Genomic DNA, 121,896 nt, shown 5'->3' with positions numbered 1-121,896 from the left:
TAACCGCTAGCTGGCCAAGCTACAGGGTGATTATTTCCTTGGGCGAGCCAAGAGCAAACACTGCAGCCCTCTAACACGGTTACTTCCTGGGGCTGGAGTATCAACAGGAAGTCCTGTGGGGAAGAGCTCGGCCAAGACAGTCATTGCGAGCAAGGGATTAGTGCCAGGATGAATCTGCCGCAACCTCCGCAGGCGCCCTCCCCACCCCCCACCCCGGGGGCCGGCCTCGCTCACGGGCAGGTCGCTAACTCCGCTCTTCCCTACTGGGTTCTCGAGCCAAGGAGCCCAGATGTGAACCCAGATGTGAGCCCGTACGAGAAAGCCAGACAGACACAAAGGTGCACGCTCCGAGCGGCTGGGCCCTTTACTGGCATTGGGACGGCTTCTCTCCGCGCGCGAGGGCGCACAGCGCACCAACCCATCCCCGCCCCGCATCTTCTGCAAACTCGAGCTCGAATTCTCCAGGGTCCGTGCGCAGCTCAACCCCCAACAAGAGCGAGTACTCGAATCAAAAGGGGTCGAGCAGCGGGAAGGCGTCGGAGGGCGGCGGGGGGGAGCGCCCCGGGGAGGGACGGCGCTAGGCCTCCAGGTCGAAGTCGTCGCGCTCCTCGTTGTACTCCAGCACGTGGCGCCGGATCCGGGACGAGTCCACCCAGGTGACGAAGTCCTCCATGCTGCGCGTGACGAGGAAGGCGGGGTCGGTGACCACGTCGGGGCCCACGCGCACGTGGCCCTGCTCCACGAAGGCCACGGCGGCCTGGAGGTGCTGCGCCATGCGCAGCTTCAGCAGCACGGTGGGCAGGCGGCGGCGGCAGAAGGCCGAGGCGGTGACCGAGTCGCAGAGCGCGAGCGAGCCGCGCGTGGGCACCAGGCCGAGGGCGTACAGCTTGTCCAGCAGCGCGGCCGAGGCGCGCGCGCGGAACGGGTCTCGCTCGGGGAGGTCGCGCAGACGCCGCGCCAGCTCGCGCACCGCCCGGCTCAGCTGGTTGTAGCGCGTGTAGTCCTCCCGCCGCTGCAGCCGGTACCGCCGCAGCACGCGCAGCTCGTGCAGGTTGTGGTCGGTGGCCTCCCAGTTCAGGAAGTCCACCTGCTTCAGCAGCTTCTGCTCGTGGAACTTCAGCTTCCGCACCATGATGGCGGCTCCCGGCGCCTCCAAAGCCGACGCCTCGACGGCGCCGCCGAGCGCCCGCGCGACTTCCGCCAAGGCCGGCCCAATGAGAGGACGGCCTCGGGCCACGCCCTCCGCCCCCATTGGTCAGGCTGGAGCCACGCCCCCCAGCCACGTCACTATCTCGCGTTGCTTCCCGCGTTGCCGGAAGTAGGGCCGAGGTGCTGGCGGTGCGGCGGCTGGCGCGGCCGCGGCCCGGGCAGGTGCTCTTCTTTTCGATCTTTTTTTTGTTTTGTTTTAAACCTCCTCGTGGTGTTCAGTCACGAGGACTGTATCCCCAGTGCAGCAGTCGTTCAGTCCCACTCAGACTTATGCCTGTTAGAGTCTCCCAGGTGAGTCCGCTCCGGGAAGCTGAGGTCAGGCCGGGCGGAGACAGGTGACGGCTGTGCTGGTTCGGCGGGCTGCGCGGCGCTCTCGGTGCTCCCGGTGGCCGCGATGCTCCCGGCGGCCGCGGTCCTCCCGGTGGCCTCGATGCTCCCGGCGGCCGCGGTCCTCCCGGTGCTTCCGGTGGCCGCGATGCTCCCGGTGCTCGTAGTCCTCCCGGTCGTCGCGATGCCCCCGATGCTCTCGGTGCTCCCGGCAGTCGCGGTCCTCCCGGTGCTCCGGGTGGCCGCGGTGCTCCAGCTGCTCGGAGCTACCCGGTGACGCCCGGTCTAGGGGGGCCCGACGCTGGCGAGCCTGCAGGGAACCCCGACTGCCCGGCCGCTTCCTCGCCCTCACAGAGGCCTCCCCGAAAGCTGTATTAGCAGATGTGCCAGGTGACTCATCGAACCTAACCTAGCAGGTCCGAGAAACCTGGATTCAAGTACACACCCCGAGCTCACTCGAATTAGCCCGACCGGGTGGACTTCTGGTCACCCGACACCGAGCTGAATACATTCAACGCTCTTCGGCTCCTTCGGTCTGTAAGTCCATACACGAACCCGTCTGTTTGCCTGGGCCTTTGACGCCACCTAGCTTCCTCGCTGATCATTTTTAGTTTTGTCCATTTAAGTACGATACTTACTATGTGGGAAATGATACATGTCAGTGTACGTTATACATATTAAGTTACAAAGTATAATGAGGATACTTAGGAACCCAACAGCCAGCTTAAGAAAAATGTCACCAGGACCACTTCCATCGACCTACTCCGGCCACTTCTTCAGCCAGAGGTAATGGTATCTATGTACCTGGATTTTTGTGTTCATTTTCCCCTTTTGCTTAAAAAGAAAAAAAAAAGTTTTATCATTGCATATGCATCTCTAAATACGTTGAGAACCTTCTTATTTCAAACTGGAGCCAGTAGACCGGCACAGAGCTTTTTGGAAATGCAGTATTTTAGGCCGATTCCTGACCCACAGAATGACAGCCACTGCTTAACAAGATTCCCCAGGTAATTTGTATACATGTATACACACCGATTTTGCAGATGTGGTTAAATTAAAGATTTTGAAATGGCAAGAATACAGACACCTGAGTGGGTTCAGCGGCTTAGCGCCGCCTTCAGCCCAGGGCATGATCCTGGAGACCCCGAATCGAGTCCCACGTTGGACTCCCTGCATGGAGCCTGCTTCTCCCTCTGCCTGTGTCTCTGCCTGTGTCTCTGCCTCTCTGTGTGTGTCTCTCATGAATAAATAAATAAAACATTTTTAAAAAAAGAAATGGTGAGAATATGCTCAGTTATCTCGGTGGGTCTCATGTTGTCATAAGTGTCCTTATAAGTGAAAAAGGGAGGCACAGGAATCAGAGGAGATAGATGATGAAAGCAGAAATCTGAATATGTGAGAAGGAGCTTTGAAGATGACGGGGAACCCAAAGCAGAGGAGTGTGGGCAGCCTCTAGTAGCTGGAAAAGGCAAGGAAACAAATTTTTCCTTAGAGCCTTCAGAACATAGTCTTGAGATCCAGTTTGGATTTCTGTAAAACAATAAACCCGTGTTGCTTTAAGCCACCCAAGTTTCTGGTAATTTGTTACAGCAGCAATAGAAAACTAATACAATTTCCTCTTTTTTCCTAATTGATTTGAAGATGTTCTTTATGTATTATGGATATTAATCCTTAACCAGTTATATATAGAACAAATATCTTCTCCCAGCTTGCACTGCATCCCCACCCTTCATAGTCCCCCCAGCCTCACTCCATCCTCAGCCTTTGCTCAGCATGTCTGCAGTAGGACTCTTGGTTAACTTCCTTCTCCCCAGACAATAAACAGTAAAAACTAAACCATATGTGTTAGCAAGTGATAAATGTTATGAAACAAAACTGAGCAGGATATAGGAGAGCTTAGGCTGATGAAGGGCTGTAGTTTTAAATAGGGCATGTCAGGGTAGGTTTTATTGAGAAGGTGATATTTTATAGGGATTTAGCCATGTAGATATCTAGGGAGAGAGTATTTCCGAAAGAGACACAGTCTACAAATGCCTTAAGACAGGAATGTGGGGCAGCCCAGGTGGCTCAGCGATTTAGCGCCACCGTCAGCCCAGGGCGTGATCCTGGAGTCCCGGGATCCAGTCCCACGTCGGGCTTCCTGCATGGAGCCTGCTTCTTCCTCTACCTGTGTTTCTGTCTCTCTCTGTGTCTATCATGAATAAATAATCTTAAAAAAAAAAAAAAGACAGGAATGTGCCCAGCATATCAGAAGAGTAACAGAGCCGTCTTGGTTGGAGCAGTGGGCTAGGAGGGGAGGAAAGGGGGTTCTGATGACAGAAATTCATAGACCTTTGAGTAATTAAGGACTTTGGTTTTTATGTTTGTGAGATGAAGATATTGAATGGTTTTGAGCAGAGGATTGACATTTAACTTACTTTTTTTGTTGCTTTTTTAAGATTTTTTATTTATTCATGAGAGACACAGAGGCAGAGACACAGGCAGAGGGAGAGGCAGGCTCCCCGAAATGAGCCCGATGTAGGACTTGATCCTGGATCCTGGAATCACACCCTGAGCCGAAGGCAGATGCTCAACCGCTGAGCCATCCAGGCGTCCCATAACTTATGTTTTAAATAGATCACTCTGACTGCCATGTTGAGAATAGACTGTCAGGAGGCAGGGGTGGAAACATATCATTAGGAAGCTGTTGCAGTGATCTGGGTGAGAAAGACAGTAGCTGGGACCAGGAGAGAAGAATCTTTTTTTTTTTTTTATGATTTTATTTATTTATTCATGAGAGGCACAGAAAGAGGCAGAGATGTAGACAGAGGGAGAAGCAGGCTCCCTCTGGGGAGCCCAATGCAGGACTCAATCCTAGGACCCGGGGATCATGACCTGAACCAAAGGCAGACACTCAACCACTGAGCCACCCAGGTGCTCCACAGTAGCAAGAATCTGATGTGAGAGGAGTCCCACAAATGATGAGAGTCAAGGACGGCTCCAGTTTTTGGCGTGAGCAAGTGGTAGAAACTTCTCATCACTCAAGTAGGGAAGGCTGCCAAGTAGAACAGGTTTGGGGGACAGTATCTGGTATTGCTTGGGACATATTGGGTTGGAGGTGTCTATTAGACATCCTAGGGGAGATGTCAAAGAGAAAGCCATTTGAGCCTGGAATTCTAGATAAAGGCCTAGGCTGGAGATTAAAATAAAAAATTGAGTTGTTATTGGTAGAGAGATGGTATGTCAAGCCATGAGTCTGGGTGAGGTCATCAAAATAGCGAATATGATAGACAAGTGGACCACTTTCTGTAGTCTATAGTGTTACAAATTATTGGAGAGAGGAAGATGAACTAATGAGGTAGAAGGGAAACCAGGAGAGTATGGTTTCCCCAGTGGAAGTGAAGAAAGTGTATCCAGGGGGAAGGAGTCCTCAACCTGGTCATATGGTACTGAGAGGTTGAGTAAGAGGGGAACTGAGAATAACCATTAGGTCATTAATGACTTTGACCTTGATAATAATAGTTTCAGTTGGGCAGCGGTGGCTCAGCGGTTTCGCGCCGCCTTCAGCCCAGGGCATGATCTTGGAGTCCCAGGATCGAGTCCCATGTCGGGCTCCCTGCATGGAGCCTGCTTCTCCCTCTGCCTGTGTCTCTGTCTGTCTCTCTCTGTGTCTCTCATGAATAAATAAAATCTAAAAAAAAATTAATAATAATAGTTTCAGTGGAGTGTGAGGGTGCAAGACTGGCTTGAGGGGTTTAAGAAGAGAAAGGGAGGAAAGAAATTTCAGGCAGCTAGTATAGATGGCTATTTTGAGGAATTTTGCTCATGCCTGCAAAGAAATGGGGCAGTAGTTGGTGGGGGGAACTAGAGTGGAGAATCTATTTTTTAAAGATGTGGGTTGACTCTTTCCTCAGTACCCACAGCTTGTTGGATGCCATTCCAGTCTATTCTACTTCCATAACTCCCATATTTACTTCTCTCCAGCCAGTACCCTGTACTGTCTCAGGCTCTCATCATCTCATGTGCATGTATTGCACTGTACCCATTTTGCCACCAGTGGGGTCAGACTGGAAGCCACTGGCTGCAGCTCTCCCTTGCTTACTCTTTTCTTAAAGGAGGAAAGTTGGGCACTTGGATGGAGAATGGATGCTGTTTGCCGAGCATGAGTCAGGGCCCAGGCAGGAAAGAGAGAACACACTTCAATTAGAATAATGTAAGGAAAAAAAAAAAGAATAATGTAAGGAGAATTGAATAAAGAGACTTTGTCCTAAGGGAATGGGCAGGGTATAGGGAAACCACAAAGATTAGTGCTGTTTCCTGAGACTAGCAACTTGGGGGCTGTGTTACCCCTAGACTTGAAGAGGGTCACTGGAAGGGAGGGAATGGAAGATGCTGGTACTGGGTGGAAATGTCTGAGAGGCTCAAGAGAATTTTCCCCAAGAACCTGGAAATAAGTATGGCTCCTAAGAGTTAGAAAAACCCACCCAGAACACATGTGGGAGAAAGCCCAAGATGGTTGGTCTGTGAATGTGTGGCTGAGGTGTTTGGGAGCCAACTAAAGGCCATCAGGGTGGTGGCTGGACTGGGATCCTGGCTGGGTGAGCAGAAGTCCTATCGATTGTATTAAGGGAGCTAATAAAGGTAAAATGTGTACAACAGTGTGTGGCACTAACATCACAGTTGCTGTTAGGCTCAGCTTGGGCAGAGGCTATGTGAATGAGGAGAGATCACAGAGAAGGGGTGTCCCAAAAGTAGCTGGGGGAGACCTACTCCAGCTCTGGTTGGAGGAGGAGGACGATGACCCAAATGCTTAGAATCAGGGCTGGCCCTGTCGTGGAGGATGAGATCTCAGGGTTTCTTGGCTGAAAGACTTGTTACACCATCTCCTCATCCTCTCATGGGGTTTTGGCGGGGGGGGGGGGGGGACTGAGTGGGGAAAATTTGAGAGGAAGACAAACCATGAAAGACTCCTAACTCTAGGAAACAAAGGGTTGCAGAAGAGGGGGTAGGTGGGGGAATGGGGTAACTGGGTGACGGGTATTAAGGAGGGCACACAACGAGATGAGCACTGGGGTCCACTGAGCAAACCTGGTAGCTGGGCTTCCTAAGGGGTGGCCCAGCCTGCCGTGATCCGTTGGTGCAAAAATTCAGGTCTGCCTGACAGTCGCATTTCTGTGTGCAATTGAATACCTGGCCTGGTAACTACCCCACCACGGTGAGCATTCGGTAACATATGTGATTGTCCGATCCCTATGTTGAACACCTGACGCTAATATAATATTGTATGTCAACTACAATTACAAATAAAGCTTTAAAACCTGGCCTTCTGAGGTTTGTACCTAAGCCTTTATTCAGGTCACATGTCAGCCCTGCAGAGGGAGTTGGATCTAATGGCTGCGCCAGTGAAATTGGGTTTTGGAGCCTTATACCCCTCCCAACAGCCGAAGGCGCCCATGTTTAGCAGCTCCCCCTTGCGCCAGCTAATCCGCAACAAGTAGGAAAAGTCAGAATGAGGAGGAAGGAAGTTCTAGCTAGAACAAGGCTCCAGGGCAAGGCCTGGAAGAGGAGTAGGGGCTAAAGCCTCCGTCTCACCTCAGGCACCTCCTCTTCCGGGAAGCCTTCCTTGGTCCTTGCTCCACCCAGGCTGGGATAGGTGCCCTCCCAGGCACATTTCGTGGCACTGGTCCCGCTGAGTAGGGAGTTAGCTGCCTACCTCTCCTGACTTCTGGAAGGTAGGGATAACATCTTACTTATCTTTGTAGCCCAGGGGGCCTGATAGAGAATGATAACTCTGTGAACCTCCCTTGAGTGCACGACTGAATGCATGAGCTCCACCCAGGACAGTTAAATCACCGGGGGGGGGGGGGGGGGGCGGCTGCACACCCGAGGGCACACTCCTGCGGGTTGTGTCCTAATCCCCAGGGCTGAGCGTGGCACCTGGCACCCAGTGCCCAGAGTGCTCCAGGTGGGCTGACCAAGGCTCCAGTGCCCCTTGCCTGTCTGCAGGCCTATGCACACCACCCTGCCCCCTTGCTCTGCTCGCTGCTCACGCCACAGAAAATCCAGTCCCCGGGCGGCACAGGGCACCCCGGAACCCGGGCGTGCCCAAGCTTGTCCCCTGTGGCTACATACCTAGGGTCTTGTCCTTCCCTCCAAAGGAGGTCTCCCGCGGCAGGGGTGCTTCCAGCCTGGTGGCTACGGGATCGGAGCCTCAAGCTTCTTCCCAGAGGGCGCTGCTAGCTCGGGGGCTAGCTCACCCCGCCCGCCCCCGCAGCGATCCCCAGGCTGCGCCCCGGCCCAGTTTCGCCCAGTCTCGCCCGAGTGGGGGTGGAGGGGCCGGGGGACGGGAGAGCGGCGGCGGCGGCGGTCCGGGCGCCCTCCCTCGGCCCCTCCCTGGGGCTCGGCCGCCGCGGCCTCCCCGCCAGCCCTCACTTTGCAAACTTTCGGACTTTTCCTCCACTGCGTCGAGGGGAAGGCGGCGGGTGACGGAGCCCCGGGGGCGAGGCGGCGGCGGGGGGGACTCTAGGCGCCCCGGCGAGGGGTCCCCGCGCGGGGGGCTCCTGGAGGCTCGGGCCCCTAACCTCGGCGGGTCGGGGAGCGAGTGCGAGCGCGGGGGGCCGGGGGGGAGGGGGTCCCCGCGGGGTGGGGGTGCTCCGGGCGCTCGGGCGAGGGGCCCCCGCGGGGTGGGTGCTCCAGGCGCTCGGGCCGCTAACCTCGGCGGGTCGGGGCGGGCGCGGGGGCCGGCGGGCGGGGCGGAGCCGGGCCGAAGCGCCGCGGAGTTCGCCCGAGTCCCGGCCGCCGCTCCTCCCTCCCGCCTCTCCCCACCCCGCGCCGCCCCCTCGGCTCTTCCCTCCTCTCTCCGGACGCCGCCTCCCGGAATCCCTTTTCTCTGTTGTTTTGGAGCTGGGTCCTCGCTGGCGGCGCCGAGGGGCCGCGGGCGCGCGACGCGGAGGCGGGCGGGGGCACGGGCCGGGCAGTGGCCCCGCCGCGCCCCGAGACCCCGGCCGCGCGGACCCGGAGCGCCAGCCGACCCCGCGCACTGCCGGCCCCGGGGCGCGCCCTCGGACTCCCGCGGCGGGGCGACCCCGGGCCGGGCTCGGACTCCGAGCGGGCCCGCAAGTGCTGAGGAGCCGGGCGGACAAAAGAGGCCGCTCAGCTGGTGGCCAGAAGTGCCGGGGCGCCTCGTCGCGCCCCCTCCGTCCTCGGAGTCGGCGCTCGGGCGGGGAGGGCGCCGGGGTCGCCGAGGTGGCGGCCTGTTGTGTAAGCCTCAGCGCTTGTTTCCCCCCCGCCCGGCTCGTTGTGAAGCCGGACACATCCACCCTTGGACTGGATTCAAGAGGCTGCTGTTTTCTCCATGCTCCTCTTGGATTTTCTGGTTTTTTGAAAGCCCAGTGGCTCAGGAGGAGGAAGAGGAAGGAGGAAGGAGCAGATCTGCAGAGGAATGTGAGAGCCTCCCAGCGGGCGGAGAAGCCAGGAGCCGGGAGCCAGAGCTGCCTGGGTTTCTGGAGCGGCGGCCTCGGGGTGATTCGCTTCTATTTCAGAACATTGTTCCAGTGCAAAGTGTCAAGTTCTTGCCCTCTCCGAGCTGATTTCTCCGAGTCACTTGACTTTTCTTCTACAAGTGGGAGGAAGGAGAGGGTGCCGGGTCTGGGCTGCCGGGGAGGAGGGGAGGAGGACCATGGACATGAGCCCTCCCTGCCCGCAGGAGTATGTCGGAGACTTAATAGGGCAGGCGAAGGGCCAAGGACATCGCGTTGAATAGGGGGAGGCTACCCAGCATCTAGGGGTGCCAAGACCCCAGCTCCGGAGCTAAGAGACTGAGCTGCTGCGATAGGCCTGAGCGGCTGGCGCGGCTCCGTCCTGGCCAGGACCCGGCCCTCCTCCCTCTCCCGCTGGGCCAGCCATGGCGCTGAAAGGCCGAGCCCTCTACGACTTCCGCAGCGAGAACAAGGAGGAAATCACCATCCATCAGGACGAGGACCTGGTCATCTTCAGTGAGACCTCGCTGGACGGCTGGCTGCAGGGCCAGAACAGCCGCGGCGAGACCGGGCTCTTCCCTGCCTCCTACGTGGAGATCATCCACTGCGGCGCCAGCTCCAGCCCTGCCGACTACCGCGGCAGCCCAGGCCCTCTGGGCACCCAGGTGAGCTCGTATGACGGCTCCGGCTCCGGCGTGGCCAGCCCTTCCAGGAGCGCGGGGGGCAGCGGCTTCCTCTCCCACCAGGGCAGCTTCGAGGAGGACGATGATGATGACTGGGATGACTGGGACGATGGATGCACAGTGGTGGAGGAGCCTCGGGCTGGCGGGCTGGGCACCAACGGGCACCCCCCTCTCAACCTCTCGTACCCCGGTGCCTACCCCAGCCAGCACATGGCCTTCCGGCCCAAGCCGGCCCTGGAGCGGCAGGACAGCCTGGCGTCTGCCAAGCGCGGCAGTGTGGTGGGGCGCAACCTCAACCGCTTCTCGTGCTTTGTTCGCTCCGGAGTGGAGGCCTTCATCCTGGGTGATGTGCCCATGATGGCCAAGATTGCGGAGACGTACTCCATTGAAATGGGCCCTCGTGGCCCCCAGTGGAAGGCCAACCCCCACCCGTTTGCCTGCTCAGTGGAGGACCCCACCAAACAGACCAAATTCAAGGGCATCAAAAGCTACATCTCCTACAAGCTCACGCCTACCCACGCCGGCTCGCCAGTCTACCGGCGCTACAAACACTTTGACTGGCTTTACAACCGCCTGCTGCACAAGTTCACGGTCATCTCGGTGCCCCACCTGCCGGAGAAGCAGGCCACAGGCCGCTTTGAGGAAGACTTCATCGAGAAGCGGAAGCGCCGGCTCATCCTCTGGATGGACCACATGACGAGCCACCCAGTGCTGTCCCAGTATGAGGGCTTCCAGCATTTCCTCAGCTGCCTGGACGCCAAGCAGTGGAAGATGGGCAAGCGCAGGGCAGAGAAGGATGAGATGGTGGGTGCCAGCTTCCTGCTCACCTTCCAGATCCCCACGGAGCACCAGGACCTGCAAGATGTGGAGGACCGTGTGGACACCTTCAAGGCCTTCAGCAAGAAGATGGACGACAGCGTGCTGCAGCTCAGCACCGTGGCGTCGGAGCTGGTGCGCAAGCATGTGGGGGGCTTCCGCAAGGAGTTCCAGAAGCTGGGCAATGCCTTCCAGGCCATCAGTCATGCCTTCCAGATGGACCCCCCCTTCAGCTCTGAGGCTCTCAACAGCGCCATTTCTCACACGGGCCGCACCTATGAAGCTGTGGGTGAGATGTTCGCCGAGCAGCCCAAGAATGACCTCTTCCAGATGCTCGACACGCTGTCTCTCTACCAGGGCCTGCTCTCAAATTTCCCTGACATCATCCACCTGCAGAAAGGTAAGAGCCACCGTGGGCGGGACACCCTTGCGGAGTGTGAGGGATGTGAGGATGGCCGAGGGCAGGGGGCAGCCCATCTAGTCTTCCTGCCTCATTCGTTCGTTCGTTCGTCCCCCCGTGTGTCGGGCACCTGCTACCCGGCAGCTGCTAGTCTAGGTGCCCGGGTGCTGTCGAGGGCGGCTCTGGTCCCTGGCCTCACGGTGCTCGCTGCTTTACCTTTTGTTGTCTGTTTCTTTGTGCGTTGTTCATGTTTCCCGTCTGTCTCATTTGCTCATCTACGCATTACGCGCTGAGCGTGAGTCTGGGAACACGGAGATGACTGGGGTCCAGGCCTTGCTCTTGAAAAGCCCACAGGCCCGTGGGGGACATGGACACAGATAACAGGAGCACAGAGTGCGGCCTGTCTTCCCACTCCTCTGAAGCTCCTGGTGGCTTCGGAGCCTGTTCTTCCCACCCTACACCCTATCTGTGTGCAGGAGGCTCCCGTCCCCATTTTGCAGATGAAGGAGCTGGTGTCCACAGAAGGGTGGCTGCACAGGGAGGCCGTGTCCTGGCTGAGACTGTCCCTTCCTCCTGCGCCTCCCCGAGGACATGAGAACACGTCCATCCGTGTTGGCTAATTCCCAAGCCCAGCTGGTTTTCAGTTCTCAGGCCCCCCACCCCCACCCCCCGCCCTGTCCATGGGGGCAGAGGCAGGATGGGCCTCTGTCTGTCACTGTTGGGCTGTCAAGGAACCGCCAGGGAAGTGACTCATCCTGGGTCACCTAGGGGTGCCCAGGCTCGTCCAGGGGAGGAATGAGGGTTCGGGGCACTACCCTCCTGGCCCATCCAACTCCCCCCCCTTCCTGAACCTGGCTTCTCTTGCCTGAGCAGTGAGTTAGGGACGGACCTGGCAGGTGGCTGAGTCCCGGGTACAACAGGCAGGGCAGATGTCAGGAGAGAGGTGTGGTCCTCCCCGGGGCTGCAGGGCCCTGTAGGGCGTGGGGCTGGCTCCCTGGCCCCTAGGCCCTGAGGTCAGGCCTGGCTTCACGCAGAGTTTTCCTCTGGGTGGGGCATGGAGGCAGACTCTGGACTGAGCCTGGGGGGACAGCAGATGCCACCGGCTGCCTCGGTGTGCAGGAGAGCCGGGAGTAAGCCAGCCCTCCTCTTCTTTACCAGGAGGGTGCCTTCTAGAATTCTCCATCTCCCAGGCTCCTTTCTCCCCTCGCCTTCTCTTCCTCCTTCCCTTCCCTGCCCTTTTATCTCACCTCCATGTTCCTGTCCTCCTTTCCCTCTTCTTTCAGCCTCAGGAGACACCAGCCCTGCGTTGAGTTTTGGCTGTGTCCCCTGTTTGCTGTGCACTCCTGGGAAGCGCCTTCCCCTCTCCGGGCCTTGGTTTCCTGATCTAGAAAACAAGGGAGGGGAGAGCGGGTGCGCTCCCATGAGGGAGACTCCTGGGGGGATCTGGTGAGACCGAGTGATGCATTAGAGCTCCCCGAGCTCTGGGCGGGGTACGCGGGGTGGCCTGCCCGCTGGCCGGTGTGACAGGTGTGTGCCGACAGGTGTGTGCCGGGCGGAAGTGTGCGGGGCCTGGGAAAGCTGGTTCAACCAGCTTGGATGGCGTGTTTCTGTGGGTGGTGGCAGGAAGCGGGGCGCGCGGGGGTAGAAGGTGCCGGCCCGGGGGCCCCCAGGGTTGCCTTGCTGGGGAAGAAGTGAGGCCGCGGCCCTTCTGACTCTGGCGGACACAGAGCTGCGACATCCCCCCTGAGGCTTCCCCGGAGCGGCCGGCGGTCCCGTGGGCTGCTGTGTCCTCGCTGGCAGAGGGGGGTCCCCCCCACAGGGCCGCCCCCCCACCCTGAGGGCCACCCCCCCAAGGGCCCCCCCGGGCCGCTCCCCCCCAGAGCCCCTCCCCACCGGGGCTCGCGGTCCCCGCACCTGGCGTGGCCACTGCAGGCCTGCGGCTGGGCCTCTGGCGGACGCAAAGCCGGCGGGTCTGGGGGTCCTGGCCGGATGGGGGCTGCAGGGCTGCGGGCTGGCTGTGTGCGGGAGCCCTTCCTTGGAGGAAGGAGCGGGGAAGTTGGGCCTCGGGTCTCCAAAGTTCTGTCTGTCCGTCCAGACGCCTGAAAGATGGCAAGTGTGTGGCGGTGGCCGTGGGAGGAAGGAGGCGGGAGGCTTCGGTGGGGCCAGGAGGCCGGTCCGGGCAGATGCCGCCCCTGAGATGACCAAGGGGCTCTTACGCCTCAGGGTCCCCCTTGGTAAGGTGGATCACGGAGTCGGCTTGGCACCAAGATGAAGCCACAGTCTGTCCGCCAGCACCATGCCTGGAGCTCAGTCTGGGGGTCTCCTCGGAGAAGAGGGATTGTAGAAGTCACCAGTCTTGGGGGTGCCAGGGGCCCCAGGAATAGTCACCCTAGGACAAAGGGAAACGGTGTGCGTCCAGGGCCCACCCTGAGAGCCAGCCAGGGCAGGGGAATGACCATGGTTCTCTGCATTTTATTTTTTTATTTTTTTTATTTTTTATTTTTTGGTTCCCTGCATTTTATGGGGTGCAGTGAGGTGGGATGATGGGCAGGAACTGGGGCCCAGGGGTGTCTGACTGCACAGCTGTGCCAGACAGATGGGGTGAGGAGCTTCCCAAGGGACAGATGCACGGAAGAGACGAGGGAGGCTGGGTGCCCTGGCACCACTAACTCGGCTGGCAGGCCTGGTGGGCTGGTAGCAGCCCAGGGCCGCAGAACGCATCTGCAGTGGCCATGGGACTCCCAGGCTGGCCAAGGCACAATGTCCCCTGCAGGACCAGTGCTTGCCTGGGGGACAAGTGGGTCTGAACTCTGTGCTCTGGGCCATCGTCTCATCCTCCCTCCACCTCCCCTCCTAGACTTCCGTAAGCAAAGAGAACCTTAACCAGCCACTACCAGCTGGTGCTTGCCGTGACTGAGAAGCAGTCTGCACACGTCACCTGTAGCATCTTGGGCCCTTATTCCATCAGGTGCTGTCTTAAGTACTCCATACAGATGAGCTCGAGGGAACCTTAACTACGCTATAGGGCGGGCGGCACCATCGTCCTGTGTTCCAGATATGGAGACTCAGAAGCACTGTCGCACTGAGAGCAGTTGCCAGCAACATCAGACCTGGTCTAGCCTGTCCCATTTGACAGCTGGGTGACCTCTAGCCCGGGCAGGAGCAGTGGCTTGCTGCAGGTGACACAGCTGGGGCCAGGACTCAGACTTCTCACCCCTGACCTCAGAGAGGGAGGGACAAGATGGATTGAGCTTAGGGAATATGCCTGGGACTCTGGGGCACCAACCTCCTTTCCTGGTTCCTAGGATCCAGTCTATAGGACACCTGCCAGGGCCGAGGCTCCTTTGGGTCCTGAGCTCTCAGGTCGAGTCCTACACAGAGTGTTAGGGGGGGTGCTGGACAGGCCTGAGCCCTGACTCCCAGCCTGTCTCTGGGGTACGTTAGTGTTAGCTGGTCCCAGCCCCAGATCTGAGTCACAGGGTGGAGAGGTGATGAGGAGCAGGGTGGGACCTCCGCTTTCCCCCGCCCCCCACAGCTTCTATCCCCTGTCCCTGGCCCCCTGCCTGTCTGTGGATACCTAGCAGTTGCAATAGGTTCACTTCTATTATCTGGGCCTCTGTTTCCTCATCAACAAAGGAGCCTTTCCTTCTTCCAAGCCAGAAAAGCCCTCTTGGATACAGATCCATCCCCACCGCACCCAGAGTTTTTAGGCAGATGGAATCCAAGCTAGTTAGTGGCTCCCCTTCAAGTAGGTTCTTTCCATTATCTGGGGGCCCCACACAAATAGGGTGACCTGGGTGACCTGGCATGGGCTCCATGCAGTAGGCATGGTATCTGCCCCCCAGCTGTGGAGGGTTACCTCTGCCCCAGGCATCCCCTGTGTATGGGGCACGGCGGAGGCTAGGGGTCCCTAGGCAGGCCTTCCCGGACGGGGCCTCAGTTTTCTCTGTACAAGGTGGGGGGTGGGCGTCTGGCCTTTAGGACCTCTTTAGCCCTGAAGTCTCTTGTTAGGTCCTCGTGCTGGGCCTTGGGCTGATCTCTCTTGCTGCCCAGACCTGGGCAGTTGGGATGAAACAGGAGGCAGGAGGTGGTTTGAGGAAGGCGGCAGGACTGTGTGGGTGCAGAGCTGGTGAGTGCAGAGCTCTCTTGAGAGCTGTGTGAGCGGCCCTGGAGAGTCCGCAGACTCAAGTCTGTCTGCCCCAGATGCCCCCGTTAGGCCCTAGCTGAGCACTTGCTGGCCATTATGGGTTCTGCTCCTTCTAAAGGCCTCGGGAGTTATTTCCAACATGTAGAGCCCTGGGCCTGGCACCGTAAATGACCAAGAAAAGGATCTTGAACGCATCGGACACCTTGAGTGAGAGTAGAAGGGGCACATCTTGAAGGCCCCGCCGCGCTGTTGGGGGGTGTCGTCTGGCTCGCCCCGCCTTCCTACGGCCTCTCTCCGCTTTGCGCAGTGGGGTCCCTACAGCCCGCCAGGAGCTCCTGCCCGACGCAGGCAAGCTGCCCCCCCCTCCCGGCAGTGGCGCCCACTGCCTTCGATGCAGTCAGTCAAGTGCCTGTTAGTGCAGAGCTGAAATCCATTCACCAACTGCTTGCTGATTCATTCAGACTCTTCTAAATTGGGTCCCCTGCCCAGGATCGTCCTCCGCCCCCCATCTGTCACCCGCTTGTTACCGGGCCCCCTCGGTCCCTTTCGCCTGGTGTGAGGAGGGGCAGACCTGTTCGTGGGGATACCCACACAAAGGAGGATAGCAGGTGCTGTTTCAGAATCAGCAGTGTAATGGGGGTGGGGGCACTGTGGCGAGGGGCTGGGTAGGGGCACTGCAGGGGGCTCTCGTGTGGAGGAGGGGCCTGAGTCTGGCTGGGGGCCTTAAATCATGCATCATAGAGACCTAGCAGGCTGAGATGTGGCGGGAGGCACAGGGCGAGTCTGACGAACGTGGGGTCGGTGTGGGAGGGGTGCACGGGCAGCCTGCGGAGGGCCCCCGGCTAGGCAGGCAGGCGGGGACCTCAGTCTGCAGGCAGCAGGCGGCCAGGGAGGGTCTGGAGCTTTGGGTGCCTGGGGTGGCTGTCCTTTAGGTACTGTGGGGCGGCTCTCAGAGGCTAGGCCTGAGCGGGAGCCCCTTGGGGGCCTGTTGCAGCAGGGCAGTGGGGAACGGGGTGAATCAGCTGGGCAGACGCGGTCCTCGCTCTCCTGTGGGCTAGGCCTGGTCCGGGCACTGCAGGCCTTGAGCTCACAGGCCAGAGCAGGCAGGCAGGCAGAGCAACCGCAGGCTGGTAAGAGCTGGGGCGGGTGGAGGCCCCGGGAACACGGGACGTACCCCGTGCAGAGGGGGCTCAGGAAGGCTTTCTGGAGGAGCTGATGTCTGAGCTGATTAGGAGCCAGTGTGAGAGCCAAGGCCTGGGTTGGGGAAGGGCAGCCCCGTCCTGGACCTCGGGTCAGCCCGCAGGGCAGTGACGGGCTGCGGTTGTGGGCTGCTGGCAGTGCCCCGGGTTGGGAGGGAGGAGTGCCAAAGGTGAGGGCTGGGGGATGTCCTGGTGGAGACATCCAGGCAGCTGTTACCGAGGGGGCTCACGGAGGGTAGAGGGCGCAAATGCGGGAGACCAGAGCCCTAACTTCCCTTGTCCTCCTTCACTGTACCTGTGCCAGGCGCCTTCGCCAAGGTGAAGGAGAGCCAACGCATGAGTGACGAAGGCCGCATGGCGCAGGACGAGGCAGATGGCATTCGTAGGCGCTGCCGCGTGGTGGGCTTCGCCCTGCAGGCCGAAATGAACCACTTCCACCAGCGCCGTGAACTCGACTTCAAGCACATGATGCAGAACTACCTGCGCCAGCAGATCCTCTTCTACCAGCGGGTAGGCCAGCAGCTGGAGAAGACGCTGCGCATGTATGACAACCTCTGATCATGTGTACCCGGCCCCCACCCTGCACCCGGGCCTGGTCGCTGCAGTGCACTCTGCTCTCTAGACCTCCCACAACTAGTAGGCTGGGAGGGTTGGGGCAGGCTTTGGAGGAGTCATGGGTCCCCCTGGGGAAGTCCCTCAGCCCTTTGAGGTAGGGGCACGGCAGGGGTGAGATCGGGGTTGGGAACCTTCTAGGCCGAGGCCTGGGCTGCTGATCAGTCGCTTGAGGCCAGGCCATGGTCTTAGCCTCCCCTAGAACCCACAGTACTCGCTCGCCTGGCCGCCACCCCCTCGCTCACTCAGTAGGTCCCGGGGCCCGCTCGGCCCTGTGTCACATGCTGGGTAACAGGGCTGCGATATGCCTGCCCTCAGGGAGTCAAGGTGGGCTCCGACACAGAAACAGACAAGGGCAAGATGCAGGGACTGATGATAAATAAAGGCCTCCTGGAAGCGTAAAGAAAGAGCCACTCATTCCGCTGGCCAGGGAAGGCTCCAGACAGTAGGTACATGTGCATAGTGTCTTGGAGAATGACAAGGACCTGCCTGACAGTGAAGGGGGACAGTAGATTGGGTGCAGGGGAGTGGGGGCATTCAGAGGAGAGGAATGGTGTGTGAAGACATGAAAACACCCCCTCTTCTCTCCCTTATCTCCCCAAGTCAGCATGATGCCCCTTGGTGGGGATTGTGGCCTCGTAGAGGGAAGGAATCTTCCACCCATGTCCCTGTCCCTGCCTCACCTTGTCCCCCCAGGAGGAGCTGCGAGCCAACTCCCTCCCAACTCCCCTGCACCTGCTGAGCCTCCACTCGCCCTTGGTTAGGGACCATGCAGCATCTTTTCCCTGGGCTCAAGGTGCTGAGACAAGCCACTGACCCCAGGACCCCGGTGGCACCTTTCTGGAGAGGACACCCAGAAGTTACCAGATATTTGAGTTCACCAGCAACAGCTCTCCACATTCCGAGCAGGCTCGGGCTCCAGGCTTCCAAGGTCCTTGGCCCCAGTGAATCCTGGGATCCTTCCTATTGCACAGAGGGAAGGTCAAGGGAAAAGGACAGGGTCTGGCTTGCCCACTGCCCCAGTAGTCCTGGGCCCATACGCCCATGGCCAGCCTCACTGTGATGTCAGCCCCAGCTCCCTCCCCAGCCAGCGTGTGCTGTCTCCCACCCATGTTTACATCCTTAAGGGGGCTGATCCCCACCCCCCAGGCCAGGGTGTGGGCCACCGGGCTTGGGGGAACTGACAGGTGCCACTGCTGGCCTCCCAAGGAGGTCATGGCCACTCCTGGCTCCTGCTGCTTCAATCTTTTTTCTTTCTTGTTTTCTTGATAAACCTTTTGCAATGAAGACAACAACAGCATGGCTTTTTTTGTTTGTTTGGATCCCAAAGGGATTTAGGGTGGGGGGAAGGATGAAATCCTGAGTGTCCCTGGGAGCTATTAGACCATGAGGTCTCGGTGAGCACAAAACCTCTGAACTTGGGTGGGGGGGACTGTGCTTCTGGCAGGTGCTAGCTGGGGAGCTGGAGGTGGACCCCGGCTGGACACATCCTTCCCAGCCCTCACTCAGTCTCATATGGGTGGAGTCCTGCTGGGAGTTCGAGGGCTGCTGAGCAAGAGCGCGGAGGCCAGGCTCCAGGACAGTCTCCCCAACGGGGCTCTTCTCCCTGGGCAGGGGCCCCCAGGAAAGCCCTGCTCCAGGAGAGGTGGGAGGGGCTCAGAGCCCATGTTCTTCCCCAGGCGGTCCAGGGCACCCAGTTCCTGGTGGCTTCTGTGATGGAGACTGAGGAGAACCCCTCCCCGCAAGCCGGGCCCTCAACGGGGTCCCAGTTAGGATGGGCGGGAGCCCGTTCCCGCGCGGGAGGGAGGGGTAGCTGGGAAAACCTTGGCTGTCTTTCGGGGCCAGGGGGGCCGGTGGAGGGTAGGGCTGGCAGGATCTGGGCGTCAGAGGACGCGGTGACCAGGCCTGGGGCCAGGGCCTGGAGCAGCGAGCAGGCTGAGGAACGGCGGGTGCGGTGGGGAAGGGCCGCCAAGCCTCCCGGTTCAGGGCAGAGCATCCTCAGAGGACCTTCTGGAACAGGGCCTTGGCCCTGGGTCAAAATTAGGTCAGCTTTGGGACTTTCTGTGGAATTCCCCTCCCTCCTCCCAGCCCTCCTTCCTTTATTTTCCACCCACCCACCCACCCAAGGACCTTCCTGCCCGAACCTCTCCTCCGCTCTGGCCTCCAGGTGGCCTTCTGCGGCCCTCCTCCTGGTGGGGCAGTCTCCTCACGGAGGGCTGAGGGGTGCTGGGCATGGCTTGCGTATCCCGTAGCACCTGGACAGTCCCCTGGGAGTGGTGTTGCCCTCTCGTGTCCCTTCCTGGGGGGACAGGGGGCACTGCCCGGGCTCCAGCCTCAGGTGAGGGAGGTGGTCTGACACTTTATGCAGGAGGGCTGGCGGCCTAGGAGAAGAGTCTCGAAGTGAAGTCTGGGGACTGGCCGGGTCTGTGGCATCGGGGCCGTGCAGCCTGGGGCAGGCTCCCGCGTCGGCGCCGTCCCCTGGGGTTGCTGCAGGTCTCAGGGGCAGCTGGCTGGGGCCCCTCTGGAGGGGTGTGCGGGGCATCCCGGCCACGGCGGGCCTGCTGGCTGCCTCCCCGCTTGCCAGGCGGGTGTTCCGGGCTGAGCAGGCCCCGCAGCCTCCAGCACCCCGCCCCCCTCAGCTCCAAGGGGTGGAAAGCATGGCCTCTTCCTGCCTGGGGCAGTATCGGGACCTGGGGTGGAGGTGACCCGAATCTCTGATGCCCAGTCCTGGCCCAGCTGTGGAAGGAGTCTGCTTTGTGGCCACACGAGGGGGCGGGGACAGAAGGCAGCCCGGGCGCCCGGGGCGGGGGGGCATCGTGCCACCTGCTACGGCTGCACCACGACCGGAGGGGTGGCCGGCAGCTGGGTCGCCCCAGAGCCTACTCAGTGCCACTCCTCCATCCGGTGGCACCGCTGTACTGCCCTCCACACGTCCACATGGTCACAGAGAGGGCCACCCAGCCCCAAGCTGGCACAGCCACATGCAGCCACACACCCTGCAGGGGGACATAGGCCACACCTGGCCGTCTGTACTCAGAGGCACAGTCCTATGCTCAGAGAGTGCACTCCCTGCCATGGCACCGTCCACACACGTGTCATCCCTTCACTGGTCACACTGTGTCCTCACTCATGACCTTGTCCCGGTCTACCTGCACAGAGTGGCACACACACACACACTCAGATGCACAGCCACAAGTCACACATGCTCATAGCAAATGTGTCACACGTGGACCTGCTTCTAGCCTGCACCTGTAGCACCTCCTGGCATCAGCCATCATCTGCCACTGGCACTGTCCAGGCGGGGAACCTGAGGTCCAGGGAGAGGTGGCAGTTGGTATGTCACCCAGTGAGGCCAGAGGATGTTGAAGGGCCTGAGCCCAGCTCCCGGGAACTCTGCAGCCGGTCCCAGGGCCAGTCCCCACTGCCTCGGCAGGCCCCTGGCTGAACCACCCAACAAAGCTCATGCAGCTCCGGTCTGTCCAGCCAGAGCTGAGGCCGCGGCGTCCGTGTGAGCAGGAGCCAGGACACAGTGGGCAGGCCCAGGCCTGGGCGGGAGGAACATTCCTGCACCATCTCCTCCCCAAGCATGCGAGGACCGGGCCCGCCCTGCCTGCCTGCCCGCTGACTCAGGCCTCCAGGAGCCAAGCCCGCTTGTCCCCAACCCCCCCAGTCTGCTTCCATTCCAGTTCTGCTCCAGGATGGCTCCGGGGGCTGGGCTGGCGACAAGGAGCCCTGGCGAAAGCCGTGGAGAGAGATGACAATTGCCTCCCCCAGATGGAGCTCAGCAGGGCCCGTCGTGCAGCCTGGTCCCAGGGTTCAGGATGGTTTAACACAAACCTTTTTTTCCCCCTTGGTTCTTCTGTTTTGTTAGTCAAGCCCCAGTGTAGTCTGGGCTGTTGAAAAAGCCTTTTTGGTCCTCCTGGCAGCCCTGGTAGGCATCATTGTTCCATTTTACAGATGAAAGGACTGAGGCTGGGCTGGGGGCGGGGATAGGCCTGACCCATGATCACACAGTGAGACAGGGCGGAGCTGGACTCGAACCCAGCTCCCTGACATCTTTCCTCAAAGTCTCGATTGACTCACTTAGGTCCGAATGGAAAGGGGCCGCAAGAGCTCTGCTCCGGAGGTGAAGGAATGGAAGGCTGGCAAACGCGGAGGGCTGGCGGGTGGGGCGAGTCCTGCCGCCCCAGGGACGAAGAGGCTGACTACAGCCCTACGCAGTGGCCGCGGCCTTGACCCGGGATCGCCCCTCACAAAGGAACGTATGTGAGTGGCGTCACCTCATTTCTCTGCGACTGACCAGAACTTCTGGGTTGCGTTCTCACGGCCTCACGTGGTTCAAGAGGAATCCCAAATCAGTTTGGGGGCCCCTCCTTTCTTAGGGGGTGCATTTAAGTTTTGGGGGGATGGCACATTTGGAGAGGGTGGGCGGGGCTCCGGCTCTTTGAGTTTTAGAGGCTGACTCCCACAGCCGGTCACACACAGACACGAAACTGTGCCGCTTTCCGCCTCAAAGGCTATTCAGATACACCTGTTTCAGTTGGCTTCGGTTCGTTACTTGGCAATGCCTTGTCTGACAGATATTTACATTTTATTAATTTTGATTTTGTCTTTCCTTTTTGTATCTTGCTACTTTTTTTCTTTTTTTGCCCCCTGCAAATGTTGTTGTGGGTTCTTGCAGATTCCTGGAGCGTGGCATGGGGCCTGTGGTACCCACCATAGTCCTAGGTTAGCACTGGACCCTTTGGCCATTGTACCCTTATTCTCTTTCATCCTACCATCTGCTCCTTAGGTCCCCATCCTGACGCCTCTGTGGGTCTGGCCTTAGTTCTGTTTTGAGCACATAGGCCCCCCTCAATCATCCCTATACCTGTAGACCTCAGGGAACCTCAGGGAACTGCCAAAAGTCCCTTCTGTGGCCTGTGGTCCCCCTGGGACTCATGGCCAGCATTCCATAGCCCCCAGCACACGCTCAAGCACAAGAAGCTCTGGGAGGCTCTAGAGGTCCTCTGCAACCCTTTGTCATCTGGGGTCTGGCCGCCGCCTCGGGGCTCTAGGTCCCGGCCGCTCCTGGATCTCCCAGCCTCTGGGGCTTCTACACTCTCTCAGCACCCGCAGCACCGCGGCAAACACTGGGCAGCGAGTATTTCGCAACCAGTCTGCATGCAAGAGATTATCAACATCATTTTACAGAGCAGGAAATGGGGCCCTGCAAGGGAGGTGCTAGAGTGGCCGAGCTGGTGTAGGATAGTACCCAGGTCAGGGTCGCCCCAGCTGGGAGGCAAATTGTTGGTGCCTGAGGTAGGACTTGGCCTCCTGGAGGCACCTGGAGCCTCTTCTGGGCTGACCTGGTCTCCCTTGCTGCTATTTTGGCAGGAATGTGATGGGCAGGGGCAGTGGGAAGCTCCACTAGACAGCCCTGCTGCCCCCAGAGAGCAACAAGCCCCCTGTTTCCTTTCTCTCCACCACCCAGAGGCAGGGCCCTGGTATTGGCTGCAGTGGCTGAGCCCTGGTGCGAATCCTACCTTACATGTACTTGGGATGCTCTGGGAATATTTTCTTAATTGCTTCGTGTTTCCATTTCTCTATTTGTAACAGGAGTTCCAGGTGGCTGTTAGGAGGATTACGTGAGCGAAACACATCGGCTGGACAGTGCCCGCACGTGGCAGGTGTTCAGTAAGGAGGAGCTGGGATACCAGCCTCTTAGCAGAGCCTTAGAGCAGCCCCAGAGAAAGGCTGGGCCGAGAGTACTGTTACCCCACTTGATAAGTGAGAAAACTGAGTGAGTGAGCCCTCGAAGGCCACACTGTGGGTAGGTGGCAGGGCTGGGCCGGGGACTAGGCCCCTGACCTCCTCCAGACCTTGAGCCTTGCCCCGTGGTGCCACCATGACTTCACGGGGAGCGGACCCCTTGGGGCTTCCTGGCTGTCACGGTAGTTGTCAGTCCAGGGGTGGGGAGTCCATCGGGCCATTCACTGGCTGTCACATACACCATGAGTATGCAGGAGAGAATGGCCCGAGAGTTAAGAGATGCAGGTTCGTGGTAGGCCTTCCCTGGGTAGATTCGGGGACCTCAGGCAAGGCCACTACTCAGTCTTAGTTTTCCTCAACTGATGTTGACGGTTGTCACGATTATACTGGGGCATGAGTTCACAAGTGTGGGCACGGGGCTGCTCCGGGTGGGCCGCACCCTCAAAGCCACACAGGCTGGCAAGGGGCGGGGGGGTCCCAGCACGATGGCTCACGCTGAACGGCTGCTACATGGTACTACATGCTGGGTGTCGGGCTCAGTGACTCCCCTGAGTTATCTTGTCCCCAGGTACCTGCAAGGTGAGAGTGACTGCCAACGTTTCCCAGCACACAGAGGCTCAGAGGCACAGAGTCACCTGTGCAAGGCCGTGCGGCTGCTCAGCGCACGGAGGCTGAGGTTTCCTGGGCACAGAGCCGTGCCCTTCCAAGGCTGACAGGCTGGGCAAGCTGGGGGCAGCTGTCCTGCCTCGGAGTGATGCACGAGTGCTGGGAATGGAGGGGAGCGCGGAGACGAGCGGCGAGTGGCAGGTATTGGCCGGCAGTGGCTGCGTGCCTTCGGGTCAGCAGGTGGAAGGGCAGAGGGCTTGGCCCGCAGAGAGCGCCGAGCAAATATTTGTTGACTGATAATTTTCTGTAGGGCCTCAGGCTGGAGTGTGGGAGCAGGATCGGCCATGGGGGAGAGGGCCGGGCACATAAACCAGGAGTGGGGGTCAAGCACAAGACGCAGGCGTCTGCAAAGGAACTGAGTCAGGAGCCTCCTTGCTTGAGGGGCCAGCATGGGGGGCGAGAGTGAGGCTGGGTAGGGAAATGCTAGGACGGGGTCTGGGGAGTGCCAAGGCTGCGTTGAAGAGGATGGGGGACCCTGGCCCGGGGCTGCCATGTGGGGTCGGGTGGGCGGGGGGAGTGGGGTCTGTGCCCGTGCCTGGCATCCCAGAGTGTGTGCACCTGCCCTGTGGCCGCTGAGCTCCGGGCACTGTGTGGCCTCGTACTTGTGTGCGGGTCCCCGGGTGGAACTCTGTCCCCGCAGGCATTGAGCCACGTGTGCTTTTCCCTGTGCTCCCTGTGGAAGAGGCCGCACCCCTGGCCCTGAGGCTCAGGGCCACACTTGCAGTCGTGCTGAGCTCCTTTCTCTCACAGTCCACGTCCGTCCCTGAGAAAAGCCTTGTTAGCTCCTCCGAAGCGACCCATGTCACCGTCTCCGTGCCGGGCCCAGGCCACCGCCGTGCCAGTCTGGGCAACTGCCGCGGCCTTCAACCTGTTCTGCTTTCCTGACCAGCCCCTGCTGGTTCAACAGGGGTCAGGGTGATCTTTTAAGACCGTATTCTGGGGGCGCCTGGGGGGCTCAGTCCATTAAGTGTCAGCCTTCGACTCAGGCCCTGATCCCGGGGTCCTGGGACCGAGCCCCACGTTGGGCTTCCTGCTCAGCCGAGCGTCTGCTTCTCCCTCTGCGCCTCCCCCCAACTTGTGTGTGCCCTCTCTCTTTCGATAACATCTTGAAAAAAAAAAAAGACTATTCTAAATCCAATCGTGTCTGACCCTGCTTTGAACCTCTAGGGCTTCCTGCCTTCAAGGGCCTGTTCTGATGGCGCCTTGGACCCCTGTCCCTTGGTCGCAGAATTCCAGACCCGCTGTACTCCTGGCCACTCCTCACGTAAGCCCAGCATGCTTATACCTCAGGGCCTTTGCATTTGCCGGCCCTTTGGGTTTGGAATGGTCTTCCTCTCCGATGTTTTTGTGCTTCGAACCTCAGTTAATTCAGGCCGTTGCTTAAGATGTCACCTCTTTGGAGAAGCCTCTGACCATCTAGAGTCTTCCCCGTCCTGGTCCCCTCGCCATGCCATATGTTCTTCCTTTTATTACCAACTGATAACTGTATACATGTATATTTCTTTTTTAAAAATTTATTTATTCATGAGAGACAGACACACACAGAGGCAGAGGCACAGGCAGAGGGAGAAGAAGCAGGCTCCATGCAGGGAGCCCAAAGTGGGACTAGATCCTGGGACTCCAGGATCACGCCCTGGGCCGAAGGCGGCGCTAAACCAGTGAGCCACCCGGGGGTCCCCTACATGTATATTTCAAACAAACACAAAAATAAACTAGTAGGTTCCCTTGTGTCCGTATGTCAGCTTCAGCAATGGGTAACCCTGGCCAATGTATTTACTCCCCACATCCTTTGCTTCCGGCGAACTCCAGGCATCACACGTTGTCATCTGCAAATAAGTGCTTCTGTGCAAAAGTTAGATTTCAAATATATCTATTAGGAAGCAGCCTCGGGGGAGCTGGTGCCCGTCTCACTGGTGCCGTGGCTCCGGGGCCTAGCACGGTGCCTGGCTCACACAGCCAGCGGGGGCGTGTGCGGGGCTGTGGCTCAGCTCTCTGGGGACGGTGGCGTGTGGGCTGTGGTTTGCACAGGCTGGCCGCCGTCAGGGCATCCGTACACACTGAGTGCGCTGCCGCGGTCCTGCGAATACGCGGCGCGTGTGCGTATGCACATTGCTGCAGCAGCTGGTGGCTGAAAGCGCGCTTCCTCCCTGACACCATCTCCCACACACCCAGAATCCAGGGACTGGCTCTTGCAGGGCGCATGAGAGAGGGTGGGAAGGATGCAAGCTCCAGCGCCCCCCCCTCACTCCTCCAGGGGGTGGTCCGAGGCCAGGGTGGCCTTCCCTGCTCAGAGGCTGTGCCAGCCCAGGCGCCAGCAGGCCGCCTCCTCCCGCCCTGGCCCCGAAGCCCTGCCCAGCTGGGTGGCACTAGCCGGGGGAGGGCGGTGGTATTCCCACCGGGCTGACTCCCGACGCTGCCCGGGTGATCCCCGTCTTGAAGACGCTCAAACTGGGGGGGCACCTGGGCGCGGAGTCCTGGCCAGTGCGGAAGAACTTGCTCCTAGCCCCGCAGCAGCTGAACTCCAGGGGGCTACTCCCCGTCAGACCCGGAGTTCCCCAGGAGCTTCTCGGCCTGCTCCCCCGAGCCCCGGTCCGCTCCAGGGCTGGTCTCCTCGTCCCTCTGGCCCCACATCTCTTTGGCCCTGCCCTCGTGTCCGCTTTAAGCTTGGCACTCCCTGTCCTTCCCTCCCCGGGAAGCCCCTGTGTCCTGGGCACCCCCAGGCCCACCCTGCCTCCCACCCTGCCCTCCTCCACCCACCAGGCAGGTTCCCTGCGGTCAAGGCTCCACCGCGCGGAGGTCCGGATCAGTGGGGGTGGGTGGAGGAAGGGAGGTGCCAGCTTCTAGCCAGAACTCGACCCCTCCTACGCACCTAACTCTCCCTGCCAGAGCCCAGCAGAGAAGAGTGCCTTGTTGCCCCTCTTCCAGCAGGGCGGGAGGGGGGGGATGCATTCGGCCCTCCAGGACCCAGCGCTTACTATGCGCCAGGCTCTGCGATGGCTGTAATAAATTGTAGTAATAACCATAATGTCAATTTGAACATTTATTAAGCTTCTATAATATGCCAGGCAATTCAATAATAACCACCATTATAGCAGTGCTGATAATAATAGTCAGCATTTATTGAGCATTTACTATGTGCTTGGTGCTGTTCTAAGAGCTTTGCCACAACACTGACCCTTTGGAAAGCAGCCTCGGTCGGTCGCACTGCTTCCACGAGGTCTGATTCAGGTGCGGGGCCGTGGGAGTGGGGGGACGCTGACTAATCTCGTACCATTCAGGGCACCAGTGACGACAGGAGGCAGGGCTGGGGGCAGAAAGCAGCTCTCCCAGGCCTGGCTCCGTGCTTTCCAGGGTCGCACGTCCCATCCACAGGGGGGTGGACTTGTCCAAGCTCCTCGGGCAGACGCAATCACCACTGGTGCCCTCCCTCCTTTAGTTTATGGGTTTTATCCCCAGACTGAGGTCCTCAGGGCAGCTCATGGGGCAGAGGGGCTGAAGTCCGGGGGCCTGGAACCTTCCGGGGTCCACAGGCCCACCCCAGTTGCCTAGTCCAGGAGCCGCGCCCACAGGGCAACCCTTTAGCAGGGCTGACTCAGGAGGAGGCCTTCGCCCTGACTCACAGCCTTCCAGGAGTGCTCGGCTCCAGCAGCCTCACCCCCCTGCCTGCTTGCTCAACAGTCCTGTAGAAAATGCTCCACCTTTTCCAACAAGACCCAACAGGGTTCGCCCTGCTACTCTCCGGTTCTTGGGAGGTCTGTGCCGGCCAGCCTGTCTGGCATCCCTGGCTCTCACACACTTCCCCTGATGCCTCTCTAGGGGCTGGAATCTCAGTGCCGAAAGATGCATCTTGGGCATCCAGAAGGGTTTTGAGCTTCCAGGAGGTCTGCTGTGTGATTGTGAAGGTCCCCTTCACTCCTCTAAGGATGGCACCCAGACCTCTGATTGAATGCAGGGTCCTCTGGGTCAGGTAAAGGTGGGGGCACCTGGGGCTCAGCTCTGCTACTGCCCCTGAAGGTTGGCATCAGGTGAGCCCTCCGGTAGTTAGAGCAGCTGGCACAGTGGCCTGGGGTTCCTGGAGGCTCTGAGGAGGAGCTGTCGGCCAGGGAAGCCTGAGTGTAAGGGGGTCTGGGTTGTCTCCTCCTCCTGTCCCATGGAATCAGTGTGATCCCATAGGGGGTGGGCTCCCACATACAGTGTGGTCAGAATGTTCTGTCCAGGTGCTTCTGAGCAGCTAGGCCCCAGGTATCTGGCAGGAGAGCATCACAGGTGAGTACAGAGGAAGAGAGGGGTGAGTGCTGAAGAGCCTGGCAGGGACAGACTGCTCCTTAGAAACTTAGGACTTGGGGTCAGAGCAGCAGTTGGGAGCCGTGCTAGCACCCCAGGGGATGAGGGAAGCCAGGATACGGGGTCTGGGGGGATTGATGGTTAGAGACCTCTTGGACTGTGGGAAGGGAGGGGCTATATTCTGGCAAGAGACGTTTACTGGACATCTGCTGTGTACCTAGCCCTGGGTCCGGCTGGACATTGCCTTGATGGGCACACAGCATTGAACTATGGGTATTGCTGGGGACTCGGCCACCTGGGAGGGGAGGGCAGTTAGGGGCCGCCAAGGCACTCACAGCACCAGGGCTGGGGGAGGCAGCATTTGTTCTGGGGGCCAGAAGGGACAGTCGGTGGTCCAGCCTCTCTTCCTTCCCACCCCTCTGCAGGACAGGACAGAACAGGGTGCCCCCGGAAGCCCCTCCCCTCCTTGTTGGCCAGGCCTGGGCAGTGGCCTGACAGACAGCTCCTTTCCCCCTCCTCTGCTGGCTGCTGCTGCTCTACTGTGGGGGGGACCCGCTGCACTTACTGGGAACCTTGGCTGCACCCCTCCTCTTGCCCCTCCCTCTGCAGGTAGAGCCCGGACAGGTGGGGAGGGAGGGACCAACTGCACTGCAGAAGGCAGGGTGGTAGGGGGCTCCCGCCCTCTCCAGGGAACTGGTCTTTGGGAGGTAAGGAAGGGAGCGGGCTTCTTCTGCAGACCCTCCCCACTGGATCAGACCTGGCTACCAGCCTCGTCCTCTGCTTCCCTCTTGCCCTCAGTGGAGGCCCCTAGAGCAGGAACCCCCACAGCAGAACCCTATCCCCCAAATCTGCAGGGGCTATAGGGACCTCAGAAGAGTGTGGGGAAGAAGGATGGACAGCTCGCACTGGCAGACAGAACTCTGGCCCTGGATCATGGGGTCCGACCTCCTTGTAGCTCTGTCACTGACTTACTATGATCTTGGCCCGGTCCCTGCCTCTTGCAGCTCCGTTTCTTCAATTAGAGGTCAAGGGGGAGGACTTAAGTCCATGTGTCTTAAACTCTACTGTTTGTTAAAATGCAGAGTCTGATTCAGCAGATCTAGCGTGAGGCCTGAGAGACCTCATTTCATTTCCTTTCTTTCTTGTTTTTTTTTTTTTAAGGATTTTATTTATAAGTAATCTCTCCACTTAAGGTGGGGCTCGAACTCACAACCCTGCGATCGAGTCGCATGCCCATCCGACTAGCCAGCCGGGTGTCCCAGGAGTTCTTATTTCTAAAAGTTCCCATGTGCTTCTGATGCTCCTGGTCCATGGACTGCACTTTGAGCAACAAAGCCTTTGACAACCCATCTAGTTTGGGCCTTCAGGACCCAGAGACTGGGTCGCTTGAGCCCTCTGTGACCTCATGAGGCCTTGGTATTAGCTCTAGGCTTTGGGCTAACAGAGCTGGGAGTGCCCAGGTTGGGGGGCATGGGAGCCCCTCAAGCCCTCCACTGAGGCTGTGTTTGGGTAGGAAAGTCCCTTGTTGGCCACTGGTTGATTTAACCAAGAGTTACTTTTGTCTTTAGGGGGTCCTGCGACCTCTGCATTGTGACGGAACGCAGCACAACCCACACTTATCCACTTATCCTGCTGGCCCTCTGAGGCTGTGGCTTGCTTTTTTTTTTTTTTTTTAGAGAGAGAGGGAGCATGTGTGGAGGGGGAAGGGCAGAGGGAGAGGGAGAGAATCTTAACCGGGCTCTGTGCTCGGCGTGGAGCCTGACTTGGGGCTTGATCTCACACCCTGACATCATGACCTGAGCCAAAATCCAGAGTTGGATGCTTACCTGACTGAGCCACCCGGGTGCCCCTGCGGAGCTGGCATCCTTAATGAGTTAGACACTGTACCTCGGGACGCACAGGCGCCGGCCAGGAGGGAGGGGGCATGCTCAGCATTAGCAGCCGCGTGGCTGCCCCACCGCGAGAAGACCCAGCACTCTCAGAGCCAGCTGCCTTCCCACTCTGGGCCTCTCCCGGCGGCCAGCTGGCATGCCTGGGTTTAGGGCACACACCATGGGGTGCTAGTTACCCACGGGCACGTCTGGGTAGACTCGGTGGGTTGGGGGTGCATCTCCCACAGCATCTTTGGGCATAGGATGCCCTTGCCAATGCCCGCCTAATCCTAGCAGTAACTGTACAGGGATGGCACTGACCAGGAGAGACTCGGCTAGGAGGGGGCTGTGGGGAAAGGGGTCCAGCAGGTCAGGTTCCCATCCTGGCTCCATCCAAGGCTTCCTCCCGTGTTCTGGCAAGGAGCAGGACCTGCCCAGAGAAGTCTGGGGGCTGCCCTGGTGCCTCCACTCCTTTAGGGTCCTGAATCTGCAGGGCCCAGAGGAAGATGCCAGCGCCCTGGCATTCCCCCCCGCCCCCCCAGTCAGGAGAGGTGGAGCAGGGACGGGGGAGAGATCCAGTTCTCTTGCTTCCTATTGGAGGCGGATGGTTCTGGCTCCGTGGGTTTCACAGCTGCCATAGCAACTCCACTTAAAGGGCCAGCTCCTAGTACAAGGAGGGGGGCTCACAGGGAGCCCCTTTGTTAGCATCTAAGAGGTTCAAGCGTTTAGGATGGTGGGCAGGACTTCCAAGACCTGGGCCCTCCCTACCCTGTTCCCTGCACCCCTCCACTAGCACCCCTCCTGCTGTAGTTCCACTTCTTGGCTCTGCTGAGGTCGGGCTGGGTCTCTGGATGGTCAAGGACTCCTACCTAGCCTTTGGCTCCACGCGGCCAGCTCTGCGGACTGCGGGCCACGAGTGAGGAGTACTTGTGTCCGAAGTTTGGTGTGTACCTGCATACGCGTGCGTGTACCTATGGCATAGGTGGGTGTTTATGTCTGAAGGTCTAAAGGTACCCAGCCGTGCAGAAGTGCAGTGTGTGTGTGTGTGTGTGTGTGTGTGTGTGTGTGTGTAAGAGGGTCAGCGGCTCCCAGATATCCCTAAACACTTGTGCACAGGTTGGGCTCCTCTCTCCGTGCCTGGGAGGAGACAGCTTCTTAGAGTGAGGGGCAGCGGTTATTTGGCAGAGTGGATAGCAATCCCGTTAGGCCCTGGAAGCGCATCTGAGGCCTGCGAGGGATTTACGAAAATTGAGCCCCACGTTTAGAGTGGGATCCAAGGCCGCTGTTCCGGTGAAAGACCCCGTCCCCGGTCCTCGCGGAGCCGCATGCACGGCGCCCTACGTGCCAGCCCCGTCCAGCACGGCCGCAGGGAGCTGGAGCAGTGTCAGCCTGTGCCAGCTCCCTTGGCGGGGGGGGTGGGGTGGTGGCTGCGCTGGGCCAACAGAGAGGGTGTCGTCAGTCCCGGGAGGGGGGCGGGGGGGGTGGAAACCGGAGATGAGGCCAGATCCTGCCTGGCGGGTCTGTCACCCAGGTCTCTGCTTACACTCCCGGGGAAACTAGTCGCCCTGGTGGGGACTGGTGCCAGATACTGGGGCCCTAGGATCCGGCCCCAACGGCCCCAAGCTCCAGGAGCACATGGGGTGTGGTACGGAGACGTCCTTGGCAGGGCCCCCTGCATGAGGCTGGCCCCAGGGGTGCCGGGGAGCCTAGGCTGTAGCAGGGAGCCAGGCCAGGATTTCGAGCTGCCCCATCTACGGGGACCCCTGGCCGCGGTCTCTGGGGGCAGGCTCATCAGTGTGGCAAGAAGAGTCGGCTGGGCCCTGAGGTCTAGTCTGTTCTAAGGGCTGCCCCGCGGTGTGGCTGTACGACACCCAACCCGCTCTGATTCTCGGCCTGCCCTTGGTCCTCCAAGGGCCCTCTGAGCAGTGATATATACCGCGATGCGTGACCTGCCCAAATCCTGTGAGCGGAGGAGGGCCTCGGGGGATGCCGAGATGTGAAGGGGGTGCTGGGAAGCTTCCTGGCAGGGCATGCTAGGGGCAGCACAGGGGGTAGAGGGAATTTCCTCTCTTGCCCTAGTTCCTGGTTCAGATGTTACAGATAGAGGCACCGGTCAGCTGTCAGGGGCTGGCTGGGGCTCTCCACCGCCAATCTGACTGTGCTCAGGCCCTGGGCTCCCGACCCCAGAGCTCAGACACCTCCCATGCTGCTTTTCCCCTGAAGACTTCAGCTTCCTGCTGGGGCGGGATCACCTGGGATCCAGAATCTGTCCTTCTTGCCCACAACCCTCGAAGGAAGAGGGGCAGGAGGTGGTGGCTCTTTAGCAGCTCGTAGAGGGTCATCTGGGGACCCTGTATCTCAAACCCATCTCTAGCCAGATGATGGCCTCTCGGGACAGTGGGGTTTTCAGAATCCTTGCTGCTTACCCTACCTTAGAGAAGGAGCACCCTCGGTCTTGTTGTGGGGGTGGAGAGCAATAGAAATCTTCCTTGTGAACACGTCCAGGGAGCCAAGGGAAGGCACCTGTGGCGGTCCCTGCAGCCTCCCCCACACACCAGGTCCCAGCCGTGGGATCCCTTCGTCCCCCTCAGTCTCCTGACCTTTGCTGTTCCAATCTCTTGAGAGGTAGGTGGAAAGGGTCGAGGCTGTGGAGGCCAAAACTCGGGCCAAGAAATCTGTGCCCAGGACACTGAATACATCTCCTGATTTCACGGTTTCTTTGAACTTCTCAGAGGGGGCCTAGCTTCTCTCCACTAAACCAAAGGGCTTTAGTCCCATCCCATAAAGACCGGCCCACCTTCCTACACAGGTGGGGGCAGAGGAGATTTGAAAGGCCCCCGGAGGTGGAAATTGGGGGCTCCCGTGGCCCTGTGCAGCCTGCCGGCAGAGGCCCGGGTGATGGCCTGCCCCAGGGGAGTGCAGGCCGGTGTGGGCAAGGAAGGGCCCAGTGCATGGTCAGACAAACAACACACAGCTGTCCAGAACCTCCACAGCACCATTTATCCAAGCCTCATGGAGTTGAGTGCGCCCAACTGCTCGCACCCCGTCCTCGGGGAGCGCAGGGTCCTCGGGGGGAGCGCAGGCATTGCAGTGGCCCCTGGCCTGGCCCCAGTATGGCCACAGATCCACGGGGCCTCCCGAGCCCTCAGCCTGTCAAGGTTGGGCTCTGGGTATGAAGCGGCCTCAGACCTTCCTCCATCCCACACTCTCAGGGGCTCCATGGGTCTGGGCTAGCTCGACACTGTGTTAAATAGCTTCCCGGCAGTCCCCCTTAAATAAACCCAGCCCCAGAGCAACCCACCCCGTTTTGCACCCTGAATATATTATTCTACTGGCTTATGTCTCCTAGAGAGGGGAGAGGCTCCCTCCTCCTGCCCTCTGCTCCAGGGAATACCATCTCCCTAAAAAACCAGGGGAAAAAGTTTTCCTGTCAACTCTGGGGCAGAAACAAAGGGAGGCCTGGCCTGGTGTGGGAAAGCTGGGAGTCCCCGTCTGTCCCCCCCACCCCACCCCCCGCCCCGTCCTCTCCTTGCCCTCTTGGCAGCCCAGGTCAGCTGTGACTTACCGAAGATCACAGGCCCAGGATCCAGAGTCCTGACATATCTAGGAGGTCACCCTGGTTTTGACAGCTCAACCCGGCTCCCGGCAGGGGGACAGACTCCAGGCCCTGACCTCGGCCCCCTCGCAATTCTCCAGGCGTGGAGAAGGCTGGGGAGACCCCGGCTCTTGCCGCTGCCTGGTGCCGGGCCCCTGGGACTGCCTTGCGGCACCGCCCGCCCCGGACGTCCCCGGGTGTCTCCGGCTCTGGGGGATGCTCAGCAGCCCCCGGGGGCCCGGGAGCGATGGGGCCGGGGCCCGAGCGAGCCTGTCCCTGGCCTGATCTGCATCAGGGCCCGGGGCCAGGCCTCACACCCAGTACTGGCCGTTTTTGAGGGCGGGGTTGGGTGTCCGACAGTACTGCAGCAGCTCTGGGTCAGGCTGGCCGCCTGGCGGGGGCCCCTGGCCGGGCACGGCCGTGAGCGGGATGGCGTGGCCCGGCTCCACCTTACGGAAGGTCTCGGTGTCGCCGGCCAGGCCGTTGCGGGGCTTGGCGGTCAGCACCTGGACGTCGTGCTTGCCCGTCTTGTTCCGCTTGCGCAGGTAGAAGAGCAGCGGCAGGAGCAGGGCCAGGAGCAGGAGGACCAGGCACACGGGGATGATGATGCTGAACATGTTGGCCTCCAGGAGGCCCAGGAAGCCGCCGCTGGCCGCGGTGGGTCCAGGGCTGGGGCCGGGTGCGCCCGGCTGGCCCGTGGCAGCGGCGCCGCTGTCGGGTCCCCCGGCTTCCTCGGGGAGGCTGAGCAGGGCCACGCCGTAGGGTCGGGCTGCGTCGTAGGGCTCGGTGTGGAAGTCCAGGGAGGCCACGGCCGGGGGGACGCCGGGCGCCCACAGCTCCAGCGTGAGGCTGTCGCCCGTGGGGCCGGGGGCGCGGCCCAGCTGCAGCCCCAGCCTCCCGCCCTCCAGGTCCCGCTGCGTGAACTGCTCCACGGGCTCCGGCCCCGCGCGGGCCACGCGCACCAGGCGGCCCAGCCGGGGCCCGGCCAGCAGGCGGAAGCGCGGCTCTCCGCCCGTGCGGTTGGCCAGCTCGGCGGCGTCCAGGACGGCCGGGTCCAGGCGCAGGGTGGCGCCCTGCGGCCACGGCCCCCGGGGCCCGACCCGCAGCAGCGCCGCGACCGTGACGTCCACCGTGGCCGAGGCGTTGGCGCCCCGCGCGTGGGCCAGGACGGCGAAGCGGTCGCGCGGGGAGGACAGGTCGGTGAAGGCGAACTCCACGTCGCCGCGGTCCACCTGCCGCTGGCTGAAGGCGCCGGCCGGCCTGCCGGCCACCAGGAGCTGCCCGAAGCGCGGCGCCCGGGTCACGCGGTAGGCGGCCTCGGGCTCGGCGCGGTCCGACACGACGCGCAGCTGCCGCGGCCCGAGCGCGCAGCGCCCCAGCGCCTGCGGCACCTCCAGGGGCGCGCGCAGCTGCACCTCGATGGCGGCGGGCAGCACGTCCACGGCCAGCGCCACGGGCACGCGCGGGCTGGCGCCGGCCCACGCGCTCAGCTGCAGCACGCCCGCCACGCTGCTGCCGTTGGCCACGAAGGCCAGGCGGCCCGCGTCCACGTCGGCCTGCGAGAAGCGGCGCACCGGGCCCGCGCCCGCGCCCGCGAGGCTCAGGAAGCCGCCGGGGGCCGCGCGCCGCACCTCGTACTGCACGTCGGCGGGCGCGGCGCCCGGGAGCTGCACGCGGAGCTGCGCGCGGGACACGGGCGCGCGGGAGCCGCGGGGCAGGCGCAGCGGCTCGGCCGCCGCGGCCCCCACGCGCACGGCGAAGGCCTCGTCGGGGAGCGCGGGGAGCGCGGGGAGCGCGCCCGGCCCGGCGTCCGCGGGGCCCTGCAGCTGCGCGCGGAAGCCGAAGCCGTCGGGCTGCGCGCCCCCGCCGCCGTGCGCGTAGGCCAGGCGCCCCGCCGCCAGCTCCGACTGCAGGAAGTGCGGCCGGCCCGCGTGCAGCGCCCGCCCCGCCAGCAGCAGCCGGCCCCGCGCCGGGAACCGCGTCACCTGGAACAGCACGTCGTGCCGGGCGCGCAGCGCGGGGGGGACGCGGGCCAGCAGGTTGGAGGCGTCCAGGGCGGCGCTGGTGATGTCCGCCTGCTGGCCCTCGGCCACCCAGAGACCTGCGGGGGGACGCAGGCCGTCGGACCAGGCGCCCCGGAGGACAGGGGTCCTGTCCCCTCTCCAGCGCGCCCTGGGGACCGACCGTGCCCCGCGCCCGCGTCCCCGCCCTCACCCGCCGCTGTGTGGCCCATCCCGCTGCTCACCCTCGTTCCTCCAGAGGCGGCTGGGGCGCTGCGGGCAGGCGGCCTCGAAGGACACGGCCACCTCCAGGGTGGCGGCCACGTCGGGGGCGGGGGGCGAGGACAGCCGGAGCTCCAGGGCGTCGTGGACCTCCCAGAAGGGCTCAGCAGGCATCTTGTGCTCATACACAACATCCCCCGCGTATACCTGCGGGGACACGGGGACGCATTTTTTAAAATTAAGTAATTTATTTATCATAGACAGAGAGAGAGAGAGGCAGAGACACAGGAGGAGGGAGAAACAGGCTCCAGGCAGGGAGCCGGACGTGGGACTCGATCCCGGGACTCCAGGATCGCGCCCTGGGCCAAAGGCAGGCGCTAAGCCGCTGAGCCACCCAGGGATGGGGGCGCATTTTGAAAGAAGAGGCAGCTTCCGCACGTGGCGCACACAGGTCCCCGGTGTCCAGCCTCACTCTCCGCTCTGGCCTATACCTGGCTGTGGGTCCCTAACCCCAGGCCGCCCTCACCAGCTTGCTGGGTCGCCGCTGGCAGTGAGGAGGCTGGCTCTGCAGCCAGGTGCCTTGTCACCTCTGCGCCCTGCAACCTCAGGCAAACCACCTGGCCTCTCTGAGCCCCTAGGGAAAGCGATGCCCTATGGGCGAGGGTCTCCACAGCTGGTCCTTCCCGTTTTGCCCATTTCCCGCCCTGAAGACACCAGTTTTACCATTGCCCTTCTTTCTTCTACGGTGATGATTTCCCCGCAAAAGAGAACATTGCCATCATGACTCAGCCATGCTGTTCTCTCTTCCATCTTTTTTTCTTTTAAAGATTAATTTTTTTTTCAACTTTTTGAGAAAGAGAGAGCGTATGCACAAGAGCACAGGCACGTGCAGGGGAGAGAGGGAGAGGGAGAGAGCAACCACGGTGCCCAAGGTGGGCTCCATCCTAGGACCCTGGGATCAGGACCTGCACTGAAACCAAGACTCAGATGCTTGACTAACTGCACCACCCAGGCGCCCCCTCTCTTCCATCTTAAAGACTTGTGACTTCACTTTTTCCACCAATGTTGTCATGCCTCCCCCCATTTTGCTCTCCTTTACAGCAAAACTCCCAAAAGAATAGTCTGTGATCTCCCCCATGCTGTCCCTAGAGCGCTCTGTCCAGGATTTTGGTGAGTCCGTGGGCCTTGCGTTACTCTCCTGCTTGGCAGCGTCTGGCATCATTGTGCCTTCCTTCCTCTAACAGCCACTGGCTCCCAGCGCGTCCCACCCTCATGGTTCCTCCTGCCTCTGTTGGTGCCCCCCCTTCTCCCCAACGTCTACACCTTGGCCTTTAGAGTCCTCTCTACCTACAGACACATCCCCCGTGTTCCTCCTTCAGCCACATGCCCCCCAGGTCAGCTCTGCGGATAACCCCCGTCGACCTCCACCGCGGAGTGCTCTCTCCCAGGTTCCAGACTCACGTGTCTGCTTCCTGGCAGCTGCGTGGGGATATCCAAGGGAGGCCTCCAAGCCAGCCTGCACCTAGCAGGCTCCTGACCCGTGCGCCTCTCCTAGTCTTCCCAGTTCACGGGATGGCTGCCCTGTTCTTCCAGTGGCTCAGTCCCAAACCCCTGGAGTCATGCCTGACTCCTCCCTCTCTTACACACCATCACTTCTGGCCTAGATTATCGCCACAGCCTCCTGTGCCCCAGCTTGGGCCCCGCTCCCTCCCCCTGCGGTTTTTGTTTTTGTTTTTGTTTTTTTTTTAAATTTATTTGACAGAGAGAGAGTATGCGCAAGCACACGAGCAGGGGGAGGGGCAGAGGGAGAAGCAGGCAGCCAGATGTGGGGCTCCACCCCAGGACCCCGGGATCATGACCTGAGCTGAAGGCAGATGCTTAACTGACTGGGCCACACAGGTGCCCCCCGCCCCCCATGGTTGTTCTTAACACAGAAGCAAGCGTGAGCCTTTTAAGATGTGAGATTACTGTGAGTCTTCCTCTGAGAGTACAGGTGGCCCCTCATTTGACCGCAAAGATCCCACTCTGACCCCTTGCCCCTGCCACCTCACCTCCTAACCATCCTGCCACACTTGCTGTTCTCCGGGGCTCTTTGCACGCTACACACTTAGGGCTTTTCCTCACTCCCTTAAAGAAGTACGGCCCTGGGCAGCCCGGGGGGGGGGGGGATTCAGCAGTTGGCAGTTGAGCACCCGCCTTCAGCCCAGGTCGTGACCCCGGGGTCCCGGGATCCAGTCTTGCGTCAGGCTCTCTGCAGGAAGCCTGCTTCTCCCTCTGCCTGTGTCTCTGCCTCTCTGTGTCTCATGAATAAATAAATAAAATCTTAAAAAAAAAAAAGTATGCTCCCTTCCCCTGCTAATCCAAATGTGTCCTCTTGGCTTATCTTTTGTTTTCCCCATTTAGGAGAGGGGGATCTATTGCTTCGCAGAAAAACAGGGCTTGCACAATACTAAGCCGGAAACTGGGGTCGCAGCGTGTGGGAGGCTCTAGGACCGAGGCTCTAGGACCGCAGGGTAGTGAGGAACTGGAGGACAGTGCCCCATCTAAGGGGAGCCACCCACTCGTTAATGGGGGAATCACCAGCTAATAGGGGATCACCATCCTTCTAACGAGGGAGCAGAACCTGGGGGAAAGGGGAGGTTGCTCCTCAGCTGATTGCTGTAGGAGGGAACAGAGCCTTTTAAGAAACTGGAGATCAGGTTTTTGCATGCGTGTGTGTGTGGTGTGTGTGTGTGTGTGTGTGTGTGTGTGAAATCCTCCAAAGGTTATATGTTGACCATTAATTTTAAAAGACTAAATGTCTTGTGCAGGCCAAATACAACACATCTGTGGGCCAGATGTGACCCACAAGGACTGTCAGCTGTAACCTCTGGCCCAGGCTGAAGGGTGGCAGGAAGGAAGTGGAGACAGACCCCCAGGAGTGGGGTGGGAGGATGGATGCCCGGGGACGGGAGGTGTCTTGGGGTGAGCCAAGTCACAGGCAGGACGAGGAGGGGTCTCTGAGCTCCGGGAGCAAGCATGCCCTGGTGAGAGAAAGCCTGGACTAGTAGTTAGCAGCCGGAATCCTGGTTTTGCCTCTTACTGGCCACATGCTCTGGACTGTCGCCTGACCTCCGTAAGCCTCAGTTTCCTTATCTGCAAAACAGGACACCCGATCCCTGCCCCACCCAACTCAATACTGCAGGACAGTGGTGCTGTCGAGACACGAGACACTACCCAGTCCTGCCCTGTCCCCTGCCCCCAAGCCAGGACAAAGTCTCTGCCACGAAGCCATTTCCCAGCTTCCCTGGGTGGCACTGCCAGCCTGGCCCCCTGGTGGCCATTCCCTTTCATCCCATCATGTTGGGGTGCGCGGAAAGCTCCATGGGTGGGGGGAGGAACCCCGAAGGCCTGGTCCTGTCCCCTCCCCCTCCCGGGCATCTGATGACAGTGGCTCCCAGGACGCAGGGAGTCTAGTGGCGGCTGTAGAGGCGGGGCCCTACCTCGGCTTGCGTGAAGTTCACCAGGACCTCCCCGGTGCTGCCCTGCTGGGCGCGGAGCAGGCGGCCCAGCCGGGGGCCCTGCACCACCCTGTAGAGCAGGTGCTGCGGATCGGTGCCGGCACTGGAGCTGGCTCTCAGGCTCTGGCTGCTGAGCGGCTGGACCGACCCTGCGAGACACATCAGGGCCCCGCTGGCCTCGGACCGGGAGGCAGGGCGAGGCTGTGCGCCTGCGGGGGCAGCGTGACTGGCCGGGCCCCGGGGCCCACGAGGCAAGTGCGCCGGGCAGACCCACCTGGGCACACAGTCAGCATCCGGCTGCCCTCCAGGGAGAGGAGCAGCTGCTTCTGGGCCGTCACGCGGAAGAAGTGTCCGGAGGAAGTGTGCTCGCCGTCGGACAGGCTGAAGTGGAAGCCTCCATCCAGGGCTCCTGAGGACGGGCGTAGAGTGGGTCTCGCTGGCCCCCGCGGGTCCCCGTCCGCAGGCGCCCCAGCCGGCGGTACCCACCTCTGTGTGAGAACAGCACGAGCCCGTCGTCCAGCTGGGCCTGCGTGAAGCTGTGCACCTCAGTGCCTGGCACTGCCCGCAGCACCACCTGCCCATTGCTGGGTGGCTCGATGGTGTAGACCAGGTCCTCCGGGCCCGAGTCGCTATCTGCACCCCTCAGGGCCTCCGGAGGGAAGGGCACGGTGGCCCCCTCCCACATCTGGGGACACAGGCCCGTGAGGGTTCCGTCCCCGCCAAGCAGAGCACTCCCACTGGCTCAGCTCAGGCCTTGGGCGGTCACCGAGGCCCGCATCCTCCTGGGCTCCCCCTCCCAAGGGCCCCTCCAGCCCAGTGACCTTCCCCTGCCACCCCAGGCCCAGGCTCCCTTCTCTCTGCCCTGATCCTGCTTGTCCTGTGAGGCCAGCCCCCGGCTCTTCCCTCATCAGGCTTCCCCCCGCCCCCCGCAGAACCCCCAGCCCCGACCCGCGGCAGCGCCGACCGTCTGGCCCTGCCTCCTGAGCACGTGGGTCTGGGGACGGGCTGGGCACACTACGGGAATGGTGAGGCTCGCGTCCCCAAGACGGTGATAAACGCACTCCCTTTCCAGGTGAGGGAAGGACAGGAGGCTTGGGATGGGAAAGGCTGATGCTTGGCCCCTGTCCGTGGCCTGGAAGCAGCACGTGACAAAGGCTCGCGTGTTTTCAGCGCGGTCACGAGGCCCACCCAGGTCAGGGAGGGGTGCGGGCAGCCCCACCCCAGGCTCAGAGGGAAGAGGAGCCCCTGTTGGGCCTCCAACCTGCCAGCAGGGCAGGATCCCGTTTCTGGGATCCTGTTACATGGCCCCAGCTGGGTCAGGACCTTGGGCTGCCTTGGGGAGGGGCTCCCATCCCCAGGAAACCGAGCCCTCCGGGATCCCAGGGACCTTCTCTCAGTCCCAGGCTAACCCCCCGCCGAGTCCTGGAGGGGGGAGCACGGTGCGGTGCGCAGAGATGGGGCTTCAGCGCAGAGATGGGGCTTCAGCGCGGGGCTCCTGCGCAAACGCTGTGGACAGCATCACCTGGTGGCCAAGGGGCCACACAGCAGCACCGGCCTGTGGTTCCGGCCCCGAGCCGCACCCCCACTGCTCTGCGGGCTGCCCCACCCCTGGACCACTCCCCACAGCCACACCCTCTGCCATCAAAGGCGTCCGGTGCCCATCAGGCCCTGCCCGTCCACCATCTCGTGTGATCTTGGCCACGCCGTGCCCTTTCCGTTCCCCCGTAACTACTTCTGTGACTGTGGAGAAATGCTGTGACCTGCCTGGGCCTCAGCTTTGGCTTCTGCTGAGTGACGGCACCACCATTCTGGGGTGATGTGAAGGGCAGGGGCTCGGGAAGCCAAGCTGTGGCCGTCCCTTGCTGTGGGTGGAAGTGGGGAGCTTAACCACGCTCCACCTGGATCCGCCCTTTAGGGCCTGACAGAACTTTCTTCAGGAGGTCTGGTCCTGAGCCACAGAAAAAGCCTGCAGCTGAGGGTGAGTCCAGGGAAGGGCAGGGCCAAGGATGGCCATTCACGAGACTGCCTGCCGCACTTCTAAGTGTTCAACAACCAAGTCTCACACCTGTGCCCTACTTTCAGTGCCATAGCTCTTCCCCACCACCTAGAGGCATGTGGCACGGTCCCCACTTGGAGAAAGCGACTGGGGCTCATGGGCGGGGAGCTCTGTGCTGGGCCTCTCTTTGGGCGGGAGGTGGGAGGTGATCCCAAGCTGCTCTCACCGTTAGGCCTGTGTTTGCGGTGAGGATGGGCGGTTGGTCATTGATGGGCAGGACGGTGATGGTGAAAGCCACAGGGTGGCTCTGGCGGTCCAGCTCGGAGGCGTTAGCCACTAGGGTGAAGCTGTCTGTCAGCGTCTCACTCCCGTCGTGCACATAGCGGATCTGCTGCTGTTCTACCTGTGGGCAGGCCCGAGGCTGAAGGCCAGGCCCTGGCAGGCCTGAGGGCGGCACGGGCTCGACCCTGGCACCCCTCGTGCTCTGCCTCTGAGTGTGGGAGGGATGGGCTCCCTCCGCGCTTCCATTCCCGCAGGTGGAGACGGGGAAAACCCCTCCTCCCAGGGTGAAGGGCCGCAGGAGGTACGGGAATGGGGCTGTCCTCCGACTGCCCGGAGGGGAAGGAACAGCAGCAGGCACCCAGAGCAGAGGCTTCCCTGACCGCGACCTCCCTGCTTCCTCTGGGTGGATGCCCCCAGCCGTAGAGCCCCCCAGCTGCCCCCCAGCCCCCAGCGAGTCCTGAGAGCAGTACCTCTTTCCAGGAGAAAGCGCTGAGGGTCCCCGCTTGAGGGGCCTCCTCTCTCCGCAGGGCCCCATGCAGGGGCGGCTCAAGGACCAACAGCTCGAGGCCGGGCAGCGCAGGGAAGTAGGGCCCGGCGACGCGGAGCAGCGGGGGGGCCAGCGCGCGGCTGCCACCCTCGGGGACACTGAAGTTCTGTGCCTCCAGTGGGATGGTGGTGGGCAGCACCTCCAGCTCCACGCGGACACCCTCAAGGGGCGCACCCAGGCCTGAGCCCACGTCTAGGGAGAAGGCGTCACTCCAGGCCTCGGGGCGGGAGTGGAGGTACAGGACCCTGCCGGCGTCCACCGCCTCCTGGGAGAAGCTCTGCACGGGGTCCCAGCTGGGCGGCCCGGCCACGGAGGCGCCGCGGGACAGCATCACCAGGTAGCCGGCCCGTGGCGGGGTCTTCACCGAGAACACAATTTGGGTGGGCGGCACTGCCTCCTGCGCTGCCTGCGTGACACAGGGTCATGGAGGGAGGCCGCCGGCCCCCAAGCGGCCAGAGCAGGCTCAGCACCGTGCCCCCCAGCCACCCCCCCCCCGGAGGGCCCCAGACACCCCTGCTCACTCAGACACCCAGACATGCAGCCGGCCGGGCCACCCCCACCCCCCGCCCCGGCTGCTCACTCATGCACACTCCCCAAGGGGTGTACGCGGTCACACCCCCAGGCTCGGTGACACAGATGCACAATTCCTCTACGCACTGATGTGTATACACACACGTAGGCCTCACGGGTGCCACAGCCTGTACCCGCCCGCTCGCCCATGCCCGCAGGCCGCCCGGCCTCCACGGGGGCCACTGCTCACCACCAGAGGGCGCTCCGTCCTTTCGGGAGGCAGACTCCGCACACAGGGCCTGGGGCCTGCGAGGGCCGCCATGCCCCCACCTGATGGCCCCGCCGCAGGAGGCCACACACCACCCCCAGCTCACATTCCTGATCCTGTGCCTCTGCCTGGAGGGCTGTCCTTTCATCCCCTGCTACTGAAACCCCAGACTCTGCAAGGCCGGACTCCAGTGCCGCCTCTGTCAAGGCCAAGCCTTTCTGATGCCAGACAGGGCCAGCCACCATCTGCCCCAAATCCAGGCAACTGGACCCACCAGGGGCTCAGAAATCGGCCGTGTGCCACCGAGTCAGTAGGCCTGGTTGCTCTCTGATTCCTGGATGGTCAGCGGCTCTCTCCAGGTCCTGAGGCCCAGTCCTCAAGGTGCCCAGGAGAATCCCCCAGGGAACGAATTTATTAGAAAACAAATTCTCCGAATCCGTAGCACGCACATGTGTGCACCTGACAGGTGGAGGCCCCCATAACTCTGAGGCAAACTCCCCAGAGACCGTCAGGCACGCCACAGGCACGTGTACAGGCACATCCCCAAAGCACGGACACGCACCCAACCCAGGAGTCCCCACTGGTACCCCCCAAACGTCCACGCACACAGGGCATGAAGGCTGGATGGAAGGGGCCCCCTTCTCTGGCCTATGACTTCCACTCGCCCCTCGGCCTTTTACCTCCAGCTGATCCTTTCTGATCTCAGCTGCCTCCCCCTGGAAGACGTAGATCTTCTTGTTCTGGACCAGATGCAGTGGGGCCAATGGCCCCTCCAAGGCAATGGTCACCTGCAGGGTGGCATCCGTGAGCACAGGCCCTGCCTCCACGGAGAAGGCCAGGGTGTCCTGCGGGCTCAGGCTGCCGTTGTGGCTGTAGAGGACGGCCCCGTCCAGCAGGTCCTGTTGGGAGAAGGCTGTGGCCGGCTGGCCGGCCCGGAGCAGCTGCCCCCAGTGTGGGCCGACTGTGACACGGTAGCGGACCTCATCCCCACTGCGGATGTCTAGGTTGGTGTCCAGGCGGAGCACGGCTGTGTCGATGGTGCCCTGGCCCCCCTGAGGGACCACGAGGCTGGAGCCATTGGCCACACGGAGATAGGGCTCGGATGCCTGCACTTCAAGCAGCGCGGTGGCCTGGTGCTGCCCGTCGGACACCTGCAGCTGGATCCAGCCGCGGTCGGCCCCGGAGTGCACGAACAGGACGCGCCTCTTCCGGAGGTCCTCCTGGGAGAAGCGGTAGATGGGCCGCGTGGGCTCGTCCGCGGCCACGATGCTGCCGAAGAGAAGGTCCTTGCGGGTCAGCACCAGCTGCGCGTCGGCGAAGCCGGAGTCGGCGTCACTGAAGGCCACGTCATCTGTCGTCAGTAGCCGCCGCCCGCCCCGGGCCACGTGGAAGACGCGGCTGATGGTCTGCACGGGAGCGTGGTCGTTCACGGGCTGGATGGCCACGCGGAAGACGCCCCGGACCTCCTCCCAGGCCAGGCCGCCGCTGCCCTCACTCTGGCGGGTTGCCACGAAGGGGATGTCGTCTTCCGTGGTCTCGGAGTTGTCATGCTGGTAGACCAGCCGGCCTTGCAGCAGGTCCTCATTGGTGAAGGATGTCACCGCGGTGGCCTCGTCCTGCGCCCCCCTCCAGACCAGCCGCCCGTGGCGGGGCCGCTCCATGACCTCATAGAGGTAGCTGGCGCTGTTGAGGCTCTTGACGAACAGGTGTTCTGCGGAGAGGACGCCCTCGCCTCCCTCGGGCACAGAGAGGAGGACGTTGGTGAGGACGGGGGCGTCGGGGTCACCCCCGATGTGGACAGGGAAGGTGTAGAGCGGGGAGAAATGTGGCGGAGCGGTGACGCGGAAACGGAAGGCGTCCTCCACGGTCTCCGAGGTGCGTGCCGTGGCCCCATAGGTCACCCGGCCGGCCTGCAGGTCATCCTGGGTAAAGCCCTGCCCCTCGGACAGCCGGGCGCCCTGCAGCCTGAGGTTACCCTTCCTGGGGGCCTGAACCAGCTCGTAGTGGAAGGTGGTGGGGCTGGGGCCCGCCCCCTCCTCCAGAGCGGCCTCCAGGTGCGCGCCGGTGAGCGCCTCCTGCTGGGTGGTGTGGGTGCGCAGGGGCTCAAGCCGCAACAGCCGCACGGTGGCTCTCTGGATCGTCACCAGGAAGGACAGATTGCTCAGGGTCTCCTGGCCCACCTGAACCTCCAGGGCCACGCGCTCCACAGCGTCCTCCGTGCGGTGCTGCGGGTCGGTGCTCAGGTACCTCACGCGGCCCTGCTCCACGTCCCGCTGCTGGAAGGCCTGCACCGGGCGCCACTCCGCGCCCTCAGCACCCCCTGCACCCTGCTTCTGCAGCTCCCCGAACCGCAGGGCCGCAGCGACTCGGAACAGCACACTCACATCCTGCCCCACCGCGTTGGTCTCCACCGACAGATTGGCGGGCAGCACGGGGGCGGCGGAGCCCTGGGCCAGGCGCAGCCCCGTGTTGTGGCGGACCCGGATGCTGGGCCGGACCGCCACCACCTGCAGCGTGGCCGGAGCGCTGGCCTGCAGCCCGTCGCTGACGCGGAACGTCAGGTCCTGGGCGGGCCCGCTCCGGTGCACGTAGACCAGGCCGCCCGCCTCCAGCTCCCGGCAGGAGAACTCGGTGGCTGGCTCCCCGGGCTGCTCCTGGCGCTCCACCGGGAGGCCCGGGGCGGTGCCAAGGAGCTGGAAGGTGAGGCCCTCGCAGGCAGAGTCTGGGTCGTAGGCCTGGAAGACCTCGGGCCCCAGGGGCTTCTGTGTGTGTTCCAGGATCACCATGAGGCTGCCGTGGGGGAAGATGATTTGGGGTGGGTCATTGACCGGGTTTATCTGGATGGGCAGGATGTAAGTCTGGCCCCTCCGGAGGCAGGAGGGCACAGGGCCCCTGGCGGTCACGGACACCTCCAGCATCAGCTGGTCGGAGGTCTCCTCTGAGCCATCGTGGACGAAGCGGGCCTTGCGGTTCACCACGTCCAGGAGGGTGAACATTTTCCGTGCCTGGGCTCCCGGGACGTCCAGCTCAAGCTCCCCGTGGCGGGCCCCACGGCTCACGCTGAACAGCACCTGGGATTTACGCAGCTCGGCCTCGCTCAGGTCCAGCGTGGGCTGGAGGTGCCGCCACTCAAGCCAGGCTGTGCCCCCCTCGGCCACCACCAGCGGGCTGACGGTCAGCAGTTGGGTGAAGTTGGCAAAGACGGGAGGCAGCCCTGGTTCGGGCACACAGGGCTCGGGCAGCTCCACGGCAGACCAGGCCTCCGGTGCCAGGGTGGAGAGAGCTTCATAGGTGCCGTAGGTGTCCTCCTCGTACTCGTCTTCCTCCAGGCTGCAGCCGGCCACCATGCTGCGAGTCAGCGAGGCTTCCCGGAGCCCCTGCCTCTGGCCGTTGATGCTGAGGTCCTCCATGCAGCCCAGGAGGGAGACGTTGACGGCCCCTGAGGCCAGGCCCAGGCGGTGTTCCTGAAGGTGGCGGGAAGCCTCTGTGTCCAGCCCCCCCAGGAGGAGACTGCCGCGGGGTTCCAGGTAGCTGAGGATCCCACGGTTGGAAGTCCGTGTGGGGTACTGGTCCACGGAGATTTCCAGCTGGTGAGCATCCACGTGGACACTGACCTCATGGGGTAGCCCGTCGGCCACGGGCACACTGTTGTGGAGCAACACGGTGCCCTGGCCCTTCTCCACCACAGCCCGCAGGTGGCCCTCAAATATGTCCACGTAGATGAAATCCCCGTGCCGGCCCCCGGCCTGGAAAGCCAGGGGTGCCTGTCGGCTCCGAGTGGTGAGTATGAACGCCAGGGTGCCCTCCTCCCGAGTGTTCCAGGCAGGGAAGGCAGCCAGCGAGTGGGGCCCAGAGAAGCCCAGAGCCACGCTGTCATCAGCAGAAAACTCTTCAGCGCAGCCCTCGTGCACGTCAGGGGTCAGTGGTCGGAGGAGGTTGCGGCCGTTGACGGTGGCGGTGTGCAGGCAGCCCCTGAGGGGCCGGCTGGCTCCCATCAGGTAGGACAGGTTCAGGCTCCCAGTGCCCCCCAGGAAGATCCCATAGGGGACCTCCAGGGGAGCTCCCAGGACGGGGGCTGAGGCGTTCAGAAGCCCATCGACGGACAACGAGGCCTCGCTGTCTGACACAGTCAGCTCCACGGAGTGGATGGCGGAGTCGCTCAGCGGAGTCTCAGCTGGGGTCTGCAGCCTCAGCTCCTCCTGGCCCAGGGTGAGTCTGACCTGGGGAGAGATGGAGGGATGGGAGTGGGGACAGCACTTCGGACGATCTGCTTCTCCTGTAAGAACATAGTTGGTCGGCCACATTGGAGTCCCCAGAGCAGACGTCCTGGGACAAAGGTTTCTCATGCCACTCCTGTCTGCCTCCTGCCACCTCTCTCTCTCTCTGTGTGTCTTTTTAAAGATTTATTTATTTATTCATGAGACACACAGAGAGAGAGAGGCAGAGACACAGGCAGAGGGAGAAGCGGGCTCCACGCAGGGAGCCCGACGTGGGACTGATCCCGGGACCCCAGGGTCACACCCTGAGCCAAAGGCAGGCGCTCAACTGCTGAGCCACTCCAGGACCCCTCCTTCCTGCCACCTCTTTACTTATCCCCCAAACATGGGTCCAGATGGGCTCTGGGGTCCCTGATGTGAATCAGAGAAGTGACAGAGCAAGATGCTCTCCTAGGGATTCAGTCTGTATGTTTTACCCTCGCCAGCTTTCCGACGGGGCAGGGCCACCAGACAACCACCTTGGCCTCCAGAAAATTCACTCCGGGCATAGAGGGCATCTGGGGTCACCGGGGCAGCCAGGCTCGTGGCGGGGAGTCCGATTCCAGATGCTCTGTTTTGAGGGTTAAGTAGAGAAAAGCTCCCTGACCTGGGGTGAGGCATCCGCAGGGAGAGGAGAACTGTTCTGTCTCTAGGACTTTGGCACCAGAACTGGGCCTGGGGTGGCCTTGCCACTACTGGACGGCAGGATGGGTGGAAGCAGAGTACAGGAACTGAAAGAGCAGAGCCCTGATCACGGCGGCCTTGGGAGCCCAGCTCCCCGGGCTGTGGCATCGCCCTACCTGTCCCCGTCACACCTGTCAGACAGAAGGGCTCTGGCCCCAGGCTGCACCCTGGCCCTGCTCAACAGTGCTGCCTATTGGCAGAGAGAAGCCATGGCAGCGGCAGGTGGACCGTCGCCCTCAGGCCCGGTCCTCTCCCCCCAACCCCCCAAGTGTGGAAGCAGCTGGCTTTCCCGAATTTGGGCGGAGACCTCAGTTTCTCAAATTCATCATGGTTAAGGGGGAGCCTCAGGAGAGCCAGGAGACTCCTTGCAGATAAAGCTAGCGGGACTGGCAGGACGAAATGGGAAAATGGAGAGGCTTTGGCGATACTGGTCGTTACCATCACGGACAGATGGGGTGACCGGTGCTCAGCAGGGGGCTCACAGGGGCTGCGGGGCCCCAGGATAGGGCACCCAGCCCAGGGGAGTGCCAGGGGGTAGGTACCTCCTGGGGGAAGGGATGTCTATGCTGGGCTTCAAGGCGAGGCGGGGCATGCGGGGAGCGAGAGCCTGGCTGGAGAGACGGCCAGCTGGCCCACTGCAGGCCCGCAGTGAGGGGGGGCAGCCAGGGCTGGTGGTGGGCAGTGTGGGTGGAGGGCTGCAGGGCACAGCCGCTGCACCAGGGAGTCACACCTTGGGAGACTCTGTTCTTCACCTCGTGGCAGAGACCTAGAGACCCCGGGGCAAAAGGGGCTCACACAAGGTCACCGGCTGGGGGCTGTTCCAAGCTAGAGGGGTCCAGCAGGGAGAGGCCACTGACCTGCAGGTATCCGGAGTGAAGCTGCAGGAGGAGGTGGTCAGCTTGGCCTGCTGCCAGGAGGAGCAGGGCTTCAGGCTGGGACGTGGAGAATTGTAGCCGGAGGTCTATGTTGCTCAGAGCTGTGGTCACCGGCACCTGCAGGTGGTTCTCCCCAAAGAAGGAGGCTGTGTGAGAGACAGAGCTGGGTCAGTCCCTTGCCTGGAGGAGGAGAGGTGCTGCGGAGGATGCGGGTTTTGTGTTGGCACAGCTTCACGGTCCTGGGTGGCACTGCCCCCTCACCTGTCCAGTCCTGGTGCCGGAAGGCGCAGTCTCACCTTGTGTGCATCCCAGGCCTTAGCTCCAAAGGAAGCCAGACCTATTCCAAGCAACCAGGTTTCCTCCTCAGGAGTTCCTGGGGCCTGGGCCCTCTGACAGCTCTGGCTCTCCTCCCCGGGGCCCCAGAGGATTCTCCATCCTCAGCCGAGTTCCTCTTGGGCCTAATGGAAAAACCATTCCTGACCGGGTCACCTGGCCTGGTGGTCTTTGCCCCAGGAATGGGATTCCAGGAGGATCATCCCTACCCCAAACAGATCCCTGAGTGCCCCATGCTTTGGTTCTTGGACAACGCTTTCCATGCCATGCCCTCCCTCTGTGGGTAGGCTGGGGCCACGGCCGGGCCTGGCAGTGGTGCTGAAACAGGCAGCCCACCCATCCCCACTTCTCTTCCAGGTGTCTTTGGGGTAAGGGTGCAGTTGCCAGCCCAAGTCCACCAAAGAGCGAAGGCTCTGAGGCCAGATGGAGACCACGTACTGGACCCCAAATGGGCCCAAGCTTCCTGCATCACGCTGTATTGCTTCCTGCCGCAGGGCTGCCGATTGTCCCTGGGGGGCAGTCAGATCCGGCCCTGTTGTTCCCACGATGGCTGGGGAGCCATAGCCGACTACAGCTGGCTTTTCCCAGCCTGGGTCTGTAGCTAGAGACAAGGCCTGGGAGGGTGGGAGGTTTGCTGAGAGGGCCAGAGGGCCTCCATCCGTGGCTGGTGGTGGCTGTGCAGGGCCCCTTTGGTCCCACCCCAGGACACTACCTCTTTTTAAGAGGCCACATCCTCCAGAAAGTTTCCCCAAATTAGCCTCTCTTGACCTCAGACCAGCTGCCACAACTTCTGGTTTGTTCCTTTTGCAGAGATTAGGGTCAATTATAATTTTGACTCGGTCCCCTAGAGGTCCGGGGCTCGTAAAGGCAGGAGACTGGATTGGGTTAAAAAGGTGATTCGTCTCTGTGGGGCTTCCCCTGAGCACTGTGTGCAGGCTGATGGCCTTGCTGGGGATGACCTGGCACCAGCCACATTTGCACTGGTCCCTGGCCTGAGGAGGTGGCACTGGCTGCCACCGGAAGAGTCCAGGAGATGGCCAAGAAAGATCATGCTCTTCCTTTTGGGCTGAGCTGAAGTCCCTCCAGTTAGCCCTCTGGCCAGCAGTGGCTGGCGATGCCAGAACCTGGTCTGACAGGGTAAAGGAATCGAATGAGAGCTACAAAACCGTCTGGGTGGGTATGGCCCAGCAGGCCCAGCAGACCCAGCAGGCATAGCAGACCCAGCAGGCTTGGCAGACCCAGCATAACCAGCAGGCCCGGCAGACCCAGCAGGCCCGGCAGGCCCAGCAGAACCACCAAGCCCAGCAGACCCAGCAGGCCCGGCAGACCCAGCAGAACCAGCAGGTCCAGCAGGCCCGGCAGACCCAGCAGAACCACCAGGCCCAGCAGGGCCAGCAGAACCACCAGGCCTAGCAGACCCAGCAGAACCACCAGGCCCAGCAGAACCACCAGGCCCAGCAGACCCAGCAGACCTCGGTGCCAGTGAGGGGCAGACCAGAGAATGGATATGGGGTGGGCACCTCATCTGCAAAAGCATTGATTCCTTTTTTTCCCCTCAAGATTTAATTAATTTAGAGAGAGAGAAAAAGGAGAGAAAGAGACCACAAGTGGGAGGGGGCAGAGGGAGAGGGAGAAACAAACTCTCCACTGAGCAGGTAAGTGGACACAGGGTCGACCCCAGGACCCCAGGATCACGACCAAGTGGAAGGCATATATCTAACTGACGGAGCCACCGAGGTGCCCCAAGGGCATTGATTCGAGGCACTGAGGGCAGCCCCAGGACAGAAGGGGAGGACGCGTGGCCTCCTCAGGATGGAGGCATCACCAGGGCAGGCCGGAGCTCACAGCGGCTGGCAAGAGCTGAGTGTTAACTTTGCAGGAGTTTGGCCCTCCGGGCGATGTGGCCGGGTGGGTGGCAGTATTTATACCCTGGAAGAGGCAAGTGCTACAAATCGGGGTTCTTTCTCCCAGAAAGCCTGTTGCTCAACCTTTACCTGTTAGGGTGCATGGGGAGGGGCTCCTCTCCATCCCCTGGAGGGAGTGAGCCCACACACCCACTCACACTCTCCTCTGTTGAAGCTGGATGCAGGGACATCGTCATAGTCAGGGCCTTAGGGCCCGTACCAGGCCGGAAGTGAATGCCCTGGCTGGCTCTAACCCCTGAACCACCTGCCCCTAGCTCCCTCGCAGAAGAGGAGAGGGCCGGCCTGTTTAGCCTTGTCCTCCAGGCGGAGTGGGAGGGTGGCAGGAAGTAGAGGTACTTTCCAGAGAGCTGGGGTCTGAATGAGCCTATTGAGGGGCTGGGCCCTGCCGTTTCCTGTGGGCCTGGGCAGGGACGCGCTCACACAAACCGCCTTGTGCGGCTGGAAGTGCACAGGCCAGGCGGCCCCCTTGTCCTAACAGAGGCCTCTGAGGCCTCGCTGGCCAGGGTTCTGGAAAGTCTGACAGCGCCGTTCCCCCCACGTCCCGGTCTCCTGCTGCTGCCCCTCGCCGTCTCTGATGGGCCGCAGCTGCAAGGACCCAGAACCCCAGTCCTGGGAGACAGCTGGAGATGAGCTGTGAGTGGGGAGGCAGGGCAGGATGAAGCCGTGAGCTAGGAGTCAGTTCCAGAGGGCTTCCTTGGGGAGGTGATGCTGGGAGAGAGGAGCAGGCGGGGGGTTTCAAAGGGCAGCAAGGCCAAGTGACAGACTGAAGCAGAGATGTGCGGGCTCTGGAACAGCTGGAGCCAGAGGAGGGGAGAGAAGGAAGCAGCCGCCAAGCGAGCCGCAGGGGCCTGCCTGGGGTCCCAGGGCGACCGAGGGAGGAGAGAGGCATCCTCACTGCTTGGAGACTTGCCCTGACCCTCCCGGCTGAAGACACAGGATTCACCGAAACACCAGTTTGGGCCTGCAGCAGCTGTGTGGGCCGCCCTCTGGGCCAGGAGAGGGCCCGGTCTGGCCTCCGTGTCACCTTTTGTAAAATGGGTGCTGCTTCCCGTCCCTCCTCCCTCCCAGCCCCGGAGGTCCTGTGCTGGTCTGGGTTCGTGGCGTGCGCTGTCCGGGTGCTGCCCGGCGTTCAGCCCGGGGGCCGCTGCCGCAAGGGCCCTGGCGTCAGTGGGAGGGGCAGCGGGATGCTGCGCGCCTGGGTTTCTCCGCCGAGGAGACGGTCGTGGGTGGGTGTCCGGGACTACGTAGAGTCTACTTGCGGGTGTGTTGGGGCATGTGGGTGGCTGCTTGGGGGTGTTTGGGGTTTGCATAAGGCTGTGTGTTTGTGCATGTGTGCGCGTGTGGGCTGGGAGCTGCCCGGACAGAGCAGCGATTGTGCCCGCGCCTGCCCTGGGCCTCGGGGCCGCCGCCGTGGCTCGGCTGGGCCCAACTCCGTGAAAGGGGCCATGTGTTCCTGGACGGTTCCCACCCAGCCTCCCGACGCCCGGCCATCCCCGAGGTTTGCTGAAGGTGGAGCAACCCACGGCTTCCCGGCCTTCCTGACCATGCACAGGGCGTGTCTGTCTGGGTCCGGCAGAGTGGCTCCGTCCTTCTTCCTGAGATGAGGGTTGGGGGGCACAGAGGAGCCTGTGTCCGTCCCTGCCAAGCCTCTTCTCAGGTGGGGAGACAAGCTTGGGCCACCGTCCCCAGCAGGCCACCCGCTGGCAGGGCGCAGGTGGGGCGGGTGTCTCTTGCCTCCCCGGGGTGTGTGACTCCTGCCCTCAAGATGCCCTGCTCTTACCTGTCAGCAGCTGGGGAGCATCTCTGCGCACAGCCCCCCCCCCCCAGGGTCTCTCAGTGGCCGGGCCGGTCTCAGCCACGGGGCCTCTTCTAGTGTCGGGGGGCGGAGGCGGTGGGGGTGCTGCAGACCCCGATCCTCCCACGCCGCCAGACTGTCTCTCCCTGTCTCTCTGCCGTATCTCCTTTGTCTCCTGGTCTTTCTTTGCCTTTGGCTCCTCTCCCCTGCCTTCCCCTGGCTAGAACCGGGAGCACCCCTACCCCAGGACGGTCTAGAGAGCTACCCCCAGGCCCCCCACTCCTTGGGTGCTGGGTCTCACGACACCAAAGTTCTCTGCAGGGTTAGCATTCAGGGGGGTTTCCAGACAGATAAACTGAGGCTTCAGGGCAGCTGCGATTTGACAGGGAAGAGAAAGCCTGTGGGTCTTGGCCCAGCCACCTGTCTGAGCCCCCCGCCCCCAGGAAGTCAGTCCCCTGGTGCCCTGCTCCCGCCCATTCCCGGTGGCCCCACCGTCGTCAGCGTGCGTCATGAGCAGCAGCATTCCTGGGTGTCTGCCGCTGCCTGACTTTATAAGGGAGGAAGTTTGGAAGCCCGAGCTCCTGGGCAGGATGGCCCGGCCGGGGCGGGGCCGGGGCGGGGGCTGGGGGGAGTGCCCAGGGTCTGGGGCAAAGGGGGCGGAGGGAGACCTGGCAGGTACTCTGGGAGGTGAACCCAGTGGTACTGAGATGGAGCAGGAGGGGAGAGATGGATGGGGAGAGAAGGGGATCCAGTCATTCCTTCCTTCTTCCTTCATTTGCAAATACAGTAACGCAGCCATGGAAAAGAAGCCCCCACCTGGGGGAGACAGAAAGCCTGAGAAAGATGTTAAAACTGAGAATGAGAAATGAAGACCCCCCTGCCTCCATAAAAACTGAAATCAAGGGTCCAGACAGCGGCCCAAAGAAGGAGAAACCAAGAGAGCCCCAGAAAACGGGATGTTGGCTGCCAGCCTGCTGCCGTGGGCGGGAGTGAGGAGGGTGAGGAGGGGACGCCGGCAGCCGGCTGGGGAGGGCAAGGGGTCCTGATCTCGGGGGGAAGCTGGACTTCACCACAGCTCCTTGGGGTTTGGCACCAGATGTGCACTTCCTGTTCCAGCCCCACATCCTAGGCAGGCAGGGGGCAGGCTGGAGAGGCCTTCTCCTGAGAAGTCTGGGGGGGCCGTGGGGGAGCACTCTAGGGCAGCCAAGGTAGGGAGGAAGGGCTCTGTCTCCCCCCCGTGGGTGTGCATGTGGGTGGCCGCGGGTGAAGGCAGGACGGACCGGGTGCCTGTCCAAGCCGCTGGGCCATCCAGAACCCAGGCCAGATGCCCCCCCCCCCGCCCCCAGTGCCTCCAAGGGCTGCGCTTTTTCTCCACCAGCTTCTGCCCCCAAGCCAGGGAAGGTCTGAGCAGGCTGGGGGGGGGGGGGAACTTCCTGAGAACCAGAGCTAGGATCCCAAGGCTCATGGACCCCAAGGCTGATGGGGCTAAGCGCCCTGCAGCACCCACGCCCACTCCCTTCTCTGAGCTGGGGAAGCAGTGCCTTGAGGTGGCCCGAGAACACAGTCCCCCAGGGCACTGAAGAGCGTGGGGCACAGCCACCTGTCACAGTTGCTGGGGTGAGCGCAGGCCGGGCGAGGATGTGGGGTGGTGGGTCCCGTCTGGCTCTAGATTCGGGACGGACCCTCCCTGACGCCGAGCCTACTCGGGTGTCAGCACCCCCCAGCCCGGCCCAAGGCTCAGCCCTTTCCACTGAGCTGTCACCTCCCCCCTGCCCCCAGCCCCGTATCTCTGAAGGGAACAATGGGGGGAGGGCTACAGGGACAGACTTCAGGTCAGATCCCAGAGACCACATCCCCCTCTCACGGTGGTGACAAGGGTGTCCTGAGAACCGGGCCTAGACGCTTACTGCCTGCCAGGGCTAGCTGCCTGGGGGACCACCGCACCCCCGTACCCCTGCAGCGCCCCTGCCTGGCTCTCCTGCCTTCCCGATCTGGGCTCATGGGCCACATCCCATGGAGACCCCAGCTGGGGCCAAGGTGGGCCCGTCTCTCTTTACTCCAGGAGCCCTCGAGCCAGCAGCCTCGCTCCCAGGGCACTCGGGAGTTCAGCCGCCTTGCCGGCCCCTTCTGTCTGATTCCCATTCTGGCTTTTGCAAGACCAAGGAGGCCCGGGGCTACAGGACTCCTCAGCTAGTGGTCGAGTCCTGCCTCTGGGCGCTGGCCTCGCTGCTGCTCCTCTGCTCAAGAGCTTCCTGGCCACCCAAGCCGAGGGGCACATGTTGGGGAACATTTCCAATGTGGGGATCTCCTCCGAAAGTCGATTACCCCTTGGACCGGCGGGGAGGTGATGCTAAACTTGGTACAAGACACTGACTGGTGCCCCGGGCTCCCAGCCATGAGGCCAAGCCCGGGCCGCGTGCGGCACAGAGGAAGCTGGAAGGAAAAAGAGCGGTTTGCTGGAGGAGCAGCTCATCCACCCAGGCTGGAGGGCTGGGCCAGGGAGGAAACAGGGCCTCAATGGAGTCTTTGTGGAAGCCTGCCGCTCCCCTGGCCCAAGGCACAGAGGGGTGGGGTGCTGTGGTGTGGAGCAATCCCGAGAGGCTTTTCCACCTTATAATTTTCCTCCCGGTGCAGGGATCCGAGTGGATTGCCAGGCCCTCCCCCACATCCCCTTCCCCCCGGGTTTTCTGGCCTTGGGTGGGGTGGGGGGATGGGGGACCCTGATGGGAATGGCCCCGGCCAAGGTAGGGTGATTGGGAGGGAAGAAACAGAGCAAGGGACCTTCCTCACCTGCGCTGGGCCCCCTCAGCAGCCCCTTCCCCCTTCCCCCCTGCCCTGGGAGGGAGCCCATCTTACAGTGGAGGGAATGAGGCCCAGGGAGGCCGGTACCTGCGCTAAGTCCTCCAGAGGAGCCGTGCAGAGCTGGCCTGGAGCCCCTGGGCCGGGCTCTGCGCTGGGCCTCATGTCAGGGAGGGACACGTGCACAGGAGCAGTGTGGGGCTGCTGTTGCGTGTGCATCGGAAGTGGGGCATCTGCTGCAGGCCCCGGCAGCAGGAGGGTGTGAGAGCTGGCCCCAAGCCTGGGAGACACACTTTTTCCCTTCCTGTCCTCCGGGGCTCCCTGGGGGGCAGTGGGGGGCGGGAAGGGAGAGGAAGGGAGAGAAGAGCATCTGCTTTCCTGGGCTGCTTTGGCAGCTGGCCTCTCCTGGGGCGGCTGGATCGGTCTGATTCGGGGGCTTGGCCGGATCAGGGAGGGACCTTCTTCAGGGCTGGCTGAGTGTGGCACGGTCCCCAAGCCAGTGATAAATGCTGGGTGTGCCCATTGGGGTCTCGGAGATCAGGGAAGAGGATGGAGGGGCAGAGGCCTGGGGTGAGAAGCCGGCCCCGGGGCGCTCTGGGGCCACCCCCTCTCTCGGGCTGGACCAGAGCCAGGAAGCAAGTGGAAGCCTGTTGCTCATCTCTGAGCTCCCCTTCAGCTCTGGGATGAGAAACCGCTAAGGGCAGGGCCCTTGGGGAGGTGTCCTGGGGCTTCCCCCAGCCTGGCAGCCTGGACTTGGAGACAGTGAGTGTGTGAGCTGGGGTGGGGGTTGCGGAAGCAATGACTGTTGGTCTGGACACAGGCCGGGGCCAAGAGTCTGTGTGCTTGGAGAAGCCACGGCTGCCCCGCAGATCCCCCATCTGAAATACAGGGAAGAGTGGCGGGGTAATCTCAGGATGGCAGGCCCATGTCCAAGACATGGGGGAAGGAGGGGCTTGGGACAGGCCCTCCCCGTGCCCCCCTCCAGCCCCATGCTGCCATGCTCTCTTGGGCCTCTGCTTTCTCACCCATGCGGAGGGCATCTGGCTGGGGGGACCAACAAACCTGGCCTGCCCAGCCCAGCCTAGCAGGAAGTGGCTGGTGGAGAGCTGTGCTCACTTCAGCGGGGCCACCTCTGACCTAAGAGGCCAGACTGGAAGCTTCCAAGGACGGGACGGAGGGCCCGCATCCCTGCAGGGCACCTGCCACCCAGGGGGCCCACACGTGTGTGTGCTGAGGAAGGAAACGTCGGCTTGAAGGGGGTACAGGGATCACGTGGCCTATATGGGGGTTTTCTACCGGCTGACAATAGGCAGGCTGAGCAAGAAGCTTCCAGCGTGGGTGGGATGCCTGCCTGGGAGGGTGGACTGGGAAACCCCAGAGTCTTTGCTAGTGGCCTCTGTGCTAACCGGTCCCCCCGAGATCCCTAGCCTGAGACCTCTTCCCACGGGCAGGCCCAGCTCCTCTTGGGATAGGTTCCTGCCCCCCCACTCCCCACCTTCCAGGCCTGCAGACCCCCCCCGGCTGTCAGTGCCGCCGAGCTCGGCCCACCGCTGTGCCGTCTCCAGCCTGCCTCCTGTTCTCCCAGCCTCAGGCACCGGCTTGCCACTCTGGCACCCACGTCTCTGTCTCCAGCACCAAGTCTCCGGGGCCCTGGGCCCTCTTGCCAATGCCCCCAAGGCCCCTGCACCAGAAACACCCATGGGGCCCTGCAAACCCAAGCCCACCCATCTCAACCCAGACTCAGTGTCGTCTCTCCCCACACCTGCTTGCCTTCCAGGGAAGGCCTCACCACCCACCCACTGGCGGGCAGAAATCTGAAAGTCCTTTTGGACAGTCTGTCTCGTCCCTCCCCGTGTTCCAGCCATCTTGCCCCTGAATTCTCTTTCGGATTCGTCTCCCCCTCTTTCTCCTCTGTGCCATCCCACAAGGCAGATGGTCACCATCCCTTCCGGGCTTAATGAACTTCCTGCCTTGTTTTGCTACCAGCAACCACTGTTAACCCCACATGAGAGTCACTCTGTCATCCCCCTGGGTCTGGAAGCCTTCAATGGCTCCCCATTGCCCCAGGATCAAGCCCCAACTGTAGGAGGGCACCAAGGGTGCTAGCCCCTCCTGCCCCAGCCCTGCCAGGCTTTCCCGTTCACCTCCCTCGATGACACCCCACGTGCCAGCCTTGCTAAGCCTCGGGCTGTCTTCCACCTGCAACGAGGCTCGCTGGGCCTCCGGCCGGGCCAGCTCTTCTTTCCTTTCCGCCTGCAAATGCCCTCCTGCTCCTTCGGGAAGGAAGCCTTCCCCCGCCCTTCCCCACAACCTACAGTTCTGGCTCTGCATTTGGGGCGCCAGCACCTCTCAACTGTGGCCCGGGGACTTGTGCTACTGTCACCGCTCCTTGCTAATAGCGCATGTCTCCGGAACAAGACTGGCGGCGCTTTGTGAAGGGAGGTGGGAAGCGGAGCGGGCCAGAGGGCAGCTGCCCCGTTCCTAGCTGACCCAGCCGCAGGGCTCGTCCCCACCTGGTCTCCCTCCAGGCTTCCCTTCAGTCCTCCTCTGCCTTGGGGTGGGGCAGGAGGCTGCCCCAGGCAGCAAGTGCTTTTCTGGGCCTATGGTAACAGAGTCTGGTGCTTGTTTTTAAAGAAAATAGAATGGGAGCCCCTATTTATAGCTGGAGGCCGCAGCCCCAGACAGGAGAGGGCTGGGGTTGAGGCTGTGCAGGCTCCGTTCAGGCAGGGGCAGGGGGTGGCGCCGTTCCCAGGCCCCCTGCCCCCCTGTCTCAGCCTCCACGGAAGTGCCTGTGGGATCCTGACATCCCCAAGACAGGGACAGGACGACAGGATGTAGCCTGTGCTTCGGGGTGAGAGGATGGAAAGTTCCTCTTGGGGTTGGTCTCTGGGGCCCAGAGCCCCTTATGGGAATGAGTGGAGGTGAGGTGTGTCTGCTGGGAAGGCCCAGGGAAGGACACGTGTGCGGAGGGCCGGGTGCACGCAGCACTTTGGGTCCCCCGGACTCGGATTGGGTCAAGGAAAGGGAACAGGCAGGGTCAGAGACCCGGGGCAGCCAGAGACAGAGACACAGCCATGGGGAAGGGACGAGGGACGGGGGAAGAGCTTGGCCTACTGGGCGGAGAGGATAAAGGAAGCCCGGAGGGGCTGGAGGTGGAGGCTTCTGGGCCGTGGAGTCTTCATGGTGCTCTGGGCAGTGTGGGCAGAGCCTGAGCTGCAGCCGGAGGAGGCGCAGGGGGCAGGTGTCTCTGCTGCCTTCACCCCAGAAGGCTGGGCCGTGCCCACTCTGGCCCCACAGGGCCCGGGGCCTGGAGACCCTCTGTCTTGGGCGGGGGGTAGGGGGGCGGGGGGGCCCAGACCTGCTTAGAGGCAGAGAAATGCTGTAGGGGCAGGGCCGGTGCAGAGGAGTCCCCGGGGGGATGGGCGAGGTGGTGTGGGACCCGCTAGGGGGTAGCCGCCCACGACAGAGGCTGGGGCCTGGCCTCACCTGCTGCCCCCTCTACCCAGACCTCTCCCTCCGCTGTGGGTTGTGCCCTTGGAGGCCGTGGCGTGGCTGGGGCCTGGGGCCTGTGTCACGGAGCTGTAGCCACAGCCAGTGACTCAGATGGTTAAAAAAAGGAGCAGCTTGGAGCGGTGACTCAACTGGCTCTGGAGGGGCTGGGTGGGTCTGGCTGGTACAAGATGGGGTGGTCTGGGTTTATTTTTAGTAGGGTGGGGCTTGAGCAAGGGGGTGGAAGACGGGAGCCGGGGGTGGAGCAGAGCCCTACCCTCATCTTGGGAGAGCCCGGAGCTCCGCGTGGACTGGGAGAGTGGTTTCTAGGTACCAGGCCGCGCGGGCAGGCCAGGCCGCCCCTTCAGCCCCTTCCAGGCCAGCCCACTCTGCCGTACGTCCCCAGACAGGCCGCTGGCTCTCTGCACAGAGGCAGGGCCCCCGTCCCATTCTCCGGGAGCTGGAGTTCTGAACTTTACAGCTGACCTTGGGGCCTGGCTATGTGACCCAGGGGTCAGAGACGGGGAGTCTGCCCAAAGCCACACAGCAAGGCCAGGTACCCTGAGGGCTGCGGTCCCCAGTCGCCTCTCCCACCCCAGACTGTGAGCGGTTGGGGGGTCAGGCTCTCACTGGAGTCCTCGCCCCTGGAAGAGCTCAGCTGGGCCTCAGCGGGGTGGCCCGAAGCACGTGGGCATCAGATGCCCGGACACGGGGCCCAGGCGGGGGCGGGCGCCTGGATGCCATTGGCGCACATGCACATCTGGGGAGCGGAGCCCAGCCCGGTGACTGATGACGGGGTTCCTTCTCCGAAGCTGGGGCCTGGACCTGCCCAGCCCCCACCTGAAGTGCCCCCCAGCTGGCACGCTCCCCCCTGCCCCCCGCCCCACCGCAGTCTCCAGCAATCACTCCCCCCCCAGTGACTCTGATCTGGTGCACGTGCACCCGCGCACCCCCAGCACCCCCGAAAGGGTCCCAGCAGCTCAGGGCGGAGGGGGCTCCTCAGTGGGGGCAGGGCAGAGGTGGATGTCTAGGCTCCCGCCCTACAGCAGTTCCTACAGCAGTTGCCGCCGCTCATTCTCTTCATCCCCACCTCTCTGCTCTCCAGGCAGTCTGGGGTTCATCTTGTTATTCTTTCAATACATCCTGGCTGTGCCCTACCAGGGAGCCACGAACCCCTGTCTGAGGGCCCTTTAGGCTTTGGGATGGGGCCGGGGAGGGGCTGGGAGGGCTGACCTGCTTCTCCTTACAGTGGGGTGGTGCTCAGCCCAGTGAGCCCTCGGCTGAAGAGCCCCCTCCCCCTTCCTGAGGGGTCCCTGGCTGGCCCGCAGCAGCTGGCTGGTGGACCCTTGGGGACACATCGCTGCTTTTCTATGTCGCTGAGTCCCACACAGACCTGCTCACAAGGCTGCCCCATCCAATCCCTGACCTCGGAACCCTTCTCAAAGATCGCTGGGTTGCTGGGCCTGCCCCCAGTCCAGAGGACAATGGGAGTAACCCAAAGACAGGGACTTCAGGGGCTGGCACCTGCTGAGCGCTTACTCTGGCAAAGGGCTCTGATCCTCAACACCCATGGGACGCAGGCATCATTTGTCCCCATTGAGAGAGAAGACTGAGGCTCAGAAGGCTGAGTCACTTCCCAAGGTCACACATCAAGAGGTAAGGCTGGAGTGAGGTCCTTGGCTCTCTAATGCCATGTTCCTTCTCCGGTATCCCTGACCTCCTGCCTCCCCGCAGCCCAGAGGAGGGAGCCGTGGGCCTGAGTCAGGACGAGGGGCAGGAGGGGCTCGCTCTTAGCTGCTCCCAGGCACCCAAAAAGGGTGATTTGTTCCTTCCCTGACCATGGTGGGAAGTGTGTGTGGATGTGTGCGCCTGAGGCCTGCCTGGCCGGCCTCCAACTGCAGGGGAGCGGGCTGGTCCAGCTGCTGTGCGCAGGGAAGGGGAAGGGAGGGGCCCAAGTCGTGGGAATCAGCGACCGGGGCCCACTGATAATTATAGCTGGCCCCTCCTGGACCGTGGGCGGCGGTTGCTCTTAGGTGGGAAAGGAAGTTGGTGTCCTCTCTCCAGCCCTGTCCTGTCCCCAGAGAGGAGGCAGGCCCCCAGAGGCCTTGCTTGCCTGGTCGTGGTGCTGGGGGCCGTGAATCCTGAGTCGGGGGTTTCTCCCGGGACGGCTGCTGAGGGGCTGGGCTCTCTCCTTGCTAGGCTCTGGGCCAGGCTGCTGAGCAACACTGTTGCACGCACGTGTGCACGCATGTGTGTACGTGTACCTCCCGGGCATCACGCTGACGGAGGTCATGGCTTGGGCAGAAAGGCCTGCGGCCCCACGGAGAAGGAGGGCAGGACCCCAGGAAGGGCTGGGAAAGGCTCCCGGGGTGGTGGTTCTGGAGCCGGGCTGTGAAGGATGAGAAGAGAAACCAGGTGCCAGGGCTCATGGATTCTCACCTGATGGCCGAGCTCCTCGGCCGCCTGTGGGACACGGGCTCGCCCTGAATGCAGAGGCCGAGAGGCCGGAGGGGGAGAGGGGACCCGGCACAGTCATGGTATCTTGGGGCCCTCGGGAGGGTGGCACCAGGAGGCTTCTGCCTGCAGGGGGCTCAGGGACGTCCCATTTGGTTCAGGGAGTGGCAGGAGGGGGATGCTGGGGCAGGAGAGGCCCGGTCCCCAGCTTGGCTGGGAGGATGGTAGGCTTGGCTTCTGTTCCCTGCCTTCGGGCCTCCAGACCTGACTCCATCTGGGAAAGGACATGTTTCGGGCCCTTGGTGTCATCCTACTCAGTGATCAACATGCCCCTCTGGGCTCAGTCCCGCGTGGAGCAAGACAGTGGAGGCCCCTGGGGAGAGCCGATGGGAGGTGGGCCTGTGGGAGGCTGCTGGAGCTGTGGCTGCCACCCAAACCAGGATTCAAGGACAGAGAGCAAGGAGGCTCAGCCCCCACCTTGCTACGGACTTGGTGTGTGACCCCGGGAGAATAGCTGTTCCTGTCTGGGCCCCTGTTTCCCTACGAACCATGGGGAGACTAGTTGGGGCTGGGGGAGCCTCTGCGGTAAGGTCTGGGAGGGGAGGCAGCCTCAACGACCCACACCCACCGTGACAGTCAAGCAGGTTAGTGCCGCGGTGGCCCAGAGGCCTGGCGGATGCATAGCAGAGTGTGGTCAGGGCCCGGGGGGCGGGGGGGGGGGGGAGGAATGGTCCGCAGAGCGTGGGGAGCCCTGCCACCAGGCCACCTCGATGGCAGACCTCAGTGCTACTGCCCTACATCTAGGACAAACGCGGCTTCGTGTGCTATCCCGGCCATCGAAAGGGGTCGAGGACTTTCTTGAAGAGGATTTGCTTGTGCTGCCACAAAGTACGGGGGGGTGGGGGGGTGGGGGGGGGGTGTCTGGAGAGGTGGGGTAGGGGGACACAGGAGCAGAGATCTAGGCTCCTCAGGGAGCTATGTCTCCCCTGCTGGGGGGGGTCTGGGCCCACCGGTGGGTGACAGCCCACCAGGCCCCACCCGGGCTGTTGTGGAGGTGAGTGACAACACTGCAACCTGTGTGCCCCAGTGAGCGTGCCCTGAGGCCAGCCCCTGCACTTCTCTGAGCCTCAGTTTCCACATCTCTAAAATAGGAATGTTTCTTGACTTGGGGGGCTGCTGTGAGACTGTGCACACACGGTGGGCCTCCCCCGGGGGATGCCTCTGCAGGTGGGAGTCCAAGTAGCCTATAGCTCTGCCCCGCTCCTCCTCCCTGGCTGGGAATGACCCACCCTTCTGAGGCGCCCCTCCTCCGAGGGAATCCAAGTAAGAAACCGTCCATACAAGCTCCATTCATTTCGAATCACTCATCTACTGTCGGTGGTACCCATAACAGCATAACTTGAAACACATCCAAAGCTGCACCCGGAGAAAGAGTCTTAACTCTAGAGAGCTCTGCAGAACTGGGCATACGTTGGGGCAGGGGGCATGTTGGAGGCAAGAGGGGAGCTGGGTGGAGCCAGGAGTTGGGGGAGCAGGAGCAGAGGGAGCAGGAGGGGAGCAGGCCCAGGCCCGAGGGCCCCTCGGGCACCTGCTCCTGGTGCATATAGGGCCACAGACGGCGCAGCACCCCCTGCCCCCATCCTGTCCACACCTCATTCTCCCTGGCGCCCCCGCCCAGGTTTGGGAGCGCAGCTGGCCCTGTACGTGGTTGTTCATACTTGTGCGCACACCCACATCTGTGTGCGGCAGTGAGGGTGTGCAACAGGCTCTTTCCAACCCCCTCCCCTGCCTGCCCCTCCTGGGCAGCACGCCCAGTTCCCAGAAGCAGCCTGTGCACTTCCTCTGAGAGCTCCATGCACACCGCTCCCCTCCCGCAACCGGGCCAGCAGCCTGGCCCACCTGGCCACCCGGCCCCAGGCGGCAGCACCAGAAAACCCTCCTGTCCCGCCCTGGGGGTGGGGTGGGGGGTGGCTCAGTTACACTTGGTCCTGGAACAGCTTTTCCAGAGTCTGGGTGGGCTGAGCCAAGGGCCTGGCCTCTGCGCTGCACACACACCTCCACACTGCTGCTCCCCAGGGGATCCCTAGGGGCAGGACAATCTACTCGGACTCCTTGCCCTGGATGCCTCCATGGTCCTGTTCTCTCAGACGCCCCAAGGCCGCACTCAGCTAAATCAGGGGCCCCCCTTACAGGTCCTCCTGCCCCAGCCCAAGTCAGACTCCCACCTCTTGTCCGGTCTCTGAGAGCGCCTGTGCCGGGCAGGCGGGGTGAGAGGTGTGGGAGCCGCTGGCCCTGCGGCCTCTGTGCTCGCCTGGACTCCTGCTGCTCCCCGAGCCCGGCTGCCAACATGGGCTCGAACCCAGTCTCTTCCGCCGAACCCAGTCTCTCCCGCCATGTGTCCCTCTGCCCAACGCCTCCCAGGGGGCTTCCCAGGGTGCTCGACTCCCAGGCCTCATGACCTAGATGCTCTGGGATGCTGACAAATGCAGGGAAAGCATCCCCTCGGGCCTCACTCTGGTACCTGAAACCTTTAGGGCCTTTGGGGCTTGGGGTGTCCAGGAGGGACGGGAGTGATGCCTTCCTCAAGTGGGGCCTGACCCCGTGCAGAGAGCAGGACATGGGGCTGAGCCAGGCCGGGGGGACGGGGGTGGGTGGGTGGGCAGAGAGGGCTCGTTGGAGGGGGAGGCTCCAGCTCTCCATACCCTCCGCATTCCCAATTCTTCGCAAGGGCAGAGGTGGGCTCAATGTGACAACCCCCTGCTGCCGTGCTGCTCCCCTGCCTTAACATCAGTGGCTCCCATTGCCAGGAGGCACAGGTTTGGGCTGTATTCCGATCTTTAAGGATTCTGTGCCCTGGCCCAATGGCTCCTCCTGGCTCGTGCTCACGATACATCTTCTAACCAGGCTGCTGGGTTTCCCATCTCTACATGCTCCTCCCGTATCCACCCCAGTGCCTTTGCTCAGGCCGAGCTCCTGCCTAGAGTACAGACCCCCTTCCCGTCCTCCAAGGCTTGGCTCCGGGATCACCCTCCGGCCTGCCCCAGCTCGCCTGTCAACATCTCTTCTCCATACTCCTCATCTGGATCTTTGCAGACATGATAGGAGTTGCTGTGTGGGTTTTAATTTGCCTTTCTGCCTCCGGAATGCATGTACGCTCAGCCCTTCCATTTCTGTGTGGGCAACCCCTCGTTGCCCAGCACAATGCTCGTACAGCGTGGATGCTGAGAAGATATTGGAGAGTGGCTTCCCGTCGAAGCCCAAGGAGAGGGGGTGCTGGAATCGCTCGGCTGGAGCCTGCAGGCTGCCTAAGCAGCCCACTCCGGTCACCTCAGATGGCCCCTGCCCACCTCTCCAGAGGCCCAGCCCATCACCCAGGCCCCGACACTTTGAAGGAAGGGGTCCCTGGGAAGAGGAGCAGAGAGCCTGGGGATGCAGCTCTGACTCACCCCAGTAGGGGGTCCCCCCTGACTCATTTCCCTCTGGGTACCTCGTGATGCTGTCCCTTAGAGCTGGCTTCCCCATAGGACGTGGAGAAGGGTGTGGCCGGGCCCCTGGAAGGGAGACTCCGGCCCTTCCTCTGCTCAGAGTTGCTTTTGGGAATGGTCCCGAAAGATGGAGGCTGGAGCACTGATTCATACTTGGGCAGTAGTGACTGATGAGCCCTGAGGCCGCAGTTCCTAGGGCATAGGAGACCCTGCCTTGCCTCTGGGAAGAAGGCTGCCCTGGAGGGATCTGGGGAGTGTAACACAGAGACGCGTCCTAGTGCCCTTGGAAGGTCAACTGTCACCCAGTCTCTGCTGGGGTCAAGCGCCAACGCCCAGGGCAGGGAAGCGTGGCGCGGGTTGCCCAGGGCTGTCTGAGGGACCCTCTGAAGGTGCCAGGAGGCTGAGGAGTGGGTGCTCCTGGCTGTCACCAAGCAGGCCTTCTGGGTCAGCAGGGGAGGGAGGGGAGTCAGGAGCTGGAGAGGACAGCAGGAGGAAGGTGGGGAAGGGACTGTACCGACCTGCCCGGGACACACAGGGGGCAGGGGAGGCTGCAGGCTGGGGCCCCGCGGGGCCCTGTGTGGGTGGGGCAGGGTGGCCCCCTCTCCGGTTCCTGCCTCAAGCACAGCGGTTCCTGGCCTGGGCGGCTGAGGCTGGGCTGCTGGCCGCTTGCTGTCCCCGGGCGTCCTTTGGACACCAGCGCCTGCACCTGAAGCCTCGAGGAGTGGGGAGTGGGGAGTGCAGCGGGGGGGGGGGGGCGCCCCTGAAACCCACCGTCTTGCACGAGCCACACCCTGACCTGGCAGGCCAGCCTCGGTGGGCCCATGGGAGCCCCGCGGGACTGCCTGCATCCTGGGTGGGACCCCTGTGGCCGGCCTGGGGTGGCAGCCGCGCGGCCCCTGCCCTCACCGGGCGCCTCCGGGCACTTGGGTGCCCTTCCCTGCCGCCCAGCACCCGCTCCCGCCGCAGCCCCTACTCACCCGCAGAGGAGGCGCCGGCCCACAGAGCCAAGGCCAAGGCCAGGGGCAGCGCGGGGCCCGGGGGCGCAGGCGGCTGACCCCGCATCGCGGCAGGTCGGCGGGGCCGGTCGGAGCCGGAGCGCGGGGAGCCCACGGAAGGCACCACCGGAGGAGGCTGCTGCTGCCACTGGGGACTGGGGCGGGTGCTGGGGCCGGCGGGGCCGCCTTCCTCGACTCGGGGGCGGGGCAGGGCCAGCCCGCGCTCCGGTTTCAGGACGGCTCCCCCGCGGCCCCCTCGCCCCCAACTTCCTTAAAGGGCCCGAGCCGGGCTGCTCCGGGCTGCTCCTCCCCGGGCAGGGCTGGGATGACCCCGCCAGCTCGGTCAGCCCGCGGCCCACCCTGCAGACCTGGCACCAAGCCCCCGGGGAACCGGACCCGGCGCTCAGACCCCAGGGCTCCCGGAGACCTGCCCCCGGGGGAGAGCCGAGCTGCGCTAGCCCCTCACTTCTCTCTCCTGCCCTCGAGAGGCCTGGGGTGCATGTGTGCGTGCGTGTGTGTGCCTGTGTGTGTACTCGCTCCACGCCCAGGAGGACAGCCGCCTACGGCTACACAGACTGCTTTGGGCTGCTTTACTCTAAGGTCTCCTGGGGACTGTATTTGGGCAGAGAGCACTGGCCTGAGGTCCTGCACTGCTGTGTCCCCTGGCATCGTGACCTTGGCCCTCTGTCCTGCAGAGCCTCTGCTCCCTGGTCTGTAAAGGAGAGATGTTCTAGACTCTCCCGCAAGGCAGGAGGGATTCTCAACCCCATAGTGTCATTTGCCTCAAAATAACCCTGTAAGATGGGTGCAGGGACCCTTTCCCTCCCCCGCTCCCCACCGCCCCATTTTATGGGTGCAGAGCTGGAAATGGTTCTTACAAAGGCCCAGGTGGAGTATAGGTCCCTGGCCCTTCGGGACTAGGACCCCTGGCCTCCTAACTCCTGAATCCGGGTGTTTGGGCTTCCCGGGGCTGCCTCCTGGAAATCTGGCCCTGGATTAGCTCCTACCTAACAGCTTCAGGTTGGGGCTCTACTCCTCGTGACTCCCTCCTAGGCAACAGCATCTCCCTTGGCCCGAACAGGAGGAGAAAGGCCAACACCCCTGCAGGACTGCCCGCGCATCCCCCGAGTCGCAGCATGGGCATCGTCTAGTCTCGGCATCTCTGCCCAGGAGGCAGGTGGAAGAGCGCCCCTAGAGTGCTTTCCCCTCCCTTCTCTCGTCATTGCCCCGCTTTCAGGGGCGCCTGGGTGGCTCAGTGGTTGAGCATTCACCTTTGGATCAGGTCATGATCTCAGGGTCCTGGGATTGAGTCTCAATCAGCTCCCTGCTTGGTGGGGAGCCTGCTTCTCCCTCTCCCTCTCCCCCTCCCCCCCCCCCCCCCCCGCCCCCGGCTCATGCTCTCTCTCAAATAAATAATAAAATCTTTAAAAAAATCTCTCTTTCACACCTGCCTGTTTCAGCCCACCCCAACTCCACCCCACGAGCACTCTCTTCCCAGCTCCTCCCCACCTTAAAACTTTTGAAATTAATTAATTAATTTTAAGATTTTATTTATTTATTTGAGAGAGAGAGCACGCACAGACAGGGGGAGTGGCAAAAGGAGAAGGAGAAGCAGACTCCCCACAGAGCGGGGAGGGCAACAGTGCTTGACCCCAGGGCCCCCCTAGATCATGACCTGAACTGAACATAGATGCTTAACCGATGAAGCCATCCAGGTGCCCCTAATTTATTTTTTATTTCAGATCTAAAAAAAAAAAAATCATAATCAACATATACTGTTATATCAGTTTCAGAAGTAGACCATAGTGACGTATGCATCACAAAATGCTCACCTCAGTAAGTGTAGTTACCATCCATCATCGTACAAAGTTGTCATATTATTATTATTTTTAAGATTTTTATTTATTTATTCATGATAGACTCAGAGAGAGAGAGAGACAGAGATACAGGCAGAGGGAGAAGCGAGCTCCATGCAGGGAGCCCAACACGGGACTCGATCTCAGGACTCCAGGATCACGCCCTCAGCCAAAGGCAGGCTCCAAACCACTGGGCCACCCAGGGACCCCCAAGTTGTCATATTATTGACTCTATTCCCTATGCTGTACTTTTTATCCCTGTGACGTATTTATTTTATAGCTGGAAGTTTGTACCACTTGATCCTCTTCACCTATTCTGCTCACCCCCCACATTCCCTCCCCTCTGGTGACCCTCAGTTTGTTCTCTGTATTTATGACTCTGCTTCTACGGTTGCTGTTTGTTTGTTCGCTTGTTTTGTTTTTTAGGTTCCACTTATGAGCCAGATGATACGGCATTCACTTTTTTCTGACTGACTTATTTCATTTAGCAAAATACCATCCAGCTCTGTCTGTGTTGTTGCAAATGACAAGATTTCATTCCTTTTGCTGGCTGAGTAATATTTCACTGTGTGTGTGTGTGTGTGTGTGTGTGTATGCGCTGGAGACCCGTGATCGAGTCCCACGTCGGGCTCCCTGCATGGAGCCTGCTTCTCCCTCTGCCTGTATATCTATCTCTATCTCTATCTCTCTCTCTCTGTGTCTCTCAAGAATAAATAAATAAAATCTTAAAAATAAATAAATAAATAAGGAAATACTGATCTTATGCTACTTCTATTTTTAGTTTTTTGAGGAAACACTGTACTGTTTTTTAGAGTGTTTTCTAGAGAGGGGCCTCTCTCTTTGATTAGTGACTATGCCACCACATGTACAACATTTCATAGTGTGCAACAGAATTGAGCCCCATTTGCAGATGAAAAAACTGAGGCTGAGAGAGACTGAAGGCCTTGGGCCGGTCTACATGGCCACGAAGAGGTGGAGCCAGGTCTTTGAGGGCAAGCCCGGCACTCTTACCACCACAGCTAGCGTGCTGGTGTCATGTCTGTGCTGCGTTTGTGAAGCTGATCTCGAACCTGGGCCCTGAGTTTGAAACCCAGCCCTCCTACTTGGCTGTCCAACCTTGAACAAGCTGCTCAGTTTTCTCATTTGCAGAACTGGGTTAGTGAGGATTAAATGCATTCATGTACCTCCTATGCCTCGCCCGGGGCTGGGCATGCAGCAGGCGCTCCACACACGCTTGTCCTTTCTCTTCCTTCTCTGTAGCGCTCCCTCCCTCCTGCCCTTCACAGTTTGTACACAGCTCCACACTCACCACCTCCCCTGATGACAAGTCAGACCCTTGAGGGCTGAACTTTCCCTGCCAGGGGCAGCTGCATGCAGTAGGTGCTCAATTTGTGCACTGGGGCTGACTAAGAAGCCAGTGCTGCTGTTCTGTGGGGATTCTGGCAAAAGGAAGAACTCCCATCTGGTTCACCCTAGGAGGCCTGGGTGGGGCTGTGCTCAGCTCATCTCCGTGGTGGTGGTGGTGGCCGTGGTGGCGGTGGTGATCCAGCCATTGATGCCACAACTTGTCACCGCTTTTCCTTCTCCCGGAGTCAGCAATGCACCTGGTCCTCATTAGGGGTTAATGACTGGCCAAGTGTGGGCCTCGGGTTGGGGTGCTGCTGGGAAGACACTGTTTGGAGGCAAAAAGCTTTCTTTTTAGGAATGAAAGAAGAGAAGACAAGGCTTCCGCTTCTTTATGAATCAAAAACTTGGGTGGAGATTCCCACCAGCCCGCAGCCTGCACCTCCCTTCCTTCCCCCTTCCCATCTTCCCTCCTCCCCGGATCCGACCACGCAGATTCACCAACCACAACCAGGAGTCCTTTCTCGGTGGAGCCTGCAGACCGTTCCTGCCCACAGCCGAGGCTGGAGTTGGGATTAGCTGCAGCCCCTCCTGCCTTGTTGTTCCGCTAGGGAGGGAAACACAGGCCCCAGACAGAAGCCCCCCCCCCCCCACTGCGGGCTTCACCCACACCTGCCTCTGCTGGGGCTCTGGGTTAACAGAGCATTCACCTAGTCTCTTGACACCCCAGACGACCAGGACCTGAGCAGAGCTGACCGGAGCCTCTCTGGCATCCTCCCCGGCCCAGGCCTCCTCCCCTCTGCCTTCCAACCTTTGCCATCCAGTCCTCTGGCTTGGGCCGGCCAGGTGCCTTTGGTGGCTGGCCATCCCTCACTGCCCCTGCCTCCCTGGCCTTATGTCATCCTCCTCCAGGAAGCCCTCCCAGTCTCCCATGCCATCCACAGACACCCTGGAACAGTGATCTCCGGCTTCTCCTCGTGCCTCCTGGGGTACGCCCAGCCGGGTCAGGGGGTGTGACCCAGTGCTTCCCCCGCCTCAGCCTAACTCAGCAAAGCCCGGGGCAGCGCTTGGGGCAGGGGAGGGACACACTGAAGAACGAAGGAGGATGGCCACCACTCAGTGGAGGGGGATTCCAGCGTTCTGAAGCTTCAATGACCTGCGGTATGTGCTGCCTCAGTTTCTCTAAGTGATCTGCCTCTGTGAGAACAAGACAACAGCAGCCTGGCATCATGCACTCCCCCGCCAGGCGAGTTCCGCTGAGATGCTGGCCAGGTGCTCCTGGTCACTCTCACCCTCGGTGCCTCCTGGGTTCAGTGCCGGCTCTGGCAGCAGCCGTGGCTTGGTCCTGCCCCTGGTCAGCACCTGGCACTCCGAGGTCCTCTGTATTTTGCACTCTGACCACATGGGCTCCACCCAGGGAACCTGTGGCCAAAGCCAGCTTGCTGGTAAGTGGCGGGTGCTTATGCCCTGGATGGGGTGGTGTCCGCATTGGGCTTCTAGCAGTCCAGGTCCCGCCCTTAGGGGATTGGCTTTCTGCCACGAAGGACACAGGACCTAGGCCACTCCCATGCAGGGGGACACAGGCTTTGGGCCTTGGTTCCACAGCCCTGCAGTCTCATGGCCAGGGGCTCCCCCGGCGTGGGCTTCTGACCAGGGGCCTCTGCTAGGGGCAGTCTTGCTTCTGTTCCTGGCTGGAGGCATCCACGGGGCTCCTGGAAGGGCAGGCAGCCAGGCATGGGGTGCGGGTCGGGGAGAGGCAGCTATTCCCAACAATTACACAATTCAGGAGCCGAAAAGCCGTGTTTGGCATCCTCAGGACTCAGCTGTGGTTACGAGCCCAGTGGCAGGGCTTTGCCCTCCCTGGGGGTGGGTTTCGAGCCACCCCCAAGCCCTACTGGGGAGATGGGGTGAGGGGTGGTAGGATCCCCTCAGAGTCTCCGATCCCTGGGCAGGCCACACCACGTCCACAAATGCTTGTGGCTCCAGTGGCTCCGAGCAGCTGGCCACAGCTGACTCCCCGGGGGCTGTGCTATTTCTAAATACTGGTTCGTGCTGTTAACCCTCGCTGTGCTCCTCGGGTACGCAGGGTACACAGGGTACGCGGTGGCTACCTGCCCAGTGTGCCTGCCGCGGGGTGTAAGAGCCGTTTGGATGGACAATCTGTGAGCGTACTGGCGCCTTGGAGGCCAGGGCAGGGCCCCGGGCGGGGGTGAGCACCTGCGGGCGGGGAAGAGGCGTGCGGGCCACGGCGTGGGCCTGAGCGGGCAGCGGGGCTGAGGCCGGGCCTGCCCAGCCCCTTCCGCGTGGCCTCAGGTGAGGCTCGCGTCCCCGCACCTTTCCCCACGGCCCTACATCGTGCAACCACGATGCTGTCTGGGCGACGGTTTCCAACAGAGGTGCCGCAGCTTTATAGACGGCCGAGGGCAGGGCCTGGTGGTGTGAGGCCGAGGCCGGCGGTGGCTGACGGAGGCCTGCCCTCCGCACAACTGCCGGGGCCCTGAAGGACAGGCGGGACTGACACCCCAAGGCGGCCGTGCAGCCCAGGCGTGCGCCTTCCGTAGGCCCTCAGGCATGCCCTTCAGCCCCTACTGGCTTGTTGTCCTTTTTTGTTTTCTTTTTAAAGATTTATTTGGCCGAGAGAGTGAGTGCACAGCAGGGGAGCAGCTGGTGGGGGGAGACACAGGGAGCCTGATGTGGGGCTCCATCCCAAGACCCCGGGGTCATGACCTGAGCCGAAGGCAGATGCTTAACCGACTGAGTCACCTGCACGCCCCGGCTTGTCGTCCTTGGATAGCGAGAGCCCTAGGGTGGCCAGCCCCCACGATGTGCCTCCTCGGTCCCCGCCTTCTGGGGTTCAGCCCTTGTGCACCCACCTCCATGCTGGACAGGGCTGAGCAGCCAGGCGGGGTTGTGGAAGACATAGCAGCCTCTCCCTGCTTGGGGTGCCGGCCACTGAGACTGGAGGGGCCCGGGGAGCCCTGGATGGGGAGGGGCCGAGGCCCTCCGCCCGCAGCCAGCCCCAGCTCACCATGCATCTTGGACGTGGGTCTGCCAGCAGCCATCGCCCTCCAGATGGTCACAGCCCTGACACCTCCACTGCTGTCTCTTAGGGACCCAGAGCCAGAACCATCCAGCTGAGCCGCTTCTGAACTCCCGACCCACCCAAACCACGTGCAATAGTAAATGTTTATGGCCACCTTAAACTCTTACATTTTGGGAATAAATTGTTATGCAGCAGCAGATAACTGATGCGAATCTGTAAACATGTAAGTGGTAGTCCAGGGGGTCCAGCTGTGTGGGGGACCGGGGCTCCAAGAGGAGGACTCTACTCTCACGAAGAGGGACCTTCCCTTCATCACTCAATGGATGGACTCATTCATTCATTCATTCATTCATTCAATAAACATTCTTTCTTTTTTTTAAAGATTTATCTATTTGAGAGAGAGAGAGAGAGAGCAAGTAGGTAGAGGGGCAGAGGGAAAAGGGACAAGCAGACGGCACACTGAGCCTGGAGCCCGATGCGGGGCTTGGTTCCAGGACGTTGAGATCATGACCCGAACTGAAATCAAGAGTCAGACACTTAACCGGCTGAGCCACCCAGGCGGCCCGCAACAAATACTTCTTAAGTATTCACCATATATGTCAGGCGCTCTGCTGGGCTCTGGGGACACAAGACTAAGAGGCAGGGCCCAGCCTTGGGAGTTCCCAGGCTCCCCAGAGTGATGGGGTGACTGGATATGCAGAGTAAGGACGAGGGAGATGTCGGTGACGAGTTTTCAGGTTTCCAGCTGGGGCTTGCGGACAGCTGGTGGCGTCATTCATTGAGGTAGATGGGGGGCAGGTGACGTCTTGGGAGAAAAGCTTTGGGTGTGTTGATTTTAGGTGCTTGTGAGAGAGCCAGTGGCCCCGTGTAGGACATGGGATAGGTGGGCTGCGAGCCCCCGCGCGGGCCTGGGCCAGGGGCGCATCTGTCTGGGCATCACTGGAGTAGACTCACCCAGACTGAAAGAACCAGCAGGCCAACCGCCCTGGTGGCAGGAGGGCGGGTTACAATGACAGAAGGGGATCCCGGGTGGCTCAGCGGTGTAGGACTTGCTTTCTGCCCAGGGTGTGATCCCGGGGTCCCAGGATCGAGTCGTGCGTCAGGCTCCCTGCATGGAGCCTGCTTCTCCCTCTGCCTGTGTCTCTGCCTCTCCCTATGTCTATCATGAATAAATAAATAAAATGTTTAAAAAAATAAATAAAATGACAGGAAGGCCCAGGACTGAACTCTGAGACACTAACACTTTTTCTTTCAGCTTTTTGACATATTTCAGACGTACAGAAAAGCAGGGAGACCATTACAAATATTTCCCACTCTCTTCACCTAGATTTCCCCAATGTTAATATTTCGCCAGATACTAAATTCTTTTCTATGTATATACATCACCTCTCCCGAGCTGTTCCAGGGTGAGCTGCGGACACGACGCTCCTTCCTCCGTCCACACTCCGGTGGCTCTTTCCTCGGAACAAGGGAGCAGGGGCCTCCTCTCCCATAACCAGACGAGCAGCGACCGCCGTCAGGAGATTAGCCTCAGTGCCGTATTTGTAACCAGCCGCAGACCTGCATCCTGTTTTGCCGATTTCCCCAATAATATCCTTGATAATCAGAGAGCATCGTGGCTGCTGTATCGCATTTCATTGTCTTCCCTCTTGGCTTTCTACCAGTCGGGGAAAGTGCTTTCCTTCGGTGTTTCTTGGTCTTTCACGACATTGCCATTTTCGGCAGGTACAGACCAGTTTTTTTTTTGTAAAATGCATCTTGACTTGAGCTTATGTGTGGTCTCTTCACAATTGGGCTCAGGTCCTGCATCTGCAGTCCCGAAGGGATGCTGCGTCCCGCTCCGTGCATCCTCCCAGAGGACCACGGCATTTTCCTGCCCCCACCCCCCCTTGTCGATGTTAACTCCCATCACTCACTTGGTTGAGGGGCTGCCGGCCTCGCTCCTCCCTGAAAGTCACAGTTTTCCCCTTTGCGATTAATGGGCATAGGCCAACGATGGAAGGTCAGGCGGAGGAGCAGGAGCCAGGAGATGAGCTTGCGGAAGGGCGGCGGGGCCATGGGGCAGTCAGGCCTCTGGTGGGGGAGCTCCCTGGGCAGCTCGGGGTCCAGGTGGGGCTCTGGCCTGAAGCCCTGCGGTGCTGAGGCATGAAAGGAGGCCCAGGAGAGGGACAACCAGGAAAACGCTTCCCAGGGGAGGTCTGGACAGAAAAGAGGGACACGAGCCGCGGAGAGATGGTGTGAGTGCGGGCTGGGGAGATGGCTTCTAAGCCACCCCCCCACCCACCCCCACCAGGTAAAGAGAGTGTGACCAAGGGACCGCCTCTGCTTAGGCAGAGGGAAGAAAGGCCCTCTGGGCGGGTCCTCCTGAACCCCAGGAGGGAATGGGGGTGCCCACTGCGCGGTTGGAGGGGTTGGGTCGGGGTCTGTTGTGGCCCTTCCCTGTGCTGAGAAGGGGGGTGCACAGGGTTGAGGGAGGGCTGGGCTTGACCAAGTGACCTCTGCGGAGACTCCCAGGAAGAGCAGCCGACAGTGTGGAGACAGGCGCTGGCGGCTGGCGGCAAGGCCGGGGTTTGGAGGCCCTGGTCCTGACCAGCTGCTCTTCCCGGCCGGGGACCTGGTGGCAGGGGCGGGCCGCGGGAGGTGGTGGTTCCTAGGAGTGCCACTGGTCAAGGAGGGCAGTGGAGGCAGGAGGGGACGGAGCAGTGGGGCCAAAGAGCTCAGGTAGGGATGGGCCTCGGCGCGGGGTGTCCGGCCAGGATGTTAGGGTGACAGGCTGCGGGCTGGGGGAGAGCTCAGGGCTTCCAGGTTTATGAGGCGGGACAGTGGGCCCCCTGAGGAGACGATGGCTGGAGGGGGAACCCTGGGTGCCGAAGCCCTCAGGGAGTGGTATCTGACGGGGAGGGGACCCTGCCCGGGTGGGGAGCAAAGAGGCCAGGGGTGCGCTCACCTGGGACTCTGAGGGGCGGATGGAGCAGCTCTGCAGAGCACCAAGGGCCATCTCGGGGGGGGGGGGGGTTCTCTGCTACACTGGAAGGAAGGGGCCTCTGGAGCGGGAGTCGGGGTGGCCCGGCTACCCAGGAGAGCCATGCGTGGGGCTGGCAGGCAGGATCAGGGCCGGGTATTGTAGGAGGGCCCCCAGCTCTGAAATCCTGGGAGACTCTAGCCCGCCTGGGGCCCCGGATCAAGAGGGTGGGGGCCTCAGCCCACATGGGGCCCCGGTCAGCCTTGAGGGGACTGTCAGGGCTTGAGCCCGGAGGCCTGCAGCCTCCTCCAGGAAACGCTGATGAGGATGGGGGTGAGGAGGAGGCACTGCCTGTGGCCCGAGGCCAGTCCCTGCCTTGCCCGGCCCTCTCAGCCCCCTTGTTCCAGAAATCAGAGGCTTAGCTGCCCCCTGGGTGATGGGAAAGGCACAGGGTGGATCTGCGGCCGGCTGCGGGGTGGGGGGGCTTCCCTCTGTTCCGGGCCCTTCAGTCCCACAAGGCTTCTGGGAGGCCCAGCACGTGAGGCCTGTCTGCTCCGTCCTCGCTGCGCCTGCCGGCCGCCCCGAGCTCCAAGTGGGGCCTGGTTTCCGTTAGATCGGAGGCTGCGAGCGAGCCAGAGAGCCCTGGGTTTGTGTCCCGGTTCTGTCCCTGCTACTGACATAACGGGAGACCTTGGCTAAGCCCTTGCCCCCTCCGGGGCCTCAGTTTCTTTATTCGTGTACTGGGGCTGTGACAGGCACCCCCTCTGCAGTCAGCAGTCATCCGTTCCCAAGACGGAAACCCCTGCCGGCGGGTGTGGGTCAAATCCCCGGGCCAGGCCATGAACTAGGGGTGCAGGCAGGCCCTGGGGCCCTGGGGCTTTTAGGGGCGAAGGAAGCCCCAGCATTTCCTCAGCCCGAGGGCTCATCTGGCAATCATTTGGCAGCTGGGGATCCTCTCTGCCCCTCAACGTTCCCTCTCACACTGCCCTACCCCAGGTGCTCTGGGCCACAGGCACAGGGAGTAGCTTCTCCAGGCCTCATGCCACTCCTCCCTCCTCCTTATTTGCTTCCCATTCCCTGCCTGAAGTGCCAGCAGCGGGCAAGCCTTCCTTGAGCTGGACTGGATCTCTAACGACACCATGCCCTGGGGTGGGAGTCTGGGAAGCTATCAGACAGTCACACCTTAGTGTGAAATAATTGGCTTGATCCTTTTCCAAGGAAAAATAGCGGGAAGGGAGGGCGTGTCCAGAGCTGGGGGGGGGGCATGTATGGGGGGATAGGTGGGAGGGGCAGGGGATAGAGGGCCACCCCAGGGGACCTACCAGGCTGCAGAAACTTTTCCCCCAGGACCCATGCACACTTTGCATTCCTTCCTCCCACTTCAGAGCACCCACCAGGAGTGGAGAGCTGGCTCTGTCACACCCCCCCTCCCTTTTCCTTCCCTGACCCAGGGTTCTGGGCACCCTCAGGCTGTGTAGCCTGGTTGGGAGTAGGGAGCCGTGGGGCCTAGTTTTCAGGGTTCTATAGCTGAGCTGCCATGGTAACTGGGGGAAATAAACACTCCGGGTTTCACAGTCCAAGTTCTGCGATGATGTCATCCTAGCTCTAGCCTGCTGGGTCCTGTGGCTGGCTGCACCCCAGACGGCCTCAGCTGCTCAAGCCAGAGGCTCCACTTCCTTCCCAACCCCCATGCAGCCTCCCGAGTGGGGGAGAGAGTGGACACAGGGCCTGGTGGGGGGCATCTGGGACAGGCTTCATACAGGCCTAGCTCCTCGCTGACCACTTGGACCCGTCCTGGGCCGCAGCCATGAAACTGCCCAAGGGGGCCAGGAATTCGGTGTTCTCTGGGCAGCACCCAGAGGAGGAAGTTCAGGTGCCCTCGTGGCAGGAGATAAAGCAGAGCCCCGTGATCATGGCAATGATCAGAGGTGAGAGCAGGCCCTCGCCCTGAGCTTGGCCTCTCCACTCTGCAGGCCCCCGAAGGTAGCCCAGCCGCAGAGCTCCTCAGGACTCTCCTCCACGCCCACAGACATCCATACCTTCAAGCTTAACCCGAGAGGCAGTATTGGCTGCTGGGAATTGTCAGGGGGCTAGGGGTGGGAGGGAGCATGGCGTATGAAGTGAGGCCAGTTCTGGGAAAAAGGGAGTCAAAGGAACATTTAGCTCACTCGCAGCTGGCGGGCCTCACGTCTCTCAAATCTTACTCTCAACTGAAAGCAAACTAATTCTTACTACATTGTTAATGACTGATTGTTGGCCTACGTGGGAGGTGGTTTAGTACGTGATTTTATATTTGGGGTTCTGTTGGCTGATTGTCTCAGGGTTTTCACATTACCAGGCTTGCGTGACTTTGGGTGAACTATTTCTAAGTCTCAATTTTCTCATCTGTAAGATGGGAAACACAATAGTATCAGCGTTACGGAGCTGTTAGGAGGCTTAGCTGAAATAATCGGTGTAAAACACTTCGCTGCGGTGCTTGGTGCAGAGTAAGTTCTCGGTTAATTGTAACTCTTATCTTTTGTATCCCACGTTGCCCGCCTAAGGTACACTGCATTTTATCTGGGAGCATTGTCTTTCCCTAAAGGAAGCTCGATGGGGGGTTTGTGGCAGTGTGACGTCGGCAGAGCTAGGACCCCGGTGTTCTCATGGCACACTGCCTTTGGGGCGTCCCCTGCCTCTCACCAATGGGTCGAGGCTGAGGGCTGCCCTGTCCATCCTCGCAGGTCCAGGCCCTGCCAAGTACCTCCGGCCGTCCTGCACGGGCTACTTAGACCATGACATCTCCATGTTCCAGGAGCCGGCCTGTACTCTGCACGCCAGGCACTCGGAGAAGCGTACGTGCTCACCACGCCCGTGCCCGTCAGCCCTTCAATCCTTCAGGCTTAGGGTTATTATCGTTGGATGTTTGGGGCAGCAGTGAGGGGCAGGGAGCCACTGCCCATAGCCAGGGGACCCTGGGAACAGAGGTCACCCTGAAGAGGACACCCAGGAGGCCCACTGGGGCCAGAAGGAAGCCAGCAGGGCTGCTCAGGTGGTGCATCCCTCCATAGGCCACTCTGCGGGTAGTTCCCAGCTGGGCCCCGGAGGGAGCTTCGAGGGGCCACGGGCACTGTCCAGACGCCAGAGTCTTCTCTCTGTCTTATCTCGGGCCGGGGCCCTTTGGCTCTGGCTGCTGTGGGTTCACTTGCCACAGAAGCTGGACAGAAATAGCTGGGGAGTGGGGGAACTGGTGGGAATGGTGGCTCCCCAGGCTCCCCAGTGGCTTTGAACCACCTGGAAAGGCAAGAGCAGGAAGCCACAGAAGAGCTCTGGCTGCCGGTCAAGGCCAGTGAGAGGAGAGCACGTACGGGGCTGTCGAGAGGTGTACCTGGGGCGCTGAGATCTAGAGGCCAGCTGGGTCCCTCCCTGGCATGCCGTGGCCTCCCCAGCAGGGAAGCCCCTGTCCTGGGCTGGGCCCCTTCTTAGTACTAACAATAGCCCCTGTGCCAGTTATGACCCCTTGGTACCAGTCCCTGATGGGGGCTGACCACGCTGCCGAGCAGCTGTTCTCTGATCTATTTCTCTGAGCAAGCTCTTGAGGCTGGTAGGCCACTCGTTAAAAGCCCCGTTTTGCAGACGAAGAAATCAAGGTTGGGAAACACCCAGGAGTCCAGGGAATCCGAAGGGAGCCCTCACTTCTCTACTGGGCCAGGGGATCTCACAGGGAGGCAGTCGCGGCTCACCCTAGGGTGGCTTCTGGGGCTGACCGTGCCTCTCTGGCTGCCCTGCAGGGATCATGGACATTTGCAGCTCTGGGCCTTGCTGTTTCTTGGATCCCAAAATAACTCGGTTTGGAATGTCCAGCTGCCCGCAAGTCCCCATGGAGGAGCGCATCTCTAACCTGCGTGAGACGGGATAGGAGGGGGACGTGGGGGTTGGGAGGATGGGGAATGGGGGCCGCCCTTAGCACCTGAGCAGAGACAAAGGGTTTTGACTCCCCTTTGCCAGGTGTGTCTTTGGACCCTGGCATTTCCCTGCAATGTTTCATCAAGACACTGATGTCATCGTGTCTGTGTCATCACAGTGCTTACGTCTCGAAGCCAACATTACACGTATATGTCACTGGGTAGATGTTATGATAAAACTCTCACGGGGCTCCTGTTGCATCAGGGATATTGTCATGCTAACGAGCTCACAGACTACTGATTTCGGGATGCTTTCTGGGGGCCGTCACGGGGATGCTAACAGGATGCGGACATACCAAGGGTGACGTTCTGATGACACTTGTGATTTCATATTATGATAACAGTGTCAATCCTCACGTCAGGGTGGCCGAGGTCCCTTCTCCTGCCCACAGCCCTATGCAGGGGCGGTGGTGTCCCTGCCTGATGATGAAGGGACTATAGGAGAGTCACGTCAGGCTACCCAAGACCCTTGCCTCTCCACCATCAGCCGGACACCAGGAGACAGCCTGGCTCCCACATGAAACCCTCCCCCTCCATTCATCCACTTGCAGGTCTGAGCCCCAACCCAGCCTCCTGCCATTACTACTTGGAGAAGATCCACCCGCCTGGGGAACGCAGGGCTCCCCAGTATGCCTTTGGCCACCGGTGCCCGTACAGAGTGCTGGACCCCAATCCAGCCCCCAACCAGTACCAGTTGCCCCTCTTGTTGGGGCCCAGCAACCCTGTCAGCCGAGCTGCTCCTTGCTATAGTCTTTCCTCGGAGCACAAGAGCTGGTTCTACAAGGAGAACGTGGCAGGGGGCCCTGGGCCAGCTGCCTACTCCCGGCCCGAGCCCTCCGTCTACCAGAACCGCAGCCCCACGTACAGCATGGCCAAGCGATTTGCATACCCCACGGACCGCACGCCTCGGCCCGGCCCTGGCTCCCACAACACCCAGCAGGTGACGGTGCACAAGCCCTGCCCCCCCGCTTTCTCCATGGGCATCAAGCACTCGCCCTACCTGTGCCCGCTGCTCATCGACATTCAGGACTAGGGCCCTCCCGCTGCCTGCACCCGCCCCTCCCCGCAGAAGGTATTTTTCTATATTGAACTGAACAGCTCGCTAAGGTCTCACGCAGCAGAGCCGGTGTGTCTAGCGCACAGAAGGTATCAGATAAATGTTTTCACTTATTTAATTTTTCATTTTGCAAACACGGCTGCTTCCTTTGGGGCCTGCCCTGGGTGGTGAGGGGCCAGGGTGCTGGGAGGCATTGCAGGGGTCCCTGTGTGGGGGCAGGTCTGCTCCGGCTCACCAGGGGAGGTGGCCACATGTCCTCCGAGGAGCCCCGGGAGGGACCCGGACGGCTGTGTGCTGGTCCGAACTCTGCTGCTGCTCTGCTCTGTGGCTCTGCGCAGCTCCCGTCCCCGCCCTTCGGACAGTGAGGGGGGAGCATCGGTCTGGAAGGTGCCGCTCCACAGCGGGGTGACTCTGATCCCCGACAGTGGTCCCGGCCCAGGACTGGGGCAGGGCAGAGGAGGGAGGTGTCGCCTGGTTGGGGTTGGGGGTGGAGGGAGATTTCCCAGGCAGCGGGACACAGGAGGACATGTGGAGACAGTGTGGGAGGGAGGCTATTCTTGGTCCGCAGAGATGGGAGCAAGGACATGCAGGGGGGACCGCAGCGTGCGGGGTGGGACCTGGGGAGGCTGGCCAGCAGGGGGACAGGGGCCAGGTCCTGGGCGGCTGGAGGAGCTCTGGCTTCGTCCCAGCCCGATGCGGTTGGACAGGATACGTTCTTCTCAGGATGCTTTGGGCAGTGAGAGAGGCCTGGGCAGCATGAGCAGAGCGGGGGCTGCGCTCCACCCGGGAGGAGGCCAAGAGGCCGAGCGGACCGCTGGGAGAGGGGTCTGCACGCCCCCCTCACCCCGACCCCCAAGCTCGCCAGACGCAGCCTCGCCCTGCGGCGCCCGTTGCAGGAGAGAAGGGGCCGCGGTAGCCAGGAGGGGGCGGTGTTGCTTCACCCATGGGTCCAGGCCCACCCGCCCCGCCCCACCCCTTCCAGCTCTGAGGCTTGGGGCAGGCAGTTGCCCGCTGGGGAGGCTGGGGTCCACTTGAGCAAGATTCAGGTTTTCATCGAAAAACGAAAACTGAACTGAAGAGCCAACTGTGGATGGAAGGGATCAGAGACTATCTTCAGAATATTAAAACCACAGTCACAACCCTGAGTAACTTTAAAGGGGCCTTGCAGGAAAGCCCACGGGGTCCATACCTGACTCTGGGTGCAGAAATCCTCTCCCCCCGCACCCCGTGATAGGCCCCAGGCCTGGGGTATGGCGTGTGTCCTGTCGTCCCCAATCCTGATCCTCGGCAAGGCTGCTCTGGGCAGGTTCCGGAGAGAGCGAGTGAGCCTGGGGACCCATCTGTCTTGCAGCAGATTAGAAAGATGTCATTTTGCCGACAATGCCATTTATCAAGGCGGCTGCAAAAATTAGGGATGCTTGGCTGAAAGTACCCGGTGGGGGTGGGGGCCGGCAGGTGGCAGCGGCTGCTGCTCTCCGGTGTTACCCGGTCAGGGAAGCTACAGGCCAACCTCTGAATGGGGCCTTTGGGACTTAGTGCCAATCCTATTCCAAGGCTCTCCATTGGAAAAATGAGGAAACCGAGGCCCAGAGCCAGGGAAAGGATGAATGGCCTGTCTCCAAATCAAGGCCGAGGCTCGGTATGTGAGCAGGCCCAGGGCTCGGGGTGCGGCTAGAGTCAGGGCTCGGTCCGGGACAGACGGGCTCAGTCTGCCATCATCCCTGGGCAGGACCTGCATATCAGCCTCGAAGCTAGAACTGACCCTTGGTCTGTGATCCCAAGGGTAGGAGAGGAGGCTGGAGGACTCAGAATGAGCCTTTGGAGGATGAAGATGTTTGGAAGAGAGATGGCCCTGCCAGGAAGTGGATGAGGCCTCCGGGGAAGATGGATGGGCCTTTCCTTGTGCCTCAGCCCACAGAATGACAAGGTCATTTAGCTTGAGATCGACCTTCGGTAAAGCAGTCCCCATGTCCAGTGGTGACGGGGCAGGTGACCGGCAGGAGGCTGGAGGGCACGGCCTCCGGGCCTGGCTGAGGGCTGACCGTAGCCCTGCTGACTCGGGGCCGAGGCAGCTCACTTGGCCTGTGGTCTGAATTCCCGTAGACTTTGGCACGCAAGTCACACAGACACCATCCTTCACTCAGTCGATAAACGTTTGCTGAGCTCCTGCCCCATGCCTGGCCTTGGCCGCACCTGCGGGCTCCAGAGGCGGTGGAGGCCCAGCCGTGCCCTCCAGGTGTTCAGACAGTGGCTCGGTGGGAGGAGGACAAGCAGCTCTCTCCAACCCTGAGCAGACTCTGGACGGCCGCTGAGGGTCCGTGAATGGTGGGGTGCCCACCAGAGCTCCCCTCTTCTCTCCAGGGGCAGCAGAACCTGGCCTCCACGATCACCCCTGCCGGGCAAGGTGGTAAGGCCGCAGTCACGTGGCTCTCCTGGACAAGCTGGGTGGCCCTGTTCTGCGCGTGCACACACGTGCACGCAGACACCACACCTCACTCTTGACACGTAACGGCTGATACCGGACACACTCAAACACAGGCCTTATGTCGCACTCACCTGGAGAGACGGACACAGATGCGTTGCACGTGCGCAGACACCACTCCACACACTTGTACACCTTTTACCACCACGCCCCCCCTCCAGGTGCCTCTTTATCCCCCATCCACTCAGGCTCACTCATGCCCCCTCCCCCGGAGAAAGAACCTAAACGATGAGAATACCCTCCTCCTCCTGTCTGCACCCCGATGTACAGGTGCAGAGGGGTGGGCTGGGCTGTGGAGGGGATGTTGGGTGGTCTCCGTGCTCAGGAAGGATCGGGACATGAGCTGGGGATCAGCCGTCCAATCGGGGGCCCTGCCTCTGGACGGGGTGCATTTGGGGGTGGGCCCCCAGCCATGAAGACAAGCCACATCCCTTGTCTGCCTTCAGCCTCAGAGATGCCCGCTGCAGGGGCCGCCGGGGATGACAGGGCTGGGCTAGGCACTGCCGCCCTCGGCAGTTCTGTTGCTGGTCCCTGGCTGGGGTGCGGGGGGGACCTATCCCCGTGGATCCCCGGTGCCGGGCAGAAGCTGCATCTCCGAGCCAACAGCAGGCAGGGCGCATGCTGGGTCCCCTTGTGCGGCGTGTCCCCCACTGAGTCCCTCTGCCTCCCTCTGGTCCTCTTCTCGCCTCTCGCTCCCTCTTGCTCCTCCAGCCGCTTGGCCCTGTTCAGCCTCTAGAATAAAGGCCGACATTTCCAATCCCCCCCCCCCCCAAATACCAGAGCAGTTCTGGGAGGCTTGACAAGAGGAGGATTGTGTGCAAGTGCGCGGCCTGCGGGTGGGCGTGGGCGCGGGCCACTGTCCTCTGTTTCTTCCGTCCCTCTCTCTGTCTGGAGAGAGGGGCACGTGCTTCCCTGCAGGGGAGGAACAGAGACAAAAGGGAAAGAAAAAAATCTGTCATCGTTGTAAACCCAGGATGGGGGGGAGGGGGGTCACAGAAGGAGGCAGGCTGGGGAAGAGCAGGGAAGGAGAGAAGGGGGAGAGAAGCTGTGAGCCTGTGAGCAGGAGAGAGCAGCGGCCGCCCTCCGGGGCCCGGGGCGTGGGGGCACCAGGCGGGGCGGCGGCGGGGGTGCGGGGGGTGCGGATGGAGAGACTGGGGGTGGGGGGGGCGCTCCGGGAGGAAGATCCGTGCATGGCAGGGGTGCAGGCGGCGGGGGGGGGGGCCCCCCCGCAGCGAGGGTCCTCTGAGCACCGGGCCCCTGCAGGCTGTAAGGTAGCCGCGTGTCTGCTCCTGGGGAGCGTGGAACCCCCGAAAAGAAGCAGGTCGCTGCTGCCTCCGCGCCAGGCACCCGCAGAGCCGAGAGTCCGAGCGTGTGGGCTGCCCACCCAGGGCCCCCCAGCAGGGCCCCCCAGCAGGGCCTCGGGCCAGGACTCCGGCCCGTCTGCCCTTCCCGAGGCCTCCGTGGGGCGCTGGCCGCTGGGAACGAGGACCAGAAACTTGGCTCTGCCACGACCTTGGGACCTTGGGACCTCTCGACCTCAGTTTCCCTGTCTGAAAAGTGCAGAGAACTTGGTCTGGCCTGGGGGCTGGGGGAGGACCTAGTGTCTGGCCAGGGGCGGCTGCCAGCTCTGGCTCCTGGAGGAGCTGAGGGTGCGGAGGGGGCATTCCCCGGCCGGGCCCGGGCGGCCCCAAGGCGGTGGCTCCCAGTCCCCTCCCTGCTGGGCCCAGTGGCAAGATTTGGGTACTGTGGGGATGAGCCTGAGGAGGGTCAGGGCGGAAGGTGCCTCTGGCAGGTGCCTGGAGAGGGGAGGAGCTTGGCCTCAGGGCACCCAGTGAGGAAGCTTGGGCTAGTATTGGCTTTGGGGCAGGGGGCTTCCCTTCAGCCCTGTGCTGCTCAGGGAGCCCCCAAGCGGCCTTAGGGCAAGAGAGGTGGACTCTGAACCCTCTGCTTGAAGCCGCCTCCTCCAGGGAGCCTTTCGGGATTTCTTCCAGCAAGGAGCGGCCCCACGCCCACGGTGCGGCCCTGTATTCATCCTCTCCTTGTTCCTTTGGCTTTAACCTGCCCTCAACTGCTCCCTCTCCTAGCAAATCAGGCAGTGGGGTCCCTTACGTCTTCAGGGATGATGGAGGGCCATCCTCACCCCCCAGGGAGCACCTGCGAGGGGCCCAGCTCTGTTCCAGGACTCTTCCTGCATCGAATCACTTGAACCTCACGACAACCCCAGAAGGTCAGGATTACTGTGAGCCCATTTTTCAGGACAGGAAGCACAAAGAGGTTGTGACTTCCAGACACAAAGTAGGGGGAGAGGGGTCCAAACCCAAGTCCGTCCATTCTCTAGAGAATGAAAAGTATTTGGGAGATGAAAAGTATCCTCGTGGCACCGTGAACATCAGCTATGACCCACACTGACACGACCAGTCCAGGGCCTCGAGGGGTCGGGTTTCAGCCACTTCCCGAGTCACTGTTGCTGCCCTGTGGTTTTGGGCAAGCGGACATGGACCTCAGGCTCATTCGCGAGGTGTGGTGTGTGTGTGTGTGTGTGTGTGTGTGTGTGTGTGCACGCTACATTCGGAGTCCCTTCTGGGCCCTGGGACACATCTATCTTGAAGGGAACAGGGAAGGGGTGAGTCAGGGGCAGGTCTGCGAAGGTGGAGCCCGTCAGGTGCACGTCCTCCTGGGGGGTCAGTGTGTGAAAAGGGGTGCGCCAGGAGAGCAGGAGAGGGGACAGGTCCGGTCCAGGTGTGGGGGACGGGCTGGCCCTTGGGCCTGGGAGCCTTCCCCTCTGCTGCCTGCCACGGAGGGGAGTTTTTCTTGGCAGGAAACAGCCTCATCCATCAGAGGCAATGGGGGGCTGACAGCGGCCACTCCCTGCTGGCCGGGCTTGCGGCAGACTCATAAATCCCAGTCCAGGCTGTGCCGTAAATTCCTGTGATTCACGCCCGGTCTCGGAGGACAGAGACATTTGGGGCTGCGGGACAGGCTGCTCTTCCCCGAGCAGAACAGGGGGGATCCCTGAATCACCAGCCTGGCGGGTGCAGAGAGCCCTCCCCAGGCCCCACAGGATGTGGCTGCTGGGCCCCCCGGGACATCTCGGGCCCCTCCTGAGCCATCTCTGCTTAGACCCCGGCTACGTCTGCCTTCAATCTGGGGCACCCCCGTGCCCTGGCCTGATCTGGCCACCCGAGGGGACACAGCTGTGGACACTGTGTCCTCTGAGGTCTTTGGGGGCTTGTGGCCAGGAGGGAGCATCCCACTTCCCCCTTGGCAACTTCTCCTGCCACTCCATGGGACGGTCTGTCGCGGTGATGACGAGGACAATAGTGGGAACCAGGGGTCACTCTGCGTATTTCTTGTTCTGAGAGGCCTGGGGCCTTGAACCCACTGCCTGTGGGAGATGGAAGGGTCTCAGAGACCCTCTGACCCAGGGCTGCGGTCATTTGGCAGCTTCCACCAGGACTCTTATCACACTCAGGTGCCAGTCTTTACTCTCACTTAACGTTTTTCTTGAAACTGGCTCACTTTAAAATTCAAATGTGTGAGGGACACCTGGGTGGCTCAGCAGTTGGGCGCCTGCTTGCCTTGAGCCCAGGCCGTGATCCCCGGGTCCCGGGATCGAGTCCTGCTTCAGGCTCCCTGCATGGAGCCCACTTCTCCCTCTGCCTGTGTCTCTGCCTCTCTCTGTGTCTCCCATGAATAAATAAGTAAAATCGTTAAAAAACTTTAAATGTATGTTTTAGCCTTGTCTTAAGCAATATTTGTGAAGCCAGAGGTCCAATGTGCTAGTCAAACACACACACACATGCAGATGTGGGAATATATACATAAACACACATGGTGAAAACAGCAGGCGCACATCTCTGCGTACTAGCGGAGAGTCCTGGGTCTCACCGGCGACGCACACACCGTTCTCTGAGACGGCCGTGCTGGGATTACCATCCAGCCCACTTGACTCCCAGCCTAGTGCTCATTTTGCAGAAGTATTGTTCAAAAAGACACGTTTGTCACAAGCTTGTTTGTGAAGGGAATAACCGGCCAGGATGGTTTTTTTCCCCAGAAGAACATTTGCCTCCCCAAGGGCCTTCTGGAGATGGTGCCCTAGTGCAGAGGGGTATGTTGAAAGGTGGGCTTGCTGACAGCAGGCCGATGGGCGGGCAGGTGGGCATCCTGGGTGTCCTGGGGGGACTAGGTGCTGGCTCCCCTCTCTGTTTACCTTTCTTCGTGGCACTTGGGGCTCCTGCAGCATCTTCAGGGCTGCGGAGAGGTGGAGAAAGGGGTCCCAGGGGAGGGAGAGAGCAGGATGCTGGCAGCAGCCTTCCCTGGGGAGCTGCTTACCGAGGCGATGATTAGTGCTGCCACCAGCTCCCAGGCCGGCAAGGAAGGTGGCCTCATTAGCCAGCGCCTTCCCCTGCACAACCTCTGGCTTCCTACCTTCAGGCTCCTGCCACCTGTGCTGCCACTGCCGCTGCAACCACCGTCGTCGTCACCCCAGAGATGCAGCACAACAGTCCTTGCTGGGGACCAGGCTGCTGGCTCCCGGGGAGACAGGAAGGAGATGTGTGTGGGGCGGCCAGGGTGCATGTACACGGCACTCACACTCATGTACACACGAGCACACAGACACTGTCATCCACCGGTGCACACGTACCGTTAGATGTGCAGCCTAGGTGCACGCCCACGCACACACGCAAGCAGGACGCAGGGACGTACATGTCTATATCCAGACAGACTCGTGCGCTGAAGCAAACTGCCCGGGTGCATTGCACAAGCACACAGATTCGACAGCGATGTGTACGCACACCTGGGCTCAAGTGCCTGAGGACACACGACGCATGCATGCAGATGCCTGGATGGTACATGGACACTCAGCCACGCGTGTGTCCACGTGGGCATCCTGGCATGTATCTCCAGACTCGGAAGTGCAGGTGAGATTGGTGCAGCTCAGACACGTGGATGAGCCGGCAGAGCAGACCCGCAGAAGCGCGAGGCAGCGACGGCACAGGCCTGGGCACTCCGCAGACTCCCTGGTGCACGGGGCTCCTACCCGCACACATCCGTGCCACGGGGCGCCAATGTGAGGTTCTTCTTGGAAGCTTCCGAGGCCGGAGGCGCTGGGCTGCTTAATTCCCTGGGGGAGGCGAGAAGACAGTTGCTGAGGACACATTTAATTAATTCTTAGCGTTCCTGATGGAAAGAGAGGGAGGAGAAGAGGGAGAGAGGCACCGGTGGATGGACAGACAGACAGATGGATGCCAAGAGGGAAGAGAAGGGGCAGCGGGCAGGTGAAGGTGCAGGAGTAGGAGCAGGGCAAGTTCTCAGGGCCCGGGGACCACATCACTCAGCCCTGACCCCAAAACCAGGTGGGCCCTTCCAGGTCAGAGGGTTGGGTCAATGTAGGACCGTCCTTACAGGGCCCCTGGCGCAGCTCCGGGGGCGGGGGACTCACCCTGTGTCTCACTGGCTTCCTCTGAGTGGAAATCTGCTCCTGGAGCCTCCCGACTTGGGTCCCACCTGCGTTGCACGGGCCGTGGCGGGGGGGCCCGGGGGCCGGGGGACTCTGTTTTCTCAGGGTCAGCATGGAGGGACACCGGGACAGACACTCCTAACCCATGCCTGATCTCAGCCCCAAGACCAAATCAGGGAGACACGGGTGGACAAAGACGGGGAGTCGGGGGGGCAAAGAGGACGTGAGTGGGAGACGGGGTCGGGCGCAGGCGGGAGATGAGACCTGGAGGCCAAGGTCTCGTGGAGATAGAGCAGACGTGGGGGACTGCGACAGAGCCGGTGAGAGCTGGACGGGCCCGGAGACCCAGAGAGGACTCTAGGGGAGCAGGCCAGAGGAGGCCCACGAAGATCTGGGGACTGGGGGAAATGGCCCAACTCCCCACTTAGCTTGGTCGGGAGGATGTCAGTGTGCCTGGGGACGCAGAGGGAGGACTCCTGGCCTGGAGAGGAGGCTGCGTGACCTGCTGGGCCCCCAACCCCCCCCACCCAGCCTTGGCTCCTGGTCCATGAGGTGGGGGGTGGGGACCGACCCTGTCTCCTGGTCAGTCCCGAGGCTGCAAGGGAAAGCCGGCCCGCGCTTGTTCCCCCTGCTTCCCCCTGGCTTGGGGGCCTACAGGGCTGGAGGTGGGGGCTCTGCGGGCCTCTGGGTGCAGGCTCGCCTGGGAGCCCCCGCTCCGGCCAACTGGGTGGGGAGGACCGTCTCCGCGGGGCTGCTGCAATGTGCTGCAGCCCCGCAGCGCTGAGTGATGGAGCGTTTGCCCTGAATATTGAAAATGCATAAATATCCATTTCCAGGCACCGAGGCAGATATAAATACAGAGTGGGGGGTGCGCAGCCCTTGGCAGTCATTTACCATCCCTGCCTCTCCGGGTGGCGCGGGCACTTACGCTCGGCCATCAGGACTCTCCGAGATGGCTTTATGACTGCCAGCTGCCACCTGGGCCCCTTCTCTCGGAGAAATGGCTCTTCGGGGATGGCTGCCTGCGGGGTGGGGGCGGGGGGGGGGCTGGGCAGGGCTGGTCATTCCTGGGCCTGCTCCATCCTAGGCCTTCGGGGGGCCTCTCCCATCTTCTCCTTTTCTAAAATCTTCTGACTCCAGAGAGAGGCAGGGAGCAAACACATTTGTGTCAGGCCTGGTGTGTACCCAGCCCTGGTGAGCTTGGGTAGAGGCAGGGGAGCTCCCGCCCTGCCTGTGGGAGGGGACAGAGAAGCCACTGTAGGTCAGGAACACCCCCCCCCCCCCCCCCCCCCCCGTGAGTGGGAAATGGAGCCTGGAGAGAAGAGTCATGGGGGGGGGTGGTCTCTGCACACCTGCCTCAGCTTAGCAGGTCCTCAGTCCTCAGCGGGGGCCTCTGCATCAGACGGGGGAGTGCAGGCCACAGCTCTCAGGCGGGCGCTACTGGACCCTTCTCTGTGCACTGCCAAGTGGAGGCCCCGAGGCGACTCCCCGCCTCACCTGGAGCTGAACATGGCCTCAAGGTCCCCGATCCCCGTGGCCTGTATTCCCACGGGGTGTCTGATGGGCTGGGGTGCAGGGCGCCCCGTTCCCACAGCAGAGCGGAGCCTGGGAGAGCGCAGAGTTCTCCACGCTGTCTTCCTTCTAGGGTCCCGGAGTCCCACTTCCCAGAGGGCAGAGGTTGGGCTTCCCTGCCCGGAGCTGGGCACTCACCTGGGCGGCCCACGGGGCACGATTAATGCATCAACATAGGGAACCTGGCCCAGGGCCTTGACCTAGAGCGGGGAGTGAGGGTGGGGCCAGGTGAGCCTGGACGGACCCGTGGGCGGGGGTACCTGTCGGGGCGGGTCTCGGAGGGGCGGGGCCTCTGGGGGCGGGGCCTTGGAGGGGCGGGGTCTCCGAGGGGCGGGGTCCATGGGAGCAGGGTCTCGGGGGCGGGGCGTCTGGGCCCCTGGGGCGGGGCCTAAGGGGGCGGGGCATCAGAGGGGCGGGGCCCCATAGGGGCGAGGCCTCAGAGCAGAGGGGGCGGGGCCTCCGGGGCGGGGTCTCCGAGGGGCGGGACCTCTGGGGACGGGGCCTCGGGGGAGGCAGGCTGCGGCTGAGCCTGGGGCTGGGAGGCCTTCCTCTGCCCTTGTCTGCTCATCTTCCCCTCCTGCGGCTCCGCCTTGGCAGGGCCCCTGTACCCTGGCCGCTCCACACCTGCTCTGAGCTCCTGCCTCGGTCGTGAACTGACTACATCAGTGGAAGGTCTCAGGCCAGGTCACTTAGTGGGACAATGTGGCCTGAGTCGTTTCCCCCCAGGCCAGGGCTCAGCGAATGTCCTCTGGGCTCAGACCTTGTGCCTACTCGGGGCGCCCCAGAGGGAGCCGGGCCGGGAGTGGGCAGTCTTCTCCCAAGAGGTGGGAGTGGGGGCGGGACCCCGTCACCACAGAGCAAACTGGTGGCTGAGATGGGCAGCCTCTAACCCTCTGGGAGGCCGTGCTCCCCCTGCGCCCTCTCCAGACCCCAGCAGTGCCCACTGTGTGCCAAGCACCGTGCCGGGCTTATGGGGAAGCGGATGAACAAGACTCATCCTCGATCTCAGGTGCTTAGAGTCTCACATGGGACACCGTGTGCCCAGCGAGCCACACAGGGCACGCAAGGAGCGTGGGCACGCGGAGGAGGGTGAAAGTAGCTGTGACCAAGGCCGCGGGCACGCTTCCATCTGAGCCGCAGTAGGATTTTAGCAAGTGGTTCTGGGCTGCTGGAAACACCCTGTGTTTGTTCGGCGTGGAGATGCTGCGGCATACATTGGCGTGTGTGCGGGCGGGGGTCGCTGACTCCTAACCAGACCGACCACAAAATGGGCAGTGCCAGCTCCTGAAGGGCCTGTGTCTGAGGGTGTGGCTGTTGTCGGGTATGGGTCCCCCTGAGAGCAGAAAGTCTTAGAGGGAGGTGGGCAGCGGGGGTGGGAGTGTCGGGGGGGGGGCCTGATTGGCTGTGCTGTGTTTGTCTGGGGATAGGGACCGCCAGCCAGCCGGCCATCCCGCTGGGCTCCCAGGGCTGGAATTTAGAGCTGGGCAGACACACAGCCCTTGCCAACCCCACGCCCTGGCTGCAGCTTGAGTCAGGGCTAAAATTAGCCTGGTGGCTGTGGAGGCAGCAGGAGAGGCAGCCTGGGACTTGGCCCCGCGTCTCCATCCAGAGGTAGTGGCCCGGGCTACTGAAAGTCGGTGGGCGCAGGTCAGGACCCAGAGTGATGCTGGGGTTCACCACAGGAGCGAGAACTCAGGCCACCCTCCCAAGTTGGCTTATGGGAGCAGGAGCCTTGGGGGGCGTGCCCTGCCTTTCTCTCCCAGCCACCCGTTGGCCACTGTCAGCTGCTGGGGGAAGGGGTGGCGAGGCTCTGAAGCCCTGGGGCCCGCAGGGCACGGATCAGGCCAGCAGCCCCTCCCAGTGCGATTCTCCTGCTTTTGCTCTCACCCAGGTGCTCTGTTGCTTCTCTCCCATGGTTGCCATGGGAACCACAGGTGGTTTAAGTTTGCCTGAGCTGCCTCCCTTCTGAGATGGGCAGTGGGGCAGGGCACATGCAGGGGAGCCTCCCTTTGGGCTCTGTCCATGTGGCCCATCTCTTGGCCCCGTGCTCACCTCCTCCCTCCCCCGTACTCCCACAGCCTTCCAGCCACAGAGTCCTGACCATTTGCTCCACTTCCAAAATATCCTTGGCACTTGGCATCTGCGGCGCCTCCCCCACCTTGGCCTGGTCCCCGTCCTCAGCTCTCTGAGCAGTGAGCGCTTACCTTTCAGGTCCGCATGTCCCTCCCGTCCTACAGCCCTTCGGTGGCTCCCACTGCCCTCAAGACAAAGCCATGCTCTTGACCGGTGCCTTCTGGTCCTGGCTTCCTCTTTGCCCGGGGCCCCACTGCCATGCTTGTGCTACCGCCACGCGGGGATGTCGGGTCTGTGGAATGGGTGGGTTAGTGTGGTGAGTCACACTTCCAGAACCACATTCTATGGGTTGGTAGTAGTGTCTTTGCACAATTAATAGGTGTGCATCAAAAATGAGTTCCATGTGGAAATATTTCGAGAAGCGCTGCATATGCCTCACCTCCTGGCCACCCACAAGGCACTCTGTCACCCCATACAGGCTTGGGCAAGGCCTGCAATACAGAAATCTGTTTCGCTTTGTTGAGCCCAGAGATTTCCAGAGTGTTTGCTCAAAAATAAGGGACATCTAGGAACAGCTCTCGGAGCCGGTTTCCCTGGACAACCATTTGAAAAATGCTGTTTGGGCCCAAAGCGTGGTGCCTGCCCTCTGGGATCTGGGGTCCTGAGGCTGCTCCCTCTGGTACAGAGGGGCCTCCATGTCGCCACATCTTGGTATGGAGCAAAGCAGACGCTGGGAAGCCGGACCCTCTCTCAGCAGCCTTTCCACCTCCTGGCCAGTGGGTCAGGCAGGGCTCCTGGATGTGTTCTGTCTGCCCCACACACAACATTCTTTTAAAAATTTGACCTAGTTGCCAGCATTTAAAACCTGTGAGATTCCGTAACAGATTCTGAATCTGAATGTTGCCTAAGACCTAGCCACGCAGCGAGCTTATAACCCTCTGCGGAATTGGAGAACTGCGGGAAGCGTTTCCAAGTAGAGCAGCCCACCCGCGCTGCCCAGTCCCTCTGAACACATTTGAATTTCCGCCCCTGTCAAGGGGCGAGTGGGGCTCTTCTCAATGAGTTCCTCCTCACTGGTTGGTGCATCCCAGCCGCCTCCCTCCAGGGCTGTCCTGCGGCAGGTAGGGCTTCCTGGATGTGCTCACACCCCCCCCCCCCCAAGCACCAGGTACATCAAGGAAATCAAGCCAGTGCAGCCCCCTCTTCGACCCCTCTGGCCGTGGGTGGTCCCGGGGGGCTGCTGAGCGGCGGGGCCAGGCCTGCCTGCAGCCTCCTCCTGTGTCACCTGCCTGTGGGCTCAGCTGATGAGGAGGCCTGCAGCAGCTGCTCAGGTCACTCCGGTAATCGGAGCGTGCTGAGTGCGAGAATCACTCCCTGCAAGAGCTAAAAGCTGAGAACAGTGTGGGACCGACCGCGCTGGCACTTCGGAGACAGCTTGCTGCTGTGGAGAGCTTGCTAAAAATAGCCCACTCCCGGCTGACACTGGAGCCATGGAAAATCCTGCTCCGGAGGGGTGGCTGGGGTGCCCCTCCTGTGTCTGTGCCACCTACTAGTGCCCAGAGGTGGGCTGGCCTGGCGGAGCTGACAAGAGCCAGCCTGCTGGGAGCCTCTTCCTCGGCCCCGGGAAGACTGTAGGGAAACAGAGCTCTGACTCGGTGGCTCCTGCCTGACGGTGGAGGCGTGGGGAGGCCCAGACTTGCCTCCTGACCTTCCCACAATTAGGATGAGTGAGGAAGTCCCCTCTCGGGCTGAGACCTGGCCCTGGATCAGGCTCCCATCCTAGGAGGGCCGGGGGAGGCGAGTAGGGGACGCTCGTACCCAGCGGGACATTCGCGTCTGCAGCCCGCCCGGAGCCCGTCAGGCCACCGACTGCAGCCATCTCCTGCTTTGCCCGAACTTGTCCTGTTCTTGCCCCCTCGCCCCCGCCCCCCTCGCAGTCTATTCAACCCTTCCCCAGCTTGAGGCCTGCTCATACCGGCTTCCCTCCTCCAGAACACCCTCTGATCCTTTTGTTCAAGGTACCAGGCCCCCCTCCAAGCGCCCCGTCCACCCCACCATCCAGTGCTGGGGCTTCCCTTCCGCTGGCACCGCCCAGGATGCCACGGTGCCTTGAGCAAGCTCCCGGGCGTCTCTAGCCTCCGGGAATCAAGGAGCAGGCCCCGAGGCCTGGCTGGTAGGAGCCCGTCGTGTATCCTATTGTGATGTTAGCAGACCTCGTGCGAAGACCTGGGTGGGCAGGAGAATCGGAGACACGGGTATGACCTCTAGTCCCAAACGCCTGGCCACCCAGCCTGTGCTCACGGGCCTCCTGGGGGGGGGGGCACCCTGCAGGCAGCTCCTCTCCAGGGTCCTGCTTCTGCCCCCAGCTCCTTGGGGGAAGGGTTCTGGCCTGGCCCAGGGGCTCACACGCTCCTGGGAGGAGGCCTCGGACGGCAATCCATGAGGCAGAGACCAATCCACGCCAGGGCAGGACTACAGGGACGAGAGCCGGGGAGACTGAGGCTAGACGTGCTGGGTCTCACCTGAGTTGCCAACTCGATCCTCTTCCCCAGCCTTGATGGAGCTCAGGGCACAAGTGTGGAGGAGGCCAGGGAGACAACAGGGTTTAGTTTCCGAGGATCGTGGGTCCTTGTCCCTGTGAGGGGTCAGCCAGGCCGGGCCAGCCTCTGCAGAGGGGCCTGGGGTGCCCGGAGTGGCTGGGGTGCGGGCGGGAGGGCGGGCTTCCCCTCCCCAAGCTGGTTCCCGGGATGGCCCTGGCGCAAGCCTGTCTTCCCTGCTGTGGGCAGGGGTGACCATGAGGGCCCAGGATTTCCCGCTGTTCCCGGGGTGAGGGGCGTGGGAAGCGTTGTGAGCACAGAGGCCATACGTTCGGGCTGGCCAGCATGGTCTGTCTGCGGGGCCCGGGAGAAGGCTTCCACATCCCCGGGCCTTACTTGCCCGTCTAGGCATGGTCAGTATTGGACGGGACCCAGGCCAGATTAGTGGTTGACGTTGTGGAGATGCGGATCTGACGAACTGAGCAAGCGCCGGCAGTTTACTTAACCTCCCTGTGCCTCACTCCCTGCATCTGTAAAATGGGGACGGCAGTTGTTAAAAAGAAAACCAGAGGCCCCAAATGGCTTCATGTAGGTTAAGGCCCACGCTAGTAAAGCAAGTTAACCTAACTGTAGTTTGGACCCCCAGGAATGCACCTGTAACCAGTTGACATTTTCTGGTCAGAACTAGGAAATTTACTGATTGACCCTTTCTGGTCTCCTTAGGAGGATGACATTACCTAAAACAATGGGTTCTTTCCTAAAATTTTCCTTTTTCTGCCACTGGTCTAGCTTTCTGTAACCCCTTGGAGCCCCCTCTGCTTGATAGACGTGATGTTGCCTGATCCATGAGTCAATAAAGCAAATTAGAAGTTTAAAATGCACTTTGTTGGGCGGCCTGGGTGGCTCAGTGGTTTAGCACCGCCTTCAGCCCAGGGCGTGACCCCGGGGTCCCGGGATCGAGTCCTGCATGGGGCCTGCTTCTCCCTCTGCCTGTGTCTCTGCCTCTCTCGCTCTGTCTCTCTGCGTCTCCCATGAATAAATAAATAAAATCTTTTAAAAAAATGTACTCTGTTGAATTTTTACTATTTAACACAATAGGATGTTTCTTATATGGTTATTGTGAGGACGTGTGTGTGTGTGTGTGTGTTGGGGGGGGGTCAGAGACTGAAGCATAGTATTATATAAATGTCAATTGTTATTACCAGGTCACAAACTCTTGAGAATTCAAGAAAACATATAGACCCCTTTTCAGAAGAAACCTGTATGCGGGACTTGGTGCATAATTTCTAGGGCTAGGGTCATGAGCTCTCCGAAGTTCATATGTGGAAGAACATGACTATATCTAACATGCTTTTTCCTTTTTTTTTTTCCCAGTTGAGACTTTTATAGTCAAATTCATGTATGCAAATAATTGTAAAAATGAGAAGATAAGTGGCTGTCCTCTGTCCCCCCCCCCCCCCCCGCCCCACGACTGAGCCCAGGCTCTTCCAGAGGTCGCAGCCCCATAGCCATTCCCCCAAGCGTCCGTCTCTCTCTCTGAACTGGACCCTCCGCTTTGCCCCCAGCAGTGTTGGGAGCAGGGTGGTGGAGCTGTTCTTGATTTGCCCCCAGGGACCCTGAAGCTCTAACTCCCTGCCTTCTTCCTGAATCCGCCTTCTGAGTGGCTCTGAGTCCTCCAAGTGCCTCCGACACCTGGGCCTGCCCCTCCCCACCCCAACCACTTCCACCTTTGTCCCTCGCTGGTCACCAGAGTGACTTTCCATTTGCACATACCGCCATACCTGCTCTTCCTTAAACTTAAACTCTTCCTTAAACTTCCTTAAAGGAGTGGCTCCTCATTGAATGCAATGATTTTAGCACCAAGGTCAAAGAGACAGAGTCATGTAAGATTCATGATGCCCAGCGTACAGAAAGAGCAGAGGTCTTTGTGGTAAGTAGGACATCCTCAGAGGGGGCCTGGGGTGGGTCCAGGGGCCAGTGAGGTTGCCCAGCCCAGCCAGGCCTGCAAGTGTCCCTGGGGTTCGGGTGAGGTGGGGAGGAGGAGCCTCCAGGATGAAACCATTTCATGCAAATGTATTGAAATGAGGCTTTGGGGCAAGTTTGACAAGCTGCCAGGAACAAAGGCTCTGTGACTCTCCAGTCTCCCACCTTCCCAACCAGCTGGCTTGAATGACAGTTTAGGGGGACTGCTGAAGGAGGGGCTGACAGGAAGCTGAGGCCCTGGACCTCAGGGAATTAGGAAAAGAAACACATCTCTGAGCTCATCCTGCCTTTCTTCATACATTTTGGTTCCTTTGTATAGATTGTCTACAAAATGAGAGGCAAGCACCCCTTGGGCAGGTACTGTGGCTGGTTTCCAGCTCGTATCCAAATGACACTTCCTTTTTTTTTTTCCTTTTTCTTTATTATTATCATTTTTAAGTAGCCTCCATACCCAACATGGAGCCGAGTGCAGGGCTTGAACTCATGACCTTGAGATCAAGACCTGAGCTGAGATCAAGAGTAGGACACTTAACTGTCTGAGTCACCCAGGCAACATCCTTTTCTTTTTTTTTTTTCTTTTTTTTTTCTTTTCTTTTTTTAAATGGAGCCCAGGTACACAGAACTGGATTAATCACAACCCTGCCTACGACACACCCTCATTATTGGCCCATGCGGAGCCACTTTAATTAATTACGAAGCTATATGTTTGTTTGCGATAACAGTGATGTTAAACAACAAAAAAATCAACTGAGTAATTTAAAAGATCAAACTGGCTATATCGAATGATTTATCCACCAGGTTTCATCCCATGTAGCACACAGAAAGGAACTCCATCGAACTGCAGAAAAGGAAAGATTTTTAGGGTGGGGGTGAGTGGGTGACGGGCACTGAGGGGGACACTTGACGGGATGAGCACTGGGTGTTATTCTCTATGTTGGTAAATTGAACACCAATAAAAAAAATAAATAAATAAATAAAAAGGAAAGATTTTTAAAGGCAGGACAAGGAAGTCGTAAACAGGAAAAAGGATGATTTTGTGTCAGGTCACCTTCTTTTGGGGGGATAGAAAGGACTTATTGGTTGGATTACCTCATCTTCCTCCAAGGCATGGAGAGGGCCTGTGCGACAGATCACTCTGTGGTTATGCCAGAAAATTTCTGGCCCATTGGGTAAGACTACATTTCTGGAGGAGACTGAGAGTGCTGTTAGGTTAGGTATTAAGTCCTGGTTTGGTGACGTGGCCTATAGATGACTCTATTTGGGGCCTGTGGCTTTCCTTTTGACAGCAGAACACATATGAACTCAGAACTCAACCTGAGATCTAGAGCCTTAATAATATTTGCAGCTACCCTGTGCTCCTCCTTTATCTTATCCCCCTGCTTCCCCATCAGTGGAAGAGTATCCGCTGCGCTGAATTATGTGTTTATCATTCCCTAGCCTTTCTAAATACAATCTTATTACTGTATCAGTCAGGATAAACTAGGTTATGCTGCCGTAACAAATAACCCCTAATCTCGGTGGTTTAACTCACCAGCTTATTTCTTGCTTTTGCTACATGACCAGTGCAGATTGGCAGAGACCTCTGCCCATTGCAGACACAGGACCTGGGTATGGCCACCATCCTAGGATAGCTGCTATTCAATACTAAGTTCTGGGGTTTGCTTTGTCACAGGGGAATAAAAACTATGCACCAGGGACGCCTGGGTGGCTCAGTGGTTGAGCGTCTGCCTTCGGCCTAGGGAGTGATCCTGGAGACCGGCGATGGAGTCCCGCATCGGGGTCCCTGCAGGGAGCTTGCTTCTCCCTCTGCCTGTGTCTCTGCCTCTGTCTCTGTGTCTCTCATGAATAAATAAATAAAGATTTTAAAAACAAAACAAAACAAAATCTATGCACCAGTTCTTTGATGTTTCTGTCTGAAAGTGAGCACTTCAGTGGCAGTTCATTGGCTAAAGCTCTTCTGAAACTATCCCTAATTTCAAGAGGGCCTGGACCTAGAGAGAAGGAAAAACCAGAAGTCTTATGGAGCATGGGTAATGTCACCACAACCATGTATCTGTGCAACCTAGACAGTACACCTTTTATTTTAATTGTTCATGAACTTTACAGAAAGGATGTCATGTTATAAGTGATCTTTTTAAAAAATGAAGTGGGGGATCCCTGGGTGGCGCAGCGGTTTGGTGCCTGCCTTTGGCCCAGGGCGCGATCCTGGAGACCCGGGATCGAATCCCACGTCGGGCTCCTGGTGCATGGAGCCTGCTTCTCCCTCTGCCTGTGTCTCTGCCTCTCTCTCTCTCTCTCTCTCTGTGTGACTATCATAAATAAATTTTAAAAAAAATAAAAAAATAAAAAATGAAGTGTAATTGATACAATATTACAGTATTATATTGGTTTCAGGTGTGCAACATAGTAATTTGACATTTATACACATTATGAAATGATCACCATAATAAGTCTAGTTACCATCTGTCACCATACAAAATTATGACATTATTATTGTCTATATTCCCTGTGCTTACAGGACAGCCCCATCGCTCACTTATTTTATAACTGGAAGCTTGTACCTCTTGAACTCCTTCATCCATTTCACCTACCCTCAAATCCCCTCTCCTCTGGCAACCATCAGTCTGTTCTCTGTATGCATGAGTCTGGTTTTGTTTTGTTTTCTATTTTTATTTTTTTTAAGATTTTTTTAAAAATCTTTTTTTTATTTTTTATTTATTTATGATAGTCACAGAGAGAGAGAGGCAGAGACATAGGCAGAGGGAGAAGCAGGCTCCATGCACCGGGAGCCTGATGTGGGATTCGATACCGGGTCTCCAGGATCACGCCCTGGGCCAAAGGCAGGCGCCAAACCGCTGCGCCACCCAGGGATCCCTTTTTAAGATTTTTAAAAAAGTTTTGCAGTTTCTTTCTTTCCTTTCTTTAAAAAAGATTATATCTAGGGCAGCCCTGGTGGCTCAGAGGTTTAGCGCCACCTTCAGCCCAGGGCCTGATCCTGGGGTCCTGGGATCGAGTCCCAAGTCAGGCTCCCTGCATGGAGCCTGCTTCTCCCTCTGCCTGTGTCTCTGCCTCTCTCTCTCCCTCTGTGTGTCTCATGAGAGACACATGATTTGTGTTTATATGTTTATTATATGTGATAAATTTCTAGGGTCATGAGCTCCCCGAAGTTCATATGTGGAAGAACATGACTGAATCTAACATGCTTTTTCCTTTATCTTTTTTCCCAGTTGAGACTTTTATGGTCAGATTCATATATGCAAATAATTGTAAAAGTGCAATATAAGTGGCTGTCCTCTGCTTCCCCCTGACGACTGAGCCCAGGCTCATGAGAGACACAGAGGGAGAGAGAGAAGCAGAGACACAAGCAGAGGGAGAAGCAGGCTCCATACAGGGAGCCTGATGTGGGACTTGATCCTGGGACTCGAGGATCACGCCCTGGGCCAAAGACAGGCGCTAAACCCCTGAACCACCCAAGGATCCCCATGTTTTATTCTTTTTTAAAAGGATTTATTTATATATTTGAGAGAGAGAGAGAGAGTGCAGGGGGGTGAGGCAGAGGGAGAGGGAGAGAGAGAATCTCAAGCAGACTCCTTGATGAGCATGGAGCCTAATGGGGGGCTTGATTCCACGATCCTGAGATCATGACTTGATCTGAAACCAAGAGTCAGACACTTAAGTGACCAAGTCACCCAGATGCCCCATGTTTTATTCTTTTTGAGGCCATTGTGAATGGGATTGTTGTATTAATTTCTCTTTCTGCTAGATTATTATTAGTATATTTAAATGCAACAGATTTCTGTATATTAATTTTGTATCCTGCGACTTTACTGAATATATTTATTAGCTCTAACAGTTGTGTGTGTGTGTGTGTGTGTGTGTGTGTGTGTGGTTTGTAGTGTTTTCTATATATAGTATCATGTCATCCTCAAATAGTGAGTTTTACTTCTTCCTTTCCAGTTTGGATGTTTTTTCTTTCTTCTTCTTGCCTAATTCCTCTGGCTAGAACTTCCAGTACTATGTTGAATAAAAGTGGCAAGAGTGGACATCCTTGTCTTGTTTCTGATCCTAGAGCTTCTGGAAGCTTTTCACCTTTGAGTATAATGTCAGCTGTGGGTTTGTCACATATGGCCTTTGTTGTGTTGGGGTATGTTCCCTCTAAACTTAACTTTGTTGAAAGTTTTTATCCTAAGTGGGTGTTGAATTTTGTCAAATGCTTTTTCTCCATCTATTGAGATCACCATATGATTTTTATCCTTCATTTAAAAAAAAAGATTTTATTTGAGAGAGAGGAAGAGAGAGCACAAGCAGGGGGAGATACAGAGGCAAAGGGAGAAGCAGACTCCTCACTGAGCAGAGAGCCGGATGCAGGGCTCAATCCCAGGGATCCCTGGGATCATGACCTGAGCTGAAGGCAGACACTTAACTGAGCCATCCAGGTGCCCTTTCTCCTTCATTTTAAATTATTTTATTATTTTTTAAAAAGATTTTATTTATTTATTTATTCATTCATTCAAGACACACACAGAGAGAGGGAGAGAGGGGGAGAGAGAGAGGCGGAGAGACACAGGCAGAGGGAGAAGCAGGCTCCATGCAGGGAGCCTGATGCGGGACTCGATTCTGGGACTCCAGGCTCACACCCTGGGCTGAAGGTGGCACTAAACTGCTGAACCACCTGGGCTGCCCTTCTGATTTTATTTATTTGAGTCCCCTCTCTTTTTTTCTTGATGAGTCTGGCTAAAGATTTGTCAATTTTGTTTATCTTTTCAAAGAGCCAGCTCTTAGTTTCATTGATCTTTTCTTGTAAGTGATCTTCTGAGATTTATTTCTTCACTCAATAGTATGTTGCTAAGATTCATCTGTACTATTGTATGTGACTGTGGTTTCTTGTGTTTCATTGTGGGGCCAGTGTTTATGGAATGATTCTACCCCCATGTATCCATTCTTCTTTCAAAGGGCATTTGGATTATCTGACTTTTTTTTTTTTTTTTTGCCATTGTGAACACTGCTACCATGAACAATCTCTTCCTGAAATGTCACTTGGATTTCTTTTCTTTTCTTTTTTAAGATTTTATTCATGTATTTGAGAGAGAGAGAACACATGAGCAAGGAGGAAAGGCAGAAGGAGAAGCAGACTCCCACTGAGCAGGGAGCCCAATGTGGGGCTTGATCCCAGGACCCTGAGATCATGACCTAAGCCAAAGGAAGATGCTTAACCAATGGAGCCACCCAGGTGCCCCTTCACTTGGATTTCATCATCCCACATTTCAGTAGATTGTGAGCTACCTGCAGCTCACAGAGAGTTTGGCTCTGCTCCTGCCTCATCCTTCAAGGCTCCAGAACCCAGACAGCATCGCCTCTCAGCAATGGAGGCAACTCTGCCGAGTGTTTTCACCTTCCCGCCATCCACCCTGGCTGGCTGAGTAGTGAGCAAGGACACAGCGGCTCTCCCATGGGCAGCTACTTCTGCTTTTTCAAGTGCTTGTCTTACAACAGGAGGCAGGGCCATTTTACAGCTGAGGATAGGGTGAGGATAGGATGTCGGTGGCCAGGTCCTTTCTTTTTCCCAGTGCATGTTAAGCTTCAGCTGTGAACCATGTACTGGGGTGGGGGCTGGAGAAACAGACTAACTCACTAATTTAGAAAGCAGACATTTATTTTCTTACTTTTATGTGCCAGACTCTGTTGGGCTGAGCCAAACAAGGAGGCTGCCCTCAAGGAGCTCACAGTCTAGATGGGACAATAGGGATGCAGATATGGTATTGGGTTGACGACTATATAGGATGTGGAGGTGTGCCGATTTCATCATGATTTTATGAAGATTAAAAAAATCTAAGTGTTTTTATCATATATGTGGGCCTCTATTTCTATGGGTCTATCATCTATCTAACATCTATCATCTCTCTGATGAATGTGATCTTATTTATGTAAATTCAGGATCCTCAATACTGGAGTAGAACAGAAAATCAGATCTTGATTTGTAGATTATCATTTTTATAGGTTAGAAAGTTCCTAAACTAATATCCATGTTGTAAATTCTAGCTGGAACCACTTAAAAATTCCCCTAGAGAGATGGGGCAGCTCCAAGCTTTTAGCTGCTCTTTTGATTTTCTCAAAGTTCCTACCTCCCTCCTTTTTTTCTCAGTTGCCAGTAGACCAAAATATCACTGCATTGTCTTGGGAAGTTAATATTAAGCTTGACCCTAACGTTACAGCAATACCTCGGCTACTTTTGAACCATACCTTACATCTGAATGGAAAATGCTGGGGAAGTAACCCAAATTCTACCTCTGATCAGCCATGTGGCTTGTTGTTGCTTTAACTAAGAATACCTGCAGGAAGCGACACTGGAGCCTTTGCTCTGATGTCTTGGGCTGCCCCGTCCAGCCCTACTTCACGGGGGTGCATCATCTTTTTCACCCATAAATTCAGCACAAGTCAGCATGGGTACCTGGATGCAGGCATGCTGGGAGATGTGCTTGCCCAGAGGAGGGTGGGCCTGACTCTGCTTGTGCAGGGAGCATGGTGGGGGCAATTCAGAGAGAGGGTGGCACATCTGCAGATTTGGAAGAACCAGATGATGTTGGTCAGAAAGAGAAGGGCAGGCTGGAACCTCAGGTCAAAGCAACAGCATCTGCAAACACACGGGAGCATGACCAGCCATGGCGCCTACAGGAGGCGGTGTCTGGGACAGAGGGTCATTCAGGAGATGAGACGTGTGCTTGTGGTGGTGGCATTACCTGTGCTCAGCAAGACTTCCGGCTTTCCCCCGTTCTAGGCAGATGCCCTCTTAACATTAGAGGCGGCAGGGGCAGGGCATGCAGCACATGATGGATTTCATTTTATCATAGTAAAATATGTACATAACGTGAAGGTTACCATTTTAACCATTGTATTTTATTTCATTTTTAATTTTTTAAAAGATTTTATTTATTTATTTTTCATGAGAGAGACAGAGAGAGAGGCAGAGACACAGGCAGAGGGAGAAGCAGGCTCCCTGCAGGGAGCCCGACGCGGGACTTGATCTCGGGACTCCAGGATCAGGCCCTGGGGCCGAAGGCGGCACTCAACCGCTGGCCCCCCCGGGCTGCCCATTTTAAAGCATACAGGTCAGCAGCGCTCAGTGTACCCATGACGTATGACGACCACCACTACCCAGTTGAAGAACTTATTCATCCTGCCAAACAGAAACTCTGCACCCAGGAGGCAGTAACCTCCCTGCTCCCCGCACTGCCCCCAGCCCCTGGCTTCTACTTCCTGGCTTTGAGACCTCACCTGTTCTAGGTCCCGCATGTGAGTGGAAGATTGGTCCTTTTGTGTCTGGGTCATTTCACTTAACACAATGCTTTCAAGTTTCACCATGTTGCAGCACGTATCAGGATTTCATTTCTGGGCAGCCCGGGTGGCTCAGCGGTTGAGCGCCACCGTCGGCCCAGGACGTGATCTTGGAGGCCCAGGATCGAGTCCGATGTCGGGCTCCCTGCATGGAGCCTGCTTCTCCCTCTGCCTCTCTCTGCCCCTCTCTCTTTCTGTTTCTCTCATGAATAAATAAATAAAATCTTTAAAAAAATTTCATTTTTGTTTATAGCTGAGTATTATAATTACGTGGTGGGATTTTGACTTTCTCCAGGAAGTGCTGGCATGCTCGGGAGTCTCCCGTGGAATGATGGAGCGGCACCTGCTGCTTAGGGTGTTGGTGGAGCCTAGTGTGGGAGGATGGGGAGAAGGGCCGGGGCATGCAGGAGCCTGTGCAATGGTTTAGGAATAGAATGACAACCTTTCCAGGCCGGTGTAGCCTCCCCTCCCCCAGGCAGGTTTTCTATCCCTCAGAAACCCTGCCGGCCCTTCCTGTCTTCTGAGTATCACTGGCTGAAGCCACGCAATGTCTGATACCCGGGAACTTTATGGCCGGTGAGGACTGTGCCCCAGAACACTCCCGCACCCTCGTGCCGGCCCCCAGGCTTTCCTTCCTCTGTCCCCCTCCCTGGGGGCCGAAGCCTCAGGGGACCCTGGGGCCGGGACTCAGGGAGAGAAGTCGCCCCAGACATCCCTGGCAAGAGTGGCCCTGGGGCAGTGAGTCTCCCCCCCACCTGCCCACCTGTCTCCAGCTCGGGCTGGAGCTGCTGCGTCCCATCCGTCCCACTGCACCTCCAACCCCGGGCAGGTTCCATCTTCAGAGCTGGGGCTGAAGGAGACAGAAGTAGCCCCAGGGGGCCGGTAACAGGGCTGTAATCCAGCGGGATGAGACTGATGTCTCTGGAGTCTCGTAGCATTTTTGCAGCCCTGGCCACTTGATTATCATATCGTGGAGGGACAGGGCTCCAGGGAGCTGTGGTTGCAGCAGCCACTCCAGCTCCCCCCCTCCAACCCCATCCATCATGCCACAACCCGGCTTCATGCCACTCCTGCCCCTGTGTCTGCACTCCCTGCCTCCTCCTCCTCCTCTGCGCAGCCCCCCCCCCTTAGGCAGGGGAGATTGGGTCCCCAGGCCAGGGCCTCTGTGTGAGTTGTGCGGAGCCCAGGGGCACAGACTCAGGACGGCTTCCCCCTCCTCCCGTGACCTTGGGCCTCGGGTCCTTCAGGGTTGGGCCCTTGCGCTCTGAGGTTCCTTTCAGCTCTGACAACTCTGTGGCTTATTATTTTCTGAAAACTTCAAAGCAGATTGCATTGCATTTTCTTCCAGGATCATGACGGTGTGAGGGGACCGGGTGGAACGGAAGCAGCCGCAGCGTGGGAGCCTGATTTCCCTTCACTCCTAGGCCCCCAGGCAACAGGGGCATCATTCTCCTCTGGGCAAACACGTTACTGGCCCCAGCCCTTTGCCAGCAGCGGCCCGGTGCCTGTCCTCAAGGTTGCTTCGGAGTCCAAAGCGTTAGGTCAGACCTTGTGGGCACATCAGAGGCCACCCGGCCACAGCAGATAAGGGGCAGCCTCTCCAGAGAGAAGGTGGCTGAGCAGGCCCGGCAGAGAGCCCAGATGTCACCTCTAGCCCCATCACTCTGGACGGATGTCCACCATGCTCTACAGGTTCTCTGGGGAAGGACATTTCCCAGCTCAGGGAATTACCAGTCGAGGGTTTTATAACCACAATATGGGGCCGAGTCATTCCAGTGAGAAGTTGCTGTCACTTTACCTTTCTTCCCAAGTAGGCAAATTTAAATGAAAGAATGGCTGGACTTCATTGGAAGCAGATCCGGAGCACAAGAGCTTTCCTTCTGTCCACCTGGGAAGGTTCTGCTCTTGCAAGGCAGCCCCTCCCTCCCGACTACCTGAAGGGTGAGCCTGCAAACACCAGGTGATGAAGACTGTGCTGTGGTGAGTGTACCCCTCTCCTGGTTCCAAGGTCCAGCACACTTCCCAGTGTGGAGTGCAGGGGCCCTAAAATGCTCCGGCCTCCCCCCACCCCCGGGGAGGCACTGAGGTTGTCTCACCTCTGGCATCTCCCCCGGGGGTCACATATTGGTCTGAATCCGCCCCAGGAAGGAGGCATTAGGGAGCGATACTTCCCAATTCCTCCGCAGCTTGGAGGGGGCCGGGAGAGATATGGGAAGAGCCGGTGTGCCGGGGGATGGAGACTGGGTTCTTTTTCTAGCTGCACCATTAACCACTGCACGACCCTGAATAAGTCACTGCTGTCCCGCAGGGTGCACGGTGACAGCCCTCCCCTCCCCACCTCACTGGGCGTTGAAAGGTTAAAAGTGAGGTAGGAATCCTAGAAGTATTTGGCAGAGAGTTCTCTCCCCCGCCCCTAGTCAAAACATTCAGGCCTGAATCTAAAGTCCATCATCAAACCTTCGGAAAAAGCTCCCCAAACAAGTTAGGACTTTCAAAAATAGGCAAGGTTAGAGCGAAGGTTTTTATAGCAGGTAGAGCTGCAAGCGTGCGGTGTGGATGTGATCCGTGAAGTCACGTCTCTGCTGCTTTTCATTTCCTATTATAAATAATTCCTATCTCTACTGTTTTCTTCAACTTCCTTTGGGCTATTCTTTTGTTCTTTTTTTTCCTTTTTAAACTTTTTTTTCATAGTTTTTAAAGATTGTATTTATTTATTTATGAGAGAGAGAGAGAGAGAGAGAGAGAGAGCGCACAGAGGGGGAGGGAGAAGCAGATTCCCCATTGAGCAGGGACTCTCCCCCCCTCGCCCTCCCACAACGCGGCACTTGATCCCAGGACCCTGAGATCATGACCTGAGCTGAGGAAGGCAAACGCTTAACTGATGGAGCCACCCAGGTGCTCTTTCTTTCCTTTTTTAAAAATTTAAATACCATTTATGTGACATACAGTACCATATTGATTTCAGATGTACAATATAGAGATTCAATGGTTCCATAAATCACTTGGTGCTTGAGACAAGCACACTCCTTAATCCCCATCCCCTATTTCTCCCATCCTCCCACCCACCTCCCCTTTGCCAACCAGCAGTCATTTTTTCCTTTTTGAGCTAAATAATTCAATGTGGCGTTTGAAATTTTTCTATATTTTAATAAATTCATTTAAGGCTATACATTTACTTTTAAATTTTGCTTTAGCTGCATCTCACAAGCCATTAAATTGTATTTATAATCTTTAGTGGTTACTTTTACGTTTTATTTTTTTAAAAGATTTTATTTGTAAGTAATCTCTACACCCAATGTGAGGCTCAAATCCACAACCCTGAGATCAAAAGTCTTATGCTCTACTAACTGAACCAGCCAGGTGCCCCTAATCTCACATTTTAATATAGATATATTTACTTATAGGTTTTTCTGAGACAGTTCAAGGTTATTTAGTATCTCTATCGTCCTTCTGGACAAATAAAGAATTTTTAAAATTGTCCTAATTCTTATGCTTTTTTTAAAAAAGATTTTATTTATTTATTCACGAGAGACACATAGAGAGAGAGGCAGAGACACAGGCAGAGGGAGAAGCAGCTCCCTCCGGGGAGCCTGATGCAGGACTTGATCCCGGGACCCCAGGATCATGCCCTGGGCCGAAGGCAGCTCTAAACCACGAGCCACCTGGGCTGCCCCTGTTATTCATTTTCTGAAAAACACAATTCTAGTTGTTATTGTCATTATTATTATTTTATGGTTCAGTTATATATATATGTGTGTGTGTGTACGTACATATATATATATTTGTTTGTTTAAAGATTTTATTTCAAGTAATCTCTCCATCTAACGTGGGACTCAAATTTACAATCCCAACATCAGAAAGTGCAGGCTCAGGATGCCTGAGTGGCTCAGTGGTTGAGCATCTGCCTTCAGTCCAGGGCGTGATCCTGGGGTCCCGGGATCGAGTCCCACGTCGGGCTCCCTGCATAGAGCCTGCCTCTCCCTCTGCCTGTGTCTCTGCCTCTCTCTCTCTCTCTCTCTCTCTGTGTGTGTGTGTCTCTCATGAATAAATAAATAAAATCTTAAAAAAAAAAAGGTCACATGCCCTACTGACTGAACCAGCCGGGCAGCCCCTTGGCCCCCTTTGTTTTAAACAATTTTCCACATTCATTCTTGTTTTCTATATCCACTTTGTCCCTTAGGTTTACTTTACATTTTGCTGAAGTACATCTCCTAGTACTTCTTTTAGTAAAGGTCCCTCAGGTATATACTCTTCAGTCAGTAATCCCTGGGTGGCTCAGTCGTTGAGCATCTCCCTTTGGCTCAGGGCGTGATCCTGGAGACCCGGGATCGAGTCCCACGTCGGGCTCCCTGCATGGAGCCTGCTTCTCTCTCTGCCTGTGTCTCTGCCTCTCTCTCTCTCTCTGCGTCTTTCATGAATAAATAAATAAAATCTTAAAGAAATATAAACTCTCCTGTCTTTCTATATTTGAAAAGGCTTTATTTTGTTTTGATCCTGAGTGATTATTTAGCTGCCAATGGAATTTTACCCTCCGTGCGTTTTCACTCCTGCACCATGGACCCCACTCCTTGGTTCCAGGCTTCTTCCCGTCGTCGCCAGGGCCTGCCTGGCTCGCTGTCAGTTGGGGCAGTGAGGTTCTCTTCTCTCTGGCGGCCTTTCGGTTTTTGTTCTCACCTTTGTTCTGCACACTTATTGCCACGTGCCTGGGTGTGATGTGATCGTACTCAGGGGGCTGGGCTCTCAGTGTTTACTTTCACACTGAGAAGCTACCCTTTCCTCTAATTTTAGAGAATTAAAACCAGAAAGAGTCTGGTTTTCTATTTTTGACTATCATTGCTTTTCTACCTCTTGATTCTCTTCTCCTGGAATTCCCACTAGGTGTTTATTAGAACCTCCCAATCCTTCTCACCTTCTATTCTTCTTGGTGGATCTTTTATATCCTTCCCTTTCTAAGTTGGTTTCTATGTGAGTTTCTTCTTTCTTTTTTTCTTCTTTCTTTCTTTCTTTCTTTCTTTCTTTCTTTCTTTCTTTCTTTCTTTCTTTCTTTTTTCAGGGTTAAAAAGTTTTATTTATTCATGAGAGACACAGAGAATGGCAGACACAGGCAGAGGGAGAAGCAGGCTCCATGCGGGGAGCCCGACGTGGGACTCGATCCCGGGACCCCGGGGTCACGCCCTGGGCCGAAGGCGGCGCTCAGCCGCGGAGCCCCACTGCGTCCCTCTCTATGTCAATTTCTTAGAATTAACTTGTAATTCACTAGATTTCTTTTGGTCATGTCTAGACTTAATTTGATTATTGAGGGCTTCCCCCCCTCTAATGACTATATTATTTCATTTCTAAGATTTCCAATTGGTTATTGTCTCATATCTATCTATCTATTCTTGTTACATTTATGCTTATTTTTGTTTCATACGTTCTTGTTCCTTTTTGCAGATGCTAACTTTCCTTTTGTTTCTTAAGGGTTCTGGATGGGCTTATGGTAAATCATTTTGAGATTACTCCATTATCTATTTTGTCTGCAATAAATTTTGTTGATTTTGCCTTAGTAACAGTCTTGATGTTTTTAAAATTGTGCTCTGCAGGCTCATCTTGAAGGGAAGGTAGTTTCTTCCTTTAGTCCTTACAACCATTGATCTTGCAGTTGCTCCTTTAGTCCCATGAAGTCCCATGTGCAAAACCGAGTCTTACAATTTTTTTTATTATTGTCCAAAATTTTGGTTTTATCCTTCTTCTTCTTCTTCTTCTTTTTTTTAATACTCTGCTCGGGGCTCTTACCCTTTGGTTTCTTTGTAGGCATTGCGAATCCAGTCCCTGAGCCAGCATGTGGTTTTGCTGGGCCAGTTTCCTTTGTCCTCCTTACGTTATACCTTAATTCATTTTTTTTCTTTAAAAATTTTCTCTGTCACTGTTATAGGTCTGCAGACCCGAGGAGGGCATTTGTGGTAGGTCCGCAGAGCACGGACTTAGCCATCCTGACTGATGATGTGAGGTTAGACACCACACAACAGAACGGCTCAGAGTAGTAAGCAGTGAGTGTTGTTTGCGGTTCTTGCTTTACAGTTTGCCGAACTGCTTTCTTATATATCTTCATAATCTTTGCAAACTAAGCTTCAAGGCAGAGGCTGTAATTATCCTGATTTTCCAAAGGAGGTGGCTGAGCTTCAGCCACCAAAGCAGTGCTTCTTAAAAATGTAATGTGCATATGAATCACCAGGAATCTTATTAAAACACAGATTCAGACTCAGGTGATCTGGGCGTTAGAAACCATAGATTCTGATTTCTAACAGGTGATGTCGATGCTGCTGGCCTGAGGACCTCACTTGAATAGGGAGGGGCCAGAGGGGCCAGGGAGCTTGGCCAAGTTGCCCAAGTCCTAAGTGAATAGGAACCTGCGTCTGCCTGACTCCAAAGCCAGTGCTCTGTGTCTGACTGTGCCCACTGAGAATCCTGCAATCCAACCACTTACTTTCTAGGAGACCAGAATGCTGGAGGGTTTAGGTGGAGGGAGAGGAAGCTTTGCTGAGAGGAGGGGGCTGCTCTCTCCAGGCCCAGCTCCTTTCTCAAGGTTTAATGAGGAAGAAAGGGATGGAGAGGGATTGTCTCGGGGGTAGTGAGGCACCACAGCTGGGCAGCTGTCAGTGGGTCTGTTGGAAAAATTAATTTTTTAATTAAAAACATCTTTTTCTCCCTCTCTTCTTTCCCTTTTGCTTTAATGTCTCAGTCTGGAGTAATTATGAGTCGCTCTGGGGAGACTGAACCTTAGAAAAATTGTTGGTGTGACTGGAGAGGAATTTATCTGATTAACTTGGGCTCAGCCTTTGAAAAAAAATAATAAAGCAAAAGGGAAGTAAAAAAGGAAAAAAGGGAGGAGGGAAAGCACCAGCTCCCAATTCTCCTCTGGCACAAAACTTAATCACAGCATCTGGGAGGTCAGGTGGGCCCCGGCCTGGCTCCCTCAGGCCAGCAGGGCCAAGATGGGTAGGGAGGATCTGAGCTCATTCCTGGCATTCCCTTCTCAGAGCCCCCAGCATCCCTGCCCCAGCCCGGCCCCACCTGTGCCCCAGGTTTTTTCCCCGGGGAGCCAGGATATGTAGTTCTGCTGGCCCATACGGGGGATGATGTCTTAGAGTTCTTGAGAAGTAGCCAGAATAGGAGGTCTGAGGGCTAGAGATTTATTAAATGAATGATATCCATGGGTGGGTGGGGGCAGGATAGGACGGGCAGCAAATGAGGCAAGGAAACGGGCCCACTGAAGTCTGCTCCCAGCCCCCATCCTGGGGCGCTCAGGGCCTTCAAGCTTGGACGGCACCAGACCAGCATTGGCAAGAGGCTCGGGCTGGCCTTCGCGTCTGGATCTGTCAGCACTGGCTGTGGGCACAACCCACCACCGCTGCCCCTGCTGTGGGCAGCTGTGTCGTTGGCAGCCAGCACGCATCTGGGTGACCCAGGTGTTGGCCTGGTGAAAGGGATCTCAGGCAAGCTCCTTGCTGAGCACAGAGCCCAATGCAAGGCTGCATCCCACAACCCTGAGATGGGACCTGAGCTGAAACCAAGCATCAGACGCCCAGCTGACTGAGCAGCCCAGGCGCCCCCTCGGTCAGTATATCTTTGTGCAAAGACGCAGTTACAAGGAGCCTTGATAGACTGTGACTCCCTTGTGGGACTTGTGCCCGTCTTCCTTAGTATTGTAGTCTGAGCACCTATCATGCTCCCAGGCATACAGTAGGTGCTCACTAAGCCTGCTGCAAAAACACTAACACTCCTATGGAACTGACCACGCCCAAGATGCTCTATATAAAGTCCATTACGTCCGAGAAAGATGTCATCATCATTCCACCGTCGAGATGAAGAGGCGCAAAGAGGTGAAGTAGCTCACCCCGGGTCGCGCAGGTGGCAAGTGGCCAAGCTGAGATGTGATTCCCCAGGGTCCAAGCTCTTAGCTCCTGTGCAAAAGACTGAGATTTGAGGCCTGTTTAAGACCAGGTCACGTGACTGTCTCATGAAGCCCACGTAGCCACACTGGCACGTGTGCAGCACCAGGCGACAGCTCTTGTCTGCTGCAGGAAAGGATAGGCCACGGCCTTGGGCAGGGGATGCTTATAGTGTGGTCCTGTTGTCACACTGGCTCAGCCGAAGCTACTCCAGACATGAGTCGCTGCCGCCTACAGCCCCTGGGGACAGAGGGTTATCAGGGGCTGGGCTATAGGGGCAGGTGGGAAGCTCCAGGGTCAGCAGGACACGAGTCTGTGAGCCTCCTTGTGTCCTCATATGCAAAATGGGACTAATGGGACTAATATACTTCTTTCTCAAGACTTTTGTGAGAATGAGAATTAGAAATGCTCCGTGGTGTGTGGCACGCAGAGGGCACTCCTCGGATGGTGCCACGCTACACGGAGAGGCCCTCCGCTCTCATCTTCGTTGCATTGGCTACTTCCTTGCCTGGTACTAGGGAATGTGGATACCCGCCTGCAGTAAACGGGTGTCTTCTGGTTAACAACTGCCCAGCTGCCGGCAGGTGCTGCAGACCCGCCACCGTGGGCCCGTGCAGGGAGCTGCCGGCTAGCTGCGGAGGCGCGAGGCTCAGAGCTGTGAGCGTCCAGTTCCGTGCAGGGGCATCAGAGCTGGCCATCGGCAGTCAGGCCCAGCGTGAGCACTGCTAGGGATGCCGCAAGGGTGAGATTAAGAGTTCCTGCTGCGGTCCACTGTCAGCTCGGCTGCCCTGAGCACCCAGTACCAGCACCCAGCTCTGGGGGATGCCACCCACATTGGAGTCTGTGGAGCTGGGCTCCAGAGGGGCAGTGCTGACACAGAAAACAACACGAATAATGCCCCCTGGAGGCCTGCAGCTGGCACTTGGGACCTGCAGGGGAGCCGTCTCCTAGCTCCATGACTGCTGGGAAGACCTGGGAACAGACAGTGCCTTGCCTGGATCTGCCGGCTGCATGGCACGGAGGCCAGGGCAAAAGCCCTCTTAACCCTGCCTGGGGCTATTGCCCCACCGGTGCCCAGGCTTCTGCGTAATAACCCTCAGTGCACCATGCCCGAGCCGGACTTAACGCATCTTATTCTTCCCCAGCGGCAGTCTGGGAGCTCTTGAGGGCAAGGCTTGGGCCTCCACATTTCCCGTCTCTCCTACCAAGCACAGGACTGGGAACGTGGAAAATGGAAATCATGTTGGAGGCAAACTAGGAGATTAAAATCCTAAAGTCCTATTCCTCTTTTGAAGAGACATTGCCTTTTCAGCCTCCAGCTGCACCCTGGGCCCTGCCCGGGGGGTGAAGACGGGAGAATGCAGCAGGTGGACCCTGCACTTGAGGGGTCACAGCCTTGGGGTTGGGCGGGCAGGGAAACAGAGAGACTCCGGTGCGGCCAGAGCCCTGAGAGACAGCATAGAGGAAGCCACAGGGCACCGGGCTGGAGAGGGCGCATCCGAGGTTTCCTGGACAAGAGATCTCTGGGTTGGAAACTGAAGGACGGATGGACAGGAGAAAAGCCTTCCAGTCGCACACACAAAGGTGCGCGGGTGCATTAGAGCCGGGCCTCGGGAGGGATCTGCAGGCCCGTGCGGGGCAGAGGGAAGAGTGCAAGGCCGAGCGGACGTCAGGAGAACAGGGTCCCAGTCCCAGCTCTGCTTGTAAAGTACCTGTGTGACCAAGGACAAATCCCTCCCGCCCCCCCCTTGTGTCCTCTGGGCCTCAGTTTCCTCATCTGTGTAATGGGGACTGGACTACTTTGTCCCCAAAGTCCCTCCAGCTTGGAAGCTCTCGGGCACCCTTCCAGTAACTTGTCAGGGTGAACAGGCTCTGGGGCCCTCTGGGGAGTACTTACAGGTGTGTCCTGGTAGATCCCAAACATTCGGATCTGGGTGCTAAAAACATTTGCTTTACTGCAGGGAGCTCTGCCTCTGAGGCGGGCCTCCCTGCATGGGATCTGCCGCAACTGCTGCAAGGGGACACCTCCCGGGGTCGTGGTCCTCTCTCTCCGGCCTGCTTGGGTGTGTGTGTGTGGGGGGGGGATTCTGTGCCGCGGGAACGGAGCTCAGACAGGCCCTAGCGCCTTCCTTTGCAGGGACTTGCCACCTCGTGGTCCCCGGTTTCTTCCTCTGAGCCGGAGCTGGCCAATCACACTCAATCTGCTTTCTCCGTTGCTAGGAGCTGGAGGCTCCTCCCACCTCCAAAGGCTTGGGGTTTAAAAGTCTAATCCTGGCTCTGGAGCTGCTCCAGGAGGTCGGGGGCTGTGGGAAGATGGATTTAAGACTTCCTGGGCGTGTGTCCAGCGGGCTCTGCAATCAGGGCCGCCAGAGCTCAGGAGGACAGAGCGCCTTGCCCGGTGCAGCCCTGGAGAACTTCCGAGAGGAGTCGCCGAGGGAGGGCCCTTCAGGCCCAGCTTTGCGGGATGGGTGCCCTCCTCAGTCCGCAGGACTCCCACCCCAGAAGCTTTGGGATGTCTTCTTGCCCCTCTGCCGGTCCTGACACTGTCCCGGTCCCTGGGGCCCACCCTGTCTTCTCTCTCGCGCACGTTCAGGGCTCATGCCCAGGGCTGGGAATCTGTATTACCCTCAGGCCTGAGTAATGGTCCAGATGCTCCTCTCTGGCTCCAGAGGCTGGGAAAGCAGGGGACCCTCAAAATGACACGGGGACTTCAGAGAGAAGGGGAGGGTGTCCTGGGTGGGGTCACTGTGAGCAAAGGCCTGGGGATGTGTATGAGAGTGTATGCATGTCTGTCTGCCTGTGTACACACCATGTGTGCACATGCTGGTGCTTCCGTGCACACTCCTTGAGCACACATGAGCATGGGTGTTCCATGCCAAGAAGGGATACTGGTTGGTGCCTCCTTGTCCTGGACTTGGGGGTGTTCTTACCTCCCTGCAGTCTCCCCATGAGAAATCTGGGGTCTTGGTCCCAGGATCCAGCTCCCTGTAGCCTCGGGCCCCTGAGCCCTGTCCCCAGCCAGTCCCCACACTATCCAATGCAGTGACTTCTTGATGAAAATATTGATGAGACTAACATATAGCAGAGCCAGCATCACCTCCAAATGGAGAAAATCCAACTCAATCCGTCATATGTTCCCATTGCCAGGGTGGCTGGCGGCCCACATGCCACCCAGTTTTACTTCTTCTGGGCCCTGTGTGTTTTCCATCACATAGAATGTCACTTAAGAGGGCCCAGAGAGGATAGGGGGTGAATAAGACCATCGTGCCCTCGGGTCCAGGCTCTTGGGCCTGTTCCTCTGGGCAGCCTGGTGCCCCCCTCTGTGCTCAGGCTGGGCCCATCTGGGCAGAGCCCAGGTTTCTCCTGGTCCAACGGCCTGCATGTGTTTCTGGGCTACATCGAGGAGTCATTTCACTCACCTGGGGTGGCAGGAGGAAGCCTGGCCTGGCGTGAAGGTCCAGCTCCACCAAGAGCTCTGTCCTCTGCAAGCTTCAGTTTCTACCTCTGTAAAAAGGGACTCCAGTCCCTGAGGCTCAGATGAGGGGAGATGGGCAGGATCTCTGTGACCTGTGAACTGCTACATTGGTGCCCACTGGGGCCTTGGCCAATGGGAGCATCTAAGGGCATAAGGCAGAGGTGGTGAATGTTTGGCCCAAGAAGTACTTTGGAAAAAATCGAACTAGTGGTTAACATTTTGACAAGGGGCAGTTTCTGAGCAAAGGCTGGCTTTTGGCTTCTCTCGCAAAATCAACAGGCTCATTTCTCATTACCTGACCCCTGGGTGAGGTAATGGGTGAGCAAAGGCTGGCTTTTGGCTTCTCTCACAAAATCAACAGGCTCATTTCTCATTACCTGACCCCTGGGTGAGGTAACTCCTGGCCCCTTGAGGAAAGGTTGGCATTTCAGAAGGGGTCTTCTCCAGTGGCCCAGACAAGTGAGTGGCCTGTGATCAGGTGGGGGAAGAGGGCGCATTGCCTCCTGGACCCCTTGGTGCACACTCGTTCTCTGCTCCCCATCCCTTGGCCCCAACTGTGCTCCAGGAACCTGATTTCCTACTAGGCAGGGAGCAAGGATGGAATGGAGTCTTGAGTGTGACTGCTTTTCCTCCTCCATCGCCTTGACCATTGCCCACACGGCCTATCCTTCCAAACCCCAGGGAGCCAGCTGGGCAGTTTCTTCCAGAGCAGGTGTAAGCCGGGCCAGACCTTTCTTTTCTCCTTAATACCTCCATGAGGGTCCCTTGTGCTCTGGCAAAGGTTTGTGTTGTGGCCGGTTCTGTGCAATCAACCATTTGGGGCAGGGCTAGGAGAGCCTCTCTCATCAGGCTGGAAGAGGAAGTTCCTGATCCACCCCTTCTCAGCTGTGTGACCTTGGGGAAATAACCTGACCTCTCTGGGCTCAGTTTCCTCGCCTGTAAAATACCTACTTCCACAGACTGTCGTAAGGCTCAACTGGGATTAAGTGTAAGTGGACTTCCTGACACAGGTCAGGCACACAGTAAGGACTTAATGGGTGTTTGCTGAAAGGGGGAGCTGAATGTTCCCAGGCCTAGCAGGGAAGCCTGCACAGTTGAGCACAGTGGAGACTGACTAACAGTGTCCTGTGGCTGGCTGGGTCTGGATGTGCTGACAAGAGTAAGGGACCTCTGCCTTGGGACCTTGCCCCTTCCAGCCTGGGATAACGGGGATAATGTGGGAGGGGGAAGCAAAAGGTAAGGCATAGCTCTTTCTCTTTCCCCATCTTCCACTCTTGTAGGGGGGCACAGTTCTTTCTCCATGGGTTGGGCTCTTCCTTGAATGGGGAGGGTCCCTGCCTTCTTCAATCACTAGAATCTGGCTGCAGAGTGTGGGGGCCCCAGGGAAGGAGGGTGTCGAGAGACCAGATGGCCCCATAATCAATTGGGCCTGGAGTTAACTCACGAGGTTGCCCCATCAAGAGTTGGGAATGGTGGGTGTGAAGACTGAGAAAGACACTTTACCCAGTTTTTAACTTGAAAGCGCAGGCAGGGCGAGGCTCTTTCAGGTCCTCCAACAGGGACACTTCAGGAGAGAGAGGAGCTGAATAGCCTTTGAAAGGAGGGCCTCTCTCCTCCTCTCCTTAAGGCTGTCCTCTGGCCGTCTTTCAAGCACAGCAGTGGAGACCACTGCCTTCTCCCTGGATGTGCCTTCACATCTGGGTCCCGCAGAACGGGGGCTGCCCAGGGAAGATGACGATAATGGTAGTGATAATGGCAGCTGGTGACATTTACTGAGGACCTGGGCTGCATTCCTCCTGCCACCATCACCCCAATTCCAGGGCGATAAACCAGCCACCTCACAAGTCGCCACCTTTACATAAAAATTCAGATGGGAACGGAGCCACCCACAGGCGAGATGGAGAGGTGCATTAATTCGTGAACTTCGCAGAAGGATTCTCCTTGGTGGTGAATCTAAGGCATAGCTCCTCATGTGTGTTTATGGTAATGGTCCATGTCTAAAATGTTGACGCATCTGTCTGGTTTTAAAGAACGTGTTCAGAGAACCAAGTGCCCTGTGGGGTCTGCCGACGTCCTGTCTGAAGGCAGGAGAGGTACTTCAGGACCCTGGAGAGTGCCCCGAACTCTGGAGGTGGGCGGCCGAGGTGGGCACAGTTCAAGACAGGTTCATCCTGGGAAGTCATCACATGTGTGGGACCTGGGCCTAGGCCCCGGGGACATGACTTACCCAAGTCATTTCATAAGTTAGTGGCCTCATTGTCAGGGACTGTGTCCTCTGGAACAGAAGCAAAAGTAGGGGCAGTCCAGCACGCTTCTCTGTGCGGAGTCTGCAAAGGCGCAGGTGTCACTTTCTGCACTCTGAGAAGTGTGTGCAAACAGGGATGTTGTAAGTCAGATCGTACCCCCAGCACCACCCTGGCTGGCTCTGGGCTTGGGGGCAGCAGTCGGTTGTTTGGATGGACAATGCGGTGAATGGTCACAGTCACGGCCTCTGCAGCCTCCCTGTTGGAAACTGAGTCTTGGCTCTGCCTCTCCCAGACTGTGCAGATCTGGGCACATTACTTAACTTCTCTATTCTTCAGTTTCCTTATCCATAAAACTGGTATGATAAACACCTACGTCACAGGGTGCTGTGAGAATTAAACATAATATACAAAGCACTAAAAGGAATCTTCTTCACGTAGTGAGTCCAGTTGGTTGTTATTATTTTTAAATCTAAGCATTTCTGCCCCAGCTCTCTCTTTTTAAAAAAGAGATATTAATTAATTAACTTATTTATTTGACACAATCTTTGACCAGATTCTTCCCATGGTACTGCCATCTTTTTTTTTTTTTTTTTAAGATTTTACTTATTTGAGAGAGAGAGAGAGAGGGAAGGAGCACAAGTGGGGAGGGAGGGGGAGAGGGGATAGAGAGCAGACTCTCTGCTGAGCAGGGAGCCTCATGCAGGACTCGATCCCAGGACTCTGGGAATCATGACCTGAGTCAAAGGCAGATGCTTAGCTGACTGAGCCGCCCAGGTGCCCTGGCACCCCCCAGCTTGCTTGTAGGGCCAGACTTGGAAGAGGCAAATGTTTCATGGGCTTGTAAGCTGTTGGAGTGTCTGAGGAAGCACAGATTTGGCCCTGAATCAGGGATTCTGGAACCCTGAGCTGGAGCTGGATTCTGGCACCAGCTCCCTCCCTGCTCCTTTTTCATGGTGGTTCCAAGCATGGTTTTGAGGAGCCAGCAGGACCCAGGCTCAAATCTTGCCTCTGGGGCTTACAGGCAATGACCTTGGTCATTATTAGCGTGTGAGAGACTCATCTGTGTCTGGCGATGATGATCCCTTGGCATGGTTGTGCAGGGGATGACATAAGAACACGCAGGCAAAGGCCGAGCACAAGTGCTGTCAGGGCTGCGTGGCGGTGGCTTGTCACATGCTGTCTTCCTAATGTGTCTGTTTCATTTTGGGCCTCTGCCGCTCCCCCATCTCTCCTGATGGATGAGGTTCTCGCCCCTTCCCCTCGACTTCCTGGCTTGCTCCACTCCAGAGGGTGTGGGGAACCTCTGGAGGCAGCTCATCCAGGCCCAAACCTCAGAGAGAGGACTTTAAAGGATGAGAGAGGGTGCTGGCCCCTGGTGGCCCATTTCTTGGAGACTCACCCGTTCCCTAGGCTTTGTCTTCGCTGAAAAGCCCTGGATTTCTAGACGACTCTTATCCCATAGCTCTGGGCAGACACCACTCTCTACTTCTGGCTCTGCCCCATTCTAGTAGCAAGTGATGAAACATTTATTCTATAAACAGCTAAGATTTGACAAGTGTGAACTGGAAGGGTTCTAGGTCTCAGCACATGAGTCGTCTCACTTATAATTAGCTTTTAATTAGCATCTACTTTGTGTTTAGCAATGTAGGAAGCACTTTACACATCTTTCCTTATTTAACCACCCAACTGCTTCTAGAGGTGGTTCTTATTACTAATTTTATTTTGCAGGCAAGGAAACTGAGCCCTGGAGGGAGGTTCAGTGATGCTTGGGTCACACGGAAGGGGCCTCGAAGACACAGGGAGGACGTTTGTAAAGTACTTTGCACCGTACCCAGCAGGAAGAATGTGCTCAATAAAAGCCCTGTGCACCCTGCGCTCCTCTCCAGCGCCCCTAACTGAGATGAGCCCTTCTCATGCCCTCCTTCCCACCCCTGTACCAGCTCTTCTAAGGGTCAGGAACGCATTACCTTGCAGTGGAGCTAGGCATAATGGTGGCATTTCAGGCCCTGCGAGTTGGGTGAGGAGGGGGACACAGACTGGCCACTGACTCCAGTCACGGCTAAGGCTCCTTCCCTTTTGCTCTTGTGGCCATGTCCACGCAGGATGTCCAGGGGCCTGGCCGTGGAGTCATCACGAAGTGATGTCTGGTTGTCATGAGCTCTCACTAGTGGATTATTCATTGTGCCTGGGAATTTGAACACAGCCCCAGCCCCTCACTCCTCCCCTGCAGCTTCTCTGGGACCGGGCTGTGGGGCAAGTGGGCCAGGACTTCCAGGGCTTCAGGATCCCTTCCATCACCGTCACAGGGCCTGGCCTTGACTATGACCTCTCTGAGACACCCACCTGGCCACAGAGGAGCCCTGGCTTCTCTGTGTGGTTCTGCTATGGGCAGCCCATCATCAGGCCCAGGGCAGGCCTTTGCTCCTCTTTGGGCTTCAGTGTCCTCATCTGTAAAACGGGAGGGTAGGACCGGCTGTTCTCTGAAGGCTCGCCCAGCCCTGTCATGGAGTGGAGTAAATACTACAGAGAATCCCTCTCCCCCCTTGCCTGCTCTATCAGAGGATATGTAGTGGAGGCTGGGGATGGAGGACCTGGGGTAGAATAGGATGCGGGCAATGAAGCAGAGGGAGGAGTCTCGGTGGTTCCTGGCTCTCTGGCTTGAGCAATTGGCTGATCAGGGTGTTGTTTATTGAGGAAGGGAAGAAAAAGAGGCAATAGTGGCTTTAGAGAGGGATCATGAGTTCAGTTTGGGATCTATTGGACTTGGGGTATTTAAGGGATGGCCCCAAGCAGCCAGCATGGAGGTGAGCTTGGATTTGAACCAGGGCTATCTGGATCAAGGGCCACGTTCTCTCTAGCGCACCACCCCAGACAGAAGGTGCAGGGCACAGCTGAGGTACTTGGGGCCAAGGAGGGGGCAGAGAGGGCTCAGGCTCAGGGCAGGGCCAGCAGCTGGGAATAGTAGTGGGGGGGGGGGGTGGAGAGAAAAGAAGGCTTAATCGGGGAGGGCTTCCTGGAGGAGGCCCCTGAATGTCATGTTCTATAGATACCAAGAGAGGGTGAAGTCTGAAGGGGAACAGGACAGAAACACAGTCAGAAGGGTCCTGGAAGGCCATGTTCAGCGACATGATGTGACTTGCCCAAAGTCACACAGCTAATGGAAGAGCCAAGATTCCGACCAGGTGAGCCTTACTCCACGGTCTCTGTTCTCAATATACCCCAGAGAATGACGCTCTCAGGGCATGAGGCCTGCTTAGGGGAGGGGGAGGGGGATGTCCAAAAGCCAGACAACGCGATGGACTTAGTCTCTCTCATTTCAGACCCATTTCCCCCAGCCCACGTGTGTGGGGTCAAATTCCAGATTCGTGAAGAGACAACAGAGCTCTGACCCTTGAATTCACGGAACACAAGAGCTGGGACTCCTGGATTTAAGACGGACCTGGCTCTAGGTACAGGGTTGCCCTTGGGTGCAGGTGGCGTGGGTGACTACTTAGGATCTTCCAGCTAAGGTACACGTGGAATCCCCCTCGGGTGCCTAACTGGTCGGTCACCACACCCAGAAGCCCATTAGTGCTCCCGACCTTGGAGCAGAAGTCACCTAACAGGAGGGCAGGGCGCCAGGCACAGCAAGCTGCAGTGGTGGCAGCACCGGGGAGTGCCAGCAGCTCGCAGGGAGTATGCAGTGTCAAATGGGGTGCGTTGCTCGCCGTGCAAATTAAAAATTAAAATTAATCAAACACTCAAATTGATTTCCTTCCTGTCTGTTTGCTCTGCTGTGCCAATCGGATGCCTGCCTGCCTGCCTGGTCCGGTTGAGCCGACTCCAGGCCAGCGCTGGGCAGCTCAGAGGCCCCTGCAACTAGGAGCTCAGGCACCTCATTCCCACCTTGGGAAATCGGGTAGGGGTCAGTCCAACCGGATCCTAGAGCCTGAGCCCCGGGCTGGGTTTGGAAAGTGGGGGCCAGCAGAAGACAGGGTCACGCCGTTGGAGGAAGCAGAACCCTAGGGAATACTCGGGGGGCCACTGTCAACTGACACGTCGAGTCCGGGTGTCCGGTCCCTTCTCTGATCTTGGTTTCCCCATCCGTGGAATGGGGAGAGAGAGGCTGATGGAGAAAGGCCCCCCAGTTCTTATGCTGGCCTGCGGTCGGATGGCTTTCCCTGGGGCCGGATCTCCTTCATTCCCCAGCCGCGTCCTGACTGCCACTCATCACTGTGCCACGGGGGCCGAGTCACTTAGCATCCCCGAGCCTCGACTTCCACCTGGGTAACATAAGGACGCTACTACCAGTGTGGAGGGAGATGAGCGTGCAAGTGGTTCATGGGGATCAGCGCCGTGGTGGGGAGGCAGTGAGGGGAGCACAACAGACCACGACACCTTCACGGCGTGGATCCCTGGGCATCCCTGGGCCTGAGCTGTCTGCGAGGTCGGCCTGCATTGGGCCGAGAAGGTCAGGCCTCCCCCCCACCCCCGCCCCCTCTGACCGGTTCTTGGATACAGCTGCCCACAGAAGGGCCAGGCCAGCCTCGGGGGAGGACCTCTCGCTTCAGCCGAGGGGAAGGCACTCACCTGTGGCCTCCTGACCTCCGCTTGCCCAGCAGCAGGGAGGAGGGGTCCAGCCTGCCGGGGGTCTGGGCAGGGCCCTGTGCTGCCCTCCACACCCCGCAGACCGTGGAGGGAGGTTGGCGAGGGGGTTCCCTGGAGCAGGGCTCTGAGCCTGACAGGAGTCAGCTCACAGTTAAGCCGCAGTTATTCTGTTGAAAAGGCCTTGGGGACTCCCCGCTTCCCTTGCCTTCACCTCCAGATGCTCACCAAGCCTGGTCTCTCGAATTCATTAAGGGTCTACCCCTTGGACTGCTCCACCGCACCTGCACCTTCTCACTGGGGCAACCCCATAGCCTCCGCTCCAGGCTTCCCCCTTCAGTGTCACCCCCTCCAGGCAACCTCCTGGAGAGAGTATCCACGAATTCGGATCTGATCACCTGCCTCCCCTTAAAGCCCTTCAAAGTCCTCCCATGACATCCAAGGACCTTGGTGACCAGACCTGACCCCTGTCCTCCCACCTCCCAGCAGTGCACCCCCCTCCACAGTGTGGGTGCTCTCTCACTTTTCTGCACCCCCGCCTCTCTCCCGCTCTGCATTCGAACACCATCCATGTAGCCAACA

At 59.2% G+C, this 121,896-nt stretch overlaps 5 protein-coding genes across 6 annotated transcripts; 2 read left to right on the top strand and 3 right to left on the bottom strand.

Annotated features, from left to right (window-relative positions):
* Positions 1 to 341: 341 nt before the first annotated feature.
* On the bottom strand, positions 342 to 7,182 carry IMP3 (IMP U3 small nucleolar ribonucleoprotein 3). Its single transcript, XM_055319693.1, has 2 exons — positions 7,108 to 7,182; positions 342 to 2,173 (listed from the first exon to the last, which is right to left on the bottom strand). Exon 2 carries the CDS (start codon positions 1,250 to 1,252, stop codon positions 578 to 580), a length of 675 nt encoding a protein of 224 aa, XP_055175668.1. The 5' UTR covers positions 1,253 to 2,173; positions 7,108 to 7,182; the 3' UTR covers positions 342 to 577.
* LOC129506158 (translation initiation factor IF-2-like) lies at positions 7,122 to 9,420 on the bottom strand. The gene is made up of 3 exons (XM_055319611.1): positions 9,334 to 9,420; positions 7,648 to 9,047; positions 7,122 to 7,240 (listed from the first exon to the last, which is right to left on the bottom strand). Exons 1-2 carry the CDS (start codon positions 9,418 to 9,420, stop codon positions 7,944 to 7,946), a joined length of 1,191 nt encoding a protein of 396 aa, XP_055175586.1. The 3' UTR covers positions 7,122 to 7,240; positions 7,648 to 7,943.
* SNX33 (sorting nexin 33) lies at positions 8,488 to 23,715 on the top strand. 2 transcript variants are annotated; one of them, XM_055319691.1, is made up of 5 exons: positions 8,488 to 10,892; positions 16,543 to 16,748; positions 20,938 to 21,116; positions 22,449 to 22,526; positions 23,170 to 23,715. In XM_055319691.1, the coding sequence occupies exons 1-5, from the start codon at positions 9,419 to 9,421 to the stop codon at positions 23,312 to 23,314; spliced, it is 2,082 nt and encodes a 693-aa protein (XP_055175666.1). In that variant the 5' UTR covers positions 8,488 to 9,418; the 3' UTR covers positions 23,315 to 23,715. The 2 variants fall into 2 exon arrangements, with proteins under 2 accessions (XP_055175666.1, XP_055175667.1); XM_055319692.1 differs by lacking the exons at positions 20,938 to 21,116; positions 22,449 to 22,526; positions 23,170 to 23,715 and having other exon boundaries at positions 8,501 to 10,892; positions 16,543 to 18,147.
* A 9,490-nt stretch (positions 23,716 to 33,205) lies between these two features.
* On the bottom strand, positions 33,206 to 65,669 carry CSPG4 (chondroitin sulfate proteoglycan 4). Its single transcript, XM_055319789.1, has 10 exons — positions 65,415 to 65,669; positions 48,140 to 48,303; positions 43,023 to 46,562; positions 41,488 to 41,970; positions 40,962 to 41,138; positions 39,226 to 39,424; positions 39,014 to 39,148; positions 38,722 to 38,888; positions 35,263 to 35,446; positions 33,206 to 35,118 (listed from the first exon to the last, which is right to left on the bottom strand). Exons 1-10 carry the CDS (start codon positions 65,497 to 65,499, stop codon positions 33,329 to 33,331), a joined length of 6,924 nt encoding a protein of 2,307 aa, XP_055175764.1. The 5' UTR covers positions 65,500 to 65,669; the 3' UTR covers positions 33,206 to 33,328.
* Positions 65,670 to 76,444: 10,775 nt separating this feature from the next.
* ODF3L1 (outer dense fiber of sperm tails 3 like 1) lies at positions 76,445 to 79,614 on the top strand. Its single transcript, XM_055319737.1, has 4 exons — positions 76,445 to 76,565; positions 77,361 to 77,471; positions 78,408 to 78,521; positions 79,133 to 79,614. The coding sequence occupies exons 1-4, from the start codon at positions 76,445 to 76,447 to the stop codon at positions 79,612 to 79,614; spliced, it is 828 nt and encodes a 275-aa protein (XP_055175712.1).
* The last annotated feature ends 42,282 nt before the right edge of the window (positions 79,615 to 121,896 follow it).

This window comes from Nyctereutes procyonoides, unplaced genomic scaffold, assembly GCF_905146905.1.
Source record: "Nyctereutes procyonoides isolate TBG_1078 unplaced genomic scaffold, NYPRO_anot_genome, whole genome shotgun sequence".
NCBI classification, from domain to species: Eukaryota; Metazoa; Chordata; class Mammalia; order Carnivora; family Canidae; genus Nyctereutes; species Nyctereutes procyonoides.
Note: the sequence above shows the minus strand (reverse complement) of the source record. Positions and strands in the feature narration are given on the sequence as shown.

Bases quoted from the DNA above. Each gene is read 5' to 3' on its own strand.
- IMP3 (XM_055319693.1), bottom strand. From the start codon at position 1,252: ATGGGGGCGGAGGGCGTGGCCCGAGGCCGTCCTCTCATTGGGCCGGCC.
- SNX33 (XM_055319691.1), top strand. From the start codon at position 9,419: ATGGCGCTGAAAGGCCGAGCCCTCTACGACTTCCGCAGCGAGAACAAG. The intron at 10,893-16,542 runs GTAAGAGCCACC...TACCTGTGCCAG, and splicing joins CATCATCCACCTGCAGAAAG to GCGCCTTCGCCAAGGTGAAG. The intron at 22,527-23,169 runs GTAAGGAGGAGC...TCTTGTCCCCAG, and splicing joins CCGCACGTGGCAGGTGTTCA to GTACCTGCAAGGTGAGAGTG.
- LOC129506158 (XM_055319611.1), bottom strand. From the start codon at position 9,420: ATGGCTGGCCCAGCGGGAGAGGGAGGAGGGCCGGGTCCTGGCCAGGAC. The intron at 9,048-9,333 runs GTCTCTTAGCTC...GTTCTGAAATAG, and splicing joins AGGCCTATCGCAGCAGCTCA to AAGCGAATCACCCCGAGGCC.
- CSPG4 (XM_055319789.1), bottom strand. From the start codon at position 65,499: ATGCGGGGTCAGCCGCCTGCGCCCCCGGGCCCCGCGCTGCCCCTGGCC. The intron at 39,149-39,225 runs GTGGGTACCGCC...GCCCGTCCTCAG, and splicing joins CGTGCTGTTCTCACACAGAG to GAGCCCTGGATGGAGGCTTC. The intron at 35,447-38,721 runs GTAGGGCCCCGC...GTGTCCCCGCAG, and splicing joins TGAACTTCACGCAAGCCGAG to GTATACGCGGGGGATGTTGT.
- ODF3L1 (XM_055319737.1), top strand. From the start codon at position 76,445: ATGAAACTGCCCAAGGGGGCCAGGAATTCGGTGTTCTCTGGGCAGCAC. The intron at 77,472-78,407 runs GTACGTGCTCAC...GCTGCCCTGCAG, and splicing joins CGCCAGGCACTCGGAGAAGC to GGATCATGGACATTTGCAGC. The intron at 78,522-79,132 runs GTGAGACGGGAT...ATCCACTTGCAG, and splicing joins GGAGCGCATCTCTAACCTGC to GTCTGAGCCCCAACCCAGCC.